Source organism: Alligator mississippiensis, chromosome 6 (genome assembly GCF_030867095.1).
Source record: "Alligator mississippiensis isolate rAllMis1 chromosome 6, rAllMis1, whole genome shotgun sequence".
Classification (NCBI taxonomy): Eukaryota; Metazoa; Chordata; order Crocodylia; family Alligatoridae; genus Alligator; species Alligator mississippiensis.
In genome coordinates, this window is record NC_081829.1 from 93,608,561 (window position 1) to 93,736,657 (window position 128,097).

The 128,097-nt window shown below is 43.5% G+C and overlaps 3 protein-coding genes across 4 annotated transcripts; 1 reads left to right on the plus strand and 2 right to left on the minus strand.

Moving 5' to 3' along the window:
• Window positions 1–3,526: 3,526 nt before the first annotated feature.
• On the minus strand, window positions 3,527–35,404 carry ACSL5 (acyl-CoA synthetase long chain family member 5). Of its 2 annotated transcripts, XM_014594665.3 has the most exons (22): window positions 35,264–35,404; window positions 31,190–31,278; window positions 21,720–21,898; window positions 20,922–21,030; window positions 19,351–19,415; window positions 19,160–19,261; window positions 18,657–18,756; window positions 17,207–17,385; window positions 15,814–15,846; window positions 15,522–15,573; window positions 14,779–14,852; window positions 13,633–13,710; window positions 12,376–12,510; window positions 11,623–11,757; window positions 10,643–10,738; window positions 9,558–9,630; window positions 8,319–8,407; window positions 8,112–8,228; window positions 7,022–7,165; window positions 6,095–6,196; window positions 5,569–5,640; window positions 3,527–4,686 (listed from the first exon to the last, which is right to left on the minus strand). In XM_014594665.3, the coding sequence occupies exons 3-22, from the start codon at window positions 21,873–21,875 to the stop codon at window positions 4,546–4,548; spliced, it is 2,052 nt and encodes a 683-aa protein (XP_014450151.1). In that variant the 5' UTR covers window positions 21,876–21,898; window positions 31,190–31,278; window positions 35,264–35,404; the 3' UTR covers window positions 3,527–4,545. The 2 variants fall into 2 exon arrangements, with proteins under 2 accessions (XP_014450151.1, XP_019341519.1); XM_019485974.2 differs by lacking the exon at window positions 31,190–31,278.
• Window positions 35,405–47,471: 12,067 nt separating this feature from the next.
• On the plus strand, window positions 47,472–95,851 carry LOC102572749 (guanylate cyclase 2G). Its single transcript, XM_059730348.1, has 23 exons — window positions 47,472–47,774; window positions 53,822–54,167; window positions 63,976–64,097; window positions 64,353–64,538; window positions 65,024–65,168; window positions 67,553–67,688; window positions 69,920–70,023; window positions 70,771–70,934; window positions 72,580–72,723; window positions 73,562–73,645; window positions 76,031–76,144; window positions 79,443–79,649; window positions 80,958–81,029; window positions 82,520–82,688; window positions 83,717–83,872; window positions 84,562–84,739; window positions 85,717–85,857; window positions 86,843–87,035; window positions 88,421–88,595; window positions 91,372–91,470; window positions 92,194–92,285; window positions 93,759–93,866; window positions 94,437–95,851. Exons 1-23 carry the CDS (start codon window positions 47,472–47,474, stop codon window positions 94,482–94,484), a joined length of 3,486 nt encoding a protein of 1,161 aa, XP_059586331.1. The 3' UTR covers window positions 94,485–95,851.
• Window positions 95,852–97,323: 1,472 nt separating this feature from the next.
• On the minus strand, window positions 97,324–106,018 carry TECTB (tectorin beta). Its single transcript, XM_006277963.4, has 9 exons — window positions 105,897–106,018; window positions 103,894–104,084; window positions 102,828–102,970; window positions 102,654–102,726; window positions 101,508–101,611; window positions 101,334–101,417; window positions 99,964–100,126; window positions 98,684–98,753; window positions 97,324–97,674 (listed from the first exon to the last, which is right to left on the minus strand). Exons 1-9 carry the CDS (start codon window positions 105,979–105,981, stop codon window positions 97,613–97,615), a joined length of 975 nt encoding a protein of 324 aa, XP_006278025.2. The 5' UTR covers window positions 105,982–106,018; the 3' UTR covers window positions 97,324–97,612.
• Window positions 106,019–128,097: the final 22,079 nt, after the last annotated feature.

Consider the following 128,097-nt stretch of genomic DNA (forward strand, 5'->3'; position numbering starts at 1 on the left):
ATCCCCACTTCCCCCCATCCCCAGTCCAACAGGTGAACATCTATTGGGTTGTGGCAGGAGGGAGACACTAACTTATGGCGCTTTATATAAAGCACCATGACTTATAGTAGATCCCTAACACCTGTCCGCACTCGCAGTCACTCTGTTAGTGCTTTATGCACCAGATCCGACCCATTATTATACAAGTAACAGAAGGCATTCCCTCTGCTATCTTCAGCACTGGTGAGAGTTCCCCTGGAGTACTGTGGGCCACTGCACTTCCAGAGACATGGCAGCAAGCCTCAAGAAGTCCAAAGGAGAGCAAACAAATTGTGACATGAGAAATTGTAAGCACCGGGATTTAGTCAAGGGCACTGAGGGGGATTAGCAAGAGTTCAAACACAGAAAGGTTAGAGAAAATGGCTCAGTTGTTCTGTATATCAAACAAGAACAGGACAACTAATAGGCTTAACATTGCAGCAAGGGACATTTAGTTAGCTATTGGGAAGAACTTTCTAGCTATAGATGTGGTAGGCCCCTTCTACATTTTACAGGTATCACTCAATTAACTGGCTAATTGCACTATTACCTTGAGGCTAGCTACACCTGCAAAGTGCCTATCATGCCATAAAAAGCTCCAACCAGCTATAAAGTTAGACCTAGAAAATGTGTACTAACTTTATAGCTAGTTGCTATTGAGTTTTAATTTGCACATGTAGCAGGGTCTCCCCTGAGACTGGGAGCCCCTCAGCTGACAGCGCTTCCAGCCACAGGGGTGCACCATGCCCTGCTGGGGCTGAGAGTCCTGCCACTGAGGGGTCTCTCAGCCCCAGCAACTGCTGATGCTGCATCTTGGCAGCACCCCACAACTTCCAAGACCAAGAGTCCCATGGGGCATGGATAGCTGTGATCTCCCAGCCCCAGGGTACATTGCAGTTGCTGCAATCTCCCAGCCTTCTGGTATGTGAAACATGGTATGGCAGGATGCACGATGGTGTGGATCATGCATTAGATCCCATCATGCCTTTATCTGCATGTATAGAGGGGCACATAGAGCACTTCTCATGTCCTGCCACCATGTTCAAATCTGAGTCCCAAAACGGGTACATGCTATTGATTGATCTGTAGCTTTAGTAAAGTCCCTGATGACAGTTTACCCATATGTGGGAAGGCTAGTAGATGTTCTGTAGTCTAAATGTTTTTCCCTGCAGTTGTGTGTTACTTAAGTCTTACTGACCCTTGTTCAAAGCAGTTCAGGCTTCTCCATGTTGGCTAATCCAGCTCTTCATCTGCAGGGAGCTATTCCACACTATTGAAATTCATCCTAACTCCCTCCTGGGTCATCTCTAGTCATGACAGCTGCATTTTTATTGGTGTGGCTGTCCATTCTGTCCCTGCATCAGAAAGAAGAAAAACTTTCGGGATTTTCAATGTGGCCATGTAGTGGATGATGGATGCCTCTTATCTTCACCTTGCTAGGTGTATTTTATTTTGCTTGCTACTGTTCTCCTGATGTCTGGTGGGACAGTTTTGGTAAGTGGACACTATTGACATACATTGGTTTAAGGTACTCAGAACTGCAATGTGCAATACTTGGCAAACCTATTACAGTTTCTTTGTAGCTTTTGCACCATCTACGATGCCTGTTGTAGTAATTAACTTTGAGTACACTACTCCATTTCATGTAGAAATAATTGTGGAATATGAATGTAAGCTGACTGCTTTGAATAGATCGTATCTGGTCTCAGGTTTTATTACTGGACCCTGCTGGAAAAACAAACAGTGCTTTCAAAATCACTTGGCATGATGCAGAGAAAACAGAAGAACAAATCTTAGGACACCACCTATCAAAATTGTGAGCTTTCACCTCCATGCCGCAACACATTTATTTTCACAGGTGATTTTAAAGATGTATTTTGCATTCGTTGTTGAAAGAGACTTTTATTACTCCTGTGAAAAATGGTTTGTTTCTGCAGTTTTCATATTGATCTTTTGTCAAATGAAGTTTTCTAAATGTGCAGGGGCTTTATGCACGTGATGCTGGAGTGCTCCAATTAGAATGTGGAGCAGACCCGATTAATTGAGTCTGCTCCGATGCAGTCCAAGTAGAATGCCAATGAGCACATATATAGGCAGCATTTCTGAGCTGTCATGGGCTTTGAATTCTTTGCAACAGAGGGATTATGTGGGAGGGTTTTTCTGAGTATGGCAAAAGTGAAAGGTAAGGAGCTGGCATTTTTCAAAAGGCACCTTGAGTTTAGAAGGTCAACATGTATCTAGATAAAGATGTATGTCTATTTCCTTCCAGCCTCAGAATATTTGCAGGCTAACTGTAGGTCCTGCTGGCACACTAGGCATGAAGGGTTCATGTACACACTATGACTTTTGCCCTTTCATGTGCTGAAACTGTGTGTCTGCATGAGCAGGATTTCCCAACACTTTAAGTCTTTCCTGTGCATTACATTAAAACTCCTCAGACATAGTTCAGTTTGGCTCGCTGGGCCTTAAAGCACTGCATCCATGGATTCATTGCATGCAAACAGGTACTTAAAGATGTGTAATGATCCTCTTTGTCCACCAGATAACACTGCAACTTTTTTGTAGATCACCCCTTTGAATTGCTTCCACACAAGGGAAAAAAAAATGTGGTTTGCCAGCTCCCTGCTTCCACAGCTGCATGGTAGTGTATGGGCACAAGCACAGGATTGATGGGGGCTAGTACTGGACCATCTTGCTCTCCTGTGGCACCAGCCAGGGACCTAGCTTAATGCATTTGAAAACCTAGTGTGTGTAAACACTGCTGCAATGCTCCAAAGTAAACAAGTTTAAATTTTATAAACCTATTTAACAAGGATTAAACCTGTGCTATGTACAGATACCCTTATAAAAAGGTGTATACTATTATAAGATGCATCAAGCTTTAAAGCAGATGTCAATATTGTGTCAGTGCCTTGGTAAGCAGGTACCACTGGGCTAGTTCTTAGATTCCTTTGCATAATGGAATCTTTCAAGTCTGTATTATTTAATAACCTGTGATTATGTCTCTTGCCTTGCAAGTGACTGCTTGCTACTTCCCTTCCATGAGTAAAGAAGAGTTTCATTAACTTAAGCTGTTCATTGTGGTGTTGCTAGTTACAGAGTTGACCTCAGGGGTCACTATTTGTAATAGCTTGGGTGGGTAATGCAACAATGCTGTTTGCTCGGTGTATCTGACACTTTTTGTTGGCTTGAGTTGAATGGCTGGGCTACAGATTCCAGCAACTAGTGTCCAATTATCAGAGAAACAAGATACTTAATCTGGTAAGTAATTCCTCTGTTGGGCTTAAGGTAGGGCAGAGGGACACCTAGTTCAGAGAAGTTTCAGCTTGAAGAAGATGACAGTCTACTTCAGGCTAACACAGTTAACTACTTCTGCTCCATTGCTTTGCAGCCCAGAGTATCATGCTTACAGTAAGCCAGCCGACACTTGATTACTACTGAAAAGCATACATTGTGGTCTTACAGGTAAAACTTACTGAACCCAGTGATAGGAACACCCTTTTGCACAGAATGTCAAAACCTGAATTTAATAAACTTCATCATTCATCACTTTACATACAGCAATAACCTTTACAGACAACAGCTGAAGTACATACATTGCTTTAGGCTTATTAATAACCCATCATTTTTCAACAAATATGGCCACTACTCTTTTCAAGAACAACATCTTCAGCTATTGTGTCTCAAGTGGCTCAGCACATTGTGCAGTCAAGTCATTGCAACTTCATTGACTCTAGGCAGCTCTAGTCATGGTGCTGGAAGAGTTAATTCAGGGAAGACTAGGTGTGAACAATGACAGAGGCCCTGTTCACATTTAGGACTGGTAGGCCACAAAAAGTGTTGACAAGGAATGGGACCATGCCAGATTTCCCAGAAGACAAGGTGCAGCCTGAATTTCCACTATTTGAAACTCCTGCTCTGAAGAGCTTCAGGAGTGTGGCAAGCTCAGAGTTCTTGTGGTGAAACATTTGGCTTAGCTGTCAGCATAATGCTGCCTGAACAGACACATGATTGCAAGTTTAACTTAATCTTCCACCAAACAGCTTCAAGAAGAAGTTGAATAAATAAAGTGGAGGGCAACAAGACTAATACAAAAGTTTGTGAGGGGAAAAAAAAAAAAAAAAGATTAAATGCTCTTTGGAACCTGCTCAGCTGCCTTGTAGCAAGTAAAATTTAATTTCTCAAGGCAAGGCTTGTGCCAAGAGAACCAAGCAACTCCAAGTTGCTTGGACTAATTGTGTTCCCTGAGAACATTTGATCGCCAGAAGAATCCAATTGAAACATTACACCTTCATTTACGGTTATAACCATAACCGGCTTCATAGTACAAAAAAAAAAATTGGAAGCAAGTCACTTCCTCCGCTTCCTTTCTTCCGCCACATAGTTTTTTTATATGAATTCCCCCCTCCCCCCCCCGAAGGAGTTCCTTTCACTCCCCACTCCACTTGCTTTGAGTAGTGGACTCATGGTCCTGAGGTTACTTTGTTATTCCATGGGAATCTATAAACTTATTGAAAACAAGCCATCTTATTCCTTAATATTTGCATAGAGCTCTTCAATTTGAGGCTTGAAGTATTTAGCAAGTTCTGCTCTTTTTGCCTTCAGTGTTGGAGTCAAGAATCCATTTTCAATCGTGAGTGCCTCCGGGTGAATGTAGATCTCCTTAACCTGATTTTAAGAAGAAAAAGTTTATGCCTCAGCACAGTAACATCTGAGGGTGGTCCTAGAACCAAGTCAGAGTACCATATTTACTTGCACAATACATGCACTCCCTCCCTCCACTAGAGTTGCTTTTCACAGTTGGGATGAGCCTTAAGCAGGGAAGCAGATTGTGTTTTTCTGCCCGGAGTAGCAGCTGTGACCTTCCTGTTTAAGCAGTGCCAAGTCCATTGGCTTCATGGCTCATTAGAATTGGAATCTACTGGATTTGTGTTAAAAATAGCTCTTCACTAGTGATGTTAATGCTCTTTAGTGGACATCAAGACCACTAAAGCAGCTCTTTTCTTAGGCAGTTTTGCTGAAAAATTTGCCATGCAGCTACTCCTAGTCTCTTCCTTCTTTTCACAGCCCTGCAGCCTATTTTTAACTCTTTTGAAAATCCTGGATCTGCCCTTTTCACTTGAACAAAAGAAGAGAAGGGCAAGTTGAGAAGCTGCATACAACAGGGACAGCCCAACTAAAGGGAAAAAAGGTGGGGTGGGGGGTAGGATGAAAAGGGGAAGTGCTGGTGTTAAAAATTGGCAGCATATGCCATGTCAGTAAGTACAGTATTTATCAAAAATTTGAATTCTGAGATATTCTGCATCAACAGCATGCTCAGGAACAGCAAGAGCTGTAGCAATGCTGGCACCTACCATTTATCTGTATAAAGGGGCAGCACTATTTTTGGGGGCCTCATGAGTAGCAGGCATTAAGAAAGGGACAGCTACAAATGCAGCCACCCTCAGCCTCCCATGACCACCAAGCTGTTCCATCCAATTGGGGTTTACACTGCTTTGATCCAAGCAGGAGGGCTGATGGATTCATCCGATTGATAGTTGAACTACTCACTTGTTCAAAGGATTTAAGGCCAGCTTGTTTCCCCAGCTTGACCATATCTTCTAAAATAGCATTTTTTACTTCCTAGAAAGAAAGAACAAAGGTCTAGAATGAGTTGATAAGGTAATCCACCATATTTAACCAGCACAAAAATGGAATGGAGTTATAAGAAATACCTCCCTTCCATAGCCTATAAAGAAGTAAATCTCATTTCCAAGAGTATTTGCAATCCTCAACTGCAGTTTAAACATTTGGAGCTTGAAGCACCCTTGTTAGCACCTTGAAACCTTTGTTACCCCTGTACAGCTAGGGAAAGGCTGAAAGTGCTTAAGGATCCCAGTGACTGTTAGGAGCTAGGACGAGACATCAGGACTTTTAACCCCTTGATGCAGCATTTGTTACACAGATAATGGGCTTGATAGAACCAGTTTATTTAAAATGGTTCAACTCTCAGCTTCCACTCAAGAAACAGTTCACAAGAATGAGTGGAAAAGCTTCTAGGTCACAATGCACTCAAGATACTGATGAGGCTACTTACCAAGTTTTTGCAGATTTCTTCATACGAGCCTTTTATTCCTAGTTTTCCTGCAAATTCTGGAAGCGTCTCTGGGTCAGGAATCACAATACCCACTACAGAGCACTATGGGAAGAAGTAAGGGAAAGCGTCAAAACATGGAACAAGGGGATATCAAGTGCAATTCTACTAATATCCAAATCTAGTTTAGGCATCTTAGAAGAAGTCCAGGCCATAAAGGAGAAAAGGAGTAGTTACAACTGTGCTAATCCAAAGTTGGGTAGAAGGCTGGGAAATGCACCTCTCATTCAGTTAAAGGTGCAAAAGCCACCACATACAGGAGTTTATGCATCAGATTCAGGTAGTCTATAAAGTGCAAAATCTGTCCTTACAAAAGCAGGACATCAGGAACACGGCACAGCGCAAGGTGCCCTTTGAGCTCTCAATATATGCAATTAATGTTGTCCTTAAAAACAAGGCTTTTTGCTTCAGCATGCTAGAGAGTTGCACTAGTCATGTTATACATGAACTTTACTATTTGAATGAGTGTTTGGGTCTGGTGCTAACCATTGAAGGTACCAGTTTTAAGCTAGCCCAAAAAGTTTAGAGAGAGTTTTATTGCTGATATCCATTGTCATAGTTCTGAAAACCAGTCAGTTTAGGTGGTATTAAAAGTGATCCACAAGTCTCTAGGCCACTTATCTCCCAACCTACTACTCAAGACCAATGCAAGACATCTACAGTAGTGTCCATCAGGAAGAACAGGGAATCTTTTAGAATAAAAGGCTAAAGGCAGTTGTTAGGGAGTCTATTAAGGAGGATGCCATTTGTTTCAAGGAAGAGCCACACTGTGGGGACGGGAAGAAAGGGGCAAAAGGCTCAAAGTATTTTGGTTCCAAATGATGCTGGAATAGTACTACACAGCACCATCAGAGCAGGAGGGCAACTTACCCTCAGGCTCTCCCCATGGACAAAAATTTGCGATACAGGAGAACTTCTGATGTAGACATTTTCTATTCTTTCTGGTGCAACATACTCTCCCTGTGCCAGCTTAAAGATGTTCTTCTTTCTGTCAATGATCTTCAGAGTTCCATTCTACAGCAATGACATTTCAGTATTAGGAAGTACACAGGCAATGCAGAAGTATCCAACAAACACCACCCCCTTCCCAAGGGAAGCTTGTTTTCATGAAAGCTAGACCTAGGTTAGAATAATTCCATTTTGTAGTTGAATTCTCCTTGCCTTGCAGCATTTTGTCCCTAGGATTGTGAAAAAAAGTTTGATAGTTTCTTCTAATTAGCTTAGGACAAGACTGGGAAGCAGTTTTCTTTGATGGGTTATTATGACCAGTCAAAGTGAGATCATAATTAAAGAAGCAGAATCACACTTCAAATTTTAATTGTATGCCTGGCAGGTGTTGTGGAGAACCTTGCTAGCAAATTGGTCTTTTGAGTATTGTTTCTCATTAAATTTCCATCATAAAAAATTGTCACCTAGCTCATGGCTTGATCCCAGCTGATGAAGGGTCCAATTTGGATGGAGGCAAATGCCTCTACCTAGACATTGAATACTGAAGTGTGTTCCAACATTACTTCAGTATTAGCATTACGCAGATAAACTTATTTCAAGAGATGGTGTCATTAGGCCAAACCAAACAACAAGTATTGCAAGTCTTCAACCTAATCTCCAATATTCAGATAAAGTCCTCCTCCCTAGCAGTTTTAAGACCCATGTAGCCTACATCTAGTCCAATTAGGCCATCTTAACTCGATATCTGCTTTCACAAGTAGAACAGAAGTGGCCAACCTGCATCATATGCCATAGGTGGCATGGGCAGATCAGACAGGAGAAGGGAATTGGTGATAGGAAGGTAGAGAGTTAATTTTTGGCATGCCTGCCAAAGAGACAAACCAAGCCAGATCATTGGTATCCAATGCATCAAAAGCCTCTCTGCTAAGATTGTAAGGCTTTTGGTGTCCAGTTTTCAGGTTGGGGTGGGGAAAGAAAGAAAGAAGGGGAGGGCTTCACAAAAACCACTTACCGGCATCCATTTCCCAATATCTCCAGTATGAAGCCAGCCATCCTTGTCCAGGGCTTCTGCTGTTTTCTCAGGATCTTTCAGATAACCTTGGAATACATTTGTCCCTTTGATGCAAACCTACAAGTATAAAGAGACTGCTAGTCATCTCCTTTTAGGTTGTTGCATTATCCCAGACTAAAGCTGCATTGCTTCATATGAAGTGCCTACCTCTCCTTCATTATTGGCAGAATAATAGTTCATTTCTTCAACATCTTCTAGCTTTATAATGTTACAAGCCAGAGGGGCTCCAACATGGCCTATGGAAGACATGAGTTTAGGTAGATAGTTTTGAAGCATGAACCATTAGCAGAATCCACATGTCAAAACATACCTGAAGTGAGGTGAACTAACAGTAGAAACCGACTTAACCTTGAGAACCAGCTAAAGCTTTTGAGGCCCTCTATATTGCTGTAGGGTGGCTCTTTCCATTTAGGGGGAAGAAGTATGGAGTACTGGCAGTGAATGCCGCTTTATTAAGCCTGTTCTCCATAAGTCTTGATTAGTGCTGGAAAACATATTAGCATCAGATTCTTCTATATAGAAGAAAATCAAAGCTAATCTTCAGTTACAGCCATTTGTAATTGGTCCTTCCCATTAGGTGGGAGAGCAATTCTGCTCATCAAGCATCTGCTTCCTTACCAAGCTCAAGCTGGTGAAGGAGTTTTTACGTGAGCATTGTGCATGCTTCAGTTCTCCCCATGGATTTCAGTTGGATTAGGCATTTTAGTGAGAGAGCGTTTCAAATGCCTCTGGGTCAAGTTTATACAATCCAGGGATATATTAATAGAATTCAAATTTAAGTAACTTCCTGAATGCCAAGAGGTCTTGCCAGGCTTAAAACCCTCAAATTTAGGACAGTCAACCAAAGCAAGGTTCTTGAACCCCTGTGGCAGTGCCCTTTTAAGATGCCAAGATAAACGTTGTTGCTCAGTAGACCAACTGCAGTGGGAAACAGGAGGCTTTTCAGAAGAAGCTGTAGCAGTTTAGTGATGTTTAATTAAGGGGCCAGTTGCAAAGAGTTGAGCCCAGGGTTTTGCTTTTCATCATTTTGTAAACCCTTTTATTGCTCTTCAAGATAAGTCTTCCAGTGCCACAGCACCTGCTCTGCAGTCTTTTGAAGGACAGGCTTTCCAGAATAGAAGGCATTCATTCCAAGTGGGGAGGAGGGAGATTCAATATTAAAATTTGTGACTTGCCAGCAGTAATTGGTACCCTGCTGTGATATTCTCAAGCTATTTTATGCTTTTTCCACCCTGCCCTTACATGGCAAAAATCCAAGCCATTTGCTAGTACTCCTGGGAGTTGGGCACCCAACTTCCAACTGAATGGAGTTTGAGATCTGAATGCCATATGAGCCTTGGAGAAATGTTTCTCTGCCACTGCGTAGTTAATGCTATCTCACCATACCTGTTGTCCAGTCTCCGGGATTTGAAACCGTAGATCCAGCTGCACATTCTGTCTGACCATAGGCTTCAAAGATCTGGATAAGAGAACAAGCATTTCCAAGTGTTGGCTCAAGCCCTTACATCACTACTGTGTGCTTGAGTGCTGTCAGTCCTCAGTGTTACTGCACTCTTAATGCCACAATGCAGGATGTTTGCCCACTGTCCTGGCAGTCAAGGGTCTTTGCTAGACTAGTATTAGCCTGCAGACATCTGTTAAAATGTCCATTTTGCTTCCTAGAAGGTTCCAGCAAATTACAAGAGGACTGCAAGATTTCACAGCATAACAAAAGATGCCATGGCCCAAATTCACACTACCCTAATCCCAGACTCTTGGGAAATCTAGGACTTCATCTTTTTATCTCCAGTTTCAGAGAGTCCCGAATGGCTTAGTTCTTTGTTCCCTTTCCAAAGCCACTTCCACCTTTACTCTTGGAAAAGAGGCGTGATGGATTCCTGCTGACAAACCCTGTTCAAGAATTACTTGAGTTCAGTTGCCTCCTGACAACAACAAGACAAAAACCACACACACACACACACACACACACACACACACACACACACACCACACCACCATGAAAGACCATACCACATTGCTATACTGCCTTGCAACCCAGCAGGCTAGCTGGAAGCATCTCTCCAGAATGGAAGGAGAGATGCTGTTTTCTATAGGTTACTGATCAGCAAGTAAAAAAGTTCAACAAACACTTTTGGTTAAGCTTGTTTATACAGCTCTTCACAGAATAGTAGTAAGAAAAAAACCACACACCCACTACAAATGTAGTTTAGTAGTTTTAAGTGGGTCGATTAGCAGGTTAGGTACCCTTGAGTTCTAGATGTACCAAGGTTTTGTTCTCTTCTGCAAAAAACATAAAGAGGTTTTTCTCCCCATCTGCGAAACAAGATGATTGGCTGCTGAGCATCCAGGAAACAAACATGCATGGCTCATGCAGAAAGCCATAAATCCCTAATCTGAGCTATATTGGCACTGCTTGCAGGTGAAATGTGATAAAACGTGTTCAAGTTTGCATCTTCCAATTCCAAAATTACCTGACACCCCAATGCCGCTCGAAGAAAGATCATGACAGCAGGAGAGATGGGAGCTGCTCCTGTTACAATCAGACGTATCTGCCCACCCATGGTTTCCTACAAGGAAGGAGACAAATGTAAAGTAGGTCCTAGTCCATGCAGGCATCAAGAATTTGCAACTGTGTTGAGAACATCCCCTGTTTGAAGTACAGAGATTCCCTATTTACTCCTCTCCTTTTAGGAATTACCTGTCCAAGGCAATAGTAACCTACAGTAGACCTCAGACTAAGCTACAGAAAGCTACTAGATCCAGAAGAAGGCGGCTTGTGAAGCACATATGCTCCAACAGATGAGACCAAGTAGAAGATTCATGTTCAAGAACAACATAAGACCTTTCTGGTCCAGGCCAGTCTACTGCCACATCATGGGGAATTTGGCAAGATTCTTGAAGGCTAAGACAATTCAGCCAGAATTACAAGTGACCTTAGGGAAACCATTGCACAGAGTACCTAGACTGCTAAATTGGAGGTAGCATTTTTCCCTTTTTAAAATGGGACCAACATTAGTTTGAAAGCTACATTCAGCATCTAGCAAATAGTTTTGCATCCATGCCTCCTTTATACTCATTAGGATGCTTTAACATCATGTTAGTTAGCTGGCTCTTCACTAGGTATTAAATCCTGGATTGATATAGCAGGACACTTAGGAAGTGTATGGGGAAAGACAAGTAATCTTTTTGTCACTGGATGACTGGCATTTTATTTCTGTGCCACTGCTGTAGTCTTGTTGCAAAAGGCCCGTGTTCTTTTCCCTAGTGCTACATAATCCCTCCAGCCTTGTACTTGGTCCAGAGAAGTCTGCAGCAGTATAGCTCAAGACCCCTTTCACCTTTGGGAAAGCTCTTTGCCCCCCTGCATGCCCAGCTATAAGCTTATCCAGCCTTCTTTGAATTTTGTTGAATAGTGTACTGGTATTCATAATTGATGCTCACACTGCATTACCTGGACTTTTTTAAAAATCAGTTTATCCCAAATGCTGTTGTTCCGAATGATGCCCTGCTTTAATTCAGCTGTTTTTGCAGCCACAGCAGCTGCTAGCAAGAACTTCTTCAGTGAGCCATGTGCACCACTTTGTATCTGTAGAGGAAGAGATATTCCATGAGTGTCACCTGAATCTTTTGCTTGTTAAGAGTACAAGAGTAGGCCAGCATCAAATCAAGACTGTCCATCTTTAGTTGGAGATGACATGGGACCTTAAAACGTTTGGTTTTTTGGCTTAGCAGTAATTTTAATGGTGACCCATAAGGGACTACTGCAAAGCAAGGTAGATCACTCCCTGTGGTCTAGGCTTTGGCCAGCTGGCAGTCTCTTTAGTGTGCTCCTTTCTTGGGCATGGCTGTCTGCACATGCATGCTTGTGTTGATGTAATTGGGTGCACGCCACCCCAGTTTCAGGTCTCATGCATGCAGTTGGCACTCCTACATTCAAATCTGAATTATGGAATGGGCTTTCATGCCCAGTTTGAGCTAGTTTCAACTAAACCAGGGACATCCTCATCCCTAAAAGGATGAACCCAGCCGAGGATCTTCATTTGAGCCAGTGCAGGACTTAAGCTCTGAATCCTGACAAATTGGTGGTGCTGTTTTTAAAAAGGAGGCTAAAGGGCCAATTGAAGTGGCTGTTAGGTTGCATTTTGCAGTAGTTCTGGTACTTTTCCATTTCCTGATAGCTTGTCTACAGAGCAGCTTTGAGTACCTTGTCATAGATCCTGTTGAGCAGTCTTGGCACCACTGGAAACAGTGTTGGCTGCAAGGCTTTCATGTCATCAGTTAGCAGTTTGATGTCTCCTTGGAAGAAACCCACTTTTGCTCCATTGCTGTACAATACTGTCTAGAAAAACAGACAAAATCCACACACCATGAGCCCAATCCTGCAAATCCTTATAAATTCATCTTAACCAAATGCACAGACTTTGAGATTAATGCTGTACTTCTGCAGCACCTTTGAAGACGAGGGAAGCTTCACCTTGGATATTTCTGTCCTCATTATTACTGGTTGGCATCTTAGCCAATACTATCTAGCTTTTGTCTAAATTCTTAGATTTAATTGTATGCAAGGCAACACTAGAGCTATGCGACAAAGAAAGACCAAGGCCTTGCTAAAGCCAAGCTTTAGAACTGAGCCTCAGAAGGCAGCCTCAATTTCAGTGCAGTAGGAATTGTTCTCTTTATTATAAAAGAGGATTTGTCGGTAGACATGAGGATTTTGCGACTCGACTCAGTCTTAAAAATTAGACTTAGACCAATTAGTCTTAAGAAATGCAGTGTTCAGCTTAAAAAGGCTTAATCCAAGAACATGTGGAACCCAAATTCCTAGCAGTGTAAGCTAAGTGGAGTTTTTGAATGGGATTGTTCTGGACCTGGTCTGGAACATACACCCTCTTTCAAGAACATGCTGTAGTATTCTTCCTTGCTTTCTTTTATGCTACTTTTTAATCCCACCCCCCTTGTTATGAAAGACTTGACCTAGTGTGCTAGCATATGCTTGAGCATCAGGTATTGTGTTACTTTGCTTTAACAACAGATTTGCTTCGCCTACGACAGCGAGGAATTTATAAGCGTTTTTGCAGTACCATGGTATGATATGAAGGATGCATTAGTTTGTTTTCATAACATGTAGCTAGGCTAGACTTCCAAGTAATTGGAAATTACATCTTTAGTTTAGAAAGATGGGAGGCCTCATGTACCTTCAGATTAAGTGCTAGGGGCAGGGAAACCCAACATCCTCAAATCCATCTTCTCAAAAGGTGCAATAAGCCAGGGAAAGAATTAAAATTAAATAGTAAATTATGCTTAGTTTCTCTTTTGTAACACCTCATCACTCCCTGGACACTAAGAACAATTCTGAACCAAACTTAGTACTATCTCTGCAGCCAAAGGCTACTGCAATGAAACTGGAAGTGGTTAGGGGAAAAAAAAAAGAGCTACAAGGGCATGAATTAGTAACACTTACCTGCACTACCCTCTCGAACATGTGAGCCAGTGGAAGATAAGATATTGAAATATCCAATTCTGTTATCTCACATGTACCCTACAGGGGAATAGTAAAACAGGAAAATAAGTTGTGTTGTGGGTGTGACCTTTCTGTTGAAACAAAGTAATATTTGCCAACTTCACCCTTTACCAAAGAGGTCTTTAATTGAAAAATAGGGCTTGGAATCCTCTCCTCCTCTCTCACTTAGCTTTAGAAAGAGCACTGAAACTAGATACATTTATTAAACCATGCATTTTTTTATTCTAACAGTGGCAAAAGGCTTTATTAGTTTCCCCATATTGATGTTAGGGCCAGGATGCTATGGAACTAGGTGTTATTGAATGATTTCAAATATCCAATAGAAAAGTTGCTCCCTAGAAAAACCAAAAAAAAGTTTAGGCTTTACCTCAAACCCTTCTCAAGTTGCATCTTACTCCCGCTTCAAAGCAATTCCTAGACAGTCCTAGGTTCAAGATTTTTAGAGTCAGGATACCTCTCCATTTTGAATTTGGCAACACCCCAGGTTGAGAATTGACCTCAGTGGTTCTCAGTTAGGTGTTTCCACCCCTGCCAGCAAGTACTTGTCCTGTATGCTTTGTTTGAAGCCATACCAGGAAGAGCCACAGCATGCAAGTGCTCTCCTGCCCTAAATTGGCTTATCAGAGAACTCTTCCCACAAAAATAGAGGTGAACACAGCAGGTGGAACCATCTTGCAAGACTTTCCAGGAGAAGCGTGGGGTGACCGGACTGGGAAGGGCTGCAGCACAAGCTGCCTCTCCTACCTGCTTTAGGCTCATCAGAAAGGCTTGATGAGACAGGAGAGTGCACCTATGCTGCAGCCCATGCTGGTTTGAATGTACCAGGTAAAAGTACCCAGCACACCTGGCTGCTGCAGCACCCCTGGGGAAGTGTGTGGGGGGGAAAAACCCTTCTCAGCACAGTGGTTGAGAGCCACTGTTTAGCAGCATCAGTCCAAGTATTAATTTGGGGTGTCCTTTGTAGTACAGAGAGCCAGGACTCAAAGGCTTTTCCCAATGTGTTGCAGATCTTATAATGCAGGCCTTCCATACAAGCCTGACCTGTCCAAGAATTTTAGCGCTAACATCCTTTGCACTTTTGCTTACCTCAATAGTTCTGATGTAAGCAGCAGCATCTGCTATAACATTTTCATGGGTCATCATGGCTCCTTTGGGGTCACCTGTAAGGGTCACAGGCAGACTAGTTGTAGCCACCACTCCCAGGTATCCAGACTAAAAACTTCTTTTGCATTCAGCTCAGTCACTTGTATTATACAAGCCTTGTGTTTCCACTGTTAGGGTCAGTTGTTCATGTTCCCACTCAACTCATGAAGCAGATTTTTGGATAAACTGCTTCAAAAGTGACCTTTGGTTTGGGTAAGATACTTTTTAGATCTTCAACTGACTACATAACCCATATGGTCAGCAAGAATGCAGCCCATCTAGCTTGGCTCGTCTTCAGCTGAGGTGTAGCTTGTACACAAAGGTCAGAGACCTTCAGCCAGATTTAGTGATCAAATCATATCTCCCCAAAATGGGTTTATGCTACAGTGTGCAGTGAGAAGAAGTCTAGCCTATGCTTACTCTTTCATTGAGAGCTCCCAATTTATAGCAGTGTTAAAAACTTAGTCATTGGTCAGTGCTCACTGCAAGCCAAAAGCTTAAAAACAAAAACTTCCTAATGGCAAGCTCCAAATAGGAATTGGTTTTCATTTAGCATCTTTGCATTCAACATCCCTTTTCCTTGCATCACTAAAGTATTAAGGAACCTACACAGACATTTTCCACCCCCTTTCTCAATGCCTGCAGTTAAGGCTGCATGTCTAAATGCAAAAAACACAAAAATGTACCTGTGGTTCCACTAGTGAAACATACAACGCAAAGGTCCTCAGGTTTGGGAGGCTAGAAGACAGAAATGAGAACATTAAGCTTGCGTGACCACAGTATTAGAGTACACTTTGTTCTTCCCAAAACCTGCTGCCAAGCATGGACCTCTCCTGGAAAGGGGTGGGTGTATTAAAATGCATCGTGGAGTATGGCATCTCAGCTGTTGGTTTACAGACAAGATGTCTGCACCCACAGCAGCAGCTGTGCAGGTCCACACCCATAACATCAGCTAGATTACCAATGCGTTTAACTTACTTTTGGTTTCTGCCAGTTGTTTTTGCCCAGCTCCTGTGTATAAAAAAAAAAAAAGATTTCAGTTAGCAGCATGTTAATGCTATGCAAGCAGGTAAAAGGCATGCTTTTCTTTAGCATGTATCGGGGTTCCTTCTTTACACTTCCTGTCAAGCCCTCCTTTAAAGGTTTGGGTTTTTTCTGCCACTTCCACCAGGTCTCCTATCCATCTTTCACATAGTGTTCTTTATTGTAGATATTCCAGAGCCCCAGGCATTTGGGAGTCTGCCTAGCCAGCTCTTTGTAGCCGTGACAGACTTTCAGGATGGTATTCTATTTTCTGCCTACCTGGACAGCCATATTTTAGTTGTCCATGTCCCCAAAGTGCTACTTGTGCATTATTTGGCATTCTGTTCCTATCTACATAATGACTATCTGTGTACCTAGAAGTAGGGTTATGTGCATAGGTTGGTATTCTATAAGTAGAATTTGGGGGACTTAAACAGCCATTTAAGTGATCAAATCTGGTCAAGTGGGTGTCCAGAAAATGCCCTGAATGCCCTTAGGACTCCAGCTCCCTGTCCTCCCACCAAGGAGGGTGCTCATAAAAGTTGACTGGCTCCTGTTCATCCCCTGCACAAGATGCATGAGATGCTATTTTTGAAAGTCTATTGGATTCAAAATTTAGAGACTTGGTTTTCCCCATTTAAAATCTACTTCCTATAAAGGCTGGAAAATCCTCCCATGCAAAAAGTTCATCTCCCAATAAATTGCCAGTTCTGATTCTTACTTGCCCAAGGGTAGGCAGGAAAAGACTTAATGGGAATCTTGCGCTCATACATTTAGAGTTGTAGTGCCTTACAGTAGCATGCAACTGAGCCAAGAGGAAGGGAGCCAAAGTAGAGGCATTTCAGATCAGAGTTCCAGTTTCAAACAAGCCAAATTTTACTCCAGTAAACAGCTTTATCATTGGAGTCACTGGCTTGATTAATTAAGATACTTTCCTCGACCAAGAAATACATACTTACACAGTGTATTACATTTAACCTTTAAAGTGGGCTATGTAGTTAGCAAAAACCTATGTACAAATGCTTGTTAAGCTCATAGAATTAGCAACCCCAAATATTGACTAAGGGCCTGTCAACACCAACTTATTTTCAAGCCTCTTCACAGCAACTCTTGGTGACTGGGGAAAAAAAAAAAAGAGCCCCTTCACTATCTATGCAGTTAACTGGAACAGCATTGCATTAGCAATTAGGATCAGTCAGTCCCAGTGTCACCATCCTTAGGCAATTATTAGTCGTCTGTTATGGAAGCAGGAGGCAAGCCAAGACTGGCATTGTGCGATGCAGCTAAGAGGTATGAGCAAGTCCTGGAATGACCTTTCCCCAGGAAAGGACCACGAAGCGTTGCATACCTCAACTTCCTGCTGCAGCAGAATCTCTACCCCCATTGTGGCTCCTCTTTCTTTGAGTTCATTGTCAAAGAGATCCATTAGAATGATAGTCTTCAGTCCAGGAGTCTTCCCTTGCTCACAGTTATCCAGCAGAACCTGTGCCCTTTCAGGCTTGTCACAGATCACGGTGGTGAGGTCAGCTGCAGAAGAGACCCACACACCCCAATACTTTAGGTTTGTTCCAATCCCGAGGTCAGTCTCACCTGACAGTGTTACAAGTTAGAGGACAAGTGCCAATTGGCGCTTGAGCTTAGATTTGGTAGTGGTATACATTTAAACACTTTCAAGGCTCTTAAAGTTATGAGCGCTATTAACGTGGATCCAAAAAATGTTCTCACAGAGGAGCAAGTGTTCACATGAAGATCTGGGTACAACCCACAGAGTCTATACACATTTCTGTTATATAAAAAGGAACTAATTTACAGTATATCTAGAACTCGCATTGGCTTAATGCCTCCTTTTGGAATTCTTAACCTTGGATTTAAGGGGAAAAAAAAAACCCCCAACAGTAAAAAACCACCAAGAATAACTAAAACTAGCATTTAGTTTTAGCCCTAGCTTCTGTATTTCACAGAAACCTTATGTGGGTTCATTAAATTGAATGTTAGTTCCTCATTAGTGTTCTGCTGCTGTGTTATCACAACATGTTCAGGCACAAATGAGCCTAATTAAATTACAGCTTTGTCCCAAGAGACAAGCTGTTGCAAGGTTTCCATTTGATTCAATTTTAGAATATGGATTAACAAATCCTATACCCAATTAATGAATAAATCAAAGGGTCATCATCTTTAAAAGTTAAAATTTGACAGATTTAAGAGAAAAAAGAAAGTTGTGGGGAGGTGGGAGGGAAGACTTCAAAAGTGGGGATCACAGGCCTTCTTTCATCACCTTTCCTCCTCTAGACTCTAAAGGATTTGCAGGTCATTTTATTAAAAGCAAGGAGGATAATAGGGCCTTAAGTTTTAGGCTCATTTTCAACCATTTGTTATGTACTCAGTACCAGGAGATTTCAGTTAGCATTTATTGCCATAAAATGCTTGCTGTAACAGAAGAGAGAAGGATGCTTTACAGTCAGACACTGATCAGCTTCCCTCCATCTCTTCCTTTTCACATGACAGAGGGGAGCTGCTGTCCTTTCCATTTAGATAAGTCACCAGGTCTTAGTACAAAGTGCATTAAAAGAAGGCATCCCCATGGTACAACATCCGTATTGTTGGAATTAAACAAGTCTGAGAAAGCAGCTTGGCACTGACCAAATGAAGATTAAGGAAATTTGCAAAGATATAAGTTAAATCTAGGATTAGTAGACAGCCTGGCCCTTCTATTTTATTCGTGCAAAATGCAACAGTGTTGCAGAAAACAAGCATTTAGGAGGGAGCAACTAATCATGAAGGAAAAAGAGTGAATATACCTCTGTTAACAATAAATACAATGGACTCTGGCCCCAGAGTGTCATAGAGTGGAACAGCAACCATTGAGTATGTGTAGCAGGCATACTCCGAAATGATCCACTGCACAAAAAAAAAAGTCATAATTGCTTTGTTACTGGGGAAGGGAGGAGGAAAAAAACAAAAAGCCACAACCACCAAAATACACTAGCAATCTTAACTTGGTTACAAAGTAGCTGGTACTAGAGCAGTTTAACATCCTGTGGACTTGCCTCATGGGTATACATGTCACCAACATGCTAGCAGTCATGACTTGGATGGCTGTCTGTTCCAGGTAAATCAAGAGCTACTTGGACTAACTAAACTAACTATAACCAATGAGAATTAGAAAGACAGCCAAGTCAGTCTAGTTAGTTGTTCAGATTGGGTTGGGCTTCAGCTGATAAATATTTAATTTCGAGTCACCCTATTTTATTGCATTTGGCCCCCTCCGAGTGAAGTAGGCAGGCTGTTCCCCAGTGCTTACCTCTGGCCTGTTTTGAGCGAAGATCCCAACAAATTGGTCTGCTGATGATTTGCATCCTTTCTGCAAGAGCCCAGATCCCAGATATTCAGCTCTTTCTGACACCTATAGGAATAGCACAGGTGGTACTCATACCCAGGAAGTGCTATAGCATGCAGAATTCATCTACTTAAGGAAATAAAAGTGGAACTAACCTGTTTGTAAGTCAGCCACTGATACGGCTGTTTTGGTTTTCTATAGCCCAAGCACGGTCCGTTTCCTAACATGGGAGTGGGGAAAACGTTACAAGCATTTCATTTAAGTCACATTGCATAACGGGCCGTTGCCACACTTAATAGGATGTTCTCAAACATGGCAACAAAGCCACTGGAACATGCAAACAGAACTACTCGCCCATTTGAATCTTTAGCTCAGATGTAGCAAAACAAGACCTTGCAGTAGATGCACTTTGAGTGCAGCGACATAACCTGAGAGAGGCACTTGTGGATTTTCAGTTGGGTCACGTTAGGCCAAGGCTTGTGCTGGACTCCAACAGTTTGACTAGTACGTCTCTCAACATCCCGACAAAAGACTTAAAGCAGGAAACAGATGCTGCAAAACCGTTGCATCACTACTGAAAGGCTTTTGCTTAGCTTGGTTATGAGAAGAGGTAAGAGGGCAGTCTGAAAAGTCCCTCACTTTAGCAGAGAGCAGTTACATGCTTATTTCCAAGTGAGAAATAAAGTGAGGGCCTTTCCACCCCTTAGTCTAAAATACTTTCAGTCAGAGCAAGTCTTGTCATGCAACTCTGGGGACTGTTCAAAGTGTAGCTCAGTTGCAAAGTTAATAAGATGATAGTTGTGCCCATGGATTGCATGGGGAGGCAGAGCATCAGCTTCAGGATTAAGTTGGATTAGCATGTCTGTTAAACCTTACACAAATGTTAAAAAGTTGACCAGCTATTTTTTGTTTATTCAGCTAGCTGGTGCAGTCTCATAAGTCTCATCTGTGCAGCAGTCCAGATTTATTTTATATGCTAGTTCAGTAACAGGCTTCAAGTCCATCGTTCCAGTTAAATTTGTTTTTTGGAAGCCGTGTTTTAAATCATGTTCTTTGATCATCCATTCTAGTCAGGGAGTAAGATTGAAAATAAAAAGAAGATAGGACCCCATCTGAAGTCAGTAAGGATGAAAGTCCTTTAAGGAGATGTTGATTAATACAGGCAGGTGTTTAGCTGGGCCAGTTGTAGCAGTTGACCCACCATTTCTGGGCGTGAGGGTATAGACAGGTTTACTCTGCTTTACTGATTAAATCATTGTACCTTGCACTATACAAGTCCCCTTTATCATAGGGAAGATGCATCATGCACTTCATTCTTTACCTGGGGAACTTAGATGAGCAGTTTGCTCTTTGTATGCATCTTGCATAACTGGTTCCCTTGCTCCGTAGGGAGAGTTCTGGCTGTCAGTCTTTGGCTCAGGGAGTTAAACTGTTTTTATACTAGCATAAAAAAAGTTCTCTGCTCTCACTCCCATGCCTGCATTGCAAACAGTGGTCAAATGTCAGTACCAGCCAGGCATTAAGGATGGAGAACGACCATTTGGCATTGTAAAATGGACACTTAGAGCAAACGTGTGGCTCAACACCCAGGTTTGAGGAGAGCAGTCAAATCTCAAAGCCTTCATCCTAGGAGAGGTCCAAGGAAAAAAAAGTTGTGAAAACATGCTGATCAGAATTGGACATCATACATATGCAAGCACAGCTTCAGAGCTGGTATCTTGCTTACCAGATACATGCAGTCCCCTTTGGAAGGCCTCATACAGGGTTTTGGCATCTTCATAGATGTAACAAAGCAGCTTGTTATCTGGCAAGATGGCACTTCTTCTAGCTGCTCCCTAGGGACAGAACAGAAATCAATATTAATTCAGGGAAGTTGACTGCAGGACAAGTGCATGTCCAACTATTAGTTTCTGCATTGCTCTCCCCAAGGCGAGCCTTTGATTTGATCCCAGTGTTAGATCCAGTCAGTGCTGAGGGGCACAGGGGATTAGTCAAATGCACTCAGAGTAATCATTCATATGAATATTATTAGAACTGGATCTAGTTTAGACATGCCTCCTTTTTCTGCCCGAAGTCATGTGGCCGCGATGTTTATTTGCACACCGGCATCTGAAGTATTGCTCACCTTGGGGTTGGCTGTGAAGTAGAAAGCTCTTGACCCAACTAGATTTTTTAAGTTAAAAAGGAGCAACATCCCAGACAAACAGCAGCAGCCATCCTGGTAATACTTACTGAGCAACATTACTGCTCCTCTCCTATTGGGGAGGTAATACAGACAATATTTACTGGCTAAAAACCTGACACTCAGTGGCTTCCATGCCACCACTTCCCCCACCCTTAGGGCAATCACATGCCAGTTGCAGAGATTAGACAAGCTTCCTGGAAGACCCAAGACTTCCCGATGCCTTGATTCAGTCCATCTGAGCAAGGAAAATTCTTTAGTTCGAAAGAGCTTGACCCCAAAGAAAGATTCAGTTCTACTGAAAAGCAAGACTTTCTTTTACCCACCGACAGAATGAGTTACCTCAATTCCTATCGACTGATGGTTCAAGTCAATAGGAGGTATAATAGGTTTTGGTCTGTTTGCCACCCACAGGAACATCACCGCTCCAAGGGTCACAAGGCCGATCAGTGCTGATGTTGGGAGTGGCGAGAACAAGAACTGTAGCAGCCAAATCATGGTGATGGATCAGGGTTCTGGACCTGGAAAGGGAAACAAATAGTTCAGAAGGAAGTAATAGCTTGCACAGTTCCCATAAGCACCTCCAGGTTTTGGCTCTTACTATTTTGGATTTAGTTGAGCACTATGAACTTTAACATGGACTGCCCCAGAACGGTCTTGGCCCCCATGTGTTCAACAGTGGGCCCAAAATATTGCACACCACCCCCGTTCTACTCATGAGTAGATCTAGAATTATGAAGAGGCAGGTGCAGATGAGGTGCATCATTATTCCTAGCTGGATAAAAATGTCTAGTATGTAAACTGGAAGCTTCACTAACATGGTAGGGGTCCAGAGCTGTATTTGGTGTAATATTGAGCCAAAGATAGCTTCATTGAAATGAGTTGAGAGGAAAAGAAAAAGCCTGCAGGGCTGCGAAATAAGTTTCGTTACCAGATACAGACAGTGGAATTGTGCAACACTGGATGATTAATGGAATAGCAAGGCCATTGAAAAAGTGGTCATTAACACCTGTCAAACGAAGAGTTCAGAAGGGATCAGGTAGATTATACCGAGCCTTAAAAGGAATCAGAAAAGGATAGGGCTGGAAGGAACATCAGGGAGCCATCTAGTCTAACCCCCTGCTCAAAGCAAGGGCATCTTCAACTATACCATCCCAGCCAAGTCGGTCTAGCTGGGTGTTCAAAACCTCCAAGGATGGAGGTTATCACCTCTCCGGGTAACCTGTTCCAGTGTTTTATGGCCCTCATGCAAGCTTTTCCTGATATGTAACCCAAGTTGCAGCAAGGGAAGTTTTGAGCCCATTGCTCCTTTTTCCATCACCTGCCACCGCTGAGAACAGCCCAGCTCCATCCTCTTTGTAATCCCCCCTGCAGGGAGTTGAAGGCTGCTATTAAATCCCCTCTCAGTCTTCTCTTCCGCAGACTAAATAAGTCTAGTTCCCTCAGCTTTTCCTTAGAGGTTAAGTCCCCCAACCTAACTTTCCAATTTGTCCACATCCTTTTTTTGAGGGGGGGGGGGGGGGGAACCCAAAACTGTACACAGGACTCCAGATGTGGCATCATTAGTGCAGAATAGGAGGGGAAGAATCACTTCCCTTGATCTGCTGGCAACACTTCTACCAATGCAACCCAGTACGCCGTTAGCCTTGGCAACAAGGGAACACTGACTCATATCCAGTTTATTGTCCACTGTAATGCCCAGGTCCTTTTCTGCAGAGCTCCTGCTTAGGCAGTCAGTCCCCAAACTGGTGATGCATGGGGTTGTTCCATCCCAAGTGCAGGATGGAAGTCAATTGTGTCCCTCAACACTGCCCAACTAGAAATGCTGCTGCCATTACCGAACAGTTGGTTTTAAAAACTTTGGGTGGGCCAGGAATTAAAAGGTGGGGTGTGCAAGTGTACCCCTCCCCCCCAGATCCACCCCCGATTCTATTTAGTCTGCTGCATCAGCCGCTTCGCTCAAGGAAGCAAGACTGGCTCCTGGTCTGAGACCAGCAGGCAAGTCTACATCCTTCTTCTCTTAATGGCAGAGGAGGTTTCTCCATATCAAAATTGCATGGTCCCTTTATATGCAGAGAAAAGAAGGGGGGGGGGGGGGAAAATCTAGTAACTGCAAGTTTTAGGAGGCAGTTCTATGCTACCACTTATGTTTTAGCCACCCCCAAAGTAGGCAAGTTTCTTGGATATTGGTGCTGTGAATCTTTTTCTTGCACAGCATGAAACAGAAGAGAAATTCCTTTCTAGAGCTCCTACTCTGGTACTGAAACTGCTTGTTCCTCTTCATTTCAGAGTGAAACCTGTCCTAGAGTGGTCCAACACTTCCACTTCCCTGCTTAGATGACGAGAAGCCATGAGGCTTAGCCAGGTGTTCACTGGGGTGGAGAAAAGGGAAGCTAGCTTAAGCAGAATGAGAAAGCAACAGCAAGTGCTAAAGACTGCCTGTTTAAAGAGTTTAAACAGAGAGCAGAGATATGCCAGGAAGGCTGAGAGGTTACAGGCAACTTTCTGGTTATAGGGGCAGGTCAGCTGAAATCTTCAGCCAAGACAGAAAGATCTGGAGGAGCTGTAGAGCTGCACATACCGCATGCATCCTCCTGAAGAGGACACGCACATCTTCCCAAGCTCCATTTTTTCCTTTGGGAGAAAGGAAAAAGGGAACCTGGTGATTTGAGTAGTTCAGTAGCTGGAGTATCGACTTTAAATCTCCCTGCTGGATGAATGCCAGACCAATTATTTATTGCAGGAGCGTTGTGTTGAAAGGAAAAAATTTGTCCGAGACATTTCTCATCTACACCTGCTAGAACATTGATAAGGCAGTTGTCCCAAGACGGGTCCACATCTCACAGCAGTGAGAAAGGATGCCAACATGGCAAGTTGTGCAATGTGTTCAGAGTCTCTTTCAATGGATGGGAGGAGAGAAAAAAGGGACTCTAGGACAGCAGTTCCACACTATTATAAGTAAGACACAGGCTTTAGAGAGACGTTTCAGAAGCTGTCAGGACTGTGCACTGAGAAAGACTGGGACCCCTATAGCAGCAGTTTCCAGCTTGGTAGCACAGGGTCAACTCCCCACCCCCAGTGGGAAGGGAAGGGAAGGGAGGGCAGAAGGAGAAAAGATGGGAAAGGAAAAAGAGAGACAGCAATATATGGGAATAACTTTGCTTGTTCACAGGCTAGACACTTACTCTTACGACCTATTAAAGATACCCAGTACAGGGTTAATAGCTTTCTGCAGGCAATACAGAACGGTGCAGCCACTGTTCGTTGTACTAATACAAAAACTGCGACAAGGCTCTGGGCTGCCAGCAAGGAGACTAGTTTCTTTTCTTCAACTGCCATTACCGTGGGTAGGCAATTCCTTTATTTCTGTTCCTCTCCAAAACCCGCTCTATTAAGTGGGGACACTACTTCCCTATTCAAAACCATTTCTACTTATGCAGAGAGCAGCTGGAGGAAGGGCTTGAAGTCAGAACCCAGCTTATTTTACAGCAAATCTAGGTTTGCATGGACAAGATCTTGATGTGGACCTACAAACACTGCTTAGCCAGCACACTTTTTATGCAACACTTCCTTCAGGAGCAAAATAGCCAACGTCCGATTCTTCCTGATAAGTGTTACCGCATGCACCACTTCACAGCATTAAGGTAGGTTTGTTCCCTCAAGTATACACTACCAACCCAAATTTGTTTTAATTAGCTACTAGCTCCTTTCAGTTCTTGCAAACTCTTCCTGGATATTTAATTAGTAAATCAAACAGGGTTGTACATAGCCATCCTAGTATTTTTGGATTTGCTGCTGTGTGTTCTCCTGTACTTATAAACTGCATCTAGTCTCCTTGGAGAAGAACTCCATTAACAGTTACTCCCTTTTTGGGTTAGCCCAACTGGGTGCCACTAGTTAGTGTAGCACTGGTCTGTAGCTCTAGCACTAGAGTTTAAATTTCCTTAAAACAACAATTAGTAGTTTAGCTACAAGCAGGCAACTGTGGTACAATTTTGACGGGCGCAGTAGCAGCAGCACTTCCTCGTTACGTCTCTGAAAGCCACTATTGCGGGGGGAGGAGAAGGGAGTTTCAAACACATTGCTAACATGCCTGCTGAGAAGTTCACAGCCAGATCAGATGCATTTCAGAAGTGACATGTTTTGCTTTCATCCACCAATTTTAGAAGTTTTTACCCTGATGCTTCTTGGAGAATATTCCAGGCCTCTCAAAGCAGAGATGCCATCCAGGGGCAGGTAATTATTTCAGGTAGAGGGCCGCTTACTGAGTTTTTGGCAAGCCATCGAGGGCCGCATGCCAGGCAGCCAGGGGCAGATAAATATCCATTTTCTAAAATTTTTAGGGGCCCCGTGGGCCAGATAGAATGGCTTGGCAGGCCACATTTTGCCAACCCCTGCTGGCATAAACAGAGGTATTGCTGCCCTCTATTGAAGCATCCCTTTCTTCTTTAAGCTGACTAAACGTGGCAACTTTATGCAGTCCTCCCCCCACCCCCATCTGCTTAGGGTTTTCTAGTAGATGAGAAGGGTTATTTCATCATCCACACATACACTGTGCATGCATGTAAGGTGCATTAATGAATGGTGGAGCAGGACTGAATATAGGGCAAGGCAAGGAGGAGGGGTGGAAGAGAAAAACCAGAACAGAGAGTCACCACACACATTATTAATGTTGACAGCTTGAACAGAACTGTCAAAATTTGATGGAACAGTTTTGTTTCAAAGCAGTTGTCAACGTACAGGAGTCTGTAGTAAATGGGCATTGTGCAGTTACATGTATGAACTGATTTAATCCGCATTTTTAAGAATAGCACCCATGTCACGTCCCAATTTCATGCAGTAGCCTGAAGTTAAGTAATTGAGGTCATTAAAAAAAGATCCTCTTTTCAACATACCCAAGCAAAAACCAAGTTACAGAGCTTACCCTTTGGGAATCTAGTCTTTCCAAGTTAGGGCAGTACTCAGCAAGTTACCTACTAGGGGCACGTCTACATGAGATGCTTAATGCACAGAAGACCAAATCTACCACACGTTACAGCAGCGGGCAAAACCCATGCCAGTGCACAGTAGATTTAGTCTAATATGAATTAACATCACTAAAAAAAAAAAAAAAAAAAAGCATATATGCTAATATACAGTGGTGCCAATTACGGCACATTAAAATTGGTATTTGTCATTGCAGGTGCTAAACTTACTGCAGTGTAATTATGGGGCATTAGTGAATGTTTAGATGCACCCAGTCATCATTAAAAGCAATCCACTGCCTTTTATTCAATTAAGGAAGTGTTTTAGATATTGTGTTTTTTGGAACAATGCATCACATTCTGGGTCACACTTGTACAATCCTATTAGAGAGTCAAAGGTGTTTCACAGGCACCACTAAGAGCACACTTCTCCAGTTGCCTTAAGCGATTAATTATGAACACCAATCCAAGTCAGACTGCAGTATTAATAATAGATAAAGTGGAAAAATGACAGTAGGACTAAATTTAGTCCTCCCACGTTAGAGATTTTACCTTTAATAAATAACAAAGTCTATTGAAATAAATGGATGTTTGATCCCCGAATACCCAAAGCCTCCACTAACTGTTGCTCTAAAGATGCATTGAGAGGCTTTAGCACCTTTGCTGCTCAAACTTCATTCTTACTGACATATTGGAGCCATGCCTATATAAGGGATAGATATAGGACATTTTCTCCATGTCCTACTTTCACTACTTATTTCTTTGGACTAGACTTCGGTTGCAGGATCCATGTTGGCTACTCACTCTGGCTTCCAATAAAGAGCTGCTAAGTCTGCAGCTGGCTTAACTGGGTCAAGAGGGGAAAAGACCAGTTTTGAAGTGCTTTAGATCAAAAGATTATTCTAAACCACTGTTTATATTGTTTCCAGGGTAGAAGGATAAACTAGGAGTAGGAAACTAGGTTAAGCTGTTGGTTCAAGGAGCCACCGTTCCATATAAAATCAGGTATGACAAGCTGGTGCTGATGCCAAGGCAGCTCTACTAGTCTAAGCCTGCACCAACTCCACCCCCCAGACTCTTAGCTAAGACTCGGACAGACTCTCCTTGGGGACAGAGGTATGTCCAGGTAGAGGTTAACTTTTAACCCAATGCTGAGGCCCTGTGCCAGAGATGAAAGCGCTAATGATCCCTGGAGGAGTCGCTAGAATATCCCTTAAGTGCATTCCTGACAACTGAAAAAACTCTTCCATGCTGGTGGAAGTGTACAGTCAGCCTATTTCAGGCATCATGCATGGAAGAGTTCCGTCCCCAAGCAGTTTGGGGATAGCAGAACCATGTGCTCCCTACTCCTTCACGACAAAGCATCAGGCATGTTGCATGGAAGCAGAGCAAGTGTTCCTGCTCCCAGATCTCCCCCAACCCTGAACAAGGGCTGCTCCAACTCATACCTGTCATTCTGGAGGAAGTTTTGCATCTCCTGCAAGGCAATAAGCACTCCACTTTGTTCTAAAGTCAGCACAGAGAAACTTGAGGCCCATTTTGTCATTAGAGGACCTTTGTGGTGTTTTGAAATCAGACCGACAAGCCTCCTGGTGCCTCAGTGGTCTTCCTTCTCACCAGATACCGTATTCTCCCTACCACTTGCTCTTTGGATCAGTCAGTCATGATACTGAACCTGTGCTACAGAGTTTGCCTAATCACTTGACCTTTGTCACGTTTTAATCAAAGATCTAGCTCTCAGCACAATCATATCCTGAGATTAGCAGGTGTATGTAGTTTCATCAAAAACCAACTTGTTTGAAGAAAGCAAGGTGCATCGACTAATCCAATTTAGCTGCCATTACTATACTTAATTCTGGTCAAGGGAAAGAAAGATCCCTTCTTGACACAGGTTTCATCTAGTGGGATGCCGACAGGAAGACTCTTCAGACCTGCTTTAGGAGAAGATCTGCTAAGGGTATTTGGAGCCAAAGTCTCTCCTCCACTGTCTGGAAGACTAAAAGCCTTTGCACATACTCAGTGCTTCCAGCTAGATTCAGCATTCAGATAAACTACAGGGAACAAGATACAAGGAAAAAACATTTCCATACTTAGTCTTCTGTAAATACTAGACGTCTAGCTTCAGACATTTACTACACAAATATGGAAGCAACCTTAAAAAAAAAACAAAAACAAAAACAAAAAACAAAAAAACAAAAAAAAAACCCTCCAACTATGTAGCACTAGAATCAAAGCCTCTATGGGCACATGCCAAGCAACATTAGATGCAGTTATTATCTGTCAAGAGTTAAAAAGGTCACAGGAAAGTCTTATGGAGATTCCTAGCAGGACAAGGATATGACCCTGCATAAGAGGTTGAGCACTTCCAAATACAGCATGTCTAAAAATCAGTAGGACATTTGGACTGCCAATCTCAGATAGTCATCTTGTGCAATAAAGATGTTAAACAGATAAAAGTACAGTTGAGGTTGTCTGGACTGATCAATGGTCAGGGATATTGCTTACCAGAATTGGAGTGCAAAGGCTTAGCTTTTATCAGTAGTATTATTACAGTTGTACCAGTTACAACAGCAATTACAGCAGTGCATGCTCCTTTGCAACTTAACCTTGGAAGCACTTAAAGTGAAGTAAAGAGAGTTGTACTCTAGATCTGGAAGCTTGAGTTAGACACTAGCAGGGTGTAATTGGCTCTTTACAGTATAGCTTGTGTTACTGACTTGTGACTATCCCACTGGTAGATACCGAATAAGCGATGCAGGTCATACAATACCACATAAGCTACCAAAGGGAATCTCTTCACCTTGAATTAGAAGGGGTCAGAAATAAGCATCTATGCACTTTTAATAACTTTTTAAAAAAGCAGCGAGAAACTTGTTAACAGTTTCCCTCACCCAATAATCTCTTGGGCAACTTAAGCCTTCGTAGAATACCTCAAACAGGAATATCATATGAACAGAGACTATGGTTTTACAGTTTACCTTGGATTGGCCATCATGTAGCAACACATTTGTTCCCAGTATGAAGGCCAGTAATGCTGTTGCCTAGTATCAGGGTAGGTTAATTCTTAATAAGACAGCTACCTGTTACGCAAGTTACTTTTCTCCATCTTACTACCACTTAAGTGGTAGAGACTTTCTATCATGAGATGCAGATTTGGGCCAATTAGGTTTCTAGTATCTAGGTGGTCATGGAAGTGTACCACTAAGGAGCTTGGCAGAATGAATACAAGGCTAAGGCTGAGGGAGCCATAGCAAGTAGGAGAACAGTCATTTTGCTCACGGTCTGTTTCCTGGCTGTAAAATTACTAAGGACATTTCCACACGTGCTCCAACATGCCCCAGAGCATGTGTATAGGCACCCTGCTACAAGATCAGTTGCTCTTCCCTCAAAAGACTAGAAGTGCTCACACTGCAGCAGTTAATAGAGAAGGGAAGCAATTCCTCAGGCAAGGGAAGCTTAGGACATTATATTGATGTGAACTGCAATATTAGCCTAATTAAAGTAAGAGATTTAAAACACTTGGTTATTTCCTTCCAGGCCCTTTCCAAGAGTTTTATTAATAAATAAATAAATAAATAAATAAATAAAATAAATAAATAAATAGTGCCATCTTTAAAATATTCAGAAGTCTGTGAACCTACTCCCATAAGAGGCTTAAGTTACTCATCACAGATCTTTGTACTTCTGCTTAGACTCTTTGCAGAGTAGTTGTCCTTTGAATATCATCACCAAGAGTGCTGTAAGCAGCTAGGGGTAGGGGAGATCAATGCCACCCTGGTCTTAGGAAGGGTGTGAATGCCACCATTTTTTTTTCTTTTATTCAGAATTTTAGTGTCTAGCTTTGAGTAGTCAAGGTAGCTCTTGTTGTACAAAAAAAGGGTGCTAGAGGAAGTCAAAGATGTCTTGCTTCTTTGGAGGGTTAGACTTCAGAGTGCTAGAGCAGTGGAGAGGGCTACAATTCAGATATCTTAAAGATAAGTAAAGCAAAGTACCAAGAAGCTCAGTGTTTGAGGCTATGTAAAGTGAAACAGCTTCAGGATGAGAAATTAAGTTACCTGACTTTGAACCCTATACATCAGTAGGAAGCTAGATTGCATTTCTTTGACTTTTTTTTACTATGGAAGTTTACTAGTATGAAAATTCAGGTAGTAACTCATATCAGTTAAAACAGGTTTAGCATGTTTTTAGGTACCTGGAGTTCTTAAAGAGCATGTGCACAAGTCCATATTTACTGAGCTTGCCAACATTATATGATTGCCTGCAACATATAGTAGTATATTGCTAAACATGGTAGTATCTTGGTCAGTCTTACTTTAGACAAGAATAGCAAAGGTTGGAGCATTACAGTTACTGATTTTTTTGTTTGTTTTAAGAAGTCTTCAAGTAACAGATATGTGGGAGTTGTAAGAAGTTTTGTGAATTAACATAAGACTTAAGGGAGTAATAGAGTACCTCATTTATAGATATGGAAGGAGTCTGTGAACATAATAGCTATTAGACTTACAAGGCTTTGTTACAACAAGCTGTTTTGTTTAATTTTTTCCAATATGCTAGGATTTAATCTTACAAACATAAAGCTTAAGAACTCAGGTTTAACAGCATAGGATAGCTAGGCTGCTTTATTATACATCTGTGATTTTTTGGGGAGAGGGGGGAAAGAAATACCCTCAGAGCTAATTATATACACACACACACAGCTGCTATAAGTGACAATAACCAATCACATTCTCACTAACAGAGAAAGCAAAACATTGCTCATAAAAAAAGTTAAGACCTAGACCCAACTCCCATTAAAAAACCCACATAATGATCTTATTGAACAAAACCACTTACCACAAAACAACTCACCCTAAGAATACAGTTAGCTGTCTGGCCCAAGTTTAAATAATAATCAATCAGAAAAGTATTCTGGGAAAGGATCTCATAAAAGGTTGAACCTGGAAGGGAGGAGTTTAATAGCCATTAAGTAATTGCAGGAGTGTTTCCTAGGGAGGAGACTGATTTTACACAGTTCAGAAGAAACAAGTGATTAATTCACTGATTTTTTTTTTTTTTTAAAGCTTTGGGTATTTACTAGTTAAAATTTTATTTATTTATTTTTCTCCTTTAGTACTATTTTTCATTGACAACATCTGTTATACATTTTTGAGCCTTAATCTTCTGTGTTTAAAGCTTGTTCTCCTTATCACGCATTATCAATACAACCAAATGATAGCCTGGTAGGGAAAAGAAAACTACTTCTATTGAAGCATTCTTAGCTTAGTGTTACACTGGAAAGCAGTAGCCCTGAGCATTATCTTCCTCTCTTTCCCACCTATGCTGCTGAGACTCCAGGGAGAGCTTCTTATAGCTAATTTGGAGACTTGTGTCCTTGGTGTGCTTAAAAGGAGCACCCCAATGGGACTTCGCTACTGCATTTCTGGGTCTGGCCCATATGAACAAGAACAGATATGCTGGGTGTGGTTGGGAGCATTTCTCCCTGAACGTGGCATGGCAATATCCTCAGGAATTATGAGCATGTACTCTAATTACCAGTACAGGTGGAAGCCTGTGTTCCTTCTTGTTATAGCAGTCTGTACTTGCTCTGTGCTGGCTGTTCCTCTGTGATCACCATTTCCTGGGAGAAAACCCATTTCCCCCAGGCTCTTTAACCGAATTATTAATAGCTTGTCCCTACATTCTGCACTTTTGAACCTTTGATAGTCCTTTGATCTGGCACAGCACAGTAACAGTGTCACTCAAGGGTGGGTGGAGGTGACCCAAGTGCTGCTTTTGCAGGTGGGGCACAGTAATAGTTGCTGTCATCAGCAGGATGGCAGGCAGCGTTGCCTTGGGCATTGCAGCTGCCCTGCTACTCCTGTGGGAAGACATCCTCTTCCTGGGGGACAACTTCTGGGTCTTCAAAGTGAAGAGTTGGGCCCTGTTGTCTTCCCAGTGTTATACCTACCCTTTATGTTATGGATGCCCATTTGCTTACTGCAGCCACAAGGTGTTAGGCAGGGGCAATTATTTCAGGCAGAGAGCCATTCACTGAGTTTTGGCAAGCCATCGAGGGCTGCATGACAGGAGGCCAGGGGCAAGTAAATATCAATTTTTAATTTTTTTAGGGGCCCTGCGGGCCAGCCTGGCAGGCCGCATCTGGCCCACAGGCCACATTTTGCCCACCCCTGTGTTAGAGCAGTGGATTCACAAGAGAAAATATTATACCCCAGTATAGAAATCCTTGTGTTTTGCTGCCTACTCAGCCATGCTCTTAATAAAATGATCAAGTCTCATAATGCTTCAGTCACACATCCACATAAGGCGGTGGACAGATCTCGTTTTGAAGTGCTTCCAATTTTGTTCAAGTGAGCTGTACAAATGTACATGTCATTTGAAGCACTCCAAAATCGTATCCGTTGGAATGTGGCACTATTTTAAAACACTTCACTGCTCCTTGTGCCCGTGTGCCATATGACAGGGATGGCTAGGTCCTCCTGTATCCCATAGTGCTTCCCCCCAATCACCTGCACACATACATGGAGAGGGAGCGGAGCAGAGTGGAGTCCCCGTCTTGTAGCCGCAGTCAAGTAGGTCTCCACTGCAAGCTGCGCCTATCCCTCCCCCTCCAAATACTGGGAGTGGTGATGCCAGCAGGTCCCAAAGGCCTGGGGCTCCTGGCTCTTGGGGGCATTCCTAGGGCAGTGCTGTAGACCCCATATTCTCACCGTCCCACTGCAATACCCCACCGCTGGAGCCAGGGCCTGGATTCTCACTCTCTGCTTGGCCAGTCCTTGTGTATCCCTTCGGGTCCATTGTGGGCAGGGGAAGGGGAAGAGGGTAGTCTCTAGTCTTCTGGTTCTGGCCAGGGGAGGTAACACTTGGGGAGAGCGGAGGCAAGCAGCAGAACAGTCTGCTTTGCTCCCCTTGCCCTTTGGGGTGAGAGGGGAGGAGGGCTGGAAGCTGCAGGGCCCCTGTAGCACTCCCTGGATGGAGAGCATACTGCTGCAGGCAGCCATAGAGATTTTGAAGTGCTTTGGCCAGGGAGGGTGGGACAGGGCTGAAGGTATGTCTGGTGGCTCATAATGCTAGCTTTCGAAACGGCATCAGTCCTGTTATGCTTGGAAATGTTTCAGATGTGATATCTCTCTGCCCTAAGAAGTGGCCTGTGCATTGCAGGGTTGTGTGTTTTCTGACATCCGCCTGCTAGATAAGTGATTCTCACCCAGGGTGATGCCAGATCTTTAAAAGGTGCTGAGCAATGTGAGAAGATAAGCAGATAAACTAAGCTGCATTGAGGCTTGTTTCAGCCTGAACGGTCTCCACCCCTATTAAGGAGATTGGACAGACACCTGGCTGGGGTAATCTGACCCCGGCGCTCTTTCCTGCCCAGGGCAGGGGGTTGGACTCGATGATCTAGGTCCCCTCCAACCCTAATAACTATGATTCTTGTTAGCAAAAGGAGGTAGGCCCTGTAACATATGAACTAGGTTTGGAAAGCAGGTGCTGCTCCACACACACAAGTTATGGGTCCAAAGAGGTTGAGAACCACTGTTCTAGCTTACAAACCAAAAAAATACATTGGGCCACTTTCAAGCATCCCTCAAAATAACTAAGTAATAAATAAAAGCAGCACAATCCCTATTGTCTGAACTTGAAAAATCTGTGTAAGAGAGCAAAGTGGGTCAGAGACACAAACCTCGGCCTTTCACACCTTCAATAGGGTGAATAAAATACATACCTGTGTCCTTTACAGCTGCACGCCAGCCTTTAAAATCAGCAACATGCAGTGTGTGCATTAGGAGAGCAGCTGCGTAATGAACTGTCATCACCAGAAGGGAGGGGTTTACGCGAGGAAGGAAGCATGACTAGGACAAATTTTTATGCAAAGAAACTTAAGGACACAGAGCTCTAGAAATTCAAGCAGTGGGTTAAGGGTTGCTGCATTATCTACTTAACAAAAGCAAATAAGCCAGCAGGAAGTGCTTGCTCAGTCTGTAGTTCTCTGTCAAAGTTGTTGGCACATGAAGGTTTGTACCTGACTTGGGGCTTATTTTCACAGTGACTACGTTTTCATGGTGATACACATGTGGAACTGGCTGAGGCCCAATACTACTGGAAACCAGGAGTCCTTCACAAATTTGAACTCCCAATTTGGTGAAAAGCTACTTATTGCTGATATAAAATCTTTCCTTGCATATTTTCATTTTTAAGCCAAATTGGGTATTCTCTTTCTGCAATACCAGTGCCTACATGGACAGAAACAGAACTGCTTTGTTTCACTCTTGATTCCAAATAATTTCATTCCTTTAAGATGGCAAGGTGAATGAGGCCATGGGCTAGACTTGTTTGGAAGATGAATGTTTTCTTTCCAATTTACCTCTGACCTACTTGTTGATTTGGGGTAAACTAATAACGTTGGGGCTATGACTTTGTTTCTGTGTATATTTGTAATAGAAATCCTAGTGTGAGAGATCAGGGAATTGTAACAAATGCTGCTGTTTTTTCTTAAATGATTTAGCCAGATCTATTTATCTATCGCTGCACTGAAAAATCTCGCAGTTCTGAACGCTTATGCATCACAGGAAGAGCAACAGGGGTTGGTTTATAAGCAGGTTGAGTTGAAGCTGAATCTGAATGGGAGCACATTATGCACTTCAGACTAGATATAAGAATCAAACAGCTAAGAGAACGGCTTTCACACAGATGGGAATCAGGCTTCTTGTTCAAGCAGGCAGTGCAGGGGTAGCTCATTTTATAGCTCTCCCTCAAGCTTAGTCTTAACTAAGGACATAAACTTAACATAAGTGTAAGTACATGATCAGTGGCCGAGCTATTGCTTTTAATGACATATACTGCAAGCTACTGAAATACTTCCCTACAGGAATGGCGAGCTAATTATTCCAAATCCCTATGTTCCAAAGAGGAAATCACAAAGCTTACCTTACTTCCCACTAGAAGGCGACGGTCTGTGGGTCAGTGTTTATATCCTTTTGGCTTCCTGTGCAGCTCGTAGTGAACGTTCAAGGCTTGTTTTCACAGGCAGTGCATGTGACAGGACTGCTGCTTAGACCATCAGCTGCGCTGTTTTAATAAACCGGGCTGCAATGCACGGAGGTAACCTTTGCGCCTACATTGCAACAGGCTCAAAGGTAAAAAAAAATATACCTAATCAATATGAAGAGTAACTTTGACTGGCTAGAAATGTCAATGCAGCAAAAGCTTAAACGTCGGGTGCTTACGCAATGGCTGTACAAAGGAAAAGCACTCCTTATAAAGTTAATGCCAGCCCAGAGAAAGCTGCACGCTTGGTGTTTCATTAGGGCTCTCCTTTGTCTTGAGGGCTTGGGATATTTTATCAGGAAGACTTCATTGAGACTGGGTCCTCTTATATCACATTTGTAATGGGCAGCCAGATTATAATAGCTTCTTCGTTGCAATGAAGTGAGGGAGAGGCATAAGCATGGTGGGCATATATTGCTCTGAACTTTGCAGAGGGGCAGGCCTCCTCTGGAGCGGAGCCTGTGCGTTACTATTATCAGGGGGGCAATGTCAATCCTCCCTGGCCTCCCTCCTTCATCCCCTCCAGTCGGGATTCTGGGGAAGTGGAGGAGGCCTGGCTGCAGTGAGAAGCTTAGGACCAGCAGCTCCATGGATAATTTTATCCAGGTGCGTGGGGGGACCACTTTTGTCACTGGCTTATAGTGTAAAGGATGGATGGTCACTAGCCTGGGGCACAGGAGACTTGGATTCAATTTTTGCCAGGATCCCTGTGTTGACCCTGAGTGAGTCACTCTGTCTCTGCCTGGCGCTCGGGGAACAGCGTGACCCATATCCTGAAGTTCTTACTCAGGCACAGCTTCCTTTTGATCACTGATTTCAGCCCTGACTTGGCAATAGCAATGTTGTATGAGATAGTAAACCTTAGTGCTAGAGTAGTTTCAATGGGTCGAGGGTACTGGGTAGAGGGTAATGGAGATCTTGTTGACTCAGGCCTGATTTCAAGACTGCTGCTGAAATCAGAGTTGTCACCCTATAATGGTTTCTAAACCAAATCAATTAGTGAATATTAATCCTTTTTTCACTTAGGGTCTTGGATAGCATTTCCTAAAGCACCCATACAGATATGATAGTGGCTGCTCCTCATTTATATGTGGCGATGCAAGAGGCAAATTTATGTAGTCTACACTGTTATGTGGTATTCAACGGGTGCACACAGTTCTGAATTGTCCAGATGTGCTGCGGTTAGAAGTGGAAGAGCTCCTCAACTTCAGAGGAGTTATAGTGATCTGGCAAACTATTTGGAGTCTGAAGTTATCTTACACGCTCCCCCCTATACCTCACTTCCATGTAATGGAAAAAGCAATAGCAGGAGGACATCAGATAAAACAAGTTGCCTATCCAATGCATACACATGCTCTTTACCTTAGAAATTGCATTTCCTTCTACACCCTGTTCAACTCTGGCATGTAAATGACTGCCCTTCTGTACATCTATTAAAGCCCAAATCAATACAAACCACTTTACTTTATCACCACCTTACACTTACTCACACTTGTCTTATGGCAAACATACACCATTGATTAGTTTTCTATTGAACAAGGCCATGATGGCCTAAGTAATTTGGAACTGTACATTTCTCATCTCTTAATCATATAGGTTATGTCCTTACCTATTTAACTGTTTAGCTGAATTATTAACAGATTTTTTTTCAGTTCCCAGTTTGCAAACAGGATGAAAAAAACCTGCCTGCAAACAACGGAAGATGCTTGTGCTTTTATTCTACAATGCAGAGTCTTTTGTGTGCACTATAACATATACCTCATTGTATCAGAGTGTGCCTTAGCTGGTGGTTGTGTCCTCCGAACAAGCACGCAACTCTTATGCGTGCAATATGTGACAGAAGATAGGCTAAACTCTTTTAATATGTCTAATCCCTATTTTCAAAACTGACTCAAGTGCTTTGGAGGTGAGCTGGCTGGAAATCTGTTTATGAAACGAGCCTTGGAACGTGCTGATGCCTCCAACCCAAAATGTTTTGAAAGAGCACCTATTTCAACAAACTCCTGAGAAACCGCAGGATGCGTCCAGACACACGCGTGTGCGGTTTGCGGCAACCGAAAACTGTTTGGGGCACTGCAAGCCACACGTGGCACACATGCAACTGTTTGCTGTGCTGCAAATTTGCAGCATGGTGTCAAAAATCGACGCTGAGAACTCCCAGTATAAAAAGAACCCCAAACCTTCTGAAAAAATACAAGCATGGGCTGGAGCAACTGGAGGCTAGGTCCTCCAAGAAGGCACTTTGGCTGCCAGGCAATGCATCTCCACTGCTTTAGGTGTCCCCCAGCTCCTCCAATACCCCAGGAGCTGGGGAGAGCAGGGTATCAAGTTTCCCTGAAGTGGGGCATTTTGCTGTGCACACATGCAGGGGTGTGTACAGTGGCAAAAAGCAGCGATACAAATCTGTGCTGCTATTTGTGCTGTAGCAAATGTATGCGGATATGCCCATAGAGAGAAACCTGCATGATTTCATGCCACCTTACCTGGATTCTGCGGTGTAAGCAGTCTTGAAATTAGTGACCTAATTGAGGCTTGAGAACCTGGAAAGCCTGGGAGCCCTGGCATTTGGGTCGTGATTACCAGGCAGTCCAGTTATGCCAGCTGCCTGGGGCTAGAACCTCAAGTTCTCCAGGCTAGTTTTAATAATTGGCCCAGCAATTAAGCAGCCCAGAAACTAAACTATGCCCGTAACAGGACAGAAGTTGGGTGCACACAGATTGATTTAAAAATGGCAGAACCCAGTCTTAGATTTGCTCTCCTGCACCAAAGGGCGAACGTGTGTTGTGTTCACTTCCGATTGAAACTATACTGCTTACAGAAAACCGCGTAATTTAAATTGATTCCTCCTTGAGCTTTTTGAATGACTGCACCTAGCCCTTGGGACTGCATTTTGTGAGCTGAACTTTAAATTTGCAAGCGTCTAGCTTCTGTCCTACGATTAGAAAGGTAAAAGCCACTTAATACTCATTTTATCTGAATGCACGTTGCTTATACTTTCAAAACAGAAAGTTATGAAGTAAAAGAGAAGCAGCAATAAACCTGAATCAAATGATTGATCAATTAGAGATGATATGTCATCAGTAAACCTTTCAATAAATATATCTTTGTGTTTTTTGAGAGGAATCTGTGGAGATCATGATATTTTAAAAAAATGTTTCTTCTTCAGTATTAATAGGGCTTTTTGCCATCTTCTTTTAACACGTGCCCAAAGAAATGAGAGCATTGTCGAAGAAACTGCATGTCAGGATCAAAATAAATGCATCTTCCATGGTTTTTTTTCCAACTCTGGTATTGAATACATTGGATATGTATTTACTATGAATATGAGTTATGAAAGAATTCGTAAAAATGGAGTGCCATCACATGCTGATCCAAAGCCACCTTGTGAAGCTGAGCTCAATTTAGAAAAACTCTATGGACCTCTAACATTATAATTAGAGCATATATGGCTGAAGCTTGATCAAGTAATGTATAAGAAGGTACATTGCTTTAGCTTTTTCTTTAGTAGTCTTATGAAATCTCTGCAAATACAAGTGGCTATTAAATGATTAAAAAACTCTGTGTTGACTTAAGTGATAACGCTGCCTTTAATCATGATATAATACCAGTATTTCATAATTGTCATACCACCACTACAACAAATCCATCTCATAAAAAAGAAACACGTGTAATTAAATTGCCCACGTCAATTAGACTTTACACATTTGAATGTTTACAGGTGCCTTGTGTGCACAAGTCCACCTTCTTAGCTGCGTTGATACGATCTGGTTGATGACTAGCAATGCTGTCGTATAAAATTGGAGCTTCTCCTGTTGAATTGACCCTTTGTGTCCCCATGCTAATGTTGAGAATCTTTCCATTGTCCTCGTAAGGCGGCCTCTTGAGGTCTTCTACTTAGAGGATCAATAAACCAGGCTACGTGGCTTCAAACGAACAAGATGCAAAAGCTTCTTAAGGTGTCACTAGAGTTAAATGAAGACTGCATGGCTGGGAACTGGCAGTAGTAGTGAATCATCAGGCAGGAGCTGAAATGTCTCTGATATACTCCTCATCAGTAAAATTCTGGTCTTAATTCTACCAGTGTATCTGAAAAATAACTCCTTTGACTTTAATCAGAAAATAGAAAACATTACTCTGGACTTTGAGTGACATAAATGATATCAGCATTTGTCTCCAAAAGACTAGATTTTCTGCCGAGTAAAAATATATTTTTTCTGGTCTTGAATCACTGATAAGAAGAGAAAGGGATTGTGATAGTCTTTGCTTAATCTTCATCAAACAGAACTCATCCGTATCACAAAGCCAGCGAGTATAACACTAGCCGAGAGACAGCCAAGTGGCCATCAAGAACATGCTTGCCAGACTCAGTGAAAATGAAATTCTTCTATCCATTGCTTTGTATCCCATTAGGAACAGCAGAAGAGCTGAAATTAGACTGGTGACATCTGAAAGCAGGCAGGCCAAGCTGCTGCCGGGAGCAATGGGTTCAGGTCCAATCTGCAGCAGTTGGGGAAGATTGCACCAAGTTGCAAATGAGGATACGTTATGCCAACATGGGAAGTCTGTGCTTAGGCTTTGAAGGTACACAATCTTTGATTTCTTTTCTTTTCTTTTTTTTTTGTTGAGTGCTAACATGTGGCTTGACTGTGTTGCCTTGATTCCTCTTAAACTTACTCATCCACCATCATCAGGGAAGGTGTTATGTGCTGAAAGCTTCCACAGTGAGGTGAAAACCCCTGGCATGCCCAGGAGGGATAGGTGTAACCAGGTGTGAAAGGGATCTTGGTCATTGACCACACACACTGAATATTAAAGTAGAAGCAAGTCTCTTCCACGTGTAGACTTTGAGACCATCTGCTGATGATAAAAGGCCAGTGTTCAAAGGGAGCAATATCCATGTGTGCAATATTTAGACGAGGAAGGTTTAAAGACCATCTGGAGTGTTTCAAAATGTTTTCATATCACTGTAAATTTTGTGATAGTCACTTCTGTCCAAGTATCTTGCAGCAAGCTCATTATAATAGAGATGTCGACATCCCTACATTAGCTTAGCCTAAGTAAAACAAATCTAGCTTTGAATTTTAGATCCAAATCTGGATCCAAAGACCTGGGTTGTTCAGATCTGGGAATTTTGTTTAGGCCACTTAATATTTAAGAATAGATCTCCCTTCTCTTTTAAACAGCTGCAAACTGGGAATAATGCCACTGGTACCCGTGAAGGTACAGCATCAAAAAACGATGAGAAGGAAGTTTTGTCAATACTGCCAAACTTTATATTCACTTAAATTATCTCCTTCTACTGAATTTGGCAGAGTCTGAAAGCTCCAGAGCACTTAAAGGTGCCACAAACATTATCTTTATTCTGTCCTTGAGCCAAGCTCTTGACAGTAAATCCACTGGCGTTTTGCCTGAGTGAATTTAAGAAGTTCAGGATTTGACCTAACAAAAGGTGCAAGGGCTTAGTACTTGCTGGGATTTACTTCAATAACTTTATTCACAGCTGCTGATTTAAAAAAAGCTTTGGAGCAGATCCTATACCCTTAGTAAATGATGTCTGGGCTGAAACAGTGAGGATTGCTTTCAAAAGCTTATGAGATTACTGTCACAGGATCATGCAATGAGAACTTGATTTCTTAACTTAATATTAGGTTTTACTATAAACACTATAGCACCAGAAATAAAAATTCCCCTGTTTTCAAAGGTACTAGGAAGCAACAAATCCCACCGAAGTTGCTCTTCTTATAGTGCCTAAATGTGGATTTAGAAGCTGAATATGTAGGCAGGTGGGTTTCATAAAGTTATTGAATTAATACTCATGAATTATTCAGGCTTTGTTCTCATGAAGTAATAACAAAGGAAGAGAGCAGCTAAGTACAGTTTGCTAGAGGTGAAATAACCAGACTTCTCATAAAGGAACACTTTTGTTGGATCAAAATATCTGTATTTAACAATGCTAAGCACATGCTGCAGCCCAAGAAAATATTGCAAAAAGAAAAAGCCTGATTTCCAGTTTATGGGACTGGTGCTCCCTAACGCTGATGACCCGTACCCTATATTGCATGCTTATTAGGAGCTGACTTTCGAAACTGTTTGAAATGACATGGTTCCCATAGAACTTGTTATTCCTGTTGCTTCTCATGACCTGCTACCTCCTACTACAACACTGTTTAAATAAGCATGCCGCAATTATTTAGAGAGTATAAACTTAATGCAGCCTTTATTCATGCTATCAACCAGGTGATCAAACTGGCTGACAGTAGGGATCTTTCAATGCACATTTCAATCGAAAGTGCATTTCTGTTCTACTCTTTTTATAATGAGAAGTGCATATGTCAGGTCCGCATTACTGCCCACACATGGTCAGTCATGTTTGGTGTTGTGCACCTTCCATTTGTCTGATTAATGAACATATTTAAGTACATCATTCCTACCTATCTTTTGAGTTATGTTCTGGTTGTACAGTGCTACATGCTTTTCTATCAGCTATCCAGGTTGTACCGATTCTGGCCATCCCAGGCTATTCTTGACCGGATTTCACATGGTCTGATACACACTGGTGTTTTCCACAGACCTTGCAGATTTTAGCTCTTACTGATCTTGACCTGTCTTATGGCCTGAAGTTATAAGCAATTTTTCTCTGCCTGATTAATAGAGTGAACATGCATGTTATTGCTGAATTTATGTGCAATATGATCATCTGCATGCATGCAGCTGTTGCCAGAAAAGATCACTCTCAAAGAGCTTACAGTATCTCCAAGGTCTCCAATTCCACTGGAACTCATCAGCTTGATTTTCCAATGACCTGCTTACTACCAGGTGAAGTAGAGGTGTTGGACCACCACACAATTTAGGGGTAAGTTAATTGATTTTATTACACTTTGCTGATGGAATGAGTTTGCCTCTATTATTATTAATACGTTTTATGAGTTAGTGGAGGTTGGAGTTGCGAAGAATAGCTAAAAAGAATTGCCATGAGACTACCAGTGCTTATGTGCGTACTGAACTTTAACTGCATGAGTGGTTTCAGGGAAATCAAAGGGATTACCAATGTGCTTGAAGTTAAGCATATGCATAAGTGGTGAAGCCCTGCATTTCCAGGAAAATGATTTTGTTCTGATGAGCAGGGATTTTTGGGGGGGAGGAAATCAGGTTGCTTTGAATAGAAAGAAAATAAGAAAATATAAGAAAACGTATCACATTTGCTGAGAAACCTGGGGGTATCCTTAGGGTATTGTATCTTGTAGTTTTAACTGGAAATTGTCTTTTTATATTTTACTGATTGTTTGGGGTAAAGCTCATCTTTGCTAATACACATAACTCATGGAGTTGTGCAACACTAGGGCCAATGATCACAGTAATAGAGGCTGTAGACATAGTTAAAAAAAAAACAAAACTTAAAGGGATTAATGAGGCACTAAAACCTGTCCTGACTATTTCCTCAAAAGTCTTAAGGTCAGTTCCAGAACAGATATCTCTATGTAAATATAAGTTGCTGTATAAAAGCCAAAGACAATTTCATTATGTGTGAGTATATCTGATTCCCTGCATTACCCAAGGGTATTCTGTTTCCTGACAAAGGTCACTTGTGCATTAAAACAGGGTATAATGCAACTCCAGTGTAGCAAAATAAAAATCAAGTCCCAGGTCTGTGACTAAGGTCTAATGACTGATGCAGTGCTGTGCAGAAATTGTAAAATAAACCTGAATAAGGAGAAATAAGCAGAATTTAAGGCTAGGTACAGACATTTGAGGAGATTAGATCATGTTAAAAACAGCCACATGATCTAACTTAGTTGTCCCAGGTGCGGATCTTATGCCTAGTTTGACCTAACTAAGGATCTAAGTGAAAACTGTACAAAAGTTCAGGAAGACTAGATCAGTCTGAAAATGGCCAACCTGATCTAGGTTAAATATACCCCCAGGTTAGGCTAATTTAGGGTACGTACAGGTTAGGGATAGGTTAGATCTAACTTACCATATTTACTCAAATAGAAGATGACCCTGATTATAAGACAACACCCCCCACCCCGCCCCCAGTAATTAGATTCTGTATATGGAAAATGTATAAATGCATTATAATTTTCCAGGTATAGAATCTAATTATTGGAAGTATAGTTTAAATTTGTCCCCCTCCCAGTGCTACAGCAGAGAAAATATATCTGAGGAGTCAGTTAGCCCTTAGCTTTCTGCTTTCTCCCAACTTTTCCCCCTGGCAGCCCCTTCTTCCTTACTGTCAGGCCCTGCTTTCCCTGAGCACATGGAAATGAGGAGCAAATTTGAAAACAATAACCTTGAAATTAAACACGGCTGTAGCAATTTGCATATAATACCCATGCATTTTGTTCATCCAGAATTGATGCATGTTACCTTTTTGGAAACTGCAGCAAGTTTTAGCACAGATACTACATAAACACACTTTTGAACAGTGCTTTGGCTGTACTACTTATATGCAGTCCAAACTATGCATGATATTAGTCCAATTTTAATATATGTGCTACCGAAGTCTCGTGATTTGCTACATAGTTCATTGGGCTGGGCCCCGCCAGAATCAGCAGCATTTCAAGCCACAGTGACCTCAAAGCGCAGGACTGCTCAGTGTGCACCCAGATGGACAACCCCATCCCTCCACGGACCAGCCAGCCCCCACCCTGAGCCCATCCTGCAACGTGCTCCCAGTGATGGGAGCTGATGGAAGTTAGTCGGGGTAGGGAGTGGAGCAGGAGGGTAGGTTCAATTTGGGGGCTGTTCATCTAGAAGTGTGTGTGGGGTGGGGGGTGGTTGTGGACTAAAAAATAACCCCTGGGGAGAGACCTTGGGAACCCCCCTGATCCTCCCAGGCCCCATCAACCCCCCTATCCCTCCAAGCCCCGCATTAACCCTGCTTGCCATACTGATCCCCCCGCAATCCCTCCCACAGACTCCACTTTCTCCTTCAAACCTGATGACCACCCCAGCCTCCAGACTCTGTTAGCCTCTGATCCCGTCTATGGACCCCCCCCCCTCCCCCACTGCCTCCTGCTATCCTAATTTATCTTAGATTGAGTAGTCATTTTTAACTTGATCTAACCTCCCCAAGAGTGCAGAAGATACAATACACATCAGAATTATAGAATCATAGAAAGTTAGGGGTGGAAGGGACCTCAGGAGGTCACATCTAGTTCAACTCCCTGCTCAAAGCAACACCGTGCCCAGCTAGATCATCCCAGCCAGGGCTTTGTCAATCTGGGCCTTAAAAACCTCCAAGGATGGACATTTCCCAACCTCTCTAGGTAACCCATTCCAGTGCTTCACCGCCTTCCTAGTGAGAAAGTTTTTCCTAATATCCAACCTAAACTTCCCTTGCTGCAACTTCAGCCCATTGCTCCTTGTTCTGTCATCTGCCACCACTGAGAACAGCCCAGCTCCATCCTCTTTGTGACCCCCTTCAGGGAGTTGAAGGCTGCTAGTCAATCCCCCCTCAGTCTTCTCTTCTGCAGAGTAAATAAGACCAGTTTCCCCTGTTTTTCTCAGAAGTCATGTGCCCCAGCCTCCTAACCATTTTTGTTACCTTCTGATGGACTCTCTCCAATTTGTCCATATCCTTTCTATAGTTTGCCTATCCTTTCTATTCACTGCTGAAGCAAAACAACACAGTTCTCCAGATGTGAAAATTCACCAGTGCAGAATAGAGGGAAATAATCACTTCCCTCAATCTGCTGGCAACACTCCTACCAACGCAGCCCAGGATGCTGCTAGCCTTCTTGGTAACAAGGGCACACTGTTGACTCGTATTCAGCTTACTGTCCACTGTAACCCCCAGGGCCTTTTCTGCTGAGCTGCTGCTTAGCTGATCGGTGCCCAGCCTGTACCGGTGCATGGGATCATTCTGTCCTCAGTGCAGGACTTTGCACTTGTCCTCGTTGAACCTCATGAGATTTCTTTCGGTCCAGTCCTCCAATTTGCCTAGGTCTCTTTGAATCCTAGCTCTCCCCTATCCTAGCATATCTACTACACCCCCAGCTTGGTGTCATGGCAAACTTGTTGAGGGTGCAGCCCATCTCATGTTCTAGATCATTAATTTAGATATTGAACAAAACAGGCCCCAGGACTGACCCCTGGGGCACTCTACTTGATAGCAACTGCCAACTAGACATCGAACCATTGAGCCAGCTTTCTGTCCACCTTACAGTCCATTCATCCAACCCCTACTTCCTTAGCTGGCCTGCAAGGATGTGGGAAACTGTATCAAAAACCTTGCTAAAGTCAAGGTAGATCATGTCCGTTGTGTTCCCTGCATCCACAGAGCCAGTTACCTCATCATAGAAGGCAATCAGGTTGGTCATGCCTGACTTGCCCTTGGTAAATCCATGCTAACTGTTCCCAATCACCTTCTTCTCCTCCAAGTGCTTAGAAATGGATTCCTTGAGGACCTGCTCCATGGTTTTTCCAGGGACTGATGTAAGGCTGACTGGTCTGTAGTTCCCTGGATCCTCCTTTTTCCATGTCTTAAAGATGGGCACTATATTTGCCCTTTTCCAGTCATCTGGGACCTCTCCCAACCGCCATGAGTTTTCAAAGATAATGGCCAGCGGCTCTGCAATCGCATCAGCCAACTCTCTCAGCACTCTGCTTGTATGGAAGCAAGAAAGCAATTCGTTCAGTCCAGATATTTAGTGACCTTTGAGCACTTGTGAGCTCACTTAAAAGTTTCACAGCCAAACACCAGAGATTGGTCTGAGTAGAAAGCTTGGTGGTGAGATAATAGTTTTGTATCTTTTCCTAATAATGGCACAGTGCCCTCTAACATCAGGTGAGAGGGGAGAGAGTAACGCCTATGGGTTCACTTGGAAAATCCTTCTGCCCCCAGATACAAGCACACCTGTTCACTGGTGGAGCAGTTAGAGAGGCCTGAACTCCCCAACCGCTTGAGCTTTTTTGGAGACTGAACACCAGCCTCCACAGCAATCAACTAGATGCCAATCCTCCATTGGGCATAGAATGAGTGTCCCCATCAAGCTGTTCCCTTGCTAGTATGATGGTTGCTCCAATTGCAAAGGTGTCTCACCTGTGTCAGCACGTCCAACTTTTGTGCTGTAGATAAAACGCCTCGCAGCATCACAGGCAGACAAGGGTCTTCGGGGGAATCTGAGCTCTTTTATTAGACCATCCAGGAAGAGCACACACCAACTGCAGAGGTTTCCTCAGCCTGATGAAGGGTTTTCAAACCTGAAAGCTTGCTAAGAAATTTTTTTCCCCAACTATTTAAGTTGCTCTAATAAAAGATTTCAAATTCACCCAAAGAACCTTGTCTGCCTATGTCCTTAGAGCAACACGGCTACAACCTACACTCTCAGCATCATGCACATTCATTCCTTAGGGCTGCTGGAAATATTCTGAGCATGTTGAAATTTTGTTCCCCCAAACCCCAATGGGAGTTGGAGAAGAGGGTAAAAATGTGAGAGAACTGTTTTCCTATTCCCCCTGCTCCCCCACTCCCCAACCAATTCATTTCATTTCTAAACTGTGTTTATTACTTCTAGAGTGCCCAAAGATGTGCTAGATATATTAAAACTCATGGACTATACAAGGTCTCTGTCCCAAAGAAGGTAACATCTATCCGTAACAAAGGAAGGGGAAGGAGGAAGACAGTAACAGTGAGCAGCGAGGCACGCACACTCCTTGCTTTTAGAATTACTAACTTCCTCCTTTCCTACTTACAGATAGGATTATGCTCTATTAGACATGCACATTTGTTTCCCAGGTCTGTCAGAGCCTGGTAAGATATACAGGAGACAAAAAAGCTGCGTAATATTTGAACAGACCTGTCTTGTAGCACTAAAATCAAAAGTAAGGATGCTAACAAAAGGGTTAAACTGGGAAATGCTCTGGAGAATGAGGTTCACTTAATTAACTTGGTTTAATTAAAATTACGCCACCAGCAAAGAAGCTGGTAATAATATAAAGAGCAATGAAAGGAAGAGCGAAATCACTGAAGTGCGAATAGTAGTACAGGTGAAGGGGCAGCATGGATCTCAGGCTAGCTCCTTATTATGTACTCAGGCACAGGCTGAATTTTGCCCCTCTCTGCAGTTCTGCGGTGGTAACACTTATGGCTGCAGTTTTTGCCCATGCTATAGTTAGTGGGCTGGACAAAACCTATAAGATAACTGTGGCATTTCAGGCCCCTTGCAATGCCTCGCATGCCTTGAGTGCTCAAAAGCTGAGTTCAGCTATTCAGATTGCCATCAGTACCGTTAATTCAGACCCATCTTACTTAGGTAACTTCACCTTGGATTTTGTCTACGCTGATTGTGGCTGTGATGCCAAGAAGTCCCTTAATGCTTTCATTGACCAGGTCCAGAAGGAGAACGTGTCAGCCCTGTTTGGACCCGTTTGCTCGGAAGCAGCTGAGGTAGAGTATGACTTTCTCTTTCCTGGTTCTGCTTCTCTGGATTATATTATAAAGGGGTATAATTCAAAAACTTGCCTTACCATTTTCGAAATGTCTGGGGTTCTGGCTCTTCATAGAACCCATGTGCGATTTCAGTGCTCGGGCTTGAAGTAACAGCTTCCCTTTTTCTTTGGGAAGTGGCTACTGTGCACTGAAATCTCCTCAACTTTGCAACTTTTACCCTTTACTTTTGATTTGCTGCAGCACACTGTTCAAGGCTGATTTGCTTTTCCAGGCTTTTCTGAAGGAGGCATTGATCAGAGGACATAGCTGTTAGTTCTGATGGACTCGGGAGGTTTTATTAGAGATATCAGTCCATTTTTAACATCCTAAGTAGTTTTGCTCCATATGTGACCTTTGAAGTGGAGTGTACCCATCAAAAGAAACAATAAAACTAAAATGTTACCTTTGAAAAGGAAACAAAAAAAGAAGCTTATCTCTCTAAATTTGCATTAAAAAAACCAGTTGAAAAATGGCGCCTATCTCACACCAGTAGCATTACCCCCATTTTACAGATGTAAAAACCGAGTCAAAGGGCACTCAAGTGACTTGTTTAAGCTTAGCAAGAATATGAATGGCAGAACTTAAGCAGCTGCTTTGTGCGGTGCATTCTGGGAGTGACACACACCAAAATATAGCCTCCCGTGTGCATCTATGCTCCTCTCTCGTTGTCTGCGACACGTGTTTCTGTTGTTGCCATCCCCGTTAATGATAGTGCCCTGTGCTTGTGTGCACTGTCTGCTGTTGGGGAGTACCAACATTGTCCTGTAAAAGTGGTAGAAATGGGTCTGGGGGTCAGGACAGTCGAGGTCTTGGAACGTAGCCCTATTTGTTCCATTGTAAAGTGGGTCCCTTTACGTGAATTCAAGTGACGCTCCGTTTTCCAGGAACGCAAGTACAGCATAAAGCAAAGGAAAGCTGTAGCTGCCCTTTTGCAGTGAGGGATGAGCACGAGTGCACAGAGAACAGCCAACAGGAGGAAGGAGGAGGAAGGAGATGGAAGTAGCGTTGTAAAGCTAGGGTGTGTAGGGAAGGAAGCGGGGGCGAGTACGGGGCTTGGAGTAGTGACTGAACAATCAAGTTCCCTAGCAGGAACAGGATGCTTGGCACTGCTTCATCATTCACACAGATTCACAGATTCAAGTAAGCTTCGGGCTGGAAGGGACTTTGCAAGATCATCGGGTCCAGCCCCCCTGGTCTGGGCAGGAAAGACATTTTCTTACCAATGAAATCCACTATTAGGGGAAAAAAAGCTTCTCTCTCTCTCTTATCACCTGTATCTTCCTATCCCCACATTTCTCAGGCATGCGGCGTGCGGTGTACACTGCACACAATATACAAATTCCTCTGAACTTTTAAATAGATTGTTTCTGCCTGCGTGTATGCAGCCGTCCTACTGGCTGGCCATGCATGCTCATGTTTAGGAAATGGGTTGCTTGGGAATGTTTAAGGAAGAGCAAACCCCTGGAAAACGGTACAGACTATTCTTAGAACATGAAATCTGTGTTTATCACTAGTACCCATGCTTGAAACCTCATACTGGTGGCCTGATCAGTGTGCTCTGATCAGCACGACCTTGCAAAGAGCTGGAGGTTCCAGTTCTGAATGGCCAAGAAATACCGCCAGCCCATAGGCTGAAATACATTGATGAAAAACATCCACCAGTTCATTTTTTAGTAACCAGAAAAAAATCCAATGGATTTGTGATCTGTTCATGGCTGGTCTGCAAGGACCACTGGTTTTTAACCTTTTTAGATTCAAGACACCCCTTGTTAGACTCAAGGCTGCCCTCAGAAAATGCCAGCTCTTAGCTTTTCCTCCGTTTTTGACTGTAGAAGAATAAAAGAGCAAGTCTTCGGTTGCAAAGAACTTGGAAAGACCACAACAGGTCAGAAAGTTTTTGACGTTGTTGATTCCTTTTGGTTTTATCTTGTGAATCGTGGAGGTGTTTGCACACCTGACCATGCTAATATTGCATGGCATCAGAAGCATCTGAGGGCAGCCCAGGGTTTGGACTCACTCGGCCATGGCACCCTGGTTGAGAATCGCTTGCATAGACTAAAGCAGGCTAAACCTCATTCGTACACGATTCCATGCAGCTGGACACCACGCACCCTGACCATGTTCACTTTGCACACTGTACTTGTCATCCTCACCCCTTTGTGGCAGTGTACCTCAGGGACAGGCTCCTGGCAGGTCTGAGGATTCAGGCTAAGGCAGCATCTTTTCAGCTACTTTCCTAGGTAATAAGATTACAGGCTCATGGGCATTTTCATCCCAGGCATGGACTGCAAATAGGGATGGGACTTCCTTATACCAAATCACTGCTACTTGCAGTCACTTTTAGCTGATCATCATTCCTTCCTGCCTACAGTCGTCTGTAGAGCCCTAACTCAGATCAGGGACCCTACTGCACTAAGTGCCATGACAGTCAGTGCCAGTCTCCAAAGAGTTTAAAGTTTAAATAGACATAAAAATGGTGACGGAGGAACTAAAATCACAGCAAAGATTTCTTTCAGAGCCCACAACAAAGCTGGGAATAAAACCCAAGTCTCCTAAGTCCTCATCAGTGCCTGAACCACGAGATGGTGCTTTTTGTCATTCTTCATCTGTCTTTATTTATTTTATTTTTTTATTTTTCTGATTTGGTTCCCGCGATACTCTTCATCACTGCTTGCTAACGTCCAGCTTTATTTCACCTCTTGTGTTTCCCTTATCTATTAGATTTGCATTGTTTGTTTAAAGGCAAACAATGAAGTCTGCCAGCCTAGATTCATTTTCCCAACGTGTATAATTCATGGCTCTATTTGCCTCTAGATATTCTGGTTTGTTTGGGTATTTTCCCCCTCCTCTCCTCATCATTTTTGTTTCTTTAGTTCTCTAGGCTGATTCATTTAACTTAGTAGTGGTGTCATTGCCAGGATCTCCCTTCTTCCTTTTGTCGAAGGCTGAGACATGAGTTGCTTTTCTCAAGCCTTACAGCGTCTCCACTGCTCTTCTGAAGGAAATGCCAGTGTAAACTCATTTCCTGTCCCTTTATCACCTGGAAAGCCAACTCATTCAAACAGGTTGGTTTCTGTATGTTCACATTACCTGGTATTCCTTTCCCTCTACGGCCCCCAACACAGATTTTTCAACCAAGAATACACCTCTCATAAGACACAGCGCCCCACACATCGCTTGTCTGCAGTCACTCACCACTTTCAGTAGACTCTGGAGCAGCGTCTCTAGTCCCCCTCAACCCTGCTGTTAGTTTTGCTGTTAGTTTTGCCACTCCGTGTCTGCTTACTCCCACACTTTATATGCTGAAAACTACACCCTCTCATCAGAACGAGTTACATGTTCTCCTCAGCTATTTTACCTGCCCACACACAGTTTAAAGCAAGAAAACACAGCCCTAACAAGACACCAACCCGTTCTTTGCTGTGGGTCGCTCACTGCCCTGAATATAGTGTGCATGTGGCGTTAAGTTTGCAACCTAATTTTCCTTAGCTCTGGGAGGATAAAGTAGGTTGCAGCTAAGCTCCTACTGCCCTGTTATGCCTCTGACTGCATAGAGTTACAGGAAGTTTTTTTGTTTGTTTGTTTTAATTCACTCCGTTAAAATGACCCATTATCAGAGAATTAATTCGCAGTTTCTACCTTGGATCTTAGGTGGCATAGTTGTGGTCCTCCCCTGCATAGCTGAATTTCACTCTGGGCTTCTTATCCAGATGCAACTGCAGTGAGTCTCTACATGGCCAGGGGGGTTGTGGAGGTGTGAGGGATTTCACTTGCCCAATCGTTGGATGCATGTGCCCATGCCAGTTGCTCAACAATGAGGAGCTAAGGAATGCTGCTTGAGGAGTCAGTCCTGCTGTTTACAAGGAGGTTTCATTCATGGATAGTTCTCCCTGTTACACTTCCAGAGGCAGAGATGAGAGCAGCAAAACCTGTAGGAAAACTCGTGCTGGCAGCTAGAGCCACCTAAAACAAAAGCTTCCAACTCTTCCAGCCTCACGGGCTGGTTGAGCGGTATGCATTTGGTCCATGAGCTGGGTGAATGGCATGGGGCCAATGCTGTGCGAAGAAGCCTGGTATTGTGAGTGCTTGATTGACACCTTGGGAACAAGCTGTGGGTCCAGGCTTGTTCTCAGATGCTGCTGCGGCTCCATTGCTGCAGTTCTCACCCAGGCTGCTGTGGAAAGGTCCCGCATCCCAGCCAGGGTCAGAGCAGAGTCTGTGGGCTGGATCTCACCCGTAGGCCACATGTTGGCGCCCCGACCTAAAATGTTCCCTAGAAAAGGTGTTGTCCCCCAGTATTACAGAAGGAGTTGCCAATGGCAGAGGTGATGTGAACAATAGAAAATCCTATAGGGATGATTGTGAGAATTGGGAATCTTCAATGTGCAGTATTATATATTGTCAAGAAAAGGGAATTTTATTTTTGACTTTTCACTCATTTGTAAATGTCCTGAACTGATCCTGCGCTGGTTTCCTACATAAACCATCCAAGCACGGCACGTGATTTATGCAGCTAACACAGGGTGTATGGAATTGACTTAGTACGGCTCTTGTATTGGTTGCTAAATTGGGTTTAGCCTATTGGTTTGACTGTGAAATGAGATTAGAATTTAATTCAAATAGCTTCTGAACCTGGAGATGTCTGAAATCCAAGCCAGGATCAAAATCTGAATTTAGAAAGTTCTTCCTATCTTTATAGTGGGCTAAGCCAAGCCTCCTGATTCTAACAGCTGAAGACATCAGGTTATCAAAATCACACATGCTCAGAATCCTTGTTAAAATTCCTGTTTTGACTCCTCACTGCGTGGCATGATCTGAACAGCAGGAAAAATTTTAAATGTTTAAAACCCCCAAATATACCAGAAATTAAATCAGGCCCGTGAAATATTAAATCACAAATTTGGGGATTAACAGGAGTTAAGAAGTAGGGGTGCACGAAGTGGGCCCTATTTGATTTGGGTTTGGATTCAGCCTGAATCAGGGACAGTGATTCGATTCGTTGATTTGGACCACTGTCTCTGATTTGATTTGGCCAAATCCAAATCTGAAGATTCAATGCAGATTTGGAGAATCAGCTATTTGGACATAGACACTGCTTTTAAAGTTTTTTCTACTTACCTCGACGTACCTGCGTAGCTCGTGATCATTGCACTGCTGGGGCACATGGAGCATCCCACAGGAATGCGGGGGGCCCTCCACGTACTCAGCAACGAACCGGAAATACTTCCGGTTCACTTCCGGGTGTGCCTGGGAGTGCACTGGGTGGCCCCCCCCGCACCTCACTGGCTCAGTGATCGGCCAAAGGGGGACCCCAGGTGCCCCCCCATACCCAGGAGGCACCAGTCACCAAGCTTGGGGAGCATGGGTGGGCCCCCCAGCATGTTTACCGGCGGACCCAGAAGTGAAACGGAAGTGCTTCTGGTCCACTTCTGGGTCTGCTGGGGAGCCCCCCCATGCTCCTGTGGGACACTCCATACACCCCAGCATCACAGCATTCATGAGCCACCTGCTACCTAGAGGTATGTAGAAAAAACATTTAAAGCTGTCTCTATATCCAAATCTCTGAGTCTTTCCAAATCTCTCCAAATCAATTCAGAGGGTTCCGATTCGATTCAGAGAGATTAAAGGGTCCTCTGATTCAATTTGGATTCAGAGATTCAGCCACCGAATCAGGCTGAATCTCTGCTGAATTGAATCAGGGACCAAACCTTCACACAGCCCTATTAAGGCTCTTCATCTGTTTATGGAAAATATTATAAAGCATGGCATTGCCTGATTGAGTCTTTCTTAAAATGGTGTCAATTAGGAAAACGCAATCAAAATCTGTAGAGTAACATCTGGGTAGAACTGGTGTGTGTGAAAGAAAATGTGGATCCTAGGGAATGTTCCACAATCTTTATTATTCCAAACAACGTAGTGCTGTATATTAGTTTAACCGTTATATTTTAAAGACTAGCATTAAAAATAACACAATGTTTTAAAAAGTCCCCTTTGTCATCCCCTAGGTTACTGGCTTATTGGCTTCTCAGTGGAACATTCCCATGTTTGCGTTTGGCCAGACTGCAAGGCTGGATAATACATTTTTGTATGACACCTATGTCAAAGTGGTTTCCCCTCTACAAAGGATAGGGGACGTCCTCCATAAAAGTCTGGAATATTTTGGCTGGAAATATGTTGGTTTATTTGGAACTTCATCAGATACCTCTACATGGGATAAAATGGATGAACTGTGGATGTCTGTAGAAAATGAACTCCGAGTCAATATCACCATCACCGCTAAGGTTAGGTACAATACAAAAGAGCCAAGTCTCCATCAGGAACACCTCAAGTACATATCATCTGTTGCCAGAAGTAAGTTTTCTACTTCAAGTTTCTATGTTGAAGGAACTGTCTTAATTTATCAGAGTTTTGCCATATGAAGATACAAAATCACATACACTCACACTGTTTTGGCTTATTCTTCTACAATCATGTCAGCAAGAGAAAATTTGGGGAGCAAAATGAGGATGAGTCAACCTAGAAGCATTAAATCCTAGAAGGATTAAATATTCCTAAATAATCCTAGAAGGATTAAATATTCTCCTAAACCTATCTTTCACATGTAGAGAGAGGGTAGCAACAGATGTCACTTGATGTGCTGCCACAAACATTTTTATGGTGAGCAAAGGCTACCTTGTAGCCTTCTATGACCAGGTCACGCACTGCCTGGATGCAGGAGCCGAGGCTGATGTCATCTTCCTGGACTTTGACACAGTTTCACACCCTATCCTCATTGGGAAGCTAGCAGACTGCAAAGTGGACGCCTACACGGTCAGGTGGGTGGCCAACTGGCTTAGGGACCGCACCCAGAGAGCGGTGGTGGATGGTTCCTTCTCTGCCTGGAGAGAGGTGGGCAGTGGGGTCCTGCAGGGTTCGGTCCTTGGACCAATATTATTCAATATCTTCATCAACGATTTGGATGAGGGTGTGGAGAGCACCCTCTCCAAGTTTGCTGATGACACCAAGTTATGGGGCAAAGTTAGTACACCGGAGGGCAGGGAGCAGATTCAGGCTGAGCTGGACAGGTTGGATCAATGGGCAGAGAGAAATAGGATGCCATTTAATAAAGATAAATGTAAGGTACTCCACCTAGGAAGGAGGAATCCCCAGCACACCTATAGGTTAGGGAGTGTCCTTCTCAGCAACTCGGAGGCAGAGAGGGATCTTGGAGTCATAATTGACTCCAAGATAAACATGAGCCAGCAGTGTAACGAGGCCGTCAACAAGGCCAATCACACCTTGTCGTGCATTAGCAGGTGCATGACTAATAGAACAAAGGCACTGGTCAGGCCGCAGTTGGAGTACTGTGTCCAGTTTTGGGCGCCGCACTTCAAGAGGGACACGGGAAATCTCGAGAGGGTCCAGAGGAGGGCCACTCGCATGATTGGTGGCCTTTGTGATAGACCCTACGGGGGGTGGTTGAGAGAGCTGAATCTCTTCAGCCTTCACAAGAGACAGCTGAGGCGAGATCTTGTGGCTGCCTATAAATTTATTAGGGGAGATCAACGGGGAATAGGGAAAGCACTGTTTACTAAGGCGCCTCAGGGAGTGACTAGGAATAACGGGTGTAAGCTAGTTGAGAGTGGATTTAGGTTAGATATTAGGAAGAAATTTTTCACGGTAAGGGTGGCCAGGATCTGGAATGGGCTTCCAAGAGAGTTGGTGCTATCATCTAGCTTGAAGGTCTTCAAGAGGAGGCTAGATAGTCAGCTGGCTGGGGTCATCTGACTTCAGTCCTCTTTCCTGCCAGGGGCAGGGGGTCGGACATGATGATCCATTGTGGTCCCTTCCAACTCTACAATCTATGAATCTAAGAATCTATGAATAGATGTCCCTACTCTTTGTCACACCACATCAATGGCCACAACAAAAGACAGTGTAAAATGGTTGTGCTTTATTGAGGTGGACTTCTATTTGCTCTTTGGCGGGAGCAGCCTGGAGCTGCCCACACCCTCCAGCCACCCTGGGCAGGTGCTCTGGGGGCTTGAGGGGCCCAATCCTGTGCACCCCGGGAATTCCTAAGCAAAATTGGACCCCTCAACTGCTGGAAGCACCTGCCTGCCTTTCCCCATTTACAGAGATGTGCCCTTTTAAATCTTAGGGTGCCTCTCTGTAAGCAGGGAAAGTTGGGTTTCCATGCTGATGGAAACCTGCCCCAGGTCTACGCAGGTCCCAGCATGGAGGCACAGGACCTGGGAAACCCCTGGCACCTCATGCCTGTATACTGAGACTCACATTGCCCCATGCCTCTACACTGGTACCTGCACATGAGAAGGCACATGTGCCTCACATCAAGGAGGTGAGGAGCAGCACAGTACCAGAGGAATTCCCAGAGCCCTACATCTCCATGCCAGGGCCTGTGCTGACTGCTGCCTCTACGTGCATCGTGGGTCAGTTTGGGGTTGGCATGGATGCCAGCATAGAGGCATGGGAGACTGGGAATTGGCCGAATCCTGCACTGTTCTTGCTAGGACATGCACAGACTCATGTTTCCTGTGGAGGCATGGGTTGACGTAGGTCCCAGTGTAAAGGCATGGGGTGCCAGGGATTCCTTGGGTCCTGTGCTGGAACCCACACTAACCCATGCTTCTGTGGGGCAGTGAGGGGTCAGGGAATCTCTGAGCAAGGGGAACATGTTGCCTGTTGTTCTTCCCTGCCCAAAGCTGAATGAATGTGTATTTTGTCTATCACCACTTCCATTGGCTAAGTCTGTTTCTACCCAGAGAACCCACTGACCTCAGGTTCCACTCTATACATTGTCTCACAAGGAAACTCAGTATGGCTATACGAGCAAGTCATATTCTCTTATCTTGGAACCGCGCCAAGTTATTCAGACTGCTAGGTATTGCTCTACGCTCGCTTGCCACGTCTTGATGGAATTTGTCTGGGAGCGTGGATGTCCTGGCTTGCACGTCCGTCTGATCTTATCACAGATCCTTTGCAGGGCTCCAACCTCCCCTATACTCTGCCCCTTTCCTCTCAGATGAATGTTCACTGTTCTCCATGGGTGGTGAACAGAGACAGTCCAGGCCTCTCTCTCTCTCTCTCTGACCTTCAGCTCATGGTAGCTTCTCTTGATTCCTCCTCAGCTCCTTTGCTCTGAAGAGTCTCCTCAAATCAAAGAAGCATTGTCTCTCTGAGGTCCCTTGGAGTTCTTCCCTTGTAAGTCCTGAGGCCTGCGCCTCAGTCCTCTTCAGTTATCCTCTTTGGGGCTTGTAGGTTCCCTTCCCCTTTTCTTTAACTTAAATCAAATTGATGGGCTAAGGGTTCTTTCCCTCCCCTCTCCTTGCTATTACTCCTCCTTAGTGTGGAGGGATTTAAATCAAAGGTAGGGCACCAAGCTGGGTCCTTTCTCATTATATTGTTTTCTAACTCAAAATTAACCGGTACCTCTCTCAGGTCTCATCTCCTCCCTTCTGTGTCTATTCTGCCATTGGCAACATGTCCCTGCTTGGCTCTTCGCTTACTGGTAAGACACCTAGGCTCTATTCTTTACACTAACAGCCTCAGGGTAGCCTCTCTTCCGGTTTGCCACGGCAACCAGTCCACTTTCATTCACTCCCTTTTCCTCCTTCCTTGGTGGGTTGATCCAACCACTTCCCATGGGGATTCTTCCCCTGGTTGACCAGCCTGAGCTTCGATGGGGACTGGGTCTCTGTCCTTCCTCCTTTCCCTGGTTACTTACGTTTCTCAGGCAAAAGGCTTGATCTCTCTCTTCATGTCTTGTCTCACTCTCCACAGCTCCTGAGGGTCTGGCATGCTGGGCTGCTCCTCCAGGTTCCTCCTCTTTCCTGATGCCTCTGGTCAGGTTTTCTTCCTAGGAACGCCAAACTTCCCTCAGCATCCTCTCTTTAAAACTGTCTACCACCTGCTGCGGGCCATTCGGGGCTGGTTCCCCAGAACATGGGTTCCCATCCTCCCAGGATTGCTGGCAGCTGTACTTCCCCAGCTGCTTGAGCTGTGCTGCATGCCCAGACCCAGAAAGGTGAGGTCCCTGGTGGGCTGTTTCCGCAGGGGTATGGCAGGGGCCGAGACCCTGTCCCTGCCACAGGCTACAACTGGTAATTAGTCCTTACTGCATATTAATTTTTACCATCACAGTAAGAAACTCTCCAGAAGCCTCAATATGCTACTTCCTGGAATGTGTTTTGCTTTATTATTATTACTATTCTTATTTATTCAGCAGTAAGGCAAAGATGATCAAGGGCTTGGAAGGCAAGTCATATGAGGAGAGGCTGAAGGAGCTAGGCATGTTCAGCCTGCAGAAAAGGCGTTTAAGAGGGGACATGATAGCCGCTGTAAAGAAGAGGGAAAAGTGCTCAAATACTGCAGTAAAGAAGAGGGAAAGCACTTTTTCTCTCCTGCTGCAGAGAGGAGGACACTAATCAATGGCTTAAAGTTACAGCAAAGTAAGTTTAGATCGGCTATCTGGAAAAACTTCACTGTGAGAATAGTGAGGCAGTGGAACAGACGCCTAGGGAAGTTGTGGATTCTCCATCACTGGAGGTGTTTAAGAAGAGGCTGGACAGCCACTGCTCAGGGATGATCTAGGTGTAGCTATGCCTATTTTCTAACATGGGTATTTCCCATGCTTCTAGGCTTTGCTGGTTGTTCCCCTTCCACCTCTCCTTTTTTCTGCTATATGTATCCAGGTATTTTTAAGCCTCCCTAGAGGCATTGAGTATTTGCTACAGCTAAGGCTGGGGATTTCAACTGCAGTGTGTTGCTTCTCCTGCTTGGGGCAAAGCCAGAGCTTCCTGGCTAGAGGGTCTTGTCCTTCTACTCAGGGTCAGACCCATTGCCATATTTGGGGTCAGGAAAGATTTTTACTCCATGGTCAGATTGGTATGGACTGTGGGGGGTTTTGCCTTCCTCTGTAGTGGGGGTTGTGGCGCTCTACCTGGGACCTCTTGAGCATACAATGAAAATATTTTATAGAAGCAGGACATTGGCTGTTATGGTTTCCTGGCTTTACCTCTCACTATCTATTGGGAAGGGCACAGAAAACTTTATAAACAATATTGCATCTGTCTATGTAATACAGGAAAGCAATGGCAGTGACTTAAATTATCATCACATTCAATGCAGTTTGTATCATAGTAACATGGGGACTCTGACATAGATCACTCAGGCTAAGGTCAATAAAAATGTACGAAGAAAAGATAATCCCTGTCCCAAAGAACTAAACAGACAAGACACAGATGAGAGAGAGGAAATAACAACACACCTGTTTTTGATTGTGAGAAACTATGTAACACAAGTGAAGTGACTTGCCCAGTGACACACAGTATTTCTGGCACAGCCAAATGTTGACATCAGATATCTTGGGTTATTCGTACGACCACAAATGGGATGTTGACTTCTATTTAATGTGGCTGAACTCTTTTTATTCTTATGTTTTATTGTTGATTCAACCAAATACAGTCACAGGTCTACAGACAAGTAGCAAATAAGATAGCTTAGAATACAACATTGATTTTTTTTTTCCAGCCTGAAATGAAATTCATTGTAGTAACTATCAACTACTGTGGGGAAATGATCTCAAAGCAGTGGACAACACACTGGTGACAATTTATATGTCTAGTTTACTTCACTGGTTCATAAGAAAAAGCAATTTATACAGAGATATTCTTTTTAAGTAGCTCTTTGGCAGCTGGTACTTTTCCATATACAATAGATTTCTAATGTAGACCAGGTTCTTTGGGTAAGGGCTTGTCTACAGATTTCTCCCAGAGACAAAGGTTAAATCTGAATTTTGCAATGAACAGGGAATTAATAGGGATGATTGGGAAATTTCAAACAAAATGTTTTCCCAATAGAAATGGAAGTTTATCCATGTTAAAAAAAATGGAGTGAATGAATGGAATAGTTTGGGTCAGTGTTAACATTTGTTTCCTCCTGAAATTCCCTAGTGCCTTGTGGGAGATACAGGTCCAAGTTTTTCATGCTCTTCTTTTTCCCATTGAGCTTAAATGTCTGGCTGACCTGCTTCCCATAATATGTTCACACGCAGTTGCTTTGCCACCATGATGTGCCTTGGAAAAGGAGCCAGTGGTGTCATAAGGGACCCCTAGAACTAGAGTCCCCGAGGAGGAACTGCAAGGACTGAGCTGTATGCAGACACTAATATGGGACCCAGATGAAATGAAGTATTTGAGCAGACAGTGAAATGTCAGGATTGGGGGCACTGAAACACTGCCATCAAGTGAAATGACACTTTTGAATAATCAAAAATTTTGGAGTGTTTTGTTTACAAAAAGGGTTTTTTTTCATATATAAAACTTCTGTCATTGTTCAGAAAGGAAGCAAATGTCAATATATATTAGAATATCAGATTACTTGATTTCTGATATTTCTTATATTCTTCCCTTATGGCCCAGTTTTTTAGGTCATCATGTTATCTGCCCTTTTTGAGAGCAACCTCTTCCATGCTTAACTGTGACTCACAGAAGCATTTACTTGCATGCTGTTGTCTATGGACAAAGTGTCCTTCCTCTCTATGGTCTAAGAGCCAAGTCATCCAGTGCTCAGGTTAGCTACTTGAGCTGTCCACCGATAAACGGCTTTTCCTATATGTGTAACCAAGGCACTTGAGTCATACTGTGAATTTAATTTGTTCTCAGCAATAAAATAAGGACTTACCCTGCCAGTTAATAAACAGCCTCTGTCTTTAACCGCATCTGAGATCCTGGTGACACAGTATGTTTCAGTACTTCCTTGAGGTACAATTAAGTACACTATATTCATTGGTTCATGAAAGCTTAGCCAATAAACAATAATTTTCATAGGTCAGGGAAGAGGAGAAATCATCGTTAAAAAATGACAAGCATTTGAGGACTGTTTTGTTTTTTTTATTGAAATAATTTTTACAAACGCTTTTCAGAAAAAAAAATAGTCAAAATGTTCTAGGTTTCCTACAAGAATAATAATGGAAAAATGTGTTAAATAGAAGGGAATGGAATTTTAATTAAGACTATTGGGTTTTGAAAAATAGTATCTTATTGCTGTTCATACAAAATTTTACCGAGAAAAATTTGAAAAACCAAATGTTTATGTTTAGAGTTTGAGAAACTGAATAACTTTTGGGGGGTGAATTATGAAGAATTAAATGTTTAAAAAATCCATTAAGCCAATTAAACACATTTTTTTATTGATCACATCAACGCATCTGATGCAAGTTTTTTTTTTATTTTGGGAATGGTTACAGAGACCTACTCCAGTTTAAAACCTGCTGGCTAGAGAAGCATTGGATTTATGAAGCAAAGTGCATACAACGTTTTTCTCCTTTGCACCCAGGATGTGCCTGTAGATTGAAATAATTTAATAGCAGTCTGTGCTGGATCTTTAGAACAAGCTACAGGGCTTGGGTGTTGCAGTTCAAGTATTTTCTTTTTCACTCATAAGGGGAAAGAGAGGGTTATCAAAGGCTGACATTCAGCTTCCAAACCTTTACCAGATAACATCATTAACAATGAGGAAGTACACTCAGGTAGGCAAATCACATTAGAAAAGTATGGAAAACTGAATTCAGTTGCTGTACACAACTGTTGGCCTACCTACAGATTTCAGCTGGATAACTTCCATTCACCTCTCTGAATGTGCAAAGATGATCTTTCCTATCTTTCCTGTTATCATTGCCCTTAGCCCCAAGAGTGTCCTGAAAATGTGCTCTTTTTTCTCCTTCGGAGTGCTACAGACCAAAAAGGTGTAGGGTAAGGACTTTGCTTTTATCTACTTACTGTAGATTAGGACTTTGCTTTTACCAAGGAGATAAGTGTCCATACATGAGTTTAGAAATACAATAGACTTTGACATAAATCCTGCTGACACAGGCCAATATATGACTGTAAGAACACATGCTGGAATATGAAATTACTGCCCACTTGGAGCTGCATTGGAGATGTAATTATACTGTAAATTACAATAAATGTACTTATCAGTAAAGGATGAGAAAAAGGATAGAACAGTTTAATCAGGGTTGATCTTGCCTTGAGCAGGGAGTTGGACTAGATGAGAAAGTTCCAGCCCTACTTTCCTGTGATCATGGCTTCTTTGCTGAGATCCATCAGCATAGGCAGCGGGCGGGGAACTAACAGGGCTTAGACCCCCCAAAAAAACGGGGCAGCGGTAGGGGGGGAGGCAGCCTGGCCGTGGCTTCCTGCAGCTGCAGGAGGAGTGGGGAGAGGTGCCTGCAGGCAGCAGTGAGGGAAGGAGTGGGGCTACGGCTGGGGGGGGGGGGTCAGGCACTCGGGGTGGGGCGCAGGACTGACCCTGGTATGGAGAAGAGGACAGGGCCATTGGTGTGCTTGCCAGGGCTGGAGCTGGCATGGGCTGGGGCCAGTGCCAAGGCTGGTATGGTGCCCTGTTGTGGCCACAGCCAGCACAGGGACAATGCCCAATGCGATGTCCTCCGGTGCCAAGGCTGGTGCAGGGATGGGGCCAGGGCAAGCCAGGGCCAGGCATGGGGCTGGAGTGAGCACAGCACCCGCCAGGGCCAAGGCGGTCAGAGCCAGCAACAGCACAGAACTGGACAATGCCTTTCCCCTCCATGGCTCTTTCCCCTCCCCGTCCCCCTGCAGACTTTCCCCCAATTTTTTTAACGTTCCCCTCCATATTTTTTTTCTTCCTCCATCTATGTCCATTAGATTGTGCCAATGTAAATCAGTGCATGGGAAGAGCAAATTTATCCTTCATAAAGTGCTGCGTGAACTAGGGTCATAGTCAGAAAACTCTGAGGACCATCAGTGTAACCTGAAGGGCAGCATTAAATCTGTGGAAGTCTGTACGCCCCAAAATGCTAATTATTGGCATCTGGGGAGATGAAGGATTCTATTTGTAGTGCTCAGATTACCTGGCTCCGAACTTCTTGACAACATGCAGTCTTATAGATAAGTGACTCACGTGTGTCTGAAGGACTCCAGTCACACTTGATTATCAGCATAACTTAATAGTTGCTTTTAATGAAACTTATAAAGCCTAGCACAGTGTGCCTCTGGCAGCATCCCAGATTTCTGGGATTTCCATATGGTCAGCCTAGTATTGAGAGAAATCCCTTTCTTCAACTTTGTGTCATCAGCAAACTTTGCCAGTGTACTTTTCACCCCCACGTCCAGATCACTGATGTAACTGTTGCAAAGCACTGGTCCAAGGACTGAACCCTGGAGTTGCTAAACATTCAGAAAATGGAGGGAGAAAAAATCTAAAAGTCAAATAACAAAATCAAAGAATGAAATGAAAAAGAAAATTTGAAAAGAGTATCCAAGTTATAGCCATATTGGTCTAGAGGCAAAAGGAATCAAAACTCGTGGTAGAGGTGATGTCTTTTATTAGATCGACTAGATTTTTGCAGAAAAATAATTCTTTAATTGCAAGCTTCCGGGCACAACCACCCTTCTTCAGGCATAGGAGAAAAGATTATAGAAGTTCTCCCAGGTAAAAGTGAAAGTTTATATTTCATAGGAGAGTTGAAGGTGTGGTCAAATCTCCTGATTGGAACAGTTCATTTTATATGCAGGTTAGACTCAGAGAAAAGTTGGAATAATCTGTTTGCCTTGAAGTTGGTTCATGGCAAGCATGATGTAGAGCCATATTTCTTTCTGGCCAGGATGTTTCATATTTCCCAGAAGAGTAAAAAGATGGAATGCTCTTTGGGCAGGAATTTCTTCTGTGTTGAGGTGTCTCTGAGCTCTGTGATGATGAGACTCTGATGGTACAAATTACCCCCCACAAAGGCAGGAGCAGGGTCAAGTGGTCCAACTAGCTTCCTCCTTGTAAAATGATGAAGATTTCATGTGAGTTCTTTCTCCAGCTGATTGTAACAGGGTTACTTGCACGAGTAACCAGGAGGTAAAGGGAGTATAATTTTTACTCCTTAATTTCTAGCTACCCCTGAAATTTTCCAAATTAATCAGGTATGATTCATTTGCTCATCTGACACACAGTGATCTAAACAAAATGTTCTCTATAGGCATGTTCAATGTATACACACAAAACCATTTAATTTAACTGATGTTTAATAACATCCTGGATAATTGCAACAATTCCTTTTTATTTTCTGACGTAAGACTTATGGAAGAAAAATAACCACATACACCAAATATATTTTTTTTCCTTTTTGCAGTTATTGTTCTAATCTGCAGCTCTGCAGATGTCGGGCCGATTATGCTAGAGGCTAAACGGCTGGGATTGCTAAATGGGAAGTTTGTTTTCTTCATTTTACAGCAGTTTGAAGTTGGCATCGATGTGAGTATTAGTACTTTGATCAGATTTTTATCATTGACTATTCTCAATCGGGGAGCTGCTATCACAAGGGATTTTACATCACACACATTGTGCTTAAAAAAAGAAAAAAATACTAAATATGACCCTGACTGCATCACAGTATGCAATAATTTATATGTACTATTGGGGTCAATAATTACATCTTGAAGAAGGAAAATCATTATTTTAAAAATTACCTGCTGCTGCACCTGCCTCCGAATAATCTTTCTCTTTCAGAACAGTTTTTTGGAAGAGGCACTGAGTGATGAGAAGAACGGCAGCGGGCTGGAAAACTACCAGTCTGTATTTGTGATTGGCCTCCGCTCTTACGGGGGACGTGCAATGTATTTAGATTTTGTGAAGCAAGTGTGGGAAAAACTGAAGGAGCAGCCTTTCTCCAGTTCACTATCTTCAGAGGAAAAGGTTTGATGTGATGGTCTTTAATATCTACCTGTGGCCAACATTGGGCTTAGTTTAGATCAAATCCCAGCCCCCTGCCCCCCCCCCCCCCCCCCGCGGCTATTTAGATAAGTAAAATGGCCTCAAATCGAGAGCGTATTTGGGCCACCCAGTTATGAGTTTCCAGTCCCAGTGGTGGGAGTGCTTGAAGTTTAAAATAAGTAAGACTTGAAATGTTAGTGTTTTCCTTTACTCTGATGGCATCATGTCTGGACAGCGTTCTCGATTGATTGAAGATACAAAGTATCAAATTTATGGCTGTTATTTGTAGGCACAGATCTCGTTGCAGTTACTAGAAAGGTCTAAGGAAACTGAATTTGGCATAAGGAAGTTAAGTGAAATTGCTCTAGCCAGTTTTCTACTCCAAACACTATGTTCCTTCCCTAGGGATAGGGGCCCTTCACAGCACTACATCCCGAAACACAGCATTTTCATTTTTCATTTTTAAGGTGAGTCCTTATGCTGCCTACCTGCACGATGCAGTCCTGCTTTATGCCTTGTCCGTGAAAGAAATGTTAAAAGAGGGGAAGGATATCTGTGATGGAAAAGCACTTGTCACCATTTTGAAAGGCTACAATAAAACCCGTTTGTACGGTAAGCTGCTGGGGAAAGTTTCCCAATCATATGTAAATGATTTAAGCAATGAAAAAATACACTGAAGGTGTGTCTATGCTGCATTTGGAGGCATCCTTGAAGTTCTGTGTGGGCAAGCTAGTGTAGGCATACTTAAGCTAGTTTTAATTTAGCTATCTTGGGTACCAGTAGCACAGCTCCAGCACAGCTTAGCTACTTCAGTCAGTATTCGGGGTCCCAGCTGACATGTTTAGTTCATGCTTGAAGCTTTTTCCATGGCAATTTTATTGCTTTTAGTACCCAAGTGTTGCTAGATTAATGCTAATTCATGTATGTCTTCACACCCTTCAGTCACAAGCTCCAAATGCAATCTAAATGTGGCTCTAGGAGGAAGATTTCCTTGATTTCCATTGTGCAATGTACAGATTAACTTCTTTGTGCAAATTACTTGCTTTTAAACCACACTATAATGCTAATTGTAGAACTCTTGCAAAGGTATATAGAATGTAGAGGTAAATGTTGCTCTGTTATGATAGTATAAGTGCGGATATATGCATCGATGCTGCTCTTCCACACATTACAATTCGAGGGCAATCCCTGGAGAATGCTAAGCATTTCCCCCCCTACCTGGGTAGCCACCTCACCCAAAAAGTAAATAAAGATGACAATATTCAACACCAAATAAAATCTTCCATGCTGCCTTTCAACATCTTGAAAACCATGTCTTCAGAGAACATGATCAGCGGGAGTCAAACCACACTTCCCTACCTTGTTGTATGGGTGTGAAACTTGGACAACATCTTGGAAGCACCTTGAATTTTTGGAACATTGCCTTCACTGATGTCTTCATAAAATGCTCCATATCGAGCGGAAAGACAGAAGAACAAATGATCTAGTCATAACATGTTGGCATTCTGGCTTAACTTAATCAAGAAAGCCAGAGATAATATGCTGCTATTTTTGCAATAGTGGCTATTTGACTAACCATTCACTTTTCTTATGCGTTCGCAAGACGTCAGAAAATAGCGACAAGTCAGAGTGCCACTTAAAAATACAGTTTTAATGCTATTTGAGGTGGGCTTGCAAAATTAACTTTGAAAAATTTTGGCTAGGGATGGTCAACATATTGAAGGGGGGAACCTTTAAAAGTTTTCTCTGAATATTTTCTGTTTATTTTATTTTAAAATGTCAACAATATCTTGACATTTAAGAGATAGTGAGTTGTTGTACCTCTCCCAGCCTTCCCTTCAGCAGAGAAGTGCCTGGTGGGACGTTGATGTGTTGATGGAGGTCCATAAGGGAAAAGGAACTGATCTAAGTAGCCAATAGACGGTGTAAGCCACAAATTAAGGGGACATATAAAAGCTGTCTGGCCTGGGTAGTGACATTCATTCTGCATCGAGCAAAATCATCTGATTTTAGTTTACTGTCCTGGATTGGTCGAAACGTAGGCAAGCACTTCCCTTTAACTACTAGCACCAAGGAGTCAGCTGGTTGGAAATTTAAAACTCTCTAGGAAAAACAAAAGTTGTCTACTTTCAGTGGCAAACCAGTATTCAGTCTGGCAGGGGAAATACCACGATCACCACGGTGGTTTCCCCAGGGACGGGGGATAACCACCTTTCTGGCATGGGGTAGCACCCGTAGAGGTAATGTATAGTTACTCTTCCACATTCATTGCCCGTGGGAAGATCTTGGTTTTACGCCCACTTAATGGAAATGCAAGACTCCTCCCTAGCTTGCTTCTGCCACTGTGTGGCTGAGGCTGAGCGAAACCTGGGGGCATCCAAACCCCAAGCCTCTGGGCTTGGGCCCACATGTAGGATGCTCACCAAATGATTTGGAAACATCTAAAGCCCCAGGTAGGGGTGGAGGATGTTTGCTGATTGTAGGGCCACATACGGTTCTTGAATGACTCATACGGTAGGGCCACATATGGTTCTTGAATGACTCACAGTTTTGGAACTGATTTTGCTTACAACACGAATATTTTTGCATTAAAAAAAAAAATTCAGTCCATTGTCAAATCAGTGCAAGTAAGATGGGGATAAGGTTCCAAGTGCGTTAAAATGGCTCTGAAGCTAGAAATATTACTCTCACCTTTTAAACATAAGTGATTAAAAAAAAAAAGAATTTTACCCACTCTTTTACTCAGCTGTCTGCTACTCTTATGTCCTGAAAAACATCAGTCCATCTAATCTCCATTATTAGCAAGTTTTCCTCATGGTATTTAAGCACTTCAAGGAAGGAAAGAATCCAGATTTACAGTAACTCCATCAGTTGAGTCTGATTTGTTTTCAGGAGGTTCAGGAGAAAGGTCCCTTTAGAAGGCAAATAGAATTACACCTGAGCCAAAAGTGGCCAGACATACTGAGCTGGGGATATGACTGCATTTGTCTTTCCAGGGGTTACTGGCCTGGTGTATATCGATGAATCAGGTGAGCGGTGCATGGATTACTCTGTCTACAATCTGCAGAAAGCTGGGAACTCATCGCGTTTTATTCCCGTCCTTAATTATGATGGCAATAGAAAAACAATCAGGTACTGTAGTGATGATATGGTAATGAAAATGACTCGTGGGTGATGAAATTTGCCTTTGTGGCACTGAAGTTGTGTTTACCTCCTCCAAAAAGGCTTATGCGGTGTGCTGTCCTAGACAAACTATGCAAAGGATTGAATTTCACCCCCAGTGATCATATCTGCCCACTGGCTGATGCAAACCCATCCATTTCCAAGACTCCTGCTTTACAACGCAGATTTCTGCAATGATCACTGCAAATATAACTTTGCAGAGCTCAACAGTAGCAAATAAGTTGCAGCACGGCTCTATTTATGGTGCACGTAGCATATTTAGCTGAGCTATTTTATGATCTCTTATTGAACTAATGACATTGGCTTCTTTACTACAGTGTTGGCAATCCCCAAGTTAGTTACATATACGTGAATACATGCAAAATCCAGGGTTGCCTGCAAAATCCATGGGGAAAAAACAAAACTTCATAAAAAGCTTTTATTAAGTCTTCCCTTCCTCAGCGTGTCGTGCAGCGCACCTAGGAGGGGAATGCGCCGGCTGGTGGGGCAATGGACAAGATAGTGTCTGCTCCTCCTTCCTCCCCTTTCCCCCGCCCCCCAGCGCTTCTCCACCAATCAGCGATGAGGGGCTCAGCTGGATGACAGGCAGCCAGTAGTCAAGAAAAAATGACTATGTTTTGCCATGAGTTAAGTAGGTCTCTAGTTATCAGCTACCAGAGTGTGTGAAACAAGGGTCCTTGTTCCCACATGGGGTATGTCTGGTACATGCCTTTTTTACTATGGAAAACATGATTAATATAAACTTTTTAAATACAAGCAGAAGAAACATTGCTGGAAGTGATAGTTCTGCTGATGGGGAATGCTTGCTGGTCTTAAATAAATTAAACAGATGGTTGACTGGCATGTTCAGGATTTGAGCCTGTTAGTGAGTATTTTGGGGGGTCTTTTTGGAAAAGGCAATATAACCTTCCCTCCCACCCCACCCCCTGATAAACAAGCTTTTCATGAAAAATCTCGATTTTGAAAAATATTTTGAAGGGTCTTTTTAAATGATTCATTTTACCCGTAGTTTTCCCTTTACTTTCTGACTTTTTCCCCCTCAATACGTGCCAGCTGGAAAACATTAACAAAGTTGAGAGCTCACTCTGAAGGTGTTACTTCCAACACTTCGGTTGCTTTCCAGGTGGGAAACTATAAGTCAATTTTGGAATGTAGCAGCAAAACCCTACTTTTTCAGATCTTTTTGTTGTTTAAAACCCTAACATTTGCAAATGTGCTATAAATGAGTAAACTGTAGAGTCTCACCACTTTTCCCTTTTCTTTTCCTTGTTCTCCTACAATTATAAAAAAATAGGGCTGGAGGGACCCCCTGCTTAAGGCAAAATAATCCCAAGCCATTCCAAACAAGTGCTTGTCTAACCTGCTTTTAAAAATGTCCCGGGATAGGAGATTTTACCACCTCTCTAGGTGATCTGTTCCAATGTGTAACCACTCTCACAGTGAGAAAGTTCTTCCTAATGGTCAACCTAAATTTCCTTTGTTGCAATTTAAAACAGTTACTCCTGGCCCTGATGCCAGCAGCAATGGAGAATAGTCTATCATTATCCCTTTTCTAACCACCATTTTAGGTATTTGAAGATGGTTATTAGGTTCCCTCTCAATCTTCTTTTCTCCAGACTAAAAAAACCCAGTTCTCCTAACCTTTTTTCATTCATTATGTTTCTGAGTCCTCTTTCATTTATATTGCTCTGTGCTAGACTCTAATTTTCCCACCTCTTTCTTAAAGTGCAGTGACCAGAACTGGACACAATACTCTGCATGACGCCTCGCTGGTGCCAGAAGTTAAAACAATAAAAATAACCCCCCCCCCCCAAAAAAAAAACTCCCTTTCAGAAAACCCCAAAACATAACTATATATTTGGTGTTGGGTTTTTTTTCCCATTGGTTTATTTTTATGCTGATTAGAAACAAACGATGATTGTTGTTCTATTCCCTTTAAAAATAAAGTTTAATTTGTAAATCCCTAAAGTCAAACTTTTTTTTAACGAAGCATTTCAAATGTTCATTTTTGGGGTGAAAATTTATTTCGGGTACAGGAAATTTTATTTTCTGGCCAGCTATGGAATTGGTAAGTTTTAGACATTATGATAGTTTTGTTTCCCTTGGTGGAAAATAAAATAAAAGCCAAGGAGAATTAACAGCAGAATCAGTCAATTATATCTGTGTGTCTCCATCTACAGCCCAACAGAGGAAATTACCAACATCAGCTGGCTGGATAATTATCCTCCTAAAGACAGACCAGACTGTGGATTTTATAATGAACAGTGCAAAACTTCAGTTACAAGTGAGCATGCTCATACACAGCAAGATTAGCACTTTCAGGCAAGCTGGAAGGGGAGAGAGACACAAAATATTTTGCTCTTCTTTAGCCTCTTTTATTCAAAGATCTGAAAGCTTTTTTCAAACCCCCGTTAGTGAAAGCTAACAATAATGCAGAATGACTGTATTAAATTGCCCACTGTGTACCCATTTTACAAGAAAATGAAGGCATGGAGAAGCATTGCCACAAGGCTGAGATATTGGAAAACAGCAAATAGTTGTTGCTATTTTTTTAAATATCAATTGTGCACCTAAATAAGTGGCTGAAAGCAGCTTAGGTTGATACCCAGGATTTTAGGATCGGGCTACATATAGTCCAGGTTCTTGAGTTTAGTTGCCAGTTTTTGAAAACACAAGTCAGAGTTGTCCAAGATGTCTGCTGACTGTTGAAGTTTTTTCATTTGGGGGTTTTCAACCTGATAGGCTGATTTTCAGACGTGCTGAGCACAAAGGTGCAGACATTATTAGGAGCAATTATACAGTTTTCCTAAAATCTATATAGGATGAAAATGCTATGATGGCAGTACATCACCTAAGGATCCTCAAAGGACTATTTAAACTAGTGTTACATTTCCTTTGTGGTGCAAAGGAGTTGAGGATCCAGTAGATCACAGTGAAGCCAAACGACAATGTGACCCTAAAATGATCAGCATGGTGGTGTCATCAAGGTATTTCTCTACCTCCTTGCACTTGGTACCATATTTTTGAACAGATGTGCCAGTGATTGTTCTGATTGCTGTCCTGCTGGTAACAACCTCAGGAGCTGCCAGCACTGTGGTGTTTCTAAAGATCCAGAAAGGGAAGCTAGAAAAGCAAGTGGATGACATCTGGTGGAAAATCAACTATGATGATATCATTGTCCTTGGAGATCAGAAGGTAAACTAGGATTTGTACAAGTTGCAATCCACAAGATGTTGTCATCCTCAGTGATTTCCCATGCTTTTCGTGCACTTATAAACATCGACATATTAGAGCCGTCATCCAGCAAAACACTCAAGCGACCTTTAACTTTAAGTACTTTCGATCCCACTGAAACCCAGGAGCCTACTGGCATGCTGGAATGTTTTTTTGCTATGCTGGCCACTAAGGCCTATACCATATGTTACACTTAAGATGTGATTAACCAGTTAGTAACCAGTTAATCACATTTTAAATTGTAACCCAGCCACCCTTTCAATCAATTAATAGTGTCATAAAACAAGGAATAAGCCACAACATTATTCCACCAAAAATGTGAAATAATAACTTTGTGCCTGGTTCCTATCACACTATTCGCTGAACATGGGGCCAGGTGAGCCCCTGTGCCTGGGAATCCTGTTAGCCGATGGGGCTCTCAGCCATTGGAGAGGACCAGTTGCTCCAGTGGCTGGGAGTCCCATCAGCTGATGGGGGCCCCTGGATTACCTGCAGGCTGCCAGCTACAAGGATGTACCATATGCATCTACAGCTGCAAGCCCAGGTCATGGTGCACCCCCATAGTGGGAGCCCTGTCAGTTGAGGGGGCTCCCAGCCATGGGAGCTTGCTACTTGCCAGTGCAGAGGGAGCCTGAGTTTGGGATTCTGGGTTTTCCCTGCACAAGCAATAAGGCGTGATGGGATCTGCCATGTAATCCCCCAGTCATGCCTCCCTCCATGCATCTGTGGCACAGCAGGAAGTGGGGTCACGTGGATCTCATGTCAGATTGCATCCCACCTTTACCCGCACATCTGGCAGGGACCTAAGGAATTAATGGGTCAAACTCTGCTTCTGGTTCCACTCTTGTATATTGGCATTAGTTCCATTGAAATCAATGAGGATTAAAGATGTTCAGCCTCCAGAAATAAATGTCCAGTACCTCTCAATACACAATCCTTATATTGTGACTGATGTGAACAGTGTTTCCTTTTGGTGTTATGTCAGATCTATTTTTTTCCTCAAAGGACTTTGAAAACATTTTCCGAACTAATGAATTAGACCCATAGAGACTTAGAGAAGTCAGGCTGCAAGGGACCTTCAGAAGTCATCTACAGATTTCTAAGCAGCCTCTTGCCTGAGGCCGGATCATCTCTATCCAAACCATCCCATACAACCAAAATCCAAACTCTGCAGAAGACTACGCTCCACCTTGAGGCAGCATAGACTATTAAATTGAATTAAATTTAAGTCACTGCTTGGCAGACGGACGTGGCAAAAGTTCTAGTTTAGCCTTAAATACTCTTGGAGATTGCCTGTGCAGGAACTATGTCAGAAGGTGAACCTACACTTGCAGACTTAATAGAATATACTTTTTTTTTTTTAGACATGGGCTTAGAAGTGAAGGCCAGGGCCACACAATTCCCCGTTAATACATCAGATGTGCTACCTTGTCTCTCTTTATTCTGTCTTTACCAATTCTGGTGGGCCCTGCAGGAAGCCTGTTAATGGGGTTCATGCTCATCTGCATGTCTTTGTCAATATGACCAAGTCTCAGGCTTTCTAAAATTTAACTAAGCTATTATTGCATTTTTAAAAGCATTGTGTCTCTGGCTTCCTCTCTTAAAGAGTCATTTTGTAGTATCGCAAACAAGCACACCAGTGCCTAGAGGAGAGGAAAGCGCTGAGTCCAGCTTGATTTTTTCAAGGAATCAGCCCTCAGTTTTGAAGGATAGGAAAGAAGTCGTTTATACAACAAGAGGTCTTTACCAGGTACGTCAGTAGATTAGATGGGCTCCGATACGTGTGCATTCTCCTGTCGTATGTTGAATTTGATTGTGCCCTTTCTGGTTTCCTTTGCGAGGGTGGAGAGAGCCGTACAGGGGAACAGGACGTAAAATGCTGAATAAAAAACCCACAAAAGTTCTCTGCTGCACTGTCTGGACTGCGATGTTGTGGTTTGCTAAGGTCTCTGGTACACATGCTGCGCCATGTTGTCAAAAATGAAAGCTTGTAGAACTGAAGTTATAAATGTTATGGATTTTTACAGAGGGAGCCATGTTTTTTAAGCATCTAATTGGCCTTCCAAAAACATGCCATATTTCTTTAGTTGTAAATCACTGCTTATATTGGAGCCATTGACTATTCATTCATTCATTGACTATTCATTCATTCCTGCCTGTGGCAGGGGGTCAGGCTAGATGATCTGTTCAGGTCCCTCCTGACCCTAGCTACTATGATACTATGACTATATCACACAGCATTACTACTCAGGGTAACATCTCCATTCATACATTATATGACTCCCAGAGAGCTGTTTTAAAAAATAGGCCTATATCTATATGTAGTACAATAAGGTAGCATGTTATACAAAGAAATCTAAATTAAACCCACTTCTTCTCCCTATATTCTCTGATGCTTGTATTGGTAGGTCTTTGACTGATGGCACAGGCAAGGATCCTGTTACCTATTTTAGCTAAAAGAAGCCTTAAGTTTCTCAGAGCCTGCTCTATTTTCAGATAGCTGCCTGCTTTTCATGCAGATTTCTTCCAAGCAGTCTGTGTAAAAGTTAATGTATACTGGATTCTACCTCTCTGAATATTTGTTCCAGGGAATTCTTGTTGCACTCAAATACATTGATAACCAGACAGATGCCTGGGTTAAGAACCAGTCAGTCCTTCATGAGGTTCAATTGGTAAGGTTCAATCTCACTATGATCCTCCTTTAGCATATAGCAATTAAATGCAGACTTTGTTGCCGATATATTGTAGGTGCTGCTGAACTGGGCAGCTGATTTGATTGGATTGTCTTCAGTAAATTGAAAATCCTAAAACCCTGTGATTCAGAAGGTGACCTGGAGTCATCTAGTCCAACCCCATGGACTAAACCAAGATGCACTATTCCTAAACCATCCCTCTTAAATGTTTATCTGGCCTTTTTTTGAAATGCAGGATATTCTACAACTTCCCCGGGCAGTTTGCTCCATTAGTTTTTTGTGCTGGTTTTTTGGGGGTGGGGGGTGTTGTTTTGTTTGTTTTATGCTTGCTTTCTTCTAGGCCTGGGAACAAGCATATTCCTGACATCTAGTGCAATAGTGCCTCATTTTCCCTATACCTATCTTCCCAAAACAATGTAAATCCTTCATTGTTGATCTCCCAGCCCATGGGAGTGATCTTACCAAGTTTCCGTAATGCCGATTAAGTCTTAGTTTTCTTTGCGTGCTATGACTTTCAGTTCATCCTGTTTGTTCCCCGTGCACCTTATATTTATATACATCATATTTTGATGGTGCTGAACTTGAGAGAAGATTAGATTCTTCTTAGGGTTAATTAATGCAAAACATTTTGGCTCTGGAAACTTCTGCATTAGAAAGCATGCACATGTAATTTAACTGCCATGTGATAAAAGGAGTAGGGATTTCTTGCATGCCAGCTGCTCTCTGGTAATTGCTCATATGATGCCTCTACCCTATAGCAGATGAAATCTCAGCTATTAAGACTCTTTCATTTCTCTGGTTCAGAAATACAGGGTGTGCCTACATGAGACACTAAACTTTGCATTAGCATAGTTTACTGCGAAACAAGCATGTGCGTCTACATGCGCACATGTTCACTTCATAGTAAACCTCCCTAACACCGAGTCAATTTGGTACCTTAAAATGCAAATAGCAAATTTACTCAGCATTAGTAATGGCACTGTAGCACTTGTGTAGGTGCAAAATCTGACTCCCAGTGAGGACTTTGTCCCCCTGCCCCAGCAGCAGGGAACTCCAAGCCCCCTGCCCCCAGATCATGATCAAGAAGTGGGGGGCTGGGAGAAAAGCATCTCCCAGCCCCAGCCCCATTACTGGAGAGCTTGGGCTGGGAGATCCTTATCTCCCAGCCCAAGACCATAGAGGTTGGGCTGGGAGATAAGAGACTCCCAGCCCTAGCCCCGTGAGCATGGAGCTTGCACTGAGAGATGAGCATCTCTCAGCAGCGGCCCCATGGTCCTGGAGCTGGCACTGAGAGCTCCCTGCTGGTGGGGGCTGGGGAGCATGTTCCTCACCCAGCTCCACAAGCACAAAGCTGGGGAGGTACAAGCTCCCCAGCCCCTGCCCCATGTGCCTGTGTGGGAACTATGTCCCCCTGGCCCAGCAGCAGGGAGCTTCCAGCCCAGACTCCCTGATCCTGATCGTGGAGCTCCCCGGCCCCCACTCCACAATTTCATTTGCAGCTGTTGCTGGGAGCTCCCTGCATAGGGACTGTTCCCTGCCCAGCCTGAAGCTGGCTGAGACCTGCCCCAGACTGGGAAAGTTCCCAGCCAGCCCCAGGCTGCGCAAGAAACCACATGCAGCCTGGAGGTGGCTGGGGACTGTCCTGTTTCGGGCAGTCTCCAGCCAGCTCTGGGCTGCACATGCAAACTTTCCCATGCAGCCTGGGGTTGGCCGGGAACCGTCTCGGTCAGGGGCAGGTCCCAGCCCTGCGCCCTGCTTGGGTGATTGAGGCACAGTGCTTGGAAAGAGCTGCAGGGGGGAGGTAGGTCCCAGCCCCCTGCCCTGATCCACCAGTGGGGCAGCTACCAGCCCAAGCTCGCTGCTAGCTGCCCTACCAGTAGATCGGGGCAAGGCACTGACGGCTGGGACCTGTCCTATTCCTGCAGCTCTTTCCAAGCCCATGCCCCTGATTGGGGAGCCCTTGGGGCCAGGAGCTCCCTGCTGTAGTGGCAGATGAACATTATCCCCTGCCCTGTAGAAGGCAGCCTCCCTCCCACAATCCAGGGCCAGGAGAGCTGTCTCCTGGCCCACTGCTCCCTATCAGCCCCTGGGCTTGCACCCAAGTGGTGCCTGGAGCTCCCTCCAGTGGCAGCAAGGGCCCATTGAATGGCTGCAGAGAACTGGATGCAAATCTTCGTCCTAATCCCTTCGTGTATAGACACCTACCCAAACCCCCTTACTTTGCAGTAGTTTACTGCACAGTCTAAGCTGGAATAAATGCACCTGTAGACATGCTCACAGTGTACTTTCATAGGACTGGAGTACCAGGTTTTCAGTATGAATATTGAGAATCAAAGTTGCAATAGCACTTTAGTTTCCATTTAGGCCACTAACTACCAGCCTTTTGAAAGTGCCCAGCATCAAGCATCTGATATCTTCGGAAAATCTGGCTACGATGGAGTATTAAGCCACTATGTTTTATCTTTCGTTTACCACGAGGTAAGTGTTCATGTGTACTGTTACCTGGCCTAGCTGACATACAAGGAATCCTTCCCCTCTTTCTAATATAAACTAGTTCATGTACCCAGACCCAGAAAAATATTTACACATAGAGAAACAGTAACAGAAGCCCTCCCTTGACTGACTTTTGAGGAAAGATCTCTGAGTTGGACTGTAATATTGGTTTTAATGTTGAGTAATATTTACTCCACAGTTATCCAATTGATTTCAGTAGGGATATATTGTAACCACGCTTGGTGACTGTGACACCCCTGGTGGCCACACAACCCTTACCCGCTGCAGCTCTGTGGTGCCTCCCCTTCCTACTCGCTGGCCATGCCTTGATGTAATTATTTGATTAGAAGGGAGCTACCTAATCAGTAGGGTGATGCAAAGCTTTGGTCACTGATTCAATTTGGCCCGATTCAGTGGCCGAGTCTCCGATTTCAATTGAATCAGGAGACCCTTTAATCTCTCCGAATCAAATCGGAACCCTCCAAATCAGTTCGGAGAGATTCGGAAAGAATCAGACATTGACGATTCAGACGTAGACACAGTTTTATGTTTTTTCTACATGCCTCAAGGTACCAGGCGGCTCATGATTGCTGAAATGCTGGGGCAGATGGAGCGTCCCACAGGAGTGTGAGGGGGTCCCCAGCGTGCTCGGCAACAGACTCAGAAGTGAACCAGAAGCACTTCCGGTCCGCTTCCAGGTCTGCTGGGGAGCATGTGGGGGGCCCGCCCCCTGTGCCCCCTTGCTCAGTGACTGGTCTTGGGGGGCACCCAGGGTCCCCCTGCAGCCAATAGCCGAGCCGGGGGGGGGGCAGGGGCTGCGTGCTTGGTGGTGGACCCAGAAGTGGACCAGGAGTACTTCCAGTCCACTTCCAGGTTTGCCACTGAGCACGTGGGGGGCCTCTCCACACTCCTGTGGGACGCTCCATGCACCCCAGCATCGCAGTGATCATGAGCTGCACCTGGTGCCTCGAGGTATGTAAAAAAGACATTTAAAGTTGTGTCTGTTGCCGAATCACTGTTTCTCCGAATCGGCATCGAATCTTCAGATTTAGATTGTGCCAAATTAAATCGGGGACTGATCCAAATCAACAAATCGAATCGCTGTCCCTGATTCGGGCTGAATCCAAATCAAATGCAGCCCATTTTGCACACCCCTACTAATCAGTACTACAGTGAGCTCCAGTACCTCCAGATGCCAGCTAGTTCACCCAGAGCACCTGTTTGCTTTAAGGGCTAATCACAGCTTCTGACTTGCTTGACAGCCATATCTATTCCTTGCAGTATTACCAGTTAACGAGCTCAGTGTGCACTTGGCCCCAACCTGGTAGCAGGCCACTTAAGACCCCTTGTCAGGGTCTCAGCCTTCCCAGCCTTGCTGGTTCCCTTACCCTAGGCCCGCTGTGCCAGGCCTGGCTTTTGGATTCTAGTCCTTGACTGCCTTATCCAGCTTTCTCTTTGCCCTGTCCTGGGCACACTTGCTGAGCCTGCTTAGCCTCCTGGGCTCTTAGCTCTTTTCTTTTTGTGCATGGGGTCCCCCTCACCCTGACCCTGCCCTTTCTGGGTACTGGCTGCCATGGCCCTTACCCCGCTCTTGCCCAAGCTAGGTTTCAGCCTTTCTTTCTTTCTTTCTCTCTCTGGGTTTTAAACTCCCCCTTGGGCCTAAATCCTGAATCAAAGCCCCTAGCAGGGGTCTAAATGCTGCCATGCCCTTGACACCCTGCTGTGGGTTAAATCCCCAGGCACCCCTGCTGTGGCCTCCTCTCACTCCCCTTTCAGCCCTTCCCAAACCACCAGTTGATGCTGTAACCAAAGAGTAAGGCTTCAAAACGCAAACAACCCCTCCTGTGGCCACATCCACATGTGATATGGACATTTGGTTCCCTGGGAACAACTAGCAGTGGTGCGCCTTGTGCCGCCGCCACTTCTCTCCAGGGAATGCCTATGCCACATGCGCTCTGGTGTGCAGCATTTTACCCCAGAGGTGGTACAGGAGGCTGGGGCCAGCACTGGGCTGGCCTCAGCAGCCTTACCCGGGGTCCTGGGGACCTCCCGGGGCTGTAGCAATGGCAATCCTGCCATATGGAGCCCAGCTGGGGGGCATCCCATCTGCTCTGCTTTTGAGCAGCGTGCACTGCCCGCATGTGCGCTGCTCTGCTTTTTTCTCTGGATATCCAGGGGTCAAAGATGGTCCACAAGGCTCCATTGCCGTGCAAAGAACTACTGAACAGGTGGTACATGGCACCACAGATATATCTGCAGCACCACATACCGCATGGCTGATCTCATATGGACACAGCCTTCAAGTCCAAAAATAACCAACGGCTACCTGCCTGCATAGCAAGGCTTCCCCTTACCCCAGGTACTATTCCCATGTGGGGCATCAGCACTATGTTCACTTCCTTTCAAGACAGCCCCGGTGCCCAGTAGCAGAGCTCCTGCATTTCCCTTGCTCAGGAGCTCTTGCCTCAGCATCCCCCAGGGCCAGATTGACCCTCCTGGCTCAATATATACCGCCCTGGCCCTGCCTCCTGCTATTCAGGTGCCTCCCTGAGCTGCCACGGGTGTTTCCTGATGCAGCTTGCTGGTTCAGCCCTAGGGTGACGTGCTGCTGCTGGTTTCTTCTATGCTCCTATCTTGTCTCCCGTGTAAGTCTCTAGCAGTGCTACTGAAGCACAGCTAGTTCTGTGATAAGTGCTTGCATCAGGCAACTCCCCAAATACCTGTCCTCTAGCAGCTCATCATGAATAGCTTTCCCTGACTGAGGTTCTCTCTGCTGCTCCTCCACCCTTAAAGTAACAGGAGCCTTTGGCTCTCCCTTACAGATGTCTGGTGTATTCAACATGAATAAGAGTCTCAGAATCTGGCCCCAAAATTAATTATTTATATTGCTGAGATAAACCAGGGAATAACAGTTGATAGTATTTTGAAGGTATTTATATATATTATTGGTCTTTATACGTTAAGGCAGGAGATGAATTATGTCAGATATTTAGAGGTATTGTAGGAGTATGAAGTGAGAAAGATATTACACCAAAGTAACGGGGAACTGTGGCCATCCAACTGTGGAATAGACAGGTGTAGGGATGTCAAATATTAGGCATTTGAATGAAGACATAAATAAATTGTAGGAACGTTCCCAAACTAGCCAGTTTTGGTTTATTTAATGGTTTTTCTTTTGGTTCTGTCTTGTAAGATTTTCATAAGATACCAGAATTAAGAAACCCACTGAAGGTGCTCCTGTCATCTAAACGCAATGAATTGACAGAAACTGATTTACTTTCAGATGCGTGAGCTGAGACATGAGAATCTGGTGACTTTCTTTGGCATATGCACTGAGGCTCCAAATATTTGTATTGTTACCCAGTACTGCAAGAAAGGAAGCTTACAGGTAAAGCCTCCAGCATTGTTTGCAACAACAACAGACTTAGTTTTTGCTTCTTTAAGAGAGCTGGCAAAAGAGCTCTTTGGAGCTCTTTTCCAGTCAGGTAGGGTATGATTTTTTTCCTTTTGTTTGCTAGCCATTTTTGCTACCTTCTGTTTTTTTAGTTGACATGAAGGCTTTCTTGGCATCTAATTGCTAGGACTTAGAATCCCCATACGTCTCTTCTTGTTCCTACGTCATCGTTGCTTTAGCACTGCCTTGTTTTTATCTGCCTCCTTTCTTGTAAATAATGGAACGGAAAGAGAGAACAGGACTCTGCAGAATAATTTAAATACCACTGCTGTTATCAACAAAAGGGTGGATGCATAGAGATAATGCACCATAGAGGCAGTGAATATTAGACAAATCTTTACTCAGCTTCTTGTCTTATAAACTCAAAAACATTCATGCAAATTGAATCAATTTTGGAACTTGCATTTGCTGGACACTAGCATGTGGATGATGTCACCAAAAATTGATCATTTGGAGACCAAATATATATGTGTTAAGGAAAAATGACTGGGAGAAGGACACCTCATGGGAAGACTAGGTCCACCAGTCACAAACTCTTGGAAGACCGTTTTAGGCTGGACATAAGGGAAAATATCTTTATTGTCTGAGTCTCCAGGGCCTGGAATAAACTCCCCCCAAGGGTGGTGCAGGCACCTACTCTGGATTCCTTTCAGAAACACTTGGATGCCTATGTTGTTGGGCAGACAAGGTTCTTTGGGTGAATCTGGTATTTATCTTGCTGGGATAATTTAATCCCTTGCTGATTGACTGCCTTTTGGGCTTATGCACTGAGACTCCAAATATTTGTATTGTTACCTACTACTGCAAGAAAGGAAGCCTACAGGTAAAGCCTATGGCATTGTTTGCAACAACAACAGACCTAGTTTTTGCTTCTCAATTCTCTGCACTCAAAATGAGTTTAAGACTTTTTAGTGTTACAGGCTAAACCTTCCTTTCAACAGAGTTGCTATCAGAAGATTTTGGCAGTGCCTGCAGTGATATTCCAAAGTACTTCTATTTTTTAAATAAGGCTACATCAATTTATTAGCCAGTTTAATACATTAAAGTAATATCCAATTTTCAGTGACTCAGTAAATAGGATCTAATTTCACCTTTAATTCATTAATCTCAGCTGGTAGCAAGTGGTCCTGATTCACTGCTCAACACCTCTGTCAATCACTGATCTAAACAGAGTCACTCCTGATGTTGCACTGACATGAACACCATGGGAGAGAGGAGTCAGGTCCTACCTCTCTTTTTAGTTACATTACCTGGTATTTACCCATCCAGCCTGACACTTGAAAAGAAGTTTTATTGCATCCCAGCCTGTTGAGTCATTCAAAGATAATGTTTCTGTTTTTTCAGGATGTTTTGAGGAACTCTGATATTGAATTGGATTGGATATTCAAACTCTCTTTTGCCTATGATATAGCCAATGTGAGTATAATGTTAAGTTCTTTTCTAGTAGAAAGAGTTATCACAAAAGCGAACAGGAACATTAAAGTGCTCTTTTTTATTTGAGTGTTTTGCAGATATTGGTGAAAATAGTACACTATACCAGTAGTCAGACTTTCATTTGCCTGGATATGCACCAATGGGAGTGCTGTGAGATCTGATAGGGTTTCAAGAATAATTATTAGATCAGTATATATTTTATTGTCACAACCTTAACTTGAGGATTTAGTTGCAGTCTCTTGTGCCGATAACATGAAAAAGCAAAAGATGGAAAAGCGGGGGGGAAAGCCCCAAATTTTAAGACTTTTAAAACAGGAAGCTTTTTGAGACAAGTTCTCCTGCATTGGGTACTCCTTACAGCCATTAGCACAGTGGTTCTCAATGATTTTAAACTTAAGGCACCGCTTTGTAATTTTTAGGAACTGAGTGGCACCCCATTAAAAAAATTATTTTATTAAAGTGCTTACCTTCTTGCACAGGGGTTGGTCAGTGGGGGCAGGAGACTGGTCAGGAAAGGAAAGCCTAAGCCTGCCCTTATTTGCTTATCTCCTTACACTTCCCGTGGCGCTCTCCAAGGATCTTGCGGAACTCCTGGATATCCCAGCAATTAGTAGTTAAATTGATTAGTTTATATGATAACCATTTGTGAAGGGCCTCACTCTGGCTGGGGCTCCCTCGAGTTAGAAATTGAGAAAACATACAATTGAGTCCTTTTCCTGAAGAGTTTATAGTCTAATATCTTAGTTCAGTGATTGGGGGACAAACCTAGCACTTGGAAAATGTATTCCCCTGCCATAGACTTTTCTGTATGACCAAACACTGTCACTTATTCTTTCTCTACTTTTCTTCTCTTCTGATCTGTAAAATAGGGAAAAATAGTTCTTCCCTATTTCACAGGGCTACTGAGGTTGAATAAGGTGTAGATTGTGAGGTGCCCACATACTAATGCAGTGGATGACCCGTAAATACCTATGAGATCTACACAAATAAGTCTCAATCCTGCAAGCTGTTCCACAGTGGGATACTTTTCTACTTTAAAAATGAGGCATTTGCCTGTGGAATAGTTTCTAGGATTGAGGCCCATCCTAAGAACAGGTGCCGTGAGTGAACAGGACAACCAAATGGAGCAGGAGTGAGAGAGAGGACAATGATAGGAAAATATGGCCACACAGACAAAATGTGGGCATAGCTGGCAGACTTTATTGGGTTTGGCCAGGGAAAGAATCACAAGGACATATTGACCAACATATACACACTGATCTTTTCGAACAAAAGCCTTGATATTTCGTCAGATCAAAACAGGGCTAAGGGCAGGTTATATTTTGTAGTTCTTGAAGTCTCAACCAAAACTGTATTCTTCTGTTCAGCCCAAGAGATTTCAGTCTTCCATATACCTGGTGCTAGGACAGCAGCCATTGTAACGTGTTCTCTTAGCCATTGCAAATTCTATTATAATGTTTCTGTTTTTGTAGGGAATGCTATTTATTCACAGCAGCCCACTGAACTCGCATGGAAACCTGAAACCTTCCAATTGTTTGGTGGATAATGGCATGCAAGTGAAGCTGTGTGGATTTGGGTTGTGGGAATTTAAGTACGGAAAGAAATGCCAAGTAATCACTGAGAAAACCACCAAATATGATGGTAAGAGAATTATGTGGGAATTGCAAATGTAGGGGGTGTTCCAAAACAAAAGGATGAATTGACTACATAAGCAGACGCTTTCCTTAATAATGGTCTTCAAGCACATTTTTATCTGCAGGACGTCATTGGATAGCACGTATTTCAAACCTGCTTTAGAACTTGCCCAGATTTCTTTTTCCTGGTGATGCTGCATGTCAGTGAGCCAAGAGCTGTCATCAAATTATTTATTTGGTCAATTTTTGCCTGTTGTTCATGAATCAGTACCAAGCAGCTGATACGATTTTCAACAACTGATTTGTTGCATGAAAATGTTTGATGCATAATTTTGGTGAATAATTCTTGTTTGGTACCCCAGGTCTGGATTAAGTCATAAGTACTAGTTACACGATCACACGAGAACCTCTTTTATCTTCAGTATGTTCCTAAATTGTCAACAATAGAATTTGGTGAGAGAGAGAGTAAGTTTCTATTCTTCATGGTTGCACAGAAAAGCTTGAAATCATGAACCCAGTGCAACCAATGTAGTGGTGATTGCCTGAGTCTGCTGATGGCCTGATACAGTAGCTCTGAGGAATGTTAACTGCTCCTTGCAACTCAATGGAGTGTTAACTCCTAGGTCCCCTGCTGAGAAGGGCCAAGGACAATCTACCCAAAACTGTGTGTGGGCCTAATCTACCTGTCCCCCCAAATGCACCCAACTGCTGGAAAAGCCCATGGACCATCATTCTATTCCCCACCCCTGTTGATACCAGAGTCCCCTCTTGACTCTCTTGGGGGCAAGGAAAAGGGCTTTACTCTCTACATTGCTACCAGAGGGATGTTGTGAACACATATATGAGTACTTGCAAGCCACAATGAAAGCCTCAGAGGAGGCCACTGGAAAGCATTGCAAAAGCACAACATGTCCTATAATATGTTGTAGGGGATTTTGAAAAGCTGACTAACTGGTCTGTTTTTGTAAAGAACCGCAGTGAAGTTGATGCACCTTGAACACAGTCTGTCCTGCTGTTTCCTGTGTTGCCTTGTAGAGCTCTACTGGACAGCTCCAGAACTTCTCAGGCTTGAGGAGTATCCATTCCAGGGGACCCAAAAGGGGGATGTCTACAGTTTTGCTATAATTATGAAAGAGCTGATTAATAACAATGAGGATGGCCCTTTTCACGACCTGGACCAGGAAGCAGAAGGTATAACTTGAACAATAGTTCCATGCTGATTTCCTAGCTCTACCTTAATTCCTGATCACTCTTTTTCATTGCTTCCAGTGAAAAATGTTTCATCACGTTTCAAATATAGCAGTGAACTTGTGATCCCTAACCCCTTAGGATCCTTGCAGCATATTACTTACAGGAAAATCTTGCTTTATTGTTTGACCTTCTTTTTATTTGAGTAAATTCAATATGTTCTATTTTTGTTGTGGATCCCCTTTTATCCATCTTTTATTGGAAAGTATCCTCTTTTATTCATCTTCTCTTGGAAAGTAACTGTATTTGGAAGTTTTCGGGTCAAGGAGGAGGCCAAACATTTACATGCAAAGAATTAAATTGTGATACTTAAGTGAAATGGGGAAGAGTTGCCTCTGTGGGCACATTTTTCTCCCAGAGTTTCAAGAAGTTAAATGATCTCACCTGTGGGATGTTGCTGCCACGTCTGATGCCAGTCAGCTCTTCAGAACGCATGGCAGGAGCAGACCTTTGTCCTCCCTCGTGTGATTATCTTTGGTGTGTAGGGAACAAAAAAAGATACTTCTCTCTTCCCTTCCCACCTTCTCCTGTATTAAGGGCAAGGGCTATGTGGTCCAAAGAATGGGACATGTTAAAAGCAAAATAAATAATGGACTAAAAAAATCCTGAAACATTATCATTGCTGTATTTAGAGATCATCAATAGAATCAAGGATCCTTCTACACACTTCCCTCTGCGGCCTTCTCTCTCAGGGGAGAAATGCAGTGAAAGGATCAGCTCAATGGTGAGAGCTTGTTGGGATGAAAACCCAGAGAGAAGACCAACGTTTTCCTCTGTGAAAAGATTGTTAAGAGAAGCAAGCCCTGAAGGGTGAGTTATTCTTACTCGTGTAAGAGTGATACCATATATCTCTTTCATTCAATAAGACCCAAGTGTTTCATAGACTACAGTCTGGAAGAATTGTTTGCTCACCATTGAAATTCAGCTGCTTCAGGTGGGAAGCAGCAGCTATTTAATAGCATACTTTAGGACAGGCGGTTGAGAGCATTAATATCTAGTTCAAACCATGAAGGGAGGCAAGGCAATGAATAAAAAGTAAACCTGAAATCTAATCCCTTCTTAGAAAGAAGAGAACTTATAGTTGTTTCAGGCTTGGCATCTGCCTTAGACCTCTCCCTGCCAAATTTCTATTTTTATTTTCTGTATATTAAGCATTTTTCTTTCTTTTACTGCTGCAAGAAGGACTTGCACAGGAGAAATGATTAAACTAATTATGTGTAAAAAAACCTCCCAAAAAACAAACCCTAGAAAATTAAAAAGCTAGAGGATTATTTTCTTTAATCTTTCTCAGTTATGGCACTTGTAGGTGTTTGCCACTGATAAGTATGCTAAACAACTCAGACAAAACTATAGTGAAGTTTTAAGTAGCTATCATGTAATTATCCAGAACGACAAATTGTAAAGGAGGTTAGGTTCTCATATATTGATGGCATTTCAATTTTAGCATTTCGGTAGTATTTTCCAGCAGCAATGCATTTTCCTAAATTATTCTAGGTCGTTGCTTCAGTTCATTCAACATTTCCAATATCGTACATATATTCTCTAAGGCTTTCACTTATCCAAGTACTCATGTGATCAAACCATGCTTAAACAGAGAACAGATGAAATGGGTCACAGCAGAGAAGAGCCAAGTAATCAGCACTCCTTTCCCCCAGTTAAATCTAGCAGAGTGAGGGAATTTACAGTCCTCTGAAGGAAATGGAAGTGAAATACAGTATGTGTCAATAGTCTGTGTCACTTAGTAGAACGCTCTAAGTAAAAATAATCTGCTTGAACACTTCCATAAGCCATGTCAGTATCTTGGACAACATGGTGAATAAACTGGAAAAGTATGCCAATCGCTTGGAGGAAGTCGTGGAAGAAAGGACAAACCAGCTGATGGCAGAGAAGAGAAAGACGGACAAACTATTGTCATCACTGTTGCCTAGGTAATTAAACATCTCCAGTGTGTTTCCTAAATTGTCAACAATAGAATTTGGTGAGAGAACGAACCATGCATGTAGAGGCTACCTCAAAGTGCTCGTGTAACATATGCTGACTATACACTGTTTTATATAGCTGAAAGTGGCAATCATTATATGCTTAACTATGGTTCACACTCACGGCAGAGGTCTTATACTGCTGAATGGCTTAGGCTCTGATACTAATGAAACTATAATTGTAGGATAAGAAAAGGTTGGAAAAGGACCTCCTGGGACATTGAGTCCAATCCTTTGCTATTATGGACACCATGCCATATAAGCCCTTTAACACCTTTACTGGTATTCATATTTGAAGTATTTTTTTAATGTCCCCAGCGCCCCTTTTGGAAGGCTGTTCCACAACCTCACTATTCTCATGGTTGATAACCCCCAGCCTAAATTTATCACTGTCCATTCATACCCAATTTTCTTGAGCCAACATTGCCTTTTATCTTAAATAACTTTTCACCCTGCACTCTTCTACTGCTTTTAATTTGTTAATTATTAACCACTATATGCGATAGTGCCTTGTAGACCCAGTTATAGCCTGGGACTCCATTGGGCAAGGAGAAGTAGAACCACACACACACACACACACACACACACGTAAAAAGATGGTGCTCACCCCAAAGAACATATGGTCGGAAACCAGAAATAATGGGTAGGTAGAAGAGAAAGGCAGGGGGAGCAGGGGGAATTAATGAAGCTATACTGTTCAGCCAATGGCCTCAATAAACTGGCTATTTTTACTCCTCAACAAGTTTTTGTTACGTTGCTTTGAGAACGCTCTTCTAGAGCGTGGAAGCTGGAGTAACATCCCAGCTGCATGTGTTTTAAGGAAACCTGGAAATGCTTTAAACAGTCTCTTCAGCATACTTCCAAATATTTTTATGGTGAGGTGGTAAGAGAGAAAAGACATGAAGGAAACGATAATTTGTCTTCCTTTTTCTAGTTTCATTGGAGAGCAGCTCATTGCTGGGAAATCAGTGGAGCCAGAGAGTTTTGATTCTGTGACCATCTGCTTCTCGGACATTGTTGGGTTCACCAACTTGTGTTCTCTTAGCTCCCCCCTGCAAGTGGTCAGTCTTCTGAATGACCTGTACAGCCTGTTTGATAACATTACTAAGACATACGATGTGTACAAGGTGAGGCACCTAGCTTCCTGTTCGTTAGACAGAGAAAGGGCCGGGCCTGATCCAGCAGCACTGAGTTTGCTGAGCCTCCGTTTAAGTCAGTGGGAGCTTATGAAGGTAGAATCAGGCCACCTGTTTGTAATTACTTGGGGAAAACTGCTCTTTAGTCAGAATTTATTAAAATGAGTGGAAGTATGCCAATGACTAGATCATTGCAGGACACCATGAATAGAAATACCCATGCTCAGGCTAGGTGTAGACATTGAGGGAGGTTAGATCATGGCCACCTGATCTAACTTAGTTTGCCCAGGTGTGGACCATATACTTAGATCCCTAGTTAAGTGTGAACTGTATAGAAGTTCAGGAAGGTTAGATCGGTCTTCAAATGGCTGACCTGATCTAATTTAACTTGACCTCAGAGGTAGTCTAATTAGATCCGGTCCAGTGAGACCGATCTAACTGAACTTCTGTACGCGTTCCCTGCACAGCCCTGGGGCTGGGAAAGCCCAGCCATTGGCCTCAGCCCCAGGACAGCACTTTTTCTACTCACCCCTGGCACTGGGTTATTTTTATCCTTCTGGCCTCTTGCTCCATCCCTAGGTGGACAACCCACCCACACCCACCCAAGCCTGATAAACCTGTCACCCTGTAAGCCTTTCCCAATGGTGGCGGTACCAGTGTTTGCTGGTGCCAAAAGCTGAGGAGGTAAATTGGGGTGAGGGGAGGAACAGGTGGGATGGTGGGATTGGTTCACTAGAGGGGGGGTTGTTAACCTGGGGGTGGGGAGAGTCAGGGAGCTAAAAATAGCTCCTGGTTCGGAGGCGGGGGGGAACTTCCCCCATCTTGCTAAAAACCCCCATGGAGCTGCCACCCCTGCAATGCACCTGCTCTTCCCCCTACCCCAATTCACTTCAGTGAAGCTCCTGGGCCTGGTGAATGCCAGGAAAACTGCCCCAGGAGTAGTTTTCAGGATTGGGGGCAGTTTGGTGGCATTGTGGGGTAGGGGTCTGAGGGGATTTGGCAGGTTTAGAGAACCTCTCTGATCCTTTTAACCCCTACCTCAATCCCTCCAGGTCTCCCTGTAGACCCTGCTTGCCCCCCTGATCCCACCAAACCCTCCCAGACCACAGCCACCCTTTTGCAGACCCCACTAGCCCCCCTCCCCAATCCCCCATATACCCAACAACCCCCATGGATCCTGCTTGTTGCAACTGGGATTTGATCCTCTATCCCACAATCGCATTTCCTCCTATGCACATGGCATGGCAGGAGGCACGATTGTTGGGATTACCAATCATATCCCATCGTGCCTTTAACCAAACGTCTGTCAGCAGCCTAATCTTGGGGAATATTTGCTATGGGTGCTTAAGCTCTTTATTGATTTCTCATTGTTCCAGGTTGAAACCATTGGAGATGCCTATATGGTTGCCAGCGGCCTCCCCATCCGCAATGGGATCAAGCACGTTGAGGAAATTGCTACATTGTCTTTGCACTTCCTCAGTGCAATGATCCCTTTCAAGATAGGGCACATGCCCGGAGAGAAGCTGAAGCTCCGTATTGGCCTTAACACTGGTAAATAATGTGAGACTAGTCTGGTTTTGAAACCTGGATTTGCTCTCCTAGTTTTCTTGTTCAGTAGAAATTAAGCTACTCATCCACATTTCGCGTTTGGCTCAATGGATCAATTATCCTCAGGATGGGCAAGGTGTCAAGTTACATTCAGATCAAATTTTGAGGGGGGTGAGGAGGGAACCTGATTATTTCAGTCTTATTTCAACAAAATTTCCCTTGACTCACGTCACATGTTTATCCATTATTAAACTGAACACCAAAACTTCATTCTTTCTTGCATCTATGGAGTTAAATGCTTACTTCATTCAGGGGTGTAGGTTGTAGCCGTGTTGGTCTAAGGACATAGGCAGACAAGCTTCTTTGGGTGAATCTGATATCTTTTATTAGACCAACTGCAAAAACTTCCTTAGCCTGACCTGAAAGCTTGCTTAATAATTGTTTTCCAACTATTTAAGTTGTTCTAATAAAAGATATTAGATTCACCCAAAGAACCTTGTCTGCCTACTTCATTCAGGGGTATAGGTTGTAGCCGTGTTGGACATAGGGACAAGGTTCTTTGGGTAAATCTGATATCTTTTATTAGTCCAACTCAAATAGTTGGACAAAATCTTCTATGCAAGCTTTCGGGTACAAAAAACCTTTGTCAGGCTAAGGAAGCATCTGCAGTTGGTGTGTGTGCTCTTCCTGGATGCAATGAATAGTAAAGAAGTCAGAGGCTGGTCTGCATGCAAGTAAAGCAGTCAGTAAAGAAGTAAATTGAGGACTCAGTGGGTGAGAGACAGGTTGGGAGAGTGTGGGGGGATAAATGTAGCTGGTTAATATTGGAGAGGTACTTAGGGAGTTGTTCTAATAAAAGATATCAGATTTACCCAAAGGACCTTGTCTGCCTATTTGATTTAAGCACATTCAGGTGGTCGCAGCGTGGGACAGAAAGTTGGTGATTACGCATTCTGTTTCCATCTCTGTCATGAAAGAGCCAACTTCTGAGCCTAACTTCCTAATATAAAGGAGGCAATAATATGCTGACCTCACAAGGCTGTTGGGAAGATTTATTACTGTTTCTAAAATACTCTGAGATTGTAGGTTTGAAAGGTGCTTTAGCTGTAGAATGCAAAGCTAGAAATGCTTCCAGATACCGTTATTGATACTTGTACATTGAAGGCGTTATATAGAGATTGTGCAATGGTAACAGTAATTTTGGGGCTCTGCTTTAGTACTCAATTAAATGATGCCTATGTTCCCATTCAGTGCTTCCTATTTGCTCATGGTAAATATTGGCATAGCTTCGTTTCTGTGCTGAGCGATGACTTTGTGGAGAAGCAAAGTGCACCGGAATACCTGCAGTACTTTTCAGGAATTCATTCCAGTGACAGGACTCAAAGTAAGGCTTGACACATAGTGAAGAGATAGTGCAGACTGAATATAATATTGATTCCTACATTTAGGCCACCAGCTAAAAAGTTACTCTTGGAGTCAGACAGGCCTAATGATAAATGAATGATCTGATTTTAATAAATGAGGCCAGTGTTACATGCCAGAAGAATCTGGGTCTTTTTGGATATTGCGTGCATTTTGGGATGGGAAGACTCTGGTGTTGTTTTTATGGCCGGATAAGTGATCTGCTGGATGGAAGGTCCTGCAGAGATGCGCACGCACATGAAAGCAGCCTGATTTGCTGCTGTGTGTGATTTTATTAGTTTGTGTAACAACCCATACATTGGTTACAGTATGACAATGAGACATTGCATGGGAGGGCAAGACAAGTTTAGCTCATTCACACACAAGGAGTATAGCTGAGAATAGGAGCACGGTCAAGTCTGGATGGGAAGCAACGAAGCGGAGAGTTTCACCAAGCTTATCCCGTGACTATGCCAGAAGCCCAGTTGCAATGAGAGGGGATTTCTCCTTCCCCATGCTGTGTGTCTGCTACCCACAGCCGGCCTCACACGTAGCCCTCTGTGGTCTTTCTGTAACTTTCTGTGAAGCTACTAGTTCTGATCGCTGTTGGACTCAGGGTATTCTCCTGCGTAGTCTGGTCCAGTGTAGCAATACCAATCATCCTTTTTGGGGGGATGGTTCAGTGACAACAGTAAACATTACAAGCCAAGAGGTGGTGGGAGAGGGATGGAGATAATTGTTGGAGTTATCTGACATGCATCAAATTTTCAGAAGCTCTCCTACTAATGCAGCTAAGCTACAATATTTGGCTCGTTAAAAGTCATTTCTTACAGTTCTGCTGGCTGTTAGGGGTTATTTCCCACTTTCAGAGCTGGAGAAAGTTATGAACTGCCTGAGTCAACAGAGAGAGTCAGTTGAAAACTGGCTCATCATTGAGATTTCCACGCCTTTGCATCTGAGCTCTGGTCTCGCTCTGGGAGTTTGGCACTTTCTGCAGTAAAATGATCCTTCCATTCAGGATGGATTTGGATTAAATCCAATTGACTTGAATCATGATTTAAATCACTGGTCACCGAGCCTCGATTCAATCATTTCTACAAAAAGTACGTTCTTGTTGTTTGATATAACCTTAATACATATTATTCAAAACTCTAAAACTATCTTCATATAGGTTTATTTTTTTTAAAAAGCATCTCAACAACAACAAAAAAGAATATGATTCAATACAAATTATCTGATTTAAATGAAAAAAATCCATTTTTTAAAATGGTTCATTTTTTATCCACCCTGCTGCCATTCCTACAGAGGGCTTTCAGCACAGTCCAAAATGGTCTCCAATTCATTAACCTCCTGATTTGCTCTTTCCTTTGCCCTTTAGGCCCAGTTGTTGCAGGAGTGGTGGGAATCACAATGCCACGGTACTGCCTGTTTGGAGACACTGTTAATATGGCCTCAAGGATGGAAAGTACCAGTTTGCGTAGGTAGCATTTATGTTGGTTTTGTATTTGGGATGCACAGGAGACTTAACCTTCAACGGGGCATTGTTTTGCTTGGCTCACTGCTAACTGATATTTGTTAACTGTTTCATAATCAGGTAAATTGAACCCGGTGGGTTTTTTCCCCCTGTGATCATCCTTTTCCAACAAAGGGTGATCCAAGGAGGTAATGAGTAACATTTCACAAAGAATAAGAAACCCCGTAAAGAATGACTATGCAAATATGCATGCGTATTGGCTTTAGACCAATGCTGTTCAGTGTCATTGCCCTATGTGGCTAATAAAGATCTCCTTTATATTGCAATATGCTAGTTTATTTTTTTTTTCTCTGCTGCTATCATGAAGCTCAGAATGGCCATGTTGTGCAACACAATGAAGGCTGACATAGCCCCAGATGTTACAGTCACTAATATTCAAAGAGAAAAATAAAGGTTTCATTTTGGTACCTGTATGCTTTCCCCATGGAGAGGATTCCTCTGAAGTGTTTTCATTTGAAATGGGGTCAAGTCAAAACCCACATCCTGTTTATAATTCCTATTGAAGAGAGGAAGAGTCAGCACAAAAGGAAAATACAGCCCTCCAGTAGAAAAATACTGGGGTTTGAAACAAGTTGGAGATTTACCTGTAACCGTTTCAGCTCCTGTTTTACTCCCGACAGCCTATACACCTATATGTAGTAATTAAACAGATCTGTTTTGCTGTAGCTTTTCGAATCCATGTGTCCATGACCACTGCTAATGCCCTGCAATCCATCGGAGGTTACAACTTGCAAGGAAGAGGCACCATAAAAGTAAAGGTACAAATATCAAGAATGTAGTATACGAATGCAGCATGCGAGATGGGCTTAGATCTAATGCACTAGACATTATCTGAATAACTCTGTAAGGATGTTTAGTGTGGGAAGATGAATGTTTTCCTGAATATGAACTAAGATGAACAGCAATGCCCTGGTTTAAATACACATGAACAATTCTGATATGGATGTTTAATACTAGGGCAGTGGTGCTCAAGCTTCTGGGGCCCAGATGAGTAGCAAGGGGCCAGTCTGCACACTGGACCCAGCTCATGGGCTCGGTGCACTGGGTCGGTCCACAGGTGCAGTCAGCCCTGTGCACTGGCCTGAATCTGTACATGGCTTAATCTTGTTCACTGGATCCAGCCACTTACCAGCTCAAACCCATGCGCCAGATCTGGCCACGTGACAACCTGACCCTACATGTTGGGCAGGTGTATAGCTAGCGGTGAGTGAGAGGGGCCCCGGTCCCAGTTGCCAAATTAGGAGCGGTGTTGCCCCAGCAGCATACCAATGCTGGAAACTCCAAACCAGTCCCTGGCTGTGCCACTTTGAGAGCAATAGCTGGGGCTGGCAGAGCATGTGCACCAGCAGCAGCAGCTCAGCTGAGACTGTGGAGTTCCCAGCATTGGTAAGACTGCTGCCCCTTCCCTCAGGCCCATGCATGCCCCCCACCCTCCACTCTTGAATCCTGTGCCCCTCTCTCTCCCACTCTTGGATCCAAAGCCCTCAGCTCCCAGGCTCAGAGCCTGTGCCCTTGCCCCCTGCCTCCACAGGGCACCAACTCTGCTTGTTATTACATTGACGTCGGCTCAACCACTATGTGGCTATGTGCCAGATCCAGGTATGTGCCAGTCTGGCCCCACCACTTCAGCCCCGCTGCAGGCTGGTGTGATCTAGCATGGAGGGCCACGTCATCTGCCCCATAGGGCCCCCCAAAGGTATGGAAATTTGGCAGCAAGGGAACTGCAATTAATGCTACTGCTACTCCCCCACCACCAAACTTTTGGATTTGTGGGAAGACCCCTAGGCTGGATGACATGGTCTTAGAGGCCCCTATGCTCAGATATAGTCCAGACAGGCTCCATTATGGTGCACACAGTAACAGCTGCTTCACTCAGGGTAGCATTTGCAAAAATTGGAGGAGAATAGAATTAAGCTTTCCAGAACAAGACAGCCTAAATCTGTGGTGTATTTGGTGTTTTTTCCTTCCAGTGGCTCCAGTGAGCATTAAGAGCTCTCAGAACCTGAGGCCAATGGATCCTGTGCCTTTAAAAAAATCTTTTTGCATTCTTTGTTAATAATATTACTAATTATAGTTATTTATGCTGCCTGGCCTGCAGCCCTATTATGCCTAAGCACTGTATGAACATAACCAAGAAAATGGTCACTACTCCAAAAAAAAATTACAGTTGATCATATTTTTCCCCACTCTTAAATTCTTTGAATGACTCTACACTGTTTTTTTCCTACCAGGGCAAAGGGCACCAACAAACCTTTTGGTTAAAAGGGAAATCTGGGTTTAACGTGCCTCTACCAGAGTTCAGTGATAACATGGAGGGCAATTTGCAGGGGCCTTTGCAGGTAAGAGTCCTTAAAAGGCAGGTGGAAAAGTTTACTCTCTGGAGGAGGAGCTCATATTGTGGGTCTTGCTGAACTTGCTAGATTGGGCATTGCCTCTTGTTGCAGCATAGGAGACTTTGGAGGGATTAACTCTACTCTTTGTGTCAAATCCTCAGCTGGTATAAATCAGCGTGACTCCATTGACTTCAACGCAGTTACTCCCTTCTACACCACCATAAAATCCAGCCTACAGTGTTATCAAGAGAGTGTAACTCCAGTCTGAGTGTTCAGTAGAGGCATAGTAGTCCATTTTCATATTGAATTATAGCTTGGAAGTGACCCACCATGCTAAGATGATGAATGAGATTATACTTTACTAAAGTTTCAAGCCACGGTGTTTTCCTTTTTTAAATAGGATTTTTGAATGTATAATAGTAATAATATAATTATTACCGTACTATTTTATTATTAATAATTATTATTAATATTTATTATAATTAATAATAAACTAAACATTATTATTGATAATATGTATTATTATTATTATTAATAATAATAACAAAACCTGTGTGAAACTTCCTCTCATTCCAGATTCTCTGTGGGTCTGCAAAACCTTCAACACGATCTGCGTTACTGTAAGGAACGTTGCAAAACCAAAAAATCCCACAGAAATGTCTTCTAAGGGGTACCTTTTTAGAATATGAAATGATCTGGAATGATTTCATAGACTTCATAGACATTAGGGCTGGAAGGGACCTCGGAAGATCATCGAGTCCAGCCCCCTGCCCTAAGGGCAGGAAGTCAGCTGGGGTCATAGGATCCCAGCAAGATAAGCATCCAGTTTCATCTTGAAGGTGTTCAATGAAGGCGCTTGAACCACCTCCAGTGGCAGGCTTTAATGACTTAAATCCATCTATCTACTCTAAACCCAGCCTAGAATAATCTACCTAAGACTCTCTATAGTAGTCTATAAAAGCAAAAAACAAGTGTTTAGATCGGATACCATCGTCTCTCAAGTCAACATGGCATATTCTGCTTATTACTTTAACCCAGGTTCTAGGAGGTTTCACTTTAAGTTATTTAACCATGTCAGCTCCTTTCATCTGATACTTTAAACCTGAATAGATTAATAGTACCCTGAGTGAAGGATAGAATCTGAAAACTGTGAATACACTGCATGTAGTATCATCTGTGGTCCTCAGCAATGAATAAATGTGCCAGGGAGTTTCAGTAGGATGGTGACTTCGATGTTTTAATAGAGTAACTGCAGTGATTTCTCTCCCTGTCATTAGTTGAGTGTCATGTTCCTGTGCTTTATGTGGTAGATTAACACTGAAATGGTAAGGTAAGTTACTTTTCTTGCAATATGACAAACAGAATATGATGTCACAACTATGTCAGTATGTAAAGGTCTCAGTCAGGCTACGATTCACTGTCTTAAGCCCTGTGCAAGCACATCATTTACAGCAGCTCCTGCACTAAAGAAGTCAGTTCAAAACGAGATGCAACAGGACTTGGATACACGCAGCCTGGATGGGAGGAGGAAGGAAACACAGAGGAAGGGAAAACGTAATTGATTGCTACGGCATCGGTCACAATAATCTCAAAGATGAAATGAAAAAAAGGTGAATACATGAAATGCCGGTTTGTAAAGGACAATACTAATGTGGGTAATAACCGAGATTCAGGGAGTGACTGTATGCTTATAAAAGAATGAGAAAAGAAGAGAGAGATTGGAGAGAGCATTAGAAGGAAAATAGAGCCTCATGCTTCAGGGTGGAAGTGTAGCCTCTGACTACGGCAAATTAACATTAAAATGTCATACAGTGTTTATCTCAGTGGCACACTGTGGGAATATTGGCACCTCTCTCTGAAGGATCGGGACTGCTGGAAACAGGCTTGTGATGCAGTGATTCTTTTGTTTTTATTTCTCTCGTGTTGTGGCTGTATCGCATGCATAGATGTATGTAAACCGGGCACCTCTATTAATGGAGACCAATAAAGAAATAAACATACCAAGCATGTTCCTTTCAGTCTCCTTTATCACAGATTCAGAAAAATTGATAGAAAAAGAGCTATTAGATCATCCATTCCACCTCCTTCCGCAATGCAGGATTGTCCCCTACTGGACCTTTCTATGGATTTTAAATGTCCAAAGCACAGGACCTTGCATCGCTTTTCACTGAAGAACCACTCCAGAAACGCATCTGACTCTTAGGGAAAGATCATGTCTCCCTCTAGCAGTGGTTGATCAGTACCTTCCAGATACTGTTTGTCTAAAGTCGATCATTTTGTCGCTACTATTAACAACAATTTATATAGCACCATTGAACTGAAATCAGGCCCCATTGTACTGGACACATGTATAGTCAGTCCCTGCCCCATTTTTAATTCTGGTCTAGTCCAAGTGGTAAGGATTGATTCTTTCGGTGCAACTGGTCTTGCATTTGATCCCTGCTGGTAATTAGCAAATCTATATGTATGCAGCCATGGTAGATTATGTATATCTACTGGTTTATTGAAGCATTTGTAGTAGTTAATGCAGTTCCATGGATGAGTTAATGCAATATTTCTGATTTCACAAGGGCAATAGGGGAGGACATATCTTGTGTAGCTCTTGGTAGGTAGGGTGTACAAGATAGCTACGGGCTTGATCCTATCAGGGCTGAACACTCTGCTTTGATCCAGTGAAGCCCTTAATCAGATGGGTGTCCCTGTTGACTTCATTTGGGCCAATATTGAACTTAAAGTCAAGCATGGATTTAAGAGTTTTGTTGGGCTGGGCTGAAACATTCAGAATCTAAAATGAAATGGGGAGGCCTGTAGCACACAGTAGGGCTAAAATGGAGCATAATTCGCTTCATTTTTTCAGGGAAGGGGGGAGTGAGGTTGGTGAAATGCAAAGTGAATGTATCCCTGTGTATATGTGTTGCTTTGTGCTACCACAGTTCAAAGGGGAGAATCCAACAGCATATATAAGTGCTCACCTTTGACTTTTATCAAACAGCTGCAAAGGTTGAGGAAAGAAAAATCAGCATCATTATTCCCCGCTATTACAGAAACAAAAATCAAGGCACGCATCATTTACTTTTCCTGTAATATGATGCAGTTTCTTTTTTATCTGAGTAAAATAAACATCTTTTTAGTAGTAAAGTGTAGTTCCAAACAGGGACGTTAGGTAGTGCTGCGGGGCAGTGTTTTATAGTAGAACAGCACACATCCCAATCATGAAGATTAGGTGAAAGAGAATATCTGCAAGTGAATCACAAAGAGAAGCAGTAAGTACTTGGCTGAAACTTCCAGCTGCCTTTTAAATTCTGTTCAGGTTTTTATCCTATGCCCGTCACCATGGTATCTGTGCTCCCTAAAGCGACTCTGTCAATGTGTCAGCTTTAAAAGATAAACTCTGAAAGAGGTTTTGCAAGTCCTACTGCATATACAAATGCTTTCCTGGTGTTTATTTTAATGCGATGAAATCACAGTTTTGCTTCCCTGTTTATTTTTGGAAACCCTAACAGAGCAGCATCAATCTGATTTGCATGCGCTAGAGAGTGTAATGGACAATTAACAGTGAAGTGTAACAGCCTACTTTCATTGTCCAAGAGGAGTGAAGTCCTGCAAAAGTAAGTAGAGCACACACATACTGAGAAATAAAATGTGATTTAGAAACATTTCATTTGTGGTAATCCCACTTGCTATTAGTAGCAGAGTTTACAAGGACATTTTTTTTATGCTGACAGAGTCACTTCAGATACAATTTTGGATGGTTATTGTTGGCGTCTATTTTGTCCCTTACCTGAGAGGTGGCTAAGGCTGGATAAACCTTTACCTGTGTAAAATAAGAAGAGAGATCATTTGAACCGGCATGTTCAAAATAAGGCAAAATACACCAGTGTGACTAGAAACAGGCTGAAAAACACCAGGCAGGCATTTGAGCCATTTGGGGTTAATATATTTTCTCTTGTGACATCTCTTTTGTGAACCTGCAGCTGGATGGGGTGGAGGGGGTGGGTGGGTGAATCCTTTCTCTTCTCCATGGTTTCACTTAGGTCAGTAGAAGTGTGCAAATAGGGACACATTCACTGACATCACTGGACTTACACCAGCATAAGTGAGAGGAGAATTCTCATTTGTACTAATGCCCCTTCGTTTAGCTCTGGAAGCAGGGAGGTCCTGTACAGCTGGCGTAGGCATCAGTGGCATGGTAGTGCAAAGGGCTCTTAGCAAAAATGCTAATTTGAACCATACTGTTCAAAGAAACCAGACTGCAAATTTGTTGGATTCTGCAGACCTGCATCTGCCTATTGAGTAGCTCTGGGGCCCTCCTTTAGTAGTGCTAGGCAGAGGAATCCATGGAGTCTTGCTGGAAAGAGAACAGATTTGGGGGAACTGAACTGCATTAGTGTTGGGGCAGGAGGATTCTTGGGGATGGGGTCCCTTGGATCCACAGCTATGCAGCTCCGCTATCCGGAAGGATTCATGGTAAAGACGCCTGCGTCCCCTGGCAGAGTTCATCTGCTCTTCCATCTCAGTGGAACTTCCCTGCAAGCACTCTCTAAACTTAGGTTGCCTGTATTTTGCAGGATTATGGTCTGAAAGCCTTTGACAACTTAACCTAAGTAGTGATTTCAGGACTGGTCCTACTCCAACAAAAACAAATCTTTCCAAAAAGCCAACTAAGTTCACAAATGGTTATTCAAGTACTGCTAATATCCCCCCTTCTCCATCAATGGACAGAATCCATAAAACTAAAACTGTTTCTAAGCATAATCCTTCCATTGTCACGCTTCCTGCAAGAGAGAGGGGGACTTTTCCGAATAGAAACCGTCTACACTTACTGCGCACGGCCAGTTCCACCACCAGCACTCCTCCTGTTTGTTCCATGCGTTGTTTTCGTTTTTCGCACGTCTCAAAAGGACAAAGAAAAAGATGTTTATGAATAAGAGCCTGAATGTCCTTGGCTTCCCTTTTGTTAGAAAATGAATCTCTAGCAATCACTGTGTTTTGCATTTAGAAAAGAAACATGGCAGATTTCAGTTATTTTCTCCACACTCCAGCGGTGGGAGGGAAAAGAAGGAACAATGCTCACTTTGCAAAGAGATGCTTGCTATATATCTGCTGGCAATTTGGGAGTGAGTTCACCTGGACCCAACTGTAGATTTAAAACTGATTTTCAATTTAATGTGTGGCTTTCAGGTGGTGAACTGATAGCACTCCAAACCACAGGTTTCCTAACCTACCCTTCCCACAATACCTTATAAGAGTTGGTCCCTATGTATGCTGTCGGTTATTGCCTGGATGATTTGTGGCCGCCGGGAAGTGCTCTGAAGGCACCGAATCCATTCTGTATAAAGGTCCAAATCTGTAGCACGAATGGCTTCTGGCATTGCTGAATCAGTGCAATGCAAAGCAAAGGCTCTTGCTAATGTTTTTGATTTTACAAAAGCTGCACACCGTAATGCTGATTTTAAAAGCATTATATTGTCTGCAAACCCAGAAATGATAGTGCTTAGGGCAGTCTCCGGGGCACGAGACATTTGTGAAAGTGTAGAGTGAGAGAGGCTTGCACCAAAATGTTTTATGTAAGGCATGGTCGATTGGGGAGGGCCTCTCCCTTGTGAGGTGCACAGTGTAGGCTTGAGTCCTTTTGGGTGTGGGAAAGATTTCAACCCAGGACTCAACATTGGAGGTGAAATGCTATGAGTTTTGATGTTTTGGCAGGTTTGGGTCAGATGTCTAAACTTCAACAAAGGGACTTAAAACATGTATTAACAGAATTTTCCAAGTCCTATTTAATGCCTCTGTCGCATGACAGCTGCTCCTCCAAATTCACCACTTTGGCTCTAATAAGATCATCTTGGACTCTAATAAGAAGATTGGCATCATGATGCGATAGGGAAGCATCTCTTAGTAGCAAAAAGTTGGATTTATGGACCAGAACTATAAACCCCTCAACACCTTATACTTAAGGTCTTGGATATGAATGAAAAGCCAACAAAGTCCACAAACGATTATGCAAGTACTGCTAATTTCCCCCCTTCTTCATCAACGGACAGGATCCATAAAACTAAAACTGTTTCTAAGCATAATCTTGAGTCTACTTAGATGAAGGACTTACCACAGGACAGGAGAACTTTTCACTGTCACATATATGTGTTTCACAGTGCAGCCAAACCTTGGATAGTTTGGGGATATTTCGAAACCGGAAAGCATTGAACTGGAAGGTGGCCCGGGCAGCTTTCCCATTTTCATGTACTAAAATGGAGTCATCTGTAGGACAGCTGAGTTGCATAGAGAGAAGCAGCATAAAAAAAAAATAGCTGATCACTCTTTTGGCACTGTGCTTTCCTTAGTGACCTCCACCAATATTGCCATGGCATTTTAGCTATCTGATGGCATAGGCAACAAGAGCCCATTTTGATGGTCATTGGGCCACATTTTGCTCCCAGCCTGCGTATCATGTAAAGTCGCAAGCGAGCTGCTTGGATGTAAGTGAAAGCAGATAGAGATCCTCTTACAGCTACATCAGGCAACCCTCGACTGCAGGAATCAACACTTGCTTTTGGTATCTGACTGATATAATCATGGGGTGATTATACATGCTCTTCCAAAACAGGAAACTAATTACAAACAATTATCTCTAAACTTACACGGGTCCAAGCTGTTTCTGGACCACAACTCCCAGGCTGTTTCGTAACCTGTGAGACCACTTTCCAAAGTGCTGTCTCTTTTTTTGCATTATGATAGAGCAGGGGTGGCAAAATACAGGCCATGGGCTGGATCCAGCCCACCAACTGCTTGTATCTGGCCCACCAGTGGACAGCCACAGTGTCGTGGGATCTGACCTGCGGGCAGCTAGCAGCTCTGGCTCCTGTGTGCTGCTGGGTGGATGGGGCTGTTTCTGCCAGGACAGACAGGTGGGTGAGGCTGCTTCTGCCCAACACTGATGTGGTGGCATAAGCTGTGGACCTAGGCAGATGCCCAGTCCCCACCCAGAACCTGCCAGCTGCATCCACAGCTGATACCGATGCCCTCCTGGGGCTGCTTCTGGTGTGCTGGGTGGGTGCTGGCATGAAGTGCGGACTCAGCTGCCACGTTCCAGGTTGGGATGGGGATCGGGGCGTGCTGCAGCTGTGGGTGGGGTGAGTATTGGGGTGTGCTGCAGCTCTGGGCAGCATGGGGATCAGCAGGAGGAGGGAGGGAGAGAGAGAAAGAGAGGTGTGCCCCTTGACTTAGGGAGTTTTGGTGAGCTGTTGTGGGCCGGGGGCAGTGGTGACCTGGCCTAGCAGGGGCAGGGGGGTGCTGATGTAGCCCACAACAACTCACCAAAACTCCCTAAGTGGCTCTCCAGCCCAAATAATTACGCACCCCTGTGATGGAGGCTAACACGGTCACTCAAAACAAATAACCTGAAAGGACATGACTTAATGGCTAACATCTTCTATTCCACGAAAACATCCTTTGGCTTGAGTCTCCCTGATTACCTACCCTTTTGTGATCAGCGGCCACTGGATTTGGTAGAAATACTCTGCCGTAGGCGTTGCCCAGCAGTTGTTCAGAACTACTTTAAACCTGGGGAGAAATGGAGCAACACCCAGACATCAGCCACGAGCTATCTTAGCCATGACCGCTTCCCCACCCATATCGTGCTGCCTTTCATACCTGCCACTTAACCCTTTAGCTTCCACTCCAGCAAATACATCTGAACCAATTTCTGAGGTTTCCACAACAAATGGAGCTTCTTTCTTAGTTGAAAATTTGGCATTCTTGGAGAGAGAAAAGTACGGTGGATTAATGGCGTTCCTTAAAAGCAAAAGCATGGGCTAACTCTAATGGTTGCCTTTAATGCAGAGCCAGATGGGTTGGACACCCCTGCTTTAAAGCAGCAGGCTGGAATACGTAGCTCAGGTGTGTTCAGACAGAGAGCTAGAGTTAGGACTGTGTTGAGGCAAGATTATACTCCTTTGCCTTCGCAACCACTTTCCTCCGTATTGACACAACATAGCAGGCGCTGATGCAACTGAGCTTGTGTCTTGCTGCAGGTTCAGTGTGACCTTCTTTTTTTGCCAGGAAAGGGCTTTGCCAGCTACATTGTATTTGGGTCAAGGAAAAAAAGAGACTTTGCAAAAGAGTTAGTTGCAAAATGAGTTGTGCCAAACTGACCGGGCTTTGGTGCAGATATCCAGGTAAATTCTGTGTCTGTCGCACCCTCAACTGTACTGTTTATCAGGTGGTGCGGTCTTAAAACAAAATCTCAATAGAGGCAAGCATTAGAAAGAAAAATCCAGTGTACCCTAGAGAGCTCAGGGGAGCATTAAGCATCCACCATGCTGTATCTGAGTGTATGAGAAGACAGATTGGAAAATTTCAGGAGGGATGAAAGGGACTCTTCTTAGCAGATTTATGCCTGTCTTTGACTAGGGCTACAAACAAGTATGCCTCTTTCTTATGACACCACTAGAAGCTGCTACTGTATTAGAGAAATGAACCCTAAGCGAAGCAGCCTGTATTCTTATGGGAAAATGCCTCCTATAGAAGAGCAAGTGGCATGCATCTATGCTGTTCATGACCTGTTTACCTCTTCATCTATTAGAAACAAGACCCCCTCCAAGTCCCATGTTATCTGTTACATGATGACAGTGTGTTCAGCGGTGTACAACACAAAAAAAAGAAGTGTCCATAGATGTTAAGGCCAGATTTCTTCCCACTTGTGTCAGCTTAAAGATCAAATAAATCCCCTGAGATCAGCAGAGTCACAGCAGCATGAAGATGCTTACTACCTAAACACTGGCGATAAGGAGCACTTACGCTGTAGAAGTTGAGCGATAACTGACTTTCGAATGAGCCGGAGCTCCCATTCTTGACGTGGATTGTTGCCACCCTGGGCAAGGGAAGAAACAATGTATGAACGACAGAGGTCATTGGAAAAGGACCCAGGTACATGCCAAGATGTGAGACTGCTGGGGCAGTAGATAGATTTACCTTTGATCGAAGGCAGCCTGGTTCACCAAGTAGTTTGCGCGGTAAGTGCATGTGAAGGAGTAATTCACAGGCTGGCTCTTCACGATCACGGTCGTGTCGTTGGACACAATGGAATTATAGAAGTGATACAGGGGGCTCTTAAACTGCAGTAGAGGGAACAAACAGAGAAACCCCCCCTGCAATGAAAATGCGGGGCCAACAGGGACTTTGCTCTCTGAAATGCGGAAAGTCAACCCTGTGATGGAAGCGATGCTCAGAAAAACAGTGTCATGATTCTTCAGGAATCAGAACTCGTGGCGGAGGTGATATCTTTTGCACCCGACTAGATATTTGCAAATTTATTTACAAGCTTTCAGGCACACTTGCCCTTCCTCAGGCATAGAAGAATGCAAAGGTTATAAAATTTCTCCTGCAGTCTTGCTGGGTTTTTGGTTGTAGCCATGCTGGTCTAAGGACATGGGCAGGTAAGGTTTTTTGGGTAGATGCACTATCTTTTATTAGACCAGCTGAGGAGGTGGAAAAAAGTTCTTTGCATTCTCCTATGCCTGACGAAGGGTGAGCACGCCCAGTAGCTTGCAAACAAAGAAGTTTTTTGCAAATATCTGGTTGGTCTAATAAAAGATATCACCTCTGCCACAAGTTCTGATTTCTTTTGCTTGTAGACCAATACGGCTACAGCCAGTATCCCTGAATCATGGTCTTCATAGATTCGTGTGACAGCAGTGCCTCAAGGCACCATTGCACTTGGTGTTGCATACACATGGTAATGAAAAAACTGTCATAATGGTACACGTACAAACTGGAAGAGATAGGAGACCTAATTCCACAACGGCAATTGCCACCTTGGCTTTACTAGGGACGCAGAACCATTTGATTCCCCACATAAATACAAATGATTTGTGCAGCTGAAAAGTTCTAAAGTTTTTTTTTTTAATGCCAATTTATACCCTCCCTCTTCCAGGTACAGCCTGAGAGCCCACTGCAGCTAATAGGAATGCTTTCACTGACTTATATGGGATTAGATGTACTCTCCCATGAAAGAAATGTTTATGGTTGATGTACATACCTCTGATTGGGTCCCACAGTAGGACTTGTTTTTGGGTGATAAATCTGGGATTGTGAATTGGTAGTATCCTGAATCATGGATTCCGTTGTAGCAAACACCTCCAAGAGCCAGTTGACTAACCTCCCATCCATAGGGACATTCAGGGATTCTTGTAATGATAGTGTTAGGGTAGCAGTACACCAGAACTGCATCTGAAAGGAAAATAATACAGCCGTACTCAGTTGTATTTCCTAGCGCGAGAGGCTGTGCTAAAATCTGAACTTCTTACAGGAGTGTTTGTGCTGAGAATTTGCATCTTTTTAGCTGAAGCTGGAATCTGATCCAGGACCGTGGAAGGTTTGCTGCTAATATCAGTAGCAGCAGGTTGCAGTACAGGGCTGGGATTTTCAAAGTGCCTATAGGAGCGATGCACTATGTGTATCCATAGGGATTTACCTGGCTAATCCCTATAACCTTTTTGGAAAACCCACATCAAAATCTATTGGAAAATTATAGTATGTTAAACTCTTTGGAGGGAATTCTGGTTTCCACTAGAGTTGATGGCCACGATGTGGCCATATCGCCTTTTGTGCAGGTTTGATGGCAAAAATGTCGATCGAAGAGCAATAAAGCTGTGAAGGACAAAAAAATGAAATATCACAACAGTGAAAATCATCGTGCTACTTTGCATTAGGATAAAGACTGATTCTTAGCGGATTGAAGCAGTACTGATTTTTCTGAATATAACCTGGGAAGGCAGCTGTTTATAGTGGCTTTAGATCTGGGTCATGCTATTGCTCAAGGTTTTTATAGTGACACTCTGGATGGCAGTAGCTGGGCCAGCAGTATGGCAGCTGCTCTTTTTGCACAACTCCCGTCTCAGCACCCAGGACTGGTGCCCCACTTGCCCTTCCCTGCCCTCACCCCCACCTTAGTTGTATTGCTGCTGACTCCTGTTACACTGAAATTTGAGTGCCAATGTGATCATGTTTTATTAAATCAAAAGGGAACATGCAAATATGAAACAGATCCCCCACTTTCTTACTAATGATCAATACCCAAATGTGAAGTAAAGATTGCTCTACAAATATTACACACAAGAAAGCTTTAGAGCTATTTTACCTGGTCATGGCAGGAGAGTGAATCTTATTGAAATAAAATCAGATTTCATTAACTTGAAGATACAATATTGACTTAAAAGGCAAAGGCCATTTTAATCACCAGTGGAATGAAAATTGAGATTAGATTACCAGTTACTTATCAGCTCGTTAGACTCAGAAGCAAGGTGTCTTTCCTAGGTTGCTAGGACACACACACAACTTGATCAGATATTTGAGTGGCCACGTTAATAATAAACCCTCAAGCCCCACAGTCTGATTTTGCCTATAGTTATGCTCTAAATGAGTAAGTAGCTTTGCTGTGTTCAGGGAGATGGTTGGTGTGGATAAAAGTACACACGTGTGTAAAGGTTTAGGAGCCAAGCCTTTATGATGTGGCTAAAACGAATCAAAACCTCATAGTAATAATGTAGGGCAATCTATTTTATGACCCAGTGTGAGGTCAGAAATGTGTTGTATTGAGACAGAGATACAATTGGTTATTTATCCATAGGCCAGTTCAACAAACTATTTCATGCTGGTAGTCAGGCTGTAGTCCATGGGACTACTCACAAACTGCTGGTAGGGGAAGCACCCATGCACACAGAATCCAGTAGTATATTATTTGACTTCATAGTTGTTTTTATGTTCAGAACGTGTTATATCCTGATCCTGCAAAGACAGACGTGCATCTATGACTACCACACTTGTGAGTCTCTCCGGCACTGGGCATTTGTTTGTGCTCTCCTCTCGTCAGTGCTAGCTAAGTGTAAAATCAGACCAATACATTGTGGTCAATTTTTTATGTGCAAAAGCCTCTTCGTTTCAGTCTGTGAAGGCCGATGTTTCATTTTTACATAAGCAAAAACTCTCAGCTGCTTAATAAATGCAAATATCATAACTACAATTAAATCAAAGCTATTTTACCTGCTTTATTTGGATTGCAAGGTGGTGGTGCATAGGCTCGATGACCAGCCAGGATGACCAGGAAATAAACGGCTACAATCACCATTTCTTACAAGAAGCTGACTACACTGGTAGTAAAAGCAGTTCACCTATCAAAATACAAAAAGAAAAAGGAAAAAAAAAAAAGAAATCCAATGCAATCATACAACTGTAGCAACCTTTAACGATGGAGCAAAGAAAGTACATCGTGATTATAATAATGTCATTATTATTCACTATCTGGCGCAGCTCCAACAAGAGGTCACATTTACTGACAATTCTGGTCTCTTTTGTCCCACTGCTGATATTTTCATCTCAAGTCTACTAATGCATTTTGTACCATTGCTAGGTTGTTTTACTCCTGCAAAAAATCACAGAGCAAAAGGGCTACAAATATTCGCTTACTGAAATTACAAAAATGGGGAGTACAGTACAGACCTGGAAAAAATAAAGCAAGAGAATCGGAAAGAAGGGAGAAGAAAGCTAGGAAGATGCACAAAATGTAGGTACAAGCGGATATCTAGACTTAACAGCACAATACAGAAACTGTTCTCGTATTTAAGTCCCAAAGTAACGTATATACCCTCGCAAAGTGGTTTTGGTGAAAGATGTTGTTTTTCCTTTAATGTTAGGCATTGCAAAATAAAAGCATGAATTAATTATAGACTCCTTCAATCACGGGCCTCCAAGCTATTCTAGAGGAGTGCAGGTGTATGCTAACACAGAAAAATGGTAGCATCAAGGCTAAGTTATTTGTAGCTTTTCAGGTTAGGGGCTCTTAGGAAATTCACACAAATTACTTAGCAGATAAAAATGACAAGTGAAAATTAGCCAGTAAGGTGCCTGGTTAGAAGGAAAGTTTTCCTTTGGAACTAGTAGTCCCCAGCACTAATAGTCTGTTTAAACATTTTCATTCAGCCTGGATTTAAAATATATATATATATGCTGAACATCTAAGCGATTATTCTTTTTAGAGAGAATCATCCCCTACAAGAAGTTAAAGGAATAATACCTACAAGACAGGAACAGGGTACGCTTCAGACATTCATTCTTTCTGCCTTATTCCATCAGCTGCATGTCTGTTCTTCCCAAGATGTCTTCTTTTCAAATGCACCCAGCTGGTATTATCTCCAATTTATATAGGCCATCTTGTAAAAGAAACCCATCTCCAGTTAAATCTCAGTGAGCCAGTATTGTCCAATACAAGAGGGGAAAAAAGGATTGTACAACATAACAGAATAGAAAGTTCAGTCCCTCTAGCGCAGACGAGGCATTATGTATGCTATTTGAGTTATTTTTAAAACTTTTTGTATGCTTTCATTCTTCAGAGCTTTTAAAAAAAATCCTCAAATAGAATTCTTCTAAAGGTATGTAAATGGTACTGGCTGTATTTTACATTTTAACATGGAAGATAATACAAGGAATTTTTTTAGAGGCAGAATGCCAAGTACACGTTAACTGGGGTCAGGTTGCTTAAAAGTGCATTTACAAATGAATTTGTTTGAATGCAGATAGGGTGAGACTTTCAACTGTGCCTCGGAGAATGAAGTGCCAAGTGTCTTTGTCAGTAAAGAAGAGCCAGGTGCCTATCTCTCCAAGATGATTTTTGAAAGTCCTACCCTTTAATGGTACCCAGATGAACAGTGGAGACAATGTTAGACAGATCATTTGCCATCTTGGGGTTATTTTGTGTTTCAATAGTTTGTTTTAAATTCATTGTTTCGCACACGTTCATATTGATGTTACCTGGAATATTTGTTCATAGGCAGGACTTGTCCCTATCCCAGAAACGGGCAAAATCCATCCCTTTTCAGGACCCCAGGACAAAACTTATCTACTCTGCAAGCGGCCAGCTGTGACCGAAAAGATGTGTAGGTAGCGATGTACATGATCCTTTGATGCAGACATCTAATTGCTACTTCAGGTCCTCAGAGCCCTGGCTTAGCTGCTTTCTGACCCTAATGGTACATACATTTCCTAAGCTGCTAAATGTCCACTAGTATATCTCCCTAGCTGAAAGAACTAGGGTTATTTAGTCTGGAGAAGATGGGACTGACAGGGAATTTGATAACAGTCTTCAAGTAACTGAAAGGCAATTCTAAGAAGGTTAGAGATGGACTTTGCTCTGTGGCTTTAGGGGCAGGACTAGGAGCAATGGCTTAAACTGCAGCAGAGGAAATTTAGGTTGGGGATTAGGAAGGACTTTGACTATGAGGATGGTCAGGCATTGGAACAGGCTCCCTAGAGATGTCGTGGATTTTCCATCCCTGGAGATTTCCAAGAGCAAGTTGAACAGACACATGGCTGGGATAGTTTAGTCAGGGATGCTGCTGCCTTCAGCAGGTGGTTGAGCTAGATGACCTTGTGAGGTCCTTTCCGGACTTTTTTTTCCCTGTGACCCTAATTATCTGTTGCTGAACAAGTATGCACTACTCAAATCTTGGTTGCATTGAACTACTTGTTGACTAAGCCACAGCAGGATTCACAAGCCAAGAGTCAGGTCCTATAGATATTTAGCTACAGAAGGTAAGCTACAGAATATGCTTACCAGTGTGCCTTGTCCAAGGTGATGGTGATGATGCTTTGTGCACCCCCTCATGCAATAGCCCCATGGTTAGAATACACACATGGGAGGAGCCAGGATCAATGCTTTAATGTATAAAGGGATATTTTAATGAATGTTACCTTTTTTGATTGAACATGATATATTGTGATTGGTGTTACACTTTTTTTAGTCTCATTCCTAAGACAATCTTCTCACAAGTACTATAAAATGTTTGTACCGCAGGAGAACGTGGTGTGAAATGACATCCAGTGTGATGTGCAGAATACAAGAACGTGAGAATTTGCTCGTAATAATAACTAGTTGGGGAGCCGTATCAGTTTATTAGTTTTATGGAGCTCTCCATTGATTTTGTTAGTAACTTACAATTTGAGTATATTAGATGACTGTTGGTATTTTAAAAAACTGAAATGAAAACATAAAACCAGACCTGACTTCTTACTTCAAACAATAAGCTCTGGCACTAGTTGCAAAAGAACTGCAAAATTAGATTATTATATATTAAACAAGCTCTCCCTTTTGCCGTCTGGAGCCCAATCCTGCCAACTCTTATTCATTGGTTTAAATGAGATTACTTGAACATGGTCAGCTATGCAGGCTATCATAATGCACTTTCAACTAAGTTAAAGAATAATCCATTGTACCAGAGCTCAAAACCCAGATCCAGTTTTAATCTGCAATATCCAAACCCCAACATTTACCTATTTCTTTATCCAAATGCAACTACAATGTATGGTATCCAAGGCTAAGTACAGACGGTCAAAAAGCCGGAGGCTGAATCGATTCAGCTCAGCCCCTGGGGGTACTTTGCATGTTAGTCTAAGCAAGGGAACGCACATTCACTTTTGATTCAGGAATGCAGCCACGTGCCTAAATTGGCCCAGGCCAGAAGCTAGGGGGGTGCTAGCACATGCCACCCTTTTTGACTCGAGCAGACACCTTGGGCCAAAACTAGCCAGCTCACCCTACAAGGGAGGAGTTTGCAGGGGAAATGCAAAGCATCCTGGGATGCTGGGGGACTGTGAGGTACCTTGAACTGGGAGGGTATCTGGGACAGAAGTTCAATAGACCAATTTAACCTAAATCAGTTAAGTTTGATACTACATCCATCCAGGTTTATCTTAAACCAGTTTCGGCCATTTTGAAAGAGGTTTATGTGCACTGAACTTCTGTTGTGTTACACATTTGACCCAGTTTCTGATCACTTATACCAGTTTATGTGCAATTTCTGTCCCTAGTCCAAAGGTCTGCTCACCGTCTTTTTTTCATAGCTTTTGTAATTCTCTATGCTTCCTAGTTTTGTCTGGGCCTGGGAACGTAAGTGTTGAAACACCACCAGACAAACTGTTCTCAGGGTTCCAGCAGCCCATGTATAACTAGAAACATCCTGTGAGAAAACCTTGCAAGTTGGCCCAAGCCCACATTGCAGCTCAAAGGGAACCACTTCGGACCTGGGAGAAGTGAAGGCAGCTTGATTTCAGTGGCGTTGGACCCACTTGAGGGTTTTATCAGGGGAGGTTCCATGAAGTTTGGACGAACAACTTGTTGGTTGTGGGCATAACATAAACACATGGGAAAATACATAGAAAGAAGCATGTATATATTTGATTGATCATCTACTGATATTCATCTTAAAAACCATTTAAAACGTGTCTTTAGCTATAGCTACAGCTTTTGATTTGAAGCTGGGTAATGGGAAAAAAATTGTCTGGTGTAACCCCACTGTCTTTGATGGAACTACACCAGGATGGATTTAGCCCAATCATTTTAGGGAGGAACTAAATCTCTCACAATCTCTTCATAGAAAAGAAGCCTCCAGGTATCTGATACCCCTTTGAGGTGAAAGGTGAAACAGAATGAAACCCATGAAACAAATTGGGCTACAGTTAGGACTGGCCTATAGATGATTGCATTTGCATAAGAAATAAGAACTGCACAAAATGTACTTAGGCCAAATAGTATTTGATACCTGTTCTGATAAAGGGTTAGGACTTGGGGGAGGTTTATATTTCTTTGAGTAATTACAAAAAAAAAAAAAGGAAGCTCATTAAATAGCAAAGTACACCACTGAGACTCATTGCATTTCCCCTGCGCCCTTCCTAGCCCATAGCGAAATCTTAACAATCTGAGTATCTGTAAAGACCTCAACAAAAAGTAAATGAAGGCCTTATTGTGAACTTAACCTAAAAGGGCAGTCTGTCTCTTTTACTTTGTTCCCCTCCTTGTGACTGAAAGCTGTGCAAACATCTACTGTCTGGTTCTTACATGATTGAAACTAGTTTCTGCTGTTTGCAACTATGGAATACAGTGAGCTGATGAGCCTTCATAACTGCATGCAGTGTTCTTACAGAAAAGTAGGGCTAGGGATTAACCCATTCAACTTGGATTAACCATGGAAATGGTCTAATTCAGAGGTCCCCAAACTGTGGCATGCATACCCTTGGGGGTATACAAGACATCTCTGGGTGGTATGTGAGAAAAATTGGGTAATGACAGATTTAATTTTCATTATAAGAATAAATGACATTTAAAAGGTTAAAATATAAAACATGCTGGTAAGGGTACACGGGCAGCTGGTAAATCTGGAAAGGGCTACACAATAAGAAAAAGTTTTGGAACCTCTGGTCTAATTGATTGCAGTGGGAACTGAATTTACCTTATAAAACTGTCCACCTGCTGTCAATGTTGGTTTGGTCAGAGTGTTTCAAAGTGCATTCGGACAAACTGGGCCTGAGACATAGGTGGCTTGTTAAAAGCTGATACCTTGTTTCACCTCCTCTTACTCAGGAGAGTCATTAGACTAAAGGGAAGAGGAAAACAAGAAACAAACTTATTTTCATATTTGTAAATTAGAGGTGTGCGAAGCCTGAATCAGGAACAGTGATTCAATTCGTTGATTCGGATTACTGTCCCTGATTCGATTTGGCCAAATCTAAATCTGAAGATTTGATGCTGGTTTGGAGAATCAGCGATTTGGACATAGTCACAGCTTTAAACATTTTTTCTATGTATCTTGAGGTAACAGGCACAGCTCATGATTGCTGCGATGCTGGGGCCCATGGAGTGTCCCACAGGAGCACAGCGGGGCCCTTCACGTGCTCAGCAGCGAGGTACTTCCAGTCCACTTCTGGGTCTGCCAGGGAGCACACCGAGGGCCCCCCCTGCACCTCTCCGGCTTGGTGATCAGCTGCAGGGGGACCCCGGGTGCCCCCGCCCCAGACCCAGGAGGCACCAGTCACTGAGCCGGGGGGGAATGGGAGAGCCCCCCAGCATGCTCCCTGGTGGACCTGGAAGTGGACCAGAAGTGTTTCTGGTCCACTTCCAGGTCTGCTGCTGAGCATGCTGGGGAGCCCCCCGTGCTCCTGTGGGATGCTCCACGCGCCCCAGCATCACAGTGATCATGAGCCCCTGCTACCTAGAGGTATGTAGAAAAAATATTTAAAGCTATCTCTATGTCCAAATCTCCGAATCTCTCTGAATCAATTCCTGATTCACCGAATCAGGCTGAATCTGCACCAAATTGAATCAAGGGACCGAAGCTTTGCATAGCTGTATTGTATATTGCTTTGAGATCTTGGATGAAGTGTTTGTGGGGGTTGCATCCAGTAGCCCTGGTTATCAGCCTCACAGGAAATGCCTAACACAAGGCTGATGAGGGAAGTGGGGGGGGCTACTCAGACACAACCTCCATGCTGTCCAGTGTGTAACGCTTATCAGTTAAAGATCTACAAAGATCCCACTCTCAAAGTCTTGGAAAGGTTCCTTAATACCAACTCAAGCTGAGTTAGAGGCTTTAGGCTGCTGCTGGTCTGCCTCTTTCACTATCTAGTGCTCCTGGGACAGTGTCCAGAAAAAGAAGTTTACTGGAGCAGTAGCTATTGTGACAGTGCTGGCTGCCAACCTGAGAAAATTAATGACTGACACAAAGGACCCATTCTCCTTTCCTCTACCCCTTCCACTAAAAATACTCCCCCACTACTCAAAGATCAGGACCTGTTGTAGAGATAATGAAAACTAAAAGGCTTACAAGGTGTTGTACAGGAAGGCGCTTAGTTACCTACTGTCCATTCCTTTACTACAGACAGGCATAGATTAACACCACAGACTGGGCACATCTACATGCGCAATTAATGCGACTGAATATACTCCAGCTTAATTTGAACCTAAGTAAACTAGTCCCGATGTCACCATTTACACATGTGTTTAAGTGTAATAATTTACTGCAGCGTAGGGTAGTACCTGTGTCTGATGGGACTATCCTAAACTGGAGTAAATTAATCTATTGCACACTAATTGCAGTGCACATGTAGATGGTGGTGCTTTACTGCGCATTAAATTAGTCTAATGCACAGTAAAGTGCATGTGTAGATGCACTTAGAGTGGCCTAGAGCTGGGGGAGGGGAATTTTCAGAGTTGAATGGTGGCAGGTTCTTGAAGCTTCCATCTGGTATGAGGAGAGAAATACCAGATTGCCCCAGTTTCCATTGAACACCATTCCCATATTTTGCCACATACCTCGTGACCTGCATCAGCCCTATTGGTCAGGGAGGGGAAGGTTCCAAATTCTAATGCGCTGCTCTGTTTCCAGTAGCAGAAGAATGGCAAATACTGACTAGTAGACTTTTTCAGTGACTTTGCTCAGCACCACTGGGAACTGGTCAAAACCAGCTGTTGACGTTAATGTGGCACGTGAGCATTCCAACTGCTTTTCAAAGACGGTATTGAATCTCCTCGCGTGGGTGAAGAAAATGAACCCTCAAATCAACAGGCATCCAGTTCAGGTGCATGTTCATAAGTTGCATGAAGTATCTGCTTGCAGGCCCTTCGATTTTGAGGTGCGCAAGTGGAGGTGTTTAAAAGACCTGAGCATTGGCAATGCATAGGGGGTGCATACGGGTGCACACACGCCCCCTGAGATCGGCAGTGCACCCCCTGGAAGTGCCAGCCGCGAAACTGGAAGTGCCGGTGGAAGTGTACTTATGGTTTTGCTGCTGGCTTGGCAATCGGCCGCGGGGGACCACCCCTCCCCCCAATGTTGGCGAACTGGTGCCCTCCCCAGACTCGGGAGGTACCAGTCACCCATGGACCTGAGGGTGATCAACACCTTCTGCAAATCAGGACCCTCTTATATGTCTCAAGCGGTTCCTCCCAAGAATTGAATCAATATCCTTAGCATCTCAGCCCATGTCCTCAACTCTTGAGAACAGGGATCACCCACCTTTGCTGCCTCATTGACAGTAATACCGAACGATCCATATTGTGAGCAACATCATACTTGGCTCTCCACGCCAGTCTCAGTTTTATCTTTTTAATTCCCTGTGGCAGCACTGGAGGCTCTTGTGGGCACATGTGTAAGTCAGTAATATTAAAAGCCAAAAATGCCTTTATTAATGGAGAGGCTCCCAGCCCACTCATCACACGTGAGCTAACGGAAGTGATCACATCTATGCCAGTAGATAGATCTAAGCAGGAATACTTTCACATGCCTTCAGTGTATGAGTTGAATTTCTTATTCAGAGCCGCTTATGAAAAGCATCTCTGTTCATTATGCAGTTCTGACCCATCAGTATTCTTGTGCTGAAGAATATTAAGTAGGAAATAAAATAATGAATACAGTCACTGATCAGAAGCAGATGGAGAACGAAGTACAAAAGATTTGCAAAGAACAGATTGCAATTGAGAGATTGCTTTGTGGGCTAGAATTCCATCTTTCTGAAACTCCTATTTTATCTTGCTAGAGGAAAATATATGTATGATTGGTACTAGATTATTTCAAGACCTTGCTTTATTTCTTTGATCATGCCTGGAGCTATCATAACTTAATGCGATTCTCTTTTAAAATGAGGTTCTTCAGTTTGTCACACTACAGCAAACCGACTCCATTTCTACACTATTTCTACTTTTCTCTTTGCTGGTTAGTGGCTAGGTTTATGCTTCCTCCACAACTTTTCTGAGATTACCGTCAAGAAACCACTGCTCCTGTGCTGTGTGTGTTACTCTCCAAAAAATGTGTGGTGCTTTTTGAAACACAGCCAGGGATGCGCTCAGGATCTCAGCCTTGAGATGGGTGTGCTCCAGAGAGTGGTGCCAAGCATGCTCAGCTCTGCTCTAGCTCCAACCATGTGACATTTTTTCAGTGTGTAGCATAGGAGAAGTTGGAGGGACTTATCTCTTAGTGGTGGTTTTGGGATTGCCATAGAAGAGGTGCAGATGGTCCCTTTAATCTTCATTTATGTCCTTCTTCTGGCTTCAACCTTCCTTCCAACTGAAAAATCCCAAGTGCTGGAGGGTTGTGAGACACAGCAGTGAAAAGAGCGGATGGAGAGTTGTGGGTTCTCTTGTCTGCTCCAACACTGATTTGCTTTGTGACCCGGGGAAGGTCACTTTGCCTTATTGCCTCTGTCCACTCCCATCCTCTAGCTGTCCTTCTTATTCAGATTGCAAGCACTTCTAGGAGGGAGAGGTCTTTCCTTATGGGTATGCCTTCTTTGCAGTCTGAGGTGTGATGTGCAGTTAGACATTTCTGCATTCACTCTATTTGGCCTAGCTCAAGAATCAGCAACAGCATCTGCATCACACACAGCCGTTTTCTATGGTATGAGAGTGGAGGAAAAATATAATGCTGGCTGCCCCTCTCACCACCTTCTCCACTGTCCCAACCCAACCATATCCGGTGAGGCCAGGTAGCACCATACTTAGACTCCTGGTGACCCTGGGTGAACATTTAGTATTGGGCCCCCTTCGTCAAAGATAATGATGATAATAATAATAAAAATTATTGCAATTTTTCTGAAATTTATCATTTTCAGGCCCTCTTTCTGTCTGGGCCCTGGGTGGCTGCTCAGTTTGCCCCTGCCTGTGTCCGGGTCTGAGCCCAGGTTATAACCTCATCAACAGTGACCATTGGGTCAGCACCTCTGACAAACAGGCTGTATCTGAGTTTGTAGGTATAGCCCAGAGATGGTTAGACATGTTTGCTTGAAGACTGACAAAATGCAGGGCAGGGAGGCACCTTGGAGACTAACTAGTTCAAAGAGGTATGAAATTTGCCTGTGACAGCTCATGCCTCTCTGAACCAGTTTGCCTCTACGGCAGCGGTTCTCAACCAGGGTGCTGCAGCACCAGCCGTGCCTTGAGATGTTTTCAAGGGTGCTGTGGGGTGCCACAAAATGTTTAACACTGTTAGGTGTTCAAACATGATTCACAAGATAAACCCAGAGATTTCAACCAGGAGCCACAATGTCAAAACCATTCTGATTTCTTTACAAGAGAACCGCTTTATTATTTTTCTGTACTGAAAGAAAACAAGTGAAAACAATGAGCTGGCATTTTCGGAAGGGAACCGTAAGTATTACAAGTTTGAGAACCATTGCTCTAAGGCGCCATCCTGCCCAACCTGGTGCCTCAATATGTATTTTGACTTCTGTCATTGAACCTCATTTAGTCAGTATTAAACTCTCTGTGCTCTACATTTCCATGGTGGTATGGCACTGTCTAATTGACACCTGCTTTGTGATGAACTGGGTTCTCAAAATGAGCTCCTAATTTTTAGTACTAATTTTATTTAAATATTTTATTTCATCAGGTAGGCTGAAGTGGCTGGAAATGACTCTGGTCCAGGGACTCTGGGCTGTATAAACTGCCATGTGAGGAGGTTGGTCTATACCTGCATGTTGAGGAGGATTTGACTGGAGGGAGATGCCCCCAAAGGGTTAATATTCTAATAATAAGTAAAAGTCTCCTTCTAGGACTGGAGTTTGTTGTTGAGGTGCAATACTAACTCAGTTAGCATATGATGCTTTGAGATGATTCAATGGAAGATGCTATTAGCCAGTTCTCATTTGAATGTGAATTTATCACAATAGAATATTTCTTCTTTTCTTTTCCTTTTTTTTAAAGCCCCTAGGTCAGAGGTGGGCAAAATGCGGCCTCTGGGCCATGTGCAGCTCGCTAAGCCATTCTATCTGGCCCGCAGGGCCCCTAAAACATTTAGAAAATTAATATCTATCTGCCCCTGGCTGTCTGTCATGCGGCCCTCGATGGCTTGCTAAAACTCAGTAAGTGGCCCTCCGCTCAAAATAATTGCCCACCCCTGCCCTAGGTCTTATCACCATATGAATACAACATAATCTCAGCTTTTATTTTTTTTTAAAGTTTTTATCCTTCCTGCTTGACAATATGAACCTTAATGTTTCAAGAGCCAGAGAGCAAATAAACAGAACTCCAAATGTGCTATTTTTTGGAAATAGGCATAAAAATTGTGAAGTCTTATTTTTAAAAGATTGGGGCTGGTAGTTTTTCTGCTTCTGGACTATAAGGTACCTATGTTATTCTCAGTCTTCTTCCTGTAATACCCTCCCTTGGAAGGGTTAAAAATCCAATTGCTTGCTGTATGAAACAATCTTCCATCAGTAGCTATAGTCCTGCCCTCTCAAATCACTACTTGTATAAAATGTAAACGCAAACCTTTGCACTCCCATCAATAGCAGGGGCCGATTAGAATCAGACTACTTGTTTTCCAGGCCACATAATCCCACCAGTTCACTCTTAGACCTACTTTTCTTAACACACTGTAACCATTATCCGTGTGTTGTCCCAATTTGTAAAAGTTTGTGATTTTTCAGCAGTCTGATAGCATCGCGAATGGAGACAGTCTCTTATTCGGGGGGGGGGGGGGCAGTGAGTGAAGGGGAGGGCCTGAGAAATTTGTTGTTAAGCACTGAGGGTTTTGCGGGCTTTTCCCCTTTCTTGTCAAATGTATACAGTGTACATAACTAGAAATATGTCGCTTTTGCTTTGCTAGAAAGGTCACAATAATACTTAGCTCTCATATGGCTCTTTTTATCATTAGGCTTCAAAGGAAGCCAATATTGTTACCCCTGTTTTACTGTCGGAAAAAACCGAGATGCACTGAGGCAAAGAAACTTGTCCAGGGTCACCCAGACTGGCCAGTGGTAAAGCCAGAAAAAGAGCCCAAGTTTTCTGAGGTCTAGTACAAGGCTATATCCAGTAGGCCTTACTTTGAGCTCCCAAGACTGGAGTTATTTTCTAGGAAGGCACCTAACAAAGTATGGATAGCTCCATACAGCACATAAGAAATGGTTTTATATAAAGCTAAATTCAGATCAAAGCCCATCAGTTAAAAAAGGCTTTGTTCTCCTATTTATGCCAGGCCCAATCTCCTACTTATCCCATTTTGTCCCTCTAGATTTTCATAGACATTAGGGCCAGAAGAGACCCCGGAAGATCACTGAGTCCAGCCCCCTGCCCCAAGGGTGGGAAGTCAGCTAGTGTCAAAGGACCCCAGGAAGACAGACATCCAAATATTTGTTAAAAGAGTCCAGAGTAAGTGCTTGCACCACCTCTGGAGGGAGTCTACTCCAGGCCTTGAGGGCTTGGACAGTAAAGAAGTTTTTCCTTATGTCCACCCTAAAATAGTCTTGGAGGAGTTTGTGACCGTTTGACCTTGTCATCCCATGGGGCGCTCTGGTGAACAGGCATTCCCCCAGATCCTGACGCACATCCCTGATGTACTTATAGGCTGCCACCAGGTCCCCCCTGAGCCTGTGCTTCTCCAGGTTGAAGAGTCCCATGACTTGCAGCCCCTTTTCATCAGGCCTATTCTCTTGCTCTCTGATCATGCACGTGGCTCTCCTCTGGACTTTCTCAAGCTTCTCCACATCCTTTTTGAATTGTGGAGCCCAGAACTGGATGCAGTACTCCAGCTGCAGCCTCACCAAGGCCCAAGTACAGCGGGAGGATGACATCCTGAGATTTGCTGGAGAAGCATCTATGGATGCAAGTCAGAGTTTTGTTCATTTTACTAGCTGCAACATTGCATTGGTGACTCATGTTCATCTTGTGGTCAGTCATGACCCCCAAGTCCCTTTCGGCCGTGGTGCTAGTGAGCGTAGCACTACCAAGCATATAAGAACGATGCAGGTTCCCCCCCCCCCCCCCCCCGAGGTGGAGTACCTTGCATTTATCAGTATTAAATGTCATCAGGTTTTTATCTGCCCACTTTCTAAGCCTATCAAGGTCAGCCTGGATCACCAGCCTATCCTCGGGTATGGATGCTCTACCCCAAAGTTTGGTGTCATCGGTGAACTTGGCCAGTCCACTTCTGACACCAATGTCCACATCATTAATAAATATGTTAAAGAGTACAGGTGCAAGGATGGAGCCTTGGGGGACACCACTGGTCATGGAGCACCATGATGATTGGCTTCTGTCAACTACCACTCTCTGGGTCTGACCTTGGAGCCAATGCCCCAGCCATCGGACTGTGATTTAGCCGAGGCCGCAATTGGCCTATTTTTCCATGGGGAGATCATGGGACACCAGATCAAAGGCTTTTTTAAAGTCCAGATATATGATGTTAATCTCTTCTCCCTTGTCCAGGCGATATGTCACCTGGTCATAGAAGGAAATGAGATTGGTCAAGCAAGACCTACCCACAACAAACCCGTGCTGGATGTCCCACAGGATGTTGCCATCAGGCAGCTTGTGAAGAATGGTCTCTTTGATAATTTTTTCTAAAATCTTCCCAGGGATTGAGGTCAAGCTGATTGGCCTGTAGTTCCCCAGATCTACTTTCATCCCTTTCTTGAAAATAGGCACCACGTTGGCCTTCTTCCAATCTTCGGGTACTTCACCTGAGCGCCACGAGTTCTCAAAGATCCATGCCAGTGGCTGAGCTATGATGTCTGCCAGCTCCTTGAGTACCTTGGGGTGCAAACTGTCAGGACCAGCTGACTTGAAAGTGTCCAGCCTCTCAAGGTGTTCCTTTACAAGGTCTGCACCAATGTTGGGTATAAATTCACCCCCACCCTGGCCATCCCACATCATGTTAGGCAGGGTGGTCCCCTTGGGCTGGTTAAAAGCAGATGCAAAGTACCCTTTAAACAGGTTGTCTTTTTCCTGGGTGTCAGTTGTCCCATTTGGTTTAGCAGGGGTCCAGGTTAGCAGGGGTCCCTTGCTTTTCTTCTGACTCCTTGCATATCTGAAAAAGGACTTTTTATTGTCTTTGATACGTGTAGTCAGTTGGAGTTTGGTCGCAGGCTTGGCTTTCCTAGTTCACTCCCTACAGGTATGGACCAGCTCAGAATACTCCTCCTTAGTAGTGATTCCTATCTTCCATCCTTTATAAGCCTCTCTTTTTAGATGTAGGAGGTCCATGAGTTCCTTGCTGAGCCAAGGGGGTTGCCGTACCCTTTTGCTAGCTTTTTTCTGAGATGGGATGTGCATCCCTTGTGCTTTCAGGATTGCTCCCTTAAGGAGCAACCACTCATCTTGGACTCCCCTCCCTGTTAAGTCATGGCCCCTTAGGGCCTCGACAACAAGCAAAGCTATTGCAAGGCCTAGTGAGACTAGGAGTTAGTAGCCTTTTGCTTGTGAGACGCTGTTTGAGTTTGGGTGGCTGCCTATAAGTCAGGACAGGTTTGTTCACGTGACTGCTTTCAGATGGTCAAGGTCCAAATCTACCTTGTCTTCTAATTGGCTTCAGGCTAACATGGCTACTGATATATCTAAGCCCAATGTAGCCAGGCAGGGACGAATTTATTTCCAGGTAGGTAAATTCTTCCCTGTCTGGATACATTGGGCTTGGAGGTGTCAGTTGTCACGTTAGTCTGAAGTCAATTAGAACTGCTCTTAGTACCTCTATGCTGGACCTCCTCCCCTCCATTCACCTGCCCTGCTGTGGGGGCATTTGTGTTGGAAGCAGGGTGGGGGGGGCAGAAGGTTTTGCTAGGAGGTATTTGAACCATAGAGATTTGGGACTGGTGGCCCAAGTTGCGGGAGGAAGTAGGGCAAGGGTGGTTTCTTGTTACCTTTGTGTCTTCTCCAGCTGGGCTATGCTCATTGCTCTCCCTGCCCGGAGGTGCTGTATAGAAGCTCTCCCCATCTCTTTAACCAGCTTCCATAATGAATATAAACATGGAATCTGCCACTTCTTAGCATAGTCTGACTGTTTTCTGCTTGGAGTCACAGTAACAGGAATGTAATAGGGTAATGTATATGCTTTGGCATTTTAACTGCAGGAGGATGGTAATTTTAATCCTGAATAGCTCAGAAACATTATGGTCACCCAAAACGTATTTATGGTTATCAAAGCCATTAATTTATCATCCCCTGTCTCAAGAAGATAACACTTTACCTTTTCTGCCTCTTATCAAGGTTCTTTTCTTTCATTAAAATGCTGAAGTGGTTCAGAATATGATTAATTTCCTGAAGTACACAGTGGGTTACTATCCTCACACGCTCCAGTTAGTGCCACAGGCCAGAAACTCTGCGGGTCAGATTCTGATCTTAGTTACGCTGGTGTTGGTCCAGGGCGGCTCTAGGGCAGTCGGGGTAGGGTGCTTTACCTGAAATAAGAGTCTAGCTGGAATAATTAACACATCGTCTAACACATTAGCACACATTATCTGCTTCATTTGCAAGTCTTACAAGCATCAATAGCAATGCCAAGCTAGATAGACACCTGTCAGTTAAGAATTTATCCAAGCAACAATGTTTGAGTCTGAATCTGAATTGATTGTAACGATGCTAACGATGCGGAGCATTCATTTCAGAGCTGAGTGTAGTGGTCTTGTGTAAACCCGTCCATATGTGAGCATCATAAATGTTTAGTTGTTAATTAGGGCCCTTCTACATGTGCAGATAAAGGCATGATGGGATCTAAGGAGAGATGCACACAATCATGCCTCCTGCAACTGTGGGATTGTGCATTAGATCCCATGGTGCCTTATTGCTGGTGCTGGGGGAGCCTGATTCCAGGTTTCCCTGCACCAGCAAGAAGTAAACTCCTGCAGCTGGGAGCCCCCTTAACTGCACGTGCCCCTTTAACTGCATGATCTCCCAGCTGCAGGGCACCCCACACCCTCCCAGGGCTGGGAGATCACAGCAGCATCTCACGGTGCCAGGATCCAGAGTCCCACAGCGGTGGACCCTGGGGCCTGCCAGAGTACTGTGGGGCTCTGCTGGAACCCAGCACCTGCAGCTGCTGGGACCCAAAGTCTGCAGCTACTGGGTGCTGCCATGTATGTCCCCTCAGCTGCATGACTTCCAGCCTGGGCTGTGCATGGTGCATCCCTGTGGCTGGGAGCCTCCTCAGCTACTGGGGCTCCCAGCCATAGGGGCAGAGCCTGCTCTGCCTGTAAATTAAAGCTAAATAGCAACCAGCTGTAAAGTTAATTTTTGAGGTCTAACTTCATAGCTGGTTGCTGCATTTTATGGCATGATAGACGTTTTGCACATGTAGCTGGTCTCAGTTAATTGTGCAGTTAACCTATGAATTGCATAGTAACTGCAATGCGTAGAGGGGACCTTAGACTCAGGATCTGAACTACTGCCTAAGGATCGCAAGTGCTTAAAGCATCTCTGTTCCCCTCTGCTACATGGTACTACATGGTACTGAACTGCAGACCGAGGGGAAGACAAGGGATGCTCTCTGCCCTACCTGCTCAGTCACCTTTCTACCCTCTGGATTAGCAAGCTTCAAAGCATTCTTCCATCACTACCTCCGATTGCAACAGCCAGCTCTTTCTGCTACAGGCTGCTGGAGCAGAAAGGCCCCCTTGGCCTATTATATTAGAACAGTTGGGAACAAATGCAGAGCAAAAGGCTCAGAGTGGAGAAATGAGGGAAGAGCTATTCTCCTGGTTGTTCTCCTCTCCTGGCAGTAATGCAAAAACAGACTGCAGTGATTTTTCTCTGTGGCAGATTCCTCCAGGGTTTTTTTGCTCTGCAATAAGGCACAATGGGATCTAATGCACAATCCCACAATTGCAGGAGGCACGATTGTGTGCATCTCTCATTAGATCCCATCATGCCTTTACCTGCACATGTAGAAGGCTGTGAGCAGATCCAAGCTCAAGACAGGACGGCCTAGACAAGGGTCACACTGCTCTAGCTGGGAGGAATATTTTGCAGTGCACGAAGCAGACAGGCTAAGTTCAGCAAGGGAGAACTTTCTCATTCTTTCTGACTATTATCTGGCTCTAAGGAAAAGAGGCTTTCCCTGTTTTCTGGTGGCTTTCCTTCACAGAGAGGGCAGCAAAAAAGAGCTGCACTTGCTTTGGAGCTGGCTGTAGTACAAGTGAGACTGGCAAAAGGGAGTTGATGTTGGCAAGGCATGGTTTGGTGAGGGACAAGAGCCTCAGGAACTCCAAGTGGTGCCCTGGGTCCCACCAGAAGTGCACAGGTCCCTCAGCATGTTCATGTTTTCTCAGTGAAGATCTCTTTTCTATACCTCTGCCTGTGTGCCATTTCCTGTACTATTAATAAAGCACCCCATGCCTTATAACAAGAATGATATATGCCTGAGAGAGGAGCAGCTCCTTCACAAGGTATACCTTCCATCGTCTCATCTTTTTCTTCTCACTCTAGGGCCAAACATTGTCATATTGATCTATGTCAACTGGTGTCTTTTCTTTCTTTAATGTTGCCTTCAACCTCCTTTTCCTTTGTTTTCCTGTGCACTTCTCAGGTTCAATGTCTCAGTGGCATCACATTCATAGTATTACACGGGGGGCCATCAGTCAGTCTCCAACACTCGTGGTCATATTGTCTTGTACTAGCCCGGTCATGCCTAAGATAAGATCGACAAACTCCTGCCGCATTCGGGTTCATATTTCTGCCAAGGACAAATGAGATTTCCCTCCAGTACTTTTTTCTGAAATCAGTTGTTACCTGGAATTCCCATCCCCTAAAACCGGCCATGGCAGTTAAGTTGCCTGATTTAGAGAATTCCTGATCGTCTTTTGGATGCTTTATAGCAGGCTGGCAAATTCACTTGTGCTCCTGATCCAGATGCAGAGATCACACCATGGGCAACTGGTGCTTCCTGAGTTTGGGGGGGCACCAGATCACCGACAGAGGGGTGGGGGCCAGTGGCTGATTGCTGAGCCAGCAGCAAAACCAGAAGGGCACTTCCAGTTTTGCGGCTGGCACTTGCAGGAGGTGCACAGCCAATCTTGGGGGGCACAGGGGGTGCACATGCACCCCCTACACATCGCCAGTGGACCACACCAGGGCCAGTTTGAAACCTGGCCAGAGCTGACAATATCAATAAGCTAATTGTTGGCCCCAGCCCTGACCTACCACATCTTCAGTTTAAGGCGCGATACAAACCAGCCATGAAAATGTTTTACATTGTCTGTGGGATCTTGGGGATCAGATCCTATGGCACATTTAAATGAACATGTGCCAGAGGCCACATTTGGGTTCTACATTATTTTTAGAAGATTTTTATGGCTGGTTTGTCATGTTATGGTTATTATTTTATTACATTTCCAGCGCAAACATGCCAGTTATCTCTAATTGCCTGCATTCTGTAGGTCTTTTGTAGGGCTGATGTCTAGGTCCTGAGCTAAGAAGGGAAGTCAGGATTCCACGTACAGGGTAACTCTGATTACTAGCTATAAATTTCAGACCAATAAGCTATTTTGAATTCACCCAAAAAGCTGGAGTACACTCTCCTGTTTTGGATACCACATTAAGAAAAATGTAGAACTGGAAATAGCTCAGAAAAAAACAAGAGTGACAGAAAGTTTAGAAAATGTGACATACGGGGAAGAGAAGAAGGAACTGGGTTGGTTTAGTCTAGAAAAGTGGAGGTTGAGTAGGGAATATGACATTATTTTAATGGGAAAGGTATTTATAAAGAAGACTGTGGTCAGTTGCTCTCCATATTCATTGAACAACAAGAAATACGCTTAGTTTGCAGTGGAGAAAACTTACTTTAAAAGTTTTTTTTTCCTAATATGTAATGTAAAATGATAGTAAAGCATATGAAGACATTACTAAGAGCTTAGCTCCTTCATTAGAGGTTTTAAAGGACAGAATAGGTAAACATTTTTCAAGGATGGTCAAGATGTAATTGTCCTGCATCAGAGACTATGATACAAATCACATGGATACAGCTGGAATCCAAAATACCATGTTTACAAACTTTGAATAAAGATCTGAGGCCTAGTTACACTGCTCTGTTGGGTGATTTCTGGTGATTTCTGAGACTGAAAACTGGGAGACCCAACAAAGGGTACTACCTCTTTAAATGGTTTGGCAGCAGAAATTTTATCATTTCAGTAGCTTACTAGACCTTAAGAGCAATATATATAACCCCAAACACCTAGTGCGGGATACTACTCAGCAACAAATTTCCCTCGGTGAATAATAATTTGGACTTTTATCCTTTTACTATAATTACAGATTAACAACAAACAATAAATGAAAACCTTTCAAAGAAAAATGTTAAATATCCCAATATAGATATATAATTATATTCGCTACAGAGGAGCAATAGGCTGCTAACCAGCTTCACCATCCCTGATACTCCTCGTGTTCTGAATCCAATGAGCAGCAGATTAAATCCACGTTCCCTGGAACCTCTGGATGGATCCAACGCGTTTGTGTTACTTCTTGCTCCTGCAGACACACAGAGCAGGATGCACATCTCTCTGGCTGAGAAAAAAGTCATCCAAATTTCCCCTCAACCTCCTTCAGTCCCTGGGATGCTGGAGAGATTTGTTCTGCTAGCAGGAGCCAGAGTTCACCGAGCTCTGGTGAGTCAGTGTTTTCAATAGGACAGTCCATGTCAGTCTACCACACTTTTCTTCTCTACCGGGAGTCCTCTTAGACTATTCTCCTCCGGGTCCCCAGGTGACACACATTTCCAAATCCGGTTGTTAGGATAGAGTTTTTTCCTCCCCTTGACTTCAGTGGTATATCCAGCGTGGCTGCTATCCACCACCATATTCCCACTGAGCATGACCAAGAGGGTCTCACTGGCCTTCCCCAAATGGCTACATTTTGAAAAGTCTCCTTCTACAGTACAAATGGGTTACAGTAATTCTTCATTTAATTGAAGCATTGTATTGTGCATGGGCAATACCCATTTTTCAATGGTTTATAAGGTAAGTAGGAAAATGTACTGGGGTAGGTCTATGGTGCAGTGGCTGCATGCCTCAGCTGGGACACCCTATGTATGACCCATCTATCTGCTCTTTCATGGTCCAAATGGAAACATGCCAGTGAGGGCCTTCTGGGGTCATCCCTGATGACTGCTTCCAAGCACAGATGAGATAGCAGTCTCAAGAGCAGCCACAGAGGGATGCCTTAGAGCATCTTCACATGCACATGGGAATGGGAAGGCGAGGAATATACCAGCCAGGATATATTGCCACTGGAGTGTAGACATATCCCATGCCCAGCCATCTACCTGCATAGCATAATTAGCAGGGTTATGTATTAGACCTGCGCAAATAGGCAACTATTCGATTCAGATTCGGATGATTCGGATTCATCCAATTCGATTCAGAGATCTGAATCACTTTTCTGATTCGATTCGGCCAAATTGATTTGGAAAAGATTCAGAAAAGATCTGGAGATTCAGCTGTAGGGTATAATGGGAAATCAATGAAATATCTGTAACTTTGTTGTTGTGTGGCTGATTCAGATGAAACTTGCAGGGAAGGGTGCTGCTGCTGCTGCTGAGGCCGTGAAGCCTGCCAAGTTTCAAGATGATAGGTGCAGGGGATTTTGGGAAACTGCACCTCAAATCCTGAAAGCAAAACTCATGTCACGTGCATGTGTTAAGCCACAGTGGGGTGAAAATTGCAGGGATCATAGCTCTTGCTGAGGCCACAAAGCCTGCCAAGCTTCAAGGAGATAGGTGCAGGGGTTTGGGGGGAACTGCACCTTAAGCTGCTGAAAGGCAAAACTCATGTCATGTGTGTGTGTGTTAAGCCACAGTGGGATGAAAACTGCAGGGGTGGTAGCTCTTGCTAAGCTAGTGGTTCGATTCAGATTTGTAGATTCAGCCTCCAAATCATCTGAATCATTTCCAAATCCGAATCGTGATCCGAAGTTTTGCACAGTCCTATTATGTATCCCTTCCCTCCGGTCCCATAGAAAATTTCCCATATGATTTCTATGTGGTTGGGGCTCCACAGGACCTGGGGTGAAAGTTGGGTTGTGACAAGTACAAAGCTGTAGAAGAGAAGTAATCAGATTTAGTAGGTTTTACCACTGAGTTGAAGAGCCATGAAATTCACACTGGATGCGTCTACATGTGCCATTAAGGCAATCTGATAAGCTCTGGCCCAGACTGATCCTGGACGCAAAGCAGCCCTGGGCTAGCAGGGCGCCTAGGGGGTCAGCCCTGGGCTCCGGGTAGAGACATGGAGCAGTGGAGGGGCTGACTGAGGCATGATGGTGCTAAAGTGTGGGGCCATGTGGCTGGCAACCCCCACACTTTAGCACGTTCATGCCCCAGCCAGCCCCTGTCACCATCTAGATGTGCCTTTCAGCACATGTAATTAGTCTACCGTAGGACTGTACTGTCCCCAACAGAACTATCCTATAGTGGAGTTAATGAACTTACTGTGCTCTACTACTGGTGCATGTGCAGACAGCGATGCTTTACTGCAGAGCTAATTAGTCAACTTGTCAGTAAAGCGCATGTGTAGATGCACCCACTGATGATCTTCTGCCAGATGTGAAAAATTAGAATGCAACGGTCTCTTGAGTCCTTGTATCTATATTTAAGGCAATTATTTTTCAGTTTTCTGAAGGAAATTATTTCATTCCAATAATTTGCTTGAACTGAATTACAGGTCCTTTTGGTTATTTGCAGTTATTATAGTGAACTGCCCTTTTATGTTAACCTTGTGGGCATATAATATTTTCTGCTTAGGAAAGACAAGATCAACTGTTTTAACTGGCTCCTTTCCAACTCTTTCCCCTCATGAGTTTCAAAGTGCAGAAAATAGGAATTTACAATACAAACACCGAAACACCCTTAATTAAGCTGCAGAGGATGCTGCTGTAATGACGACAGATTTGTTAGCTTGCGAAGTGTCAACAGGAAGAAGAGTCTGTAAGTGCTCAGGTCAGCTGCTGATGCAGTAGAGCATGCAGAGAGCATGCTATACTTTGTATTTCACAGGACAGCAGAACAAAATGTAATACTGCAGTCTTTACCTCCATTGGGCAGACAGGGGCAGAAAATTCCTAGGTAATGATTGCCTGGTTGATTCTGCCTCTTCCAATACCCTTAAGCACCCAGACCTATGATTTAGCTGTTAAAATGACTGAAGGAGAGACTTGAATTTCTTCCTTCCTCTCTTTCCCCAAACCAAAGCTAAACCAAATAATAGCTGACTGAGCCCACCAAGCAATTAACCCATATTGGATCAGTAAACTGGGTGAGGTTGCACGAAGGTATTATGCCAGAAGGAGTCTTACATTGATCAAAATGTCTTGAATTCAGTTGGAGCATCTGTTGATGAAGGGGGAAAGATGCTGCCGGAAATACTGGTTTGGCATTGCCAACCATTGCCTAAACCTATGATTACTTAAAAAAACCCCCAAACCCTGCTTCTTTCTTTTGGTGCAGCTCCACATACAACTGATCATTAGGACTGTGCCAAATGGCTAATATTTGCTTTGGATTCAGATTCGGTCAATTTGGGGACAGTGATTTGATTTGGTGATTCCAATCACTGCCCCGAATTGATTCAGTCAAATCTAATTTGGAGATATGGCTGCTGCCGAATCAGCCGAATCTCTGAATCACACAGGCCATATCACCCACCTGCTCTCCCAGCCCAGCCT

Excerpts from the sequence above, each read along its gene's own strand:
- ACSL5 (XM_019485974.2), bottom strand. The coding sequence starts at position 21,875 with ATGATTTGGCTGCTACAGTTCTTGTTCTCGCCACTCCCAACATCAGCA. Across the intron at positions 19,416-20,921 it reads AAGGGGACTGCATGTATCTG|GAAACGGACCGTGCTTGGGC; the intron begins GTAAGCAAGATA and ends CTCCCATGTTAG. Across the intron at positions 9,631-10,642 it reads GAGCGGCATTGGGGTGTCAG|ATCTTTGAAGCCTATGGTCA; the intron begins GTAATTTTGGAA and ends TCTCTTATCCAG.
- LOC102572749 (XM_059730348.1), top strand. The coding sequence starts at position 47,472 with ATGGCTGCAGTTTTTGCCCATGCTATAGTTAGTGGGCTGGACAAAACC. Across the intron at positions 81,030-82,519 it reads TTGCCTATGATATAGCCAAT|GGAATGCTATTTATTCACAG; the intron begins GTGAGTATAATG and ends CTGTTTTTGTAG. Across the intron at positions 88,596-91,371 it reads CCGTATTGGCCTTAACACTG|GCCCAGTTGTTGCAGGAGTG; the intron begins GTAAATAATGTG and ends TTTGCCCTTTAG.
- TECTB (XM_006277963.4), bottom strand. The coding sequence starts at position 105,981 with ATGGTGATTGTAGCCGTTTATTTCCTGGTCATCCTGGCTGGTCATCGA. Across the intron at positions 101,612-102,653 it reads TATCGCTCAACTTCTACAGC|AATGCCAAATTTTCAACTAA; the intron begins GTAAGTGCTCCT and ends TCTCTCTCCAAG. Across the intron at positions 101,418-101,507 it reads GCTAAAGGGTTAAGTGGCAG|GTTTAAAGTAGTTCTGAACA; the intron begins GTATGAAAGGCA and ends ATTTCTCCCCAG.